The 143715-nt window shown below is 46.0% G+C and overlaps 2 protein-coding genes, 1 long non-coding RNA gene and 1 other non-coding gene across 8 annotated transcripts in view; all 4 read left to right on the forward strand.

Annotated features, from left to right (window-relative positions):
- The window catches only part of LOC125441884 (glutamine synthetase), a 19243-nt gene extending 5846 nt beyond the window's left edge, over positions 1-13397 (forward strand). For both annotated transcript variants that reach the window (XM_048512862.1, XM_048512861.1), the window contains exons 3-7: positions 1511-1672; positions 3534-3680; positions 7883-8010; positions 9595-9794; positions 12651-13397. In XM_048512862.1, the coding sequence (XP_048368819.1) occupies positions 1511-1672; positions 3534-3680; positions 7883-8010; positions 9595-9794; positions 12651-13002 (989 nt within the window). In that variant the 3' untranslated portion in view covers positions 13003-13397. The remainder of the gene's footprint in view (positions 1-1510; positions 1673-3533; positions 3681-7882; positions 8011-9594; positions 9795-12650) is intronic.
- LOC125442313 lies at positions 10577-10736 on the forward strand. The gene has a single exon (XR_007245970.1). It is a non-coding gene; the product is annotated as a U1 spliceosomal RNA (small nuclear RNA).
- Positions 13398-41012: 27615 nt separating the features above from the next.
- Positions 41013-112947, forward strand: ARRDC1 (arrestin domain containing 1). Of its 4 annotated transcripts, none has more exons than XR_007245952.1 (8): positions 41013-41332; positions 78575-78685; positions 103441-103491; positions 104671-104825; positions 107012-107194; positions 109121-109297; positions 110016-110786; positions 111018-112947. XR_007245952.1 is itself a non-coding variant. In XM_048513336.1 (8 exons), the coding sequence occupies exons 1-8, from the start codon at positions 41215-41217 to the stop codon at positions 110733-110735; spliced, it is 1422 nt and encodes a 473-aa protein (XP_048369293.1). In that variant the 5' UTR covers positions 41013-41214; the 3' UTR covers positions 110736-112947. The 4 variants fall into 4 exon arrangements, 3 of the variants coding, with proteins under 3 accessions (XP_048369293.1, XP_048369294.1, XP_048369292.1); XM_048513336.1 differs by having other exon boundaries at positions 110016-110427; positions 110521-112947; XM_048513337.1 differs by having other exon boundaries at positions 110016-110427.
- Positions 112948-133188: 20241 nt separating this feature from the next.
- Positions 133189-134351, forward strand: LOC125441613. The gene is made up of 2 exons (XR_007245872.1): positions 133189-133236; positions 134130-134351. It is a non-coding gene; the product is annotated as an uncharacterized LOC125441613 (long non-coding RNA).
- The last annotated feature ends 9364 nt before the right edge of the window (positions 134352-143715 follow it).

Genomic DNA, 143715 nt, shown 5'->3' on the forward strand with positions numbered 1-143715 from the left:
GCACGCGCCTCGCGGTGAAGCAGGAGGACTTCGGCTGGCCCAGGGGCCTGAATGCCTGTGCTTTCGAGGTAGCTGCACTGACGCTGGGGGAGGGGAGGGTGCAGAGGAGGCAGAGATGCTAGAGAGGCACAGAGCCGTGCGCGTGGGACTTGCTGGAGGCTAGTGCAGGCTAGCCCCTGCTCGAGCGGGTGGGACGGAAAAAGGAGGAGCCAAACTTTTTTTCTAAACTAAAACCTCAGCATTCAGGTTAAATTGCTGGGTTGGCACTTTGTGATAAATAAGTGAGGTTTGGGTTGCAATTTGGGCACTCGGTCTCAAAAAGGTTCACCATCACTGGGCTAGATAGAATTCCACCGAGTCGATTCTGAATTGGAAAGGATGGTTCAAACAGTATGGCCCTCGATAATTTGGTGTCAGGTGAACAAGTCTGGGGAAATCCTTGGATTCTTGTATTCTCTCCTTGCAAAGCACGCAGCTTGATAATGAAGTCTTCTGCCAAGTTGTAGCTGGTAGATATGTCTGAACCCCAAGCTATGTTGTCGTCTCCTTGCAACCCTGGATTCTGGTTGAAAACTGATTTGCAGGGCAGGGAACAAATGATAACCAATGTGTTATGTTAATGGACTAATTTTATTCGTCATTTGGATTTTAATTGTTTATTAATGGTTTTATTATAAATTGTAAATGTTGGAAGCTGGCCTCAACCTGCAAGATGAGGGCTGGCATATAGGTAAATAAATAAAAGCGCTTTGTTACTGGGTCCAGCGCAAGGAATGCAGAGATTAGATTAATTTCCTGGGCTCATTCCTATCACTATCAACTGTGGCTTGGTGATTTGCCTGTAGTGTACCATAAGGGCTGCATTCAGACCTGTGAGCAACTTTGGTTTGTGCGATAGCTCCTCGCTCTACCAGGCTTTATGTGTCCACCCTAGTTATATTCTTGTATTCTATCTCTTTGCCTCGCCACATGGAGGTTGTAGTCTCTAAACTGTTGGCTCTGAGGTCCAAACAGGATGGTGCTACTGAACAAATGGTGGTTTGTGGGTTCCAATGTTGCAACAGGCCGCAGTTTGTATGTAAATTTGATAAAATAATCATAGAAATTCGACGAAATAAAATAGAACGTGTTATTTTATTATTGTAATTGTCTTAATATTGTACTGATATTTATATTTTAATATTTTTAATGAGTGTATAATTGATTTTATGTTATGACCCGCCCTAAGCCCTGCAGGGACAGGGCGGGAAACACATTCGATAAAAATAAAATAAATATATAGTGATTAACAAGCAAGGTGCAGATCCTAATTTGAAATCCTGCATTGGTATCAACCAGCAGGTTCTAGTTCATTAGGCGTTGCAACACACTATGCGTGATCGAACAGTGGTTTACAAACCACACCTTTGCCAATATCTGAATGTGGACGGAGTCTTTTGTGGGCCAGTCCTTTAAACTGCTGTAATTCTTTTAAGGATTCTTAAAATCTTCTCTTTCAACCATCTTGTAGATGTGCCTGAATGGAATTTTGATGGATCCAGCACAGACCAAGCGGAAGGCTCCAACAGCGATATGTTCCTGATACCCATCAGAATGTTCCGAGACCCCTTTTGCCTTGACCCCAACAAGCTTGTCTTGTGCGAAGTCCTGAAATACAACCGGAAACATGCAGGTTGGGCTTCTTGATAGTTCCCCACCTCCACCACCGTTCTGTCCCCCACTCTGTGGCTCAGGCTTCTCTTAGCACAGGATGCAGATTGAAGGCAGATGGCTGGCATGCCTCATTAAAATGGAGAAAACTTCTTGCCTCGTGTTATATTTTTGTATGTTTTCCAGTATCCTACAAGGCATTCCTTTCTTTTAGTCATTAAAATAGTTTTGATTAAGACCAACCAAGAAGTCTTGAAGCAAGCAATGTCTTTCTTTAGAACTATCTTTAGTTCTTTAGAACTATCTTGAGAACTATCTTTGTCTTAAAATCTGGCTTCTTGCTGGCTCTGTTCAAACAAAAGCTGAAAGGAACAAATTAACCTTCCGCGAGGAGGTAAAAAGCAGAAATTCTGAGGATTCGTAATTGACTAACAGTTCTTGCATGCCCTGTTTCCCCGAATATAAGACATCCCCTGAAAATAAGACGTAGTAGAGGTTTTGCTGAAGTGTGAAATATAAGGCATCCCCCGAAAGTAAGACGTAGCAAAGTTTTTGTTTGGAAGCATGCCCAACGAACAGAACACAAAAAAATAAGACATCCCCTGAAAATAAGACATAGTTCATCTTTGGGAGCAAAAATTAATATAAGACGCTGTCTTATTTTCGGGGAAACACGGTAGTAGCACATAGTGCGGCAGGTCCCAAAAATAAAACACCTTCCTTCCCCACTTCTGTCATGTGGCAGCACAGCCACAAAATGGAAGAAGAGGTGCCGCTATTTGCGTAAAGGGGCATGGCTGTAGAGGCAGGAGCAGGCTTGTGCAAAATGGCTACACTCAGGAGTCACTAGAATTGAAAGCCAACTGAAACCACCCAAGTAGTGTCTTTGAGCCCTTCCCTCTAGCATCTATTAATTTCTTTATTGCCTTTATTCTATTTGCATGCCGCCCTTCCCTTTGCAGGCTCAGGGCAGCTCCCAACATACAGTAAATGCAATAAAATTCAGCACAACTTATCCAGCAATCTGCAGTTATCTGTAAAATGCATCCAGATGGCGATTAAAAACTCTGATAGCTAAAACAACAATAAGTTCCAATCAGTCTAGATGAAAACAAGGAGAGGAAGAGGGAGTAGGAGAGATGGTCAACCATTGGTGCCTTAAGCATCGGTCAGGATGATCAACTCTGTCTTACAGGCCCTGCGGAATTGCATCAACTCCCCACGCTGTTCAGGGAGTTTGTTGCAGTAAGAGCTGAATTTACCATAGGGAAATAAACCTGTGCCTAAAATACAAGAATATAGTGGCTATTTTGGGGGGGGAGTATTTCATAGTATGGGTGCCACCCCCCTGAAGGCCCAGTCACCTTCCTTTCTCTCAAAAAATCAGGGGCTCTGGCCCTTTTTTAATGAATAAGTAAGGTCATAAGCAGAGTGGTCCCTGCCAAAAATTAAGGTACAAAAACAAGAAAAATCAAAACAATGAATACAAAATACTACTTTCAAAAAATTAATTCAGGGGAATCTTAGTTTCCCGTATTTAATTACCACTGCTACGCTGATAGCCAAATACGTTAACTACAACCACAATACATAGTCACTTTGGGGGGGGGGGGGAGCCCAGTCATTCACTTTTTAATTGTTTGTTTATTTATTGAGATTTATATCACACCCTACATGGAGTGTCCCATGTAGCCAGAACCAGAACCAAACTGCATTTTTACACCATTTCAGCACAATTAATAAAATATAGTTTCCATTTCTCATCAAACTCTTGTTTCAGCCTTCTAGTTACAAGATTAGTTAACTTGGCCATTGTAGCATTTTCTGGTACCATTCACCTTCCTTGAGCTCACCTTCTTTCCTGGAAACTCTCTTCTCTGCAGAGACCAATTTGAGGCACACCTGTCAGCAGGTCATGGACATGGTGAAGGACACACACCCTTGGTTTGGAATGGAGCAAGAGTACACCTTGTTGGGCATAAATGGGCATCCTTATGGCTGGCCTGAAAATGGCTTTCCGGGACCACAAGGTAAAACTTAGCCTTTTGACCCAAAGGAATGCATTTGTTGGGTATGCTTTGTGGAGCTATTGAACACAGCTGGCTATCCTGAGAATCTCTGAATGTAAAGTTTTAATCAAAACTTTCTAGGTCTTTTGGTGATGCCAGGTAAGCTTGCAAAGGTTTGCAGTGATTGGGAAAATCTTGCGAGCCAAAGTGTTTTGCAAAGTTCCTGGATCCAGAGTGCAATTACTGTATAGGCAAAGCCAACTTGGAGAAGTGTGTTAAACTTTCAGGATTTGGATTAGCTTACTACAGTGGCCACAGCAAGATTCCTATGTGTCTTCTTGGAGCATATGTAGATATGAAATTAAGAAGTACTGTTACTATCTTTGCTGAATATCCCTAGTGTTAGGTAGAGAACTTTTGAATGGTTAAGGAAGTTTGATCAGGATAGAATTAGCCAGAATGCTAAAAGAGTTTGTTCTATACCAGGAGTCTGCAACCTGCGGCTCTCCAGATGTTCATGGACTACAATTCCTATCCCAATTGGCCATGGTGGCAGGGGCTGATTGGAATTGTAGTCCATGAACATCTGGAGAGCCACAGGTTGCAGACCACTGTTCTACATTTTATTGGGGCTTTTCAAGCCCTTTATTTCCTGCCCAGCAACAATATTTTAACTTCCTTATAGCCCCGGTTCATGCCTTTGGCAGAAACAATGGGCCATTGTGCTGGAGTCCCTTGAGTCCAGACACCCTGCCCATTGGAAGAGCACACATTGAAACATTAAGTGATTTTTTTCCCTTTAGTTGTAATATATATTCCACTAAAAGGGCTTGTTTTTAACACCTCTTGTTGCTAAGTTCCCTGACTGCTTGTGTGATTTTCACCTTTTATTTCTCTTGGATGGTAGCGATAAGAGAGTTACACTATCTGTAGTTAAGTTTATTGTTTCAGCTCTTAAAATTAGTGGCTTGTATATATTATGTAAACTGGGGAATTGAATTTTAAAAAATACTTAATGTAGGATTTGTTTTTTTAAATTTGCCCATGTGTTTTGGCACGTGGGTGCACGAATTTCTGAACTGAAACAGGGTTGCCTTGTGCGGAAATTCTGAATGCCTCCAATTTGGTTTTCTTAAGAGCCAAACGTTGGTTTGGTATTACTCAAATTAATTTGGGGGTTATTTGCAGTCTCCTGGGAGTAGAGGGTCATGTATCTAGGCTTGGAGATTTGGGTGCACCAAATCCCGGATTCAGGCCAAATCTGGGTGCATTCAGGCCAAAATCGGCCCGAATATATGCTGCTGGAATATGAATGAATCCAAATGCTTTGCATTCAGGCTTTTTTTTTTTGTATTTTTGGTGTGTTTTTACATTTCTGTCTTCAGGAGGTGCATTTTTAAAGCTATTGGCACCAAAATTTCAGGGTCTTATCCGAAGGCTGTCCTAATGATGTCAACCAAGTTCGGTGAAGGGGGTCCAAAGTAATGGACCCCTTAAGTTGGAGCTAACAGGAGATGGGAGCTACCCCTTTGAGGGTCCTGAACCAAACTTTACCAAACTTGGTTGGTATCATCAGGAGAGTCTCTGGATGGTACCTTGAAATTTCTGTTCCACTATCAGGGGTAGGGAACCTGCGGCTCTCCAGATGTTCAGGAACTACAATTCCCATCAGCCTCTTCCTGCATGGCCAATTGGCCATGCAGGAAGGGGGTGATGGGAATTGTAGTTCCTGAACATCTGGAGAGCCGCAGGTTCCCTACCCCTGCACTAGCTGTAAACATGCGTCCCCTGCAGGTTGAAAAATGAAACAACACCAAATAATACCAAAAAATCAGACGGATCCGAATTTTTCAGGTATACCCAAATATTCAGGTATATCCAAATATATCATTTGTCTTATTCAGGCATACAGATAATATTATGCCTGAATAAATCTGAATTTTACCTAATTTCTAGGGAATTGACCGAGCCTACATGTATCTATGGAAGAGCACCTGCTTCAAGTACAGGTTCAGTTCCTGGCATCTCCAGTGAAAGAATCTTGGTTAGCAAACCTGAGATCCATATAAGGCAGCGTCACATGTTTGCCTTGAATTGCTGCAGCAACCTCCTTGAGCTCTGTGCCTGTTTGGAGTGAGCCTAGGAAGCCAACTGCTTCCTTCTCTCCCTATGCAAGCTGGAGCAAGGTTCTAGCGATTGCCATCTCTGCTAAGTCGGTTGCTTGTAAAGGAGCCTATAAATAGAAGGTTCTGGCTGGAAGGACTGGTTAGTTCTTCCGATGATGCTGTCTCACAAAGAGGCATGCTGGAAAACTTCACTGGCACCACATGCTGGAAAACTTCACTGGCACATGAGAGCATCTTTTCCTCTGTGCTTTGCCAGTCTGGTCTTGAGTCATCCCCAGCTGTGCATTTGTGCTCTCTGGCAAATGGTGCTACCCCCATATCTTGATGCCGCTTTTGGAGATCCAGGAATTGGCCAAAAGTTTCCACTGAAAGTTTGGCTTGGTTGTGAAGCCTGTGCTTTGGAAATTACTCAACTGGTTTTAGAACAGCTGACGGTGTTCAGGCTGGGCGCTGAAGCAGATCGGGCTTCCCAGGCACGCTGCCGCAAAAACCAAACCAGGGATGTAGAACGGGGCAAAAACTCTAAATTTAAAGTCTTCCTTCTTTCTTAGTCGGTGCCTAATTCAGATGTTGGCATAAGAAAAGGAGGAATGTTTGTTTTTAAGGAGAAAAAAGTGTAAGCAGCTGTTCTCTCCAATAATAACCTGTGTCGTGAACGGTTCAGTTCCCACTTGGAGCCAAGCTAGATGTTGCAGGGGTGGCCAACCTACTGTGCTCTAGATGTTCATGGACAAAAATTCCCATCAGCCCCTGCCAGCATGGCCAATTGGCCATGCTGGCAGGGGCTGATGGGAATTGTAGTTCATGAACATCTGGAGCACCATGGGTTGGCCGCTCAATGTTACGGCATCCACACATCCGACCTGTGGACACCATAACATCTGGTTTGGATTTCAGCTGAGAAACTTGCTAGGTCAGCTTGGACCCACACTCTCTCTTCCTTACCTGCTTACAGGGTTGTTTTGAAGATAACATGACAGAGGGGAGAACTGTAATAGATGTTGCCCTTGAGCCTGTTGGGGAAAAGACCTTTCACCTTTATCACTCTATAATGTCCCATGTATCCTGGTGCCTAAATAACAAAAGCTCATTTGGAAACTCTGCTTCTTAGTTCATGGGAATGAACCTTCCCTCAATAAAAAAAGGGAGAAGCACTCCATGTATTCTCAGAGAGACTTGTTTATCTTCCCGTGAGTGACACACCTGTCAGGATGGTGGGGTGTGATTGGTTGCCAGGGAGGAATTTGTAAGGATTTAGTCAGTTGATGATGGAGCAGGAGGTAGGGGGGAGAGACAGGTACCCAATGATAATGTGAAGAGCGTGGCCAAAATATTCTTGCACTGTTTAATGTGCAAGGCGATTGTCACAGAACCAGGTGAAAGGTCCCTGCCCCAAGGAACTTGCAGACTACAACTTGTTGCAAAGTGGACTACTGAAGATGGGGAGTGGTGGGGTTGTAGAAAGGGGAAGAATTGCAAAACGCAGAGACTTGGATTCTGTTTCTATAGGGGATGAGGGCTGATCAGTTGTGCCAAAGGTTTGGAGAAGGGTTTTGAAGAAACAGAGACAACATCACACAGTGCAAATCTCTTCCCCAAGCCATCAGTTCCTGATTTTAGTTCCAGATAATCCCTCTGCAGAGTTGGAGCTGGGGGTATCGCTAGGCAGCAGAAAGCATCTCATGAGCTGCCCCCACTTAAGGGCTTACCCCTATGAGACTGTGAACACTCACCACAAGGGGGCAGCAGAGAAAACAGTGGGGGTGTTCACATATATTCATACACCAGTTTCCCCCCTCCCATCCCCATGGGGATCCAAAGCAGCTTACGACACCATTTTCCCCTCCATTTTATCCTCACAACAACCCTGTGAGGTTAGGCTGAGAATGTGCATTTGGCACAAGGGCATCCAGCAGCCTTCATGGCAGTGGAGGGGATTCAAACCTGGGTCATCATGATCCCAGTCTGACTACTGTTGGTGCTGTAGACTTTCTGCCATTTTCATAGCTCCTATTACAGCCAAAATGGTGAATGTTAAGAATTAACCAGCCTACTCAGCTCTCTGTTGGTGCTTTTATCTGTGCAACTTCATTCCAGGGCCCTATTATTGTGGAGTTGGCGCAGACAAAGTCTACGGGCGTGACATTGTGGAATCCCACTACAAAGCCTGTCTCTATGCCGGCGTGAAGATCTGCGGCACCAACGCCGAAGTCATGCCCTCCCAGGTATTTGTTTTGCAATGGTGGGGATGTCTCTTGGGTGGTGAAGGGGGGTTTCCCAAGCAACTGAGGCTGTTTCAGAGGAAATGCAGAAGAAAGTATTGGATCTTTCTCTGCTGCTGGCATTGGTGGGAGGATGGTCGTGTGAAGGATTGGGACCAGATGTGGCTTGGACACCCCTCATTGGCGGTCCCTGCTCTGGTTTTTTGCTTCCCTCCAGGAAGTTTCTGATTCTGTCAATCTTCTTCGAGCCATCTTCCCTCTTGGCTGTCTAGTGGTGGCTTTTCTCAGGCTTGGTAGAGTAGGCCTGAATTGTATAAGGAAATGGGGAAAATATTTTTGAGTGCTCCTGTTGTCTAGCTGTAGGATGAAATCCTGAACACTGGTGCCACAGGTTGAAATGTCAAGCCAGTACATGAGTAAAAAATGAAAGGCTACTATTTGCTAGGCCAATTTTTTTTTAACAAGCCTTTATTGGCATACCAAATTACAATAAAACAATTGTCCATAAAAGACAGATAAACGCAACAAACATTCAGAGTCTTATCAATGGAGTAGTCCAAATGAACTCATCAAAAGTGCCACTCCTATACACCTCTCCACAGACCAGACTGAAGACCCACCAACAGAACCCAGGCATCACAACAACGTACAGTGTCAACACTCCACTATAAAACACAGAGTTTGTTGGGGTGGCGCCGAACACAGAACAAGGGATAGGGGACAAGGAAATGGGTGAACAATTGATCTGACTCCAGTAGGTTGCCACAGCCTTCAACTGTCACACCATCTGGCAATCGATAACAAAACTATGACATCTCTCTATAAATCACCCACAGGTTATTTGACTTTGGATGACCAGTTACAAAGGGCAGTGAACTAGAACAGCGACCCAACTGGGAAGGCCAAGGCCCCTGACCCATGGAAATAAGAGAGATGTTGTAGGAATCTGGGCTCACTGAAGTGAGACTGGTATGCTCTAAGCTTTAACTGTACTGAATCACTTCTGTCCCAAGACAGCAGCTACCCCAGCCTTGAAGGAGGGAGCCGCCACCCGGGATTAAGACACACAGCTCGTTGTCCCCTTCCAGTGCACGGGGCTATGGCTGTCCGCTGTGACTCAAAGATGGCAGAGGTGTACCCAAGCACTCCTGCCCTCACTCCGAAACCCAGCCCACTGGCCAGTCTTACCTCATACTGTCACATGAGCCGCAACAGCCTAGAACTAGCCGGTGGCAGCTGCAGGGTTGGAGAGAAAGACGTAGGCCAGGAGCGAGGAGGTGACAACGGGAACTGAGGGAAGGACGAGGCTGCAGACAGTGAGGCGGCTGCCAGACAATGCAGCAGGGAATCCACTTGAAGGAGGGCTTTCCACTTTTACTGGCGAAGGGCTGTGTTTCTTGAACTGCTTTCCAAAATTCAGCCTCAAGAAGAGTAAGGGCTTAGAAAGGTTGTGACAATCCACCTTCCGACTGCTGAAAATCCATAACCGCAAGAACTCGTCATTTGAGCTTCAAATAAAAAAGGAACGCTCCATCAAAACACTGTAACACCAGCTGAGTTTCTCCCCCTTCCTTTTCCTCCTTCTAGTGGGAATTCCAGGTGGGGCCATGCGAAGGAATCGAGATGGGCGACCACTTGTGGATGGCCAGGTTCATTTTGCACCGGGTCTGCGAAGACTTCGGGGTTGTGGCCACCTTGGATCCGAAGCCAATGACAGGCAACTGGAACGGTGCTGGCTGCCACACGAATTACAGCACAGAAGAAATGAGAGGCGAAGGAGGACTCAAGTGAGTGGTCTTCCTGTCCTCGCTTGGATATTTTAAGGAATCATTTAGGGTCTGTGGACTGAACGGAGTGAGCAAAGGCCTTTCTGATAGCTCACCAGCATTGGCTGTTGCTGATCATCTGCTTCAGGCTCACTAGATCATAGTGCTACATGTGATTATGATTATTAATTTGATTTTTATCTCTCTCTCAAATTCAAACTAGACCTTTAGACTAGACCTAGGAGCTTCAGTGGTGTAGTGGCTAAGAGCTGTGGCTAAGAGCCGGTGCACTCTGATCTGGAGGATCCGGGTTTGATTCCCATCTTCCGCTTGAGTTGTGGAGGCTCATCTGGGGAATTCAGATTAGCCTGTACACTCCCACACACGCCAGCTGGGGGACCTTGGGCTAGTCACAGCTTTTCGGAGCTCTCTCAGCCCCACCTACCTCACAGGGTGTTTGTTGTGAGGGCGGAAGGGCAAGGAGATTGTAAGCCCCTTTGAGTCTCCAAGAGGAGAGAAAGGGGGGATATAAATCCAAACTCCTCTTATTATTATTATTATTATTAGGCATGAAACAAATACACACACACTCCAGATAGGATTAAACAAAATGATGCAGCTAATAAAAGTGTCAGGAGTATACAGGCATCGTTTATACAAGGAAGGAAGCCCAGAAAATTATTTCAAGGTATTAACCAGGAAGTTGGCCACCATTTCCAGTATCTTAGGGTCCTGATTGTTCCGAAGATAATTCAGTTCGGAGAGAACGGGGGTGCCAGAGTTGGGGCCTTAATTATTTATTTATTTTTACCTGGCAGGGGAGGCACCTTGATCACAAAGGAGGTTTTCCCAGGGTGAGGCTCATCCATTGCACAGCAGGTGTGCTGACCCCTGCGATTCCCCCAAATCGGGGAAACTCGACTGCATAATTTGTGGTAGTGGGATTTTTATCTCGCTCTCCCCCACTGCAGTGGGCTTGGAGCGGCTTACAACAATATAAAAACAATAAAGTTATAATACAAGAACAATAATAGGCTAAAACATATAAAGATGGCGCTTGGTCCAACCAAGGATGGGGTTAGAAAAATCCCAACCCTGTATCTTAAAACAAGGAAAGGGAGGCCAGATTAGATGGAAACGTAGCCATTGATCCCTGGTGAACCAGCCCTTTCTTGCATGCCCTGTTGGTGACTGTGGAGATAACTTGCCTGTGTGAATTGTGAATTAATGGTTCTTGAACTAAGTCTTGAACTGATACTTTTCTCCCCTCACTGTTTAATATTCTTCTCCTGCAAGGGTGTGTGATATTTCCCCTCCAAGAACCAAACAGTTCTACCCCTTCTTGATGCCAGCAAGGCCAGGCACTCCTGGATCTCTCAATATTTTCTGACATTGTGGGTGCCAAGTAGGGTTGCCAGAGGTGGTGGCTAGAGATGTCCTGGGATCTGCAGGCAGGAGAGATCTATTCACCTGGGGAAAATGGCTCCTTTAGAAGGTGGACTTTATGGTGTAAAGAACATAAGAACTAGCCTGCTGGATCAGACCAGAGTCCATCTAGTCCAGCACTCTGCTACTCGCAGTGGCCCACCAGGTGCCTTTGGGAGCTCACGTGCAGGATGTGAAAGCAACAGCCTTCTGCTGCTGCTGTTCCCGAACACCTGGTCTGCTAAGGCATTTGCAACCTCAGATCAAGGAGGATCAAGATTGGTAGCCATAGATCGACTTCTCCTCCATAAATCTGTCCAAGCCCCTTTTAAGGCTATCCAGGTTAGCGGCCATCACCACTTCCTGTTCCAGCATATTCCAAACACCAATCACACGTTGCCTGAAGAAGTGTTTCCTTTTATTAGTCCTAATTCCCCCCCCCCCCCAGCATTTTCAATGAATGCCCCCTGGTTCTAGTATTGTGAGAAAGAGAGAAAAAATTCTCTGTCAACATTGTCTACTCTGTTATACTCTGCTGAGGTCTGTCATCTCCCCAAGCCCCACCCTCTTCATACTCTACCTCTCAAATCTCTAGTTATTTCCTTTCCAAGAGCTGGCAACCACAGTGCCATGAGATGTCTCTATGGAAAGACTATTGCAGTTGAGTCTTCTTCTGCAGGGTACTTTTACCGCACCTTCCTCTGCACCCAGACTCAAGACAGCTTTGCTGGCCTTCAGCATTGTGCGAGTTCTGCTCCGAACTCTCATGTGGAGGGGTGCTTTTTCAAATGCAACGCTCTTGCAACCGAGGCAGTTTGAATTGAGGTCCCACAATATTATTTAGTGTAACACATCCTGGCTTGCTTTCATTCTGCAAGCCAGCATGGGGTTCCCAGGAGATTTGACCCGGACCTAATGAAGCTGTGGAAAGATTGCTGTGTTGTGTGCCTTTCAGCCACACCATGGGACCTGTATAAACATCTGCGGCGATTAATCCACAGTTCACAGCAGATATGTGTGAACTCCTGTTTTGGTCCAGGTTCATGTGTTCATTAACAATGCTTAGTCATGCCACAGAGTGAATGGGAGCTGAATGTGTGGCCTCAGCTGCATTGCAAAACGTCACATTCTTTTTCAGAGCATCTGAATGCTCTGTTTGTAGTTAAGTTTGTTCATACGTGAGTTGCATCATCAAGGGTTGGAGTGCCTCAGATTATGAATATGGATATATCAATGTCATTGATTATTAGGCTTTGTAGAGTTGGCAAAATAGACCATAACACGTACATGCGCTTGCTCACTTCCTGGATGGAGTCAGGAATTTTGGTCCATCCTTTCCGCTACAAAGTGGATTGATGGTCCCCTTCTTTCTCCCTAATCCCTCGTCTTCCTCCAAGACTCAGTTTGAAAAGGTGACTCATCAGTCACGTTTTCCTGCCTTGTTTTTGTTAGGTCTATCGAAGCTGCGATTGAGAAACTGAGCAAACGGCACGACTACCACATCTGCGTCTACGATCCCCGAGGAGGTCAGGACAATTCCCGGAGACTGACGGGCCACCACGAGACCTCCAACATCTTTGAGTTCTCGGCTGGCGTGGCAAACCGAGGGGCCAGCATACGGATTCCCCGCCAAGTCGGCCAGGATGGGTTTGGCTACTTTGAAGACCGCCGGCCCGCTGCCAACTGCGACCCGTATGCCGTCACAGAAGCCATTGTGAGGACCACGCTCCTCAACGAAACAGGCATGGAAACGAAAGATTATGAGGAACAATCTAGACTGGGACGTGGTATCTTCAAGAACTGAGGTTTTTACTTCCACCCTGCAGTGTCCTAAATATGTGCCCTACCAGCTAGTAAATTCTCTGCAGTCTGCAGAACCTTCTCGTATTGTGACATCTTGTCTTAGAAACATATTTCTATATTTTTAGGAGAGAGAAATTATTTTCCTAGCAGGTCTCATCGGTTCCTATTCTCCTTTTTTTTAAAGACAATTGTAATGTGGGGTTTCGAGGAACTTTTTAAACCATTGAATTTATACTGTGGTTTGGAGGACAAACGAAATTGAACCTTGTACAAGTGCAGCGTTGCTTCAGGATGCTGAAGAACTTGTTTCCCCGCCCCCCCTCCCCTCCTGTCTCTGTTGCAAGGAAACAATAAAGTAATGGTCTTGGCTGCTTGTCAGCCAACGTTGAAATAAAATAACTTTCCATTTCTATCTACCCATCCTTGAACGAAATCTTTTGGGACACAAAGTCTGTGCTACATTATGGAGATAACAGTTGCCGTTTTAAGCAAGACAGGGAGAGGCGGATTTTTCCTAGCGGAAGCAAGGCAGCTAACTTTTGGAGGGATGTAGAGGGAAGCTCTTCCTTATTGAAAACAGGTCCATTAATAGCCATTAGTCACAATGTATGAATAGAACCTCCAAGGTGGATCGATCCTGAATATGAATACCAGTTTTGGAGAGGGATATCCATGGGTGGGGGGAAGCTTTGGGGGCATCTGGCCAGGCACTGGCCAAACAGAATTCTCTGCACTAGAATTCTCCATTGGTGTGATCACCAAGTGTGTTTCTTCACTCTCCTTTTCAGTGGGGCTTCCACAACTGGCCTCAAACATTTTGGTGTTAAAGACAGAAAAAGTTTTTTTTTTTTTAAAAAAGTGTCTTCTCTCTCATAGGATTTGCTTAGGACAGGGGTCTGCAACCTGCGGCTCTCCAGATGTTCATAGACTACAATTCCCATCACCCCCTGGCAGCATGGCCAATGCTGGCAGGGGCTGATGGGAATTGTAGTCCATGAACATCTGGAGAGCCGCAGGTTGCAGACCCCTGGCTTAGGAGAACTGCCTGAGGGTAGGTGTTCTCTTGTGACCTTGGGCTAGTCACAGTTATTTGGAACTCTCTCAGCCCCACCTACCTCACAAGCAGTGGTGGGATCCAAAAATTTTAGTAACAGGTTCCCATGGTGGTGGGATTCAAACAGTGGCGTAGTGCCATTGGGGCTGGGTGGGGCATTCTGGGGGTGGGGCATTAATAATTTCTCTGTTACTGTAAAAAAACTCTTACTGTAAAAAAAAAGTTCCTAATTTCCAGCTGGTATCTTTCTTCCATAATTTAAACTCATTATAGCAAGTCCTATCATCTACTGCCAACAGAAACAACTACTTCTCTTCTAATTGACTGCCTGTCAAATACTTAATACTTTCAAATACTTAATTTTGTTTCTAGAAATCAAAAGAAGGATACTTTCCTTAAACAAGGAACTTTACCATATTTCTAAAACATGTTTTTAAAACAGCCCAACAGGGAGAATTATCCCATTTTCTACCTTCATTAACCAGCCACATAGGAAACAACAGGACTTTATAATTTTTGGACCTAATTGAATTTCTAACGGAAAAGCAGACCCAATTAGTAACCCCCTCTCGGCACACACAAATAATTAGTAACCCACTCTCGGGAACTGGTGAGAACCTGCTGGATCCCACCTCTGCTCACAAGGTGTCTGTTTTGGGGAGAGAAAGGGAAAGGAGCTTGTAAACCACCTTGAATCTCCTTACAGGAAAGAAAGGTGGGGCATAAATCCAGAACTCTTCCTCTTCTCTTGCTCATTCTGCCATCTTGAATGGCTCCCCAAATCTTACTTCTCGGAACAGTTGCAACTGAGTAGAGTTTCCCTCTCTTCCCCTTCTGACATTGCAACAAAGGAGTACGACCACAGAAGCAGTCTGTGCATCCCTAGCCCCTTGTCCCAGTGGGAATGTTCCATAATGTTGCCTGGAGATTGTTATACTCTCTGAGCTAAAGTTGCTCACAAGATTCCTACCTAGAAATGACTGTTCCCGAATAGCATCTCTCTAGAGTTCTGAAGCAGCTACTCTTTATTTATTTAATAGATTTATATGCTATCTCCCCAGACTCAAGGCAGTTAACAGAAGAGCGCAAATGAATCACTAGTGTTCTTCGCCTTCTTGAAGGTGGAATTCTTGAATTCCGTTGGCCTAGTCCAGGGGGTAGGGAACCTGTGGCTCTCCAGATGTTCAGGAACTACAATTCCCATCAGCCCCTTTCAGACTATCAGGGTGCCTTGAATGTCTCCCCTGGAAATGAGGGCGTAGGGTGAGGCCAGCAAGCTGCCTTGCATAGAATCAGACTGGCCATCGAGGCCAGTACTTCCCACAACAGGCTCAAGCAGAGGTCTTTCCCCTCACCTACTACATAGTCCTTAACTGGTGACTGAACTGTGACCATTCCCTGAATGGGAATAGCTAACCAGCATATTAGCAGACTGATGACTTAGTTGAACTTCAGGGCTTGGCTTTTTGCAGGAGACAATTTGGAGCCGCTGTTATCCCTTTAATTAAAAACCTGCTGTTTTATGCTCACCCTGAATTCAGTCAGCAGCTGTATAAGTGGAAGCCTTTTTTGCCAGCCGCTCTGCCGCAGAGTCAGCTAAGCACCTGTTCCCAAAGCAAGCAGAATGGGAACCTACAGTGGACAAGAATTTACCCAAGTGGTGGGGGGCTGGCAGCCAGGGAAAGAGCCAATGAACAATGTCCATCCTCAGGGAATGGAGAACTCCATCCATCTAACATCCTAACAGTGCAAACAAACTGGATGTGAAGGTGCCTTGCCAGGTCAAAGCAGGTCACCTGCCAACAGGAGGGGGCACAGGCTCTGTGCTGAATACGACTGAAGCTTTCCAGAAGCAGGGCTGGCTCTCACTGCCTGCTGTGGTTCTGCAAGAGAGTAGGTAAAATTCAGAACTTAAGCTCTTCAGTGCCCTGGGGGGTGCCTGGCTCTCCATGCCCCTACCAAAATCAGAATACGTGCTGCAAATAACAATGTGCTACATTGTAATGGGGTACATCAGTGCCCTGGCCTGGATAGTCCTTTATTCTCAGTCTCCTTCGGCCTAAATATCTTGAGCAGCAGATAGAGAGCTTTTATTTCTTGAAGGAAAGAAGAGAGATAGCTCCTGCCAGCATAGTCCTTGGATCCCAATCCACCAGCAAGTAGGGAACTATATCATCTTCCATTAAGGCAAAAGGTAGCTAAATAAAGGGGCAGTCCATAAGTCACGATAAGAGGTAAGCTGAGGGTATTCCAAAATCATGCGGCAAAGAGAGTCAACCTTTTTAAAGTCGCATTGGCCAGAGTCTATCTGGGTAAAGCAGATTATATTATCTCCCTGATAAGACTGCCGAAGGTGCAGCATTCAGATGTGCAAGGATGAATGCTCTACAGCAGTGGTGGTGAACCTATGGCACAGGTGCCAGAAGTGGCACTCAGAGCCCTCTCTGTGGGCACGCGCAAGCAGAGTCGCCTTCATCCCCACATCTAGGCTGGCCAGGGCCACTGGGCTCAATTACTAGCATAAAACCTAAAACCTAGTTTTGGGGAAGTAGGGAACCCTGTTAAGCGCTGTTAAACCCCACTGATTTGCATGCGAAGAATTAAAGCGCGATTCTTTACCTGGGAGTTAAGTATTACCAACAGGTGCCTCGGTTGCTGGCAATGGGGCTTGCTTCTGAGGGTCGTGATTCAGCCGTTGGAAGAGTTGCATGGTTGCTTCAAAGCAAAGCCACCGACTACCACCAAGCTTACTCCCAAGTAATGCACCCCTCGGAGCCAACCGTTTTTTCTAAACGAAAACCTCAGTATTCAGGTTAAATTGCCTGGTTGGCACTTTGCAATAAATTTTGGGTTGCAGTTTGGGCACTCGGTCTCAAAAAGGTTCACCATCACTGCTCTACAGTGCTAAGGACCTGTTAGGTTTCTAATGTAAGCTGGAATTTTTGAAAGTGGGGGAATACCAAAGGAAGGGGTGAAGCATACACTTTGAACTAGCCTGATCTCCCCAAGCAGGGTTGACGCTGGTTAGCATTTGGATGGGCAACCTCCAAGGAATTCCAGGGTCATGACCCAAAGGCAGGCAATGGCCAATCATCTCCAAACATCTCTTGCTATTGAAAACCCTATGGGTTCTAATGCCAAAAAGGGGAAAGGAAGAACTCAACTGAGACAACACAGAGAACCAGAAAGGTTGAACTGAAAACGTATAAAATCCGTAACAAAATAAACGTATTTATTCTATTGTATACCCAAGGACGATGGGTTAAAAAAACACAAGGCCCGGGTTTCAAGCTACACCTTTCAAGCAGCATAAACAAAGATGATGGCTGGTGAGGGAAATGGTAGGGGAAACATCTGGCTGATAACACCTGGCTGGCACTTGGTTAAGCACAGTTAATTCTGGAGTTTTAAGGGTATTTTATAAAACTCTTGGGGCATTCACTATAGCATTCTTGCCCCTGCTGTCCTGGCAAGTTCCTGATTTGGCTACTGACGTAATTGTATCAGCAACAGTATTGGGGATGCGTACAACCATTTCCACCGATTTTTAAAGGTGTCGTCTGAAACTCTGGCCTTGTGTTTGTTTGTTTTTACCTTGGGTATGCAATAGAATAAATATGTCTATGGTACCACCCTATTATTTTTGGTACCAACCTGCAGAGTCACCATAAGTCAGCTGTGACTTGCTGGCGCGCACACACACCCGTCTGTGCAATTATGCGTCAGGAGAAATGCAGTTAGGAAGCAGCACATGTGCTGCCTACTGATGGGTTGTGGGCGGTTGCTGCTGTTGGGCCAGGCAGAGCTGCTTCTTTTGCTCTAGTTTGTTCAGAAGGGGCACATTTGCAGGGGGAGGGAGGGCATCATCTCCTAGCAAGGAATCAGGGACCCCTATGATGGCTTCCTCCTTTCCGGTTGGAGGCAGATGTTGCTGCCTGGCAGAGCTGGTTGAAGCAGATGCTGCTTGGAGTGCAGAGAACACAGGAAAGAACGGCATGTAACTTCTACAGTGCAATCCTAAGGAGAGCTACTCCAGTCTAACTCCATTCATTTCAATGGTCTTTGCTCAAGCCACCTCAGAGACCTGAAATCCCACCTCTTGAAAATCTATGACCACCACATCCCTTGCCCACGTAGAATTTTAGTGACTGCAGCATAAACAAAGGTTGAGAACCGCTGCACTAAGGAGTTAGTCAACCCAATGTTTGGTGGGATGGGCCCTCTGCCAGGAATGGGCCTCTGTAGTCACCCAGCCCTGACTCTTGGCACCAGCCCAAGGTCGTCTTACAGAGGGATGACTCTTTTCAATGCTCTTTTTGGTGGCCATAGAGTAAAATTTTCCCCCACGTACAGGTTGCACAGTTTCCAAGTGATAGTCAGGTGTTATCAGCCAGATCTTTCCCCTACCATTTCCCTCCCCAGCCATCATCTTTGTTTATGCTGCAGCCACTAAAATTCTCCTGGAGGCAAGAGGGAATATGGTGGTCATAGATTTTCAAGAGGTGGGATTTCAGGGTTTGGAGGTTTGACCAACGAGCATTCAGTGTTCCAGCGTCCTGTTGCCAAAGTCGGCAGCCCCCTTCACTCATTTCCCTTTACTCATAAGATAAATTACATGTTTTATTGAATCTGGGAGAGTGGGAGGGGCTTTTCTCAGCTCCACCTATTTTGTACAGGATGTAGGAAAGGTAAATGGGCTGTCTCCCTGTCTGGCCAGGTGAATTCCAAACGGTCCCAGGCTGCATCAGTCTTTGCAGTTCAGTTAAGGTTTGTCCCAGATCAAACTGTGGCTGTTGAGTTTGGAAGACTTTTCTGTCAATCCCACTGGCTCTTTATAGGGCTCTGGGAAGAGTGAGAGGAAATGGCCCCAACTGCAAAAGCACCTAGGTCACTTCTGTCCTAGCTGGCTCTACTGCCGCTCATGCCGCTGAACTGAAACCTTGCCTAAACAGCCACTCTGTGTTAGGACTGTTTCTGCATCTTTTTCCCATGTGCTCCAAGAACTTCTTCCTGCTGTAGAAGAAGATGATTTTGGGTTTACACCCTGCCTTTCCCTCCTGTAAAGAGTCTCCAGGTAGCTAACAAACTCCTTCCTCTTCCCACAACAGATATCTGCCGAGGTAGGTGGAGCTGAAAGAGTCCCAAAGAACTGTGACTAACCCAAGGTCACCCAGCAGGAATGTAGGAGTGGGGAACCAAATCTGACTTCACTGCTCAGGTGGAGAAGTGGGGAATCAAACCCGGTTTTCCAGATTGGAGTCCACCTGCTTTTAACCACTACACCATGCGGACGCTCAGCATGGCTGTAGGTCTGAGCTGAAGCCCAAGCAACAAATATGTATGAAATGTGATACCACTAGCCTCTTGTTTGGCAGAGGGCTTCCATGATGACAGCAACGTGGGCATTCCTAGGGAGCATTCTACAGCCATTGTTCAAGAGGGTATCATTTGAGAGCAACTCCTTTAGTATAACAGGAGCCTGATAGACATGGGAATGCCAGCCTCCGGGTGCAACCTGAGGATCCCCTGGAATTACACCTCACCTCCAGACTACAGAGACTAATTCCACTGCAGAAAATGGATGCTTTGGATTCTGTGATCCTTGTCCTTCCCAGGTTCTATCCCAAAACCTACAGGAGTTTCCAAAGCTGGATCTGGCAACCATATTCCCATCCCTCACTAGTGATCAGGGAAGACTAGATGGCCCTTAGCAAAGGCAGTTTCTGCAGGCTGCTAAACAATGAGCAAATTGACTGTATCTTCGCGCATAGTTGAGGAGATCTTGCCTTTTGGACCCCTTGGCACAGAAACCTGGTGGGCCACTGCAAGTAGCAGAGAGCTGGACTAGATGGACTCTGGTCTGATCCAGCTGGCTTGTTCTTATGTTCTTATGTTCTTCTTACGTTCTTAAACATTCCATCATCAGATTGGTCTAGTGATCAGGAAGCCTTTATAACACACTAAATGCATCCAGCCTTTAAGCTGTGATCCTTGACAGCTATAAACAGTCAGGCAATGAAGGTTATCTGATTCCTGAGCCTTTTTTTTTTTTTTTACAAAGAATCAATGAGCAAACGGAATCCTTATTTGATCTGGATCTTTCAGTAATACATGCCCTGGAGCTGGCAAATTCCCTGCATCATACATTTCAGATTCCTTTCATTTCTTGCCCACTGCAAGTATTAACCAACTTAGCAAAATCAGGGGGACTGTATTATGGAATACCACTATTGTGAATAGTGGTTGTTGGGTTTATCCCAGCAACGCCACAGTCAGTATTTCTTGCAATTCATAGCCCCCTGGGCCTGGCTGTTTACATTTCTTTCTCTCCCACGCATCTCATCCAGTGGGTTCCAGTCCACAAAATCTTAGGCCAGAATAAATGTTAATCCTGTAGGAGCTACAGGACTCCTGTGTGTTTTAACAACCACCCCTCTGGCCTTTGAAGAATTAACTCCTAATCGCTGAAGGTTCCTTCCTTGTTTGCAAGGGCTGGCCAAGTCATGCCCGGCCTGCAAGCAGAATATCACCTGCTGAATCACAAGGGCCACTTCCTGCTCTCCTCCCTGAAGTCCAATGCCATGAGTTGTTGATAGAAATGACCAGCAGGGGGTGCTGCTTATCACATGGAATCACACGGGCCTCTTTCTACCCACTTGTGAAATGGGGAGAGCGACTCTTGTCTGTCTCATAATCAGTGATTAGATGATTCATTGCCCCACAGTCAGGATCCAATTGTGCTCACCCCGTCATTTTGAAGACTGTGATCATTTTTGAAGAACCAGGTTTAAGTGTCTTAGCTGGCAAGCCTGAAAGTGCTTTCGGAGTAGAACACTTTGCAGTAATTGCTTGGCAGTTTTGTTTATTTACAAATAAATATTTCTGCCCCATTCAATTATTCCACTCATAAATCCTAAAACCTAATTCGCTCGGCTTTAGAACTCATGACGATGACTCACTCCCAGCCGATTGCCACACAATTCCACGGAACCAGGGCCCAGTCGGGCAGCAGTGGCATGCCGCCCTCCAGCCTCGTCAGGCATCGGCCCACTGAGTTCCCCACCCAACTCCCAAGTCCCCCCCCCCCCATTCCAAAGAAGAAGCTGGGTCTGGTGAGCAGCAGCAGCAAAGTGCCCTCCCTCCTGGCCCAGCACAAGCCGACCCAGTCCCCTGCCCGCCCTCACCCCCCCCCCTTTCCAGAGCCTATTGTATTTCTTACCACAGTAGACTTCACTGCTAGCCAGCCTATGATTAAAAAATAGCAAACCTAGAAAAATAAATGCAGTCATATAACTATGCAAATCTATGCAAATTACAATTTCCCATAGAAATACGAGTCATAGTTTAAGCAAATTTATAACAGAAAAACTAAAAAACTAAAAAAAAAAACATGACCCGACAACCAGTGGTGGGATCCAAAAATTTTAGTAACAGGTTCCCATGGTGGTGGGATTCAAACTGTGGTGTAGCACCAATGGGGCTGGGCGGGGCACAATGGGGCGTGGCCAGGCATTCCTGTGCGAGGCATTCCTGGGCGGGGCTGTGGCAAGGAAGCAGCTGCTGCGCCGGTCCTTGGGCAGGAAACGAATGCACGCAGGCGCAGGCTGCCATGCATGCTGGTGCACCTCCTGGTAGACTGCTTCATGTTCTGCGCGCTACTGCTGAGAGGAGGGGCTCTCTAAGGAAAAAACCACGTGGCAAAATCTTCAATTAGTAACCCGCTGTCGGCACACACAAATAATTAGAAACCTATTCTCGGGAACCTGTGAGAACCTGCTGGATCCCACCTCTGCTGACAACTAAGGGGGAAAACCCTCCATCAATATTCCACAGATGCCTTAAAAATAATCTCCCCATGGACAACATTTGCTCTGCTTTGGTCTAGCAGCCCTGGGAAAGAATTGTATTTGTTCAGTTCCACTGATCAAGCTCTCATTGAATACCCTTCAGCTTCCAGTAAGTGAGAACCTTGTGGGTTCCCCTTCGTTTATTGTAATTATTAGCATTTTTATTTTCCTTCTAAGTATTCAAAACAATCATTTTATTATTTTGCTGTGGTTTTGCTCATATCGAGGATGATGGCAGGTCTTGAACAGGCATGACTTTTATGGATTCTCTTGACCAGAGGTGTAGCTCCAAGGGGACAGGGGGTGCATGACACACTGGGAGCGTGACCCTGTGGGGGTGTGGCGAGGGTGTTCCGGGGGCAGGGGCGTTCCAGGGGTGGAAGACGCACCAATGCACCAGGTGCTTCCCCCCCCTTGCTACACCTCTGCTCTAGACTAAAATAACATTAAAATAATTTTTGCACCATTACCCTGCATTCCATGCCACTAGAAGATGCACACTACAAATTTCCAAAACTCAAAGAGCGCATAATTTATTTTGCTTCTGCTCAGCTTGGGGGAAGGGATAAAGGACTGGAAACCTGACCCCCATAACTATGGGAAATTTCCTTGAGACCCATCTTTGTTGATTTTGGTGTACTTTGTTGATTTCGGTGTACTTTGTTGATTTTGGTGTACTTTGTTGATTTCAGTGTACTCCAAACTCTTCTTCTTCTTCTTCTTCTACTTTGGTTGCAGTGCACTTTCAAGCCCATTGCCCCACGAGGACTAGAAACTATGAATATATGCTGAATTCTCAACTCCGTGCCAAATGAAGACCTTACCCCTGAATTCAAATGGAATACCACCCATATGGCTCTGAGTATAGCTGACAGATGTATTCTCCCACTCATTCTCTATATGGTTTGATTGAGGCGTGATGAACGAAAAAATGCTGGTGCCCAGGAGGACTTTCCATTCCTTTTGATGTACTCCAGTCATGACATTTGACATTTTTCGTGACACTTGACATATTTCACTAAACACCTCAGAAAGCCCGGACAACTTCTGAGCAGACAATCTAGAAGTGCTATGCGGTCAGAGTGGTGGCATGAGGAAACTGCTTAATTAAGAATTAGATCTTGCCCTGCCCACTGGCCACAGCAAGAATGGCACATTCCTAGAATCTTCTTCTGCCTGAATGGACAGGAAAGGGAAGCCCAGAAGTGGCTGTAATTTTGTTCTGCCTCTCCTGTTCTTGGAAGACTAGCTCAGGAGACATTTCGCTGTCTCCATACAAGTAGCTGTTTTGCTTGAGAACTGCACTCCAGCATCCTCAGTAAAAGCTGCAAAGGACATTTCTCCCCAGTACCAAAAATTCAGGGACCTTTGATGAAGGTGGACCTCCATAACCCATGGGAAACAACGCAGGCAAATGGGGAATTCATTTGCACTCCTGACACTCTCAGAAACCCTTTGCAAAACAACAAGCTATGCTATCTGGGGCAGTGAGCCATTTGTCCTCAAAGCCAATGTCTGACCTTTGGAGCCGGTTATATTCTTACGGAATGCTTAGGAACATAAGACTTACCCTGCTGGATCAGCCCAGATAACTAGCCCAGTATCTTGCTCTCCAGAGTGGCCACCCAGATGTTTCCAAAAAGTCCTCAAGCGAGCCATCAAAGCAGCTGTCTCCCTCGGCTGTTTGCTTCTGCTAATTTGATATTCTGAGATATTTATTAGAAGGAGGAGGAGGAGGAGGAGGAGGAGAAGGAGGAAGAGTTTGGATTCATATCCCCCCTTTCTCTCCTGCCGGAGACTCAAAGGGGCTTACAATCTCCTTGCCCTTCCCCCCTCACAACAAACACCCTGTGAGGCAGGTGGGGCTGAGAGAGCTCCGAGAAGCTGTGACTAGCCCAAGGTCACCCAGCTGGCATGTGTGGGAGTGCACAGGCTAATCTGAATTCCCCAGATAAGCCTCCACAGCTCAGGCGGCAGAGCTGGGAACCAAACCCGGTTCCTCCAGATTAGATACACGAGCTCTTACCCTCCTACGCCACTGCTGCTCCTGATGTAAATCTGATGTAAATCTGAATTTGGAGGCTGTATTTGGAGCCAGGGTGGTGAAGAGTGGTGGACTCTAATTTGAAGAACTGAGTCTGTTTTCCTGCTCTTCCACATGAAGTTGTGGGTGACTTTGGGCCAGTCACAGTTCTCTCAGAACTCTCTCAGTCCATGTGGAGGAAGGCAATGGCAAAACCACTTCTGAATGTCTCTTGCCTTGAAAACCCTTTGGGGTCACCATAAACCAGCTGTGACTTGATGGCACTTTCTGCCACCACATTTGGCCGCTGAGAGCTTCTGCCCTCCCCAAATTTGGCAAAAAACCAGCGAGAAACATATATTCAATTTTTTCACAATCTCGGCTTTAACAGGACAAAAAGGCAAGGCTCTAATCTTCATATTAAGAGAGCCAGCGAGGTGTAGTGGCTAAGAGCAGGTGAACTCTAATCTGGAGAACCAGATTTGAGTCCCCACTCCTCCACCTGAGTGGCAGACTGTTATCTGGTGAACCACACTTGTTTCCCTGCTTCTACATTCCTACTGGGTGACCTTGGCCCGGTTCTTTGGAATTATCTCAGCCCCACTTACCTCACAAGGTGTCTGTTGTGTGGAGAGGAAGGAAAAGGAGTTTGTAAGTTGCCTTGAGTCTCCTTTCAGGAGAGAAAAGTAGGGTATAAATCCAAACACTTCTTCTTTTCTTTAGGGGACTGTGTGGTGGCTGGGGCCATGATTCAGTGGGTGAGAATCTGCTAGGCATGCAGAAAGTCCCAGCTTTAGTCCCTGGAATCTCCAGTTAAAAGACCTGGAACTCTCAGTTGACTTTTGGCAACCCGGTATCATGGCCCAGTCAGGCTTAGCTATGCAAAGGGATCCTGAGGACTCCTCAGATGAGGAATTCACCACTGGCATCACACCCTTTCTTCAGCCCCCAGCAAAGACTGCAGAGGAGGATGAGACAGTCCCTGCAGGGCCAGAATCAGAGCTGCAACCAGGCATCTGCACAGAAGCCCCTTAGCCATCCAGGACCGTACCAGATGCAGGAGACCCAACATTGGCATGTCCTCCCCCAATTTGGCCTAAGCCCCGTGAGCAGCGCTAGAGAAAGCTGCACAGTGATTTGCAGGAGAGACGATGCAGTGCTCGCTTAGCTGCTCAGTGCCAGCTGGACCTCAGCTATGATGGGGAGCGTTTGCAGGAACAGGTCTGATATGCAAGCCAGGTGCACAGCATCTCCAGCTGGCAGGTGAGCATCTGGCTTAAAAGAGGCCAGGGGAAGAGCTGCCATGTGGCAGCCATGTCTGTCTTATGCGCTTGTACCGCTGAACACTTAGTCTCCTGCCCCAGCCTTGGATTGTACTACAACTCCCACTGGCTTGTCTCTGGACCTGACTTCAGCTTGTGGGCTTGACATCCCGTCAGGTTTTTAAGGCAAGAGACTAACAGAGGTGGCTTGCAATCACCTGTCTCTGCCTAGCTTGCTTGGTGGTCTCCCATCCTAGTACTAACCAAGGCCGCTCCTGCTCAGCCTCTGAAATCTAATGAGATCAGACTAGCCTGCTCCATCTCTTAGACAAGGATCTGGCAGTAGATGACATGAAAGTCCTCTGCCAGAGACCTTGGAGAGCAGCTTCCAGTCTAAGGAGCAGCAGTGGCGTTGTGGTTAAGAGCAGGTGTACTCTAATCTGGAGGGACCGAGTTTGATTCCCCACTCTGCCGCCTGAGCTGTGGAGGCTTATCTGGGGAATTCAGATTAGCCTGTGCACTCCCACACACGCCAGCTGGGTGACCTTGGGCTAGTCACAGTTCTTCGGAGCTCTCTCAGCCCCACCTACCTCACAGGGTGTTTGTTGTTGAGGGGGGAAGGGAAAGGAGTTTGTAAGCTCCTTTGAGTCTCCTTACAGGAGAGAAAAGGAGGATATAAATCCAACTCTTCTTCTTGTTCTTCTTCTTTGACAATACTGCCCTTGATGGAGAAAGGTCTGATTCAGTAAAAAACAGTTTCACGTGTGCTCTCAGACGCTGCAGTGCCTTTCCCCTTTCCAATTAGTAGCAAAAGCAAAGTACATTCTTCAAAGCACACAAAAGTGAGCACGTCCTGGAATTTTAACTTTGGTTGGTTTTGAATCTTCAGTTCCTGGGGGCAGAATTTTTTCCACACCCCCTCCCTTTCAAAGTGCTTTCACTAACCGCCACCCTGCCTGAGACAAATTGTAATTATTCAGTGGCCATTGTCATAATGAGGACAATTTGTAATAATTATTCTTGGTACTAATACCAGCAGCGCATTCAAGAGAGAAGAGGTCGTTTCTTCCCCACCACTCCTTCCAACCCAGCTCCTGGCAACCAGTCCCATGAGACTAATAGAGAACCACAGACAGGCACGTCCCGGCCCCCTTCCCAGCGCATCTCATGCCTTGGTCCGGCTACAGCTGGGAATTCGCTCCCCGAGGAACATTTTCTATTAACCTTATATTCTAGTTCCTTCTTTGGCAGTCACTTTTGGGTTAAAAAGGCAAATAAAAATTGAATGAATTAATGAAGAGTAGGTTTTTATATCTCTATTTTCTCTACTTGAAGGAGTTTCCAAGCATTCCCTTCCTCTCCCCACAACAGACACCTTGTGAGCCAGGTGGGGCTGAGAGAGTTCTGAGAGAACTGTGACCAGCCCAAGGTCACTTGCAGGCCTTCTGCGGAGAAGCAGGAAAACAAACCCAATTCTACAAATTAGAGTCCACCACTCTTAACCACCTTGTCTCCAAATACAGCCTCCAAATTCAGACTTGCATCTTTCCAAAAAATATTTCAGAATATCAGAGTAGCAAAAGCAAGCAGAAGAGAGAGACTTTTGTGGCTCACTTGAGGACTTTTTGGAAAAAATCTGGGAGGCCACTTTGGGGAGCAGGATACTGGACTAGTTATCTGGGCTGATCCTCATGTAGAAAAATGAACCTGGTTCACCAGATCAAATGAACCCGGTCCACCACTCTTAAGCACTAAACCACACTGACAATAAATGCAGGAAAATGAACTCTTGGGAATGCCACTGAGGCAGGAATTTGCTTGTTGAGGAAATTCCTTCTTGTCCCTGAGAAACCCAAACTTAAGAACCATGACCACTGCTGTCTGCATAGCTGGGTTCAGTGGTGGGATTCAGCCAGTTCGCACCGGTTCGGTAAAACCGGTAGCTAATTTTTTGTGTAGTTCGGCAAACAGGCTGAATGAACCCCACCACCCCAGGAGAGGGGGAAAGAGGGGGCTTTCAAAGTCCTGGAGCAGCTGGGCCTCTTGCTGTCAGACTGCTCTGAGGTGCTAAAAGCCCCATCACCCTCTCTCCCAAGGGGGGGGGGGCAAGGGGCTTTTAGCACCCCGGAGCAGCAGAGCATGAGCAGGCTTTCCGTGAAGGCCGCGCCGCTGACCCAGAGTGAACAGGCCTTCCCCGAAGGCCACGCATTGGCCCAGGTGCGTGGCCTGATTGGCGGCTGGAGGGTGGCAACACTAGCTGCTCTCAACATTCCAGACCTGGAGTGTTTTCATTTCTCACCAGGCTAATTTATAAGCCCCAATTATTTTAGTTAACTTTCTGTGTTGTGGTTCTCTAAAAAGATGAGGTATCCTGGGTAGACTGAGATAACAGAGATGTTGTATGAGAACGGTCTTAATTAGCTACATCTACATGGGTACCAGCCAGTTTACTGTTAAATCGAGTGATATCATTACACAGGTGCCCAGTCTGAACCTTGGCACAGACTGTATCCCAAAACAGTACCCCATCACAGAAGCACCACCAGCACCACCACTGTTCCATATTGTGCGTCACTGTTGTGTGGTTTGCAAAGTGTCCCAGGAGCACTTTGTAATTGTACCCTTTTCTTCCAGCTGCATGGGTTCCTCCTGCAGTTTCTCTCTTGGGTCCTGTGATTATTGTGGTTAAACAATGACTCTGTATGGCTTCTCATTAGTGCCTCATTCTATGATTTGTAGAATTCATTTAGGCTATAGTACAATGCTGCAGCATTCTCATTGTCCCCTCACAGATCAAAAGGCCCTAACAAGAGGATACTGGTTGGCTGGATTTATCAAAGAGCCATCCTCTTTGACTTTATCCTCAGAGGAATTATTGAGTGTTTCTGTTGCAACTTGCTTTGCCAGGTGGGCTCTTCACTCCAGCAGAAACAAAAAAGGTGGGGGCGACACAGTAGCACACAATGCCATGTTGCCCCTTTCTGTTGTATCTGGAAGTTATGTCAGTACGCTCTAGGAATCCCCTGATTTCTATGGTAAGATATGAGAAATTCCTAAAGTGCTGTTGCTTTGCTTACAATTTTTGCTCTCATTTTCTGTGGCTTCCTGACCACCATGTGTTTTTATGATACAGTCAGGTGTACACTCCTGTGCAGTGTTGCAAGAAAAACATAACAGCTGACCACAGTGAGCAAGAAGAGCACCTGCTGTGTGAAGGCCTGAGGAAGCAGGTTGGGAGTAGGATAAGGTTGTTCCTCCTCACCATAGAATCGGTGAATGAATTTTTAAAAAATATATTTTTATCGAAAATTTCACATACATGTAACTAAAATAATATCAAAGAATGCTCTTAGGTAGCAAACCATATATCTCATACCAGTTGTCAAGTAGTCATATAGTACAAAACAAATACTTTGTTAAATTCTCTGGTTATGTTAGTTAATGTCTACTACATCTTTAACTAAACCAGGGGTAGGGAACCTGCGGCTCTCCAGATGTTCAGGAACTACAATTCCCATCAGCCTCTGTCAGCATGGCCAATTGGCCATGCTGGTAGGGGCTGATGGGAATTGTAGTTCCTGAACATCTGGAGAGCCGCAGGTACCCTACCCCTGAACTAAACCCTCTTACCCACTAAACAAAACATAGAGATAATAGATTGCTATAGATTAAAAACATCAAACTCCTTGCACTACCCCCCTCCCTCTTTGGACTTCCCCTACAGACAACATATTGTTTATTCTCTTTAACAGCTAACTAAACCGTTTAAAATGATGTTAACATAAATGTAAGACATAAGAATCTAAATATATTTATTCTCCATTGTTCGTCTTCCATTCATTTCTCTGTCATTAATGTTAGGTTTCATATCTAAAAGAAAGACAGAACTGATTTCGAAAAGTTAATTATAGACTAAAGTAATATATCCAAGATTATTATAGACTTTAACATGTAATATTACGTTATTAATGAAGGTATTAGTTCAATTAATATTCTATTGGATTAGCAACTATTTCATTTGTTTTAGATGTATATTGGAACCAAGGTTTCCATTTGGTTACATAATTTTCCGGTGAAGGATAACATCACACGCCAGTAGTCAGAAATTCTGTGGTGAGAGGGTTTGAGTACATTGAGGAATAGTGTTGCCAAGCAAGGCCTGCCAGCCAGCGGGGGGACTTATTGGTGGTGGTAATGATGTCTCCAGCAATGCTCTGATGTCTCTCCTTGTGTGGGCAGAAGCACTGGCGCAGCGTCAAGGGGACAGGGGGCATGCGATGCACCAGAGGCATTCATGGCAGGGGTGCAGGGCAGTGCGTGCCGCTGGCGCAATTCCCCCTTGCTCCGGCCCTGGGGGGAAGTGACCTCAGTGTTTCACTGGGTGATGACAGGAACTTGCTGACGTCACTTCCAGGCGCACCGGGGTGACATCAGCACACTGGGATGCTGCTGACTTCCCCTCCTGTTTCCTACCATTTTTCTTCTGCCACTCAATTGTGGCAGGGGAGCACCTGCGAACTATGAGTTATCCTCTGCTGGGGGTAAGCATGCGAAGGATGAGGGGAATGGTGGTCTGGTTCCCTTCGTCCCAAACACTGGGGATTTCTGAGCGGTACCTGCTGATATCCTGAGCACCTCCAGTGATGTCACTGGATGAGGCCTGGTGATGTCACATTGAATACATGTATTAATAGCAGTATTTCCACATGCCCTCAAGTACGCGCCGCTTGGTATCTAGCTGTAGTCACAGTCATTTGACTCCAAGGAGATGGGCTATCCTACCAGACTGACAAATAAAAACAACATGGAAATTAACTGCCTAGCCCTAGAAGCTACAATGACTAAACTGGAGCTATCTGACTTGGGTTGCATAATGAGAAGATAACCATCACTGGAAAAGACAGGAATGCTAGGAAAGAGCAGGAAAAAGAGGAAGACCTAACATGATATGGACTGATTCTATACAGGAAGCCATGGGCCTCAGTTTGCCAGGCTTGAGCAAGGTTTTTAATGATAGGGCATTTCAGAGGACTTTTCATTCATAGGATTGCCATAAGTTGGAAGCGACTAGGTGGCACTTAACATGCACAAGGTGTACAAAGTAGTTAAGCAGTTGGTGTAGTTATTGTCTCCGGTCTCCAAGTGTCGTAGGTTATGGCAAGCAGGCATGCATAGAAGAAGCCTGATTTCTGGGATAGGGTACAGCGTCAGCTCTCCAGGGGAAAGTGATTTGCTCATGATCACACAATGAGTCCTTCGTTGCTGTAATTTGAGTGCACACATTCTTCTCTCAAGAGGTGTTGCAGGGCATAGGGCTGTGCTGGGAAAGCTGGGGGGAGGGGGAGATGCCAATGAATCATGGCTTTAATTATTAAAATGAAAGACTCCTGAGTTCCACCTGGCTGGTGTCACTCCACACGCCGCACAGAAATTATCCCCTAATCGCAGGTAGGTACCTGTGAGTGTGTTTACAGAACAGTGAAGGAAAAGCAATATCAGCATCATCATCATCATCATTATTATTGATTCAAATGTATTTACATCCCCCCAATGACCTTACTTTTCTATAGCTATAATAGAGTTGATAACTCCACCTTGGGAAGTCCACCTTGCCAACCTCCAGGTGGTGACTGGAGACTTCCTGGGATTACGGTTGATTTCCAGGCAACAGAGATCAGTTCACTGAGAGACAATGGCCACTTTGGAAAGTGACATCTATTGCACTATACCTCATGGAAGTCCCTCCCATCCCTAAATACCACCTTTTTCAGGCTTCACCCTCCAAATCTGTAGGTATTTCTCAAGCTAAAATTGGCAACCCTAAGGAAGGGGGGATAGTAATGGGCTCCAGGATTGCTTGTTTAATTATCCTGCTTTTCTCTCCAAATAAAGACCCCACCTGGTTTATAGTAGGAACAAAAAAGAACAACAAAAATCAAACAGGAGAAGTAGGGAAGGCTTCGGAGTCCAGAGCAGGCCTCTCTCTGCCCACATCTTGTATAATACTATGATCCTCAAGCTACGCAATTAACAGCTACAGCCTTAAGTATCTGTGAGCAAAGGAGAAAACCTCAGCCAGAATTTATTCAGCTGCTGCTAGCAAGCTTTCCCCTCCCAGAAGGGCCGCTGGGCATACCCAGGCCTTAAGTACCTGGGAGCAAAGGAAAACAAACTGAGACAGAGCTCAGCCAGCTAGCAGGCTCTTCCCTGCCGGAATGAAGGATTGGCGGGCAGGAGGTACCCAAGCACTGCAGAACCGCTGACAAGTGGACCAAGGGATCTTGTGTGCCTTTCTTCCTCAGGTAGAATGCCAGAGAAGATCAGCCAGGGATATTGAGATATTGGAAGCTAGTAAACAGGAGGCACGCAAAGAGTTGGAGAAAGTGTGGAGCTGAGAAATGGAGAATGAAGGAAGAGAGGAGGCTGAAAGCCTCACAAAGGGATGAAAAAGCGTACCATTCCTATTAGCAGCCACAGAGTGAATGGGCACATTTCATTTTGCTCTGTATCCATTAGGACACTGGAAGGGTGGCATGTACATTTCCTTAATAAATTATAAATAGATAGATGGTAACCAAATGGAACTTCCGTGTTCAAAGGCAGTGTACCTCAATGTGTCAGCTGTCAGGGAGAGGCATGTCTTACTTGTAGTATTTCCTAGGAAGGGGCAATTAATTAGCCACTGCAGGAAATAGGATGATAGACTAAGTGAATCTCAGTTCTGGCCAGAGAGAGATGTCCCTAAGTTTGTCTATCCTATGAATGCCACGACCAAATGGCTGCCATGGAACGGTCTGTGATTAAAGATGAGAGATGCCAAAGATTATACCTTAAGAAGAAAAGGAGTTTGGATTTATACTCCACCTTTCTCTACTTTTAAGGAGTCTCAGAGCAGCTTACGATTACTTTCCCTTCCGCTCCCCCCAACAGGCATTTTGTGAGAGAGTTTGGAGGGAACTGTGACTAGCCCACCCAGCAGGCTTCATGTGGAGGAATGGGGAATCAAACCCAGTTCTCCAGATTAGAGTCCAGCCCTCTCAACCACTTCATCACACTGTTTCCAAACGGAGGCTCTCTGTAGGCACAAGGATGATGATGTATCCTCAGGCTGCTCTTATTTCAAGGAAGTGGGAGAAAGCCAGGTTTGGCTCTTTGCTCTGAAATAAAGATGTTCTGCATAAGAAACCAATGGGCAAAAAAACCCCACATCAGTGGGTCTTTGGCACCCGTTGGCACCACACTAGGGATCAATGCATGAGGTAATTTTTGTGTTTTTGTTTGCTTCATGTCCAACCTGAAGGAGAAATCCATCTAACTCAAAAGCAAACTTGCTTGCTACCTAGTGCCATTTTAGCTGGCTCTGACAAAGGTCTGCCATTTCACATCTGATCTCAACCAGCCAGCCAAAACATTTGTTTCAAGCGTCAGTCAGATGACGTGACGTGACCCTTCCAGCTGATCTGTTGCTCGCACGAGTTCACAAGCTTCATGCCTGCAGTCAGATGATACCTATACTTTCTGATCTTGAGGTGCTGCTGCTGGAGATTAATGTAGGGAGAGGTATGTAAACAAGCAGTTGACTGATAGCCCGGGAAGCAGAAAATGAGGGACAAATACATGAGCGGGGATTGGCGTGGGGAAGGAGGGGGGAGTTTCATTGAACCTGGTTTTGCATTTGTTATGCAAATAGCTAAATTTGCCCTGTCATGCTTCACGGTTATTGCTCAGAAGGGATTCCTGGAATCATAAAACCAAAGCGGCTTTAAGCACCTTCCCAGCCTAAGAAAAGCCCTTTTGGCATTTCGTAAATGACGAGGGTGGGGGGGGAGGTTGTAAAACTTTCAAGGGAAAGGGGGGATCAGTTTTTTTTTAAAAGGCAGTCCAGGGGTTTTAAACATGACATTGACAGAGGCAACAGCATTTCTCCATGGGGCTTCATATTTTTTTCAAATTAACTCCTTATTTAATCAGTGAGTAAAATACAATCTTTCAAAAAGCAAAAGATTCCTACTATATAATTTTTTCCCCAAGTTTGACAAGGTTTTACAAAGAACTTCTGACTTTTCTAACAAAGAACTCAAAGGCGATAATCAAACTCCCGCTTTTTGTCCTGGTTTCATACTTCTCATTTTCAGCTGGGCTGTTGACCGTGGGGCATCCGAACCTGCTTCGCGCAGTTAGTGGCCCAATTTCAATGAGATTTGAAAATTTGTTTCAGAAGGTTTTTTTTACTGTTAATCCCAGATATTCAAATGCCATGAGGGTCATAAATCACTCTGGTGTCATGTCCATATGTAAAAGGGGTCTGTTTCAACCTCAGGAGCAGCAGTGGTGTAGGAGGTTAAGAGCTCGTGTATCTAATCTGGAGGAACCGGGTTTGATTCCCAGCTCTGCCGCCTGAGCTGTGGAGGCTTATCTGGGGAATTCAGATTAGCCTGTATACTCACACACACGCCAGCTGGGTGACCCTGGGCTAGTCACAGCTTCTCGGAGCTCTCTCAGCCCCACCTTCCTCACAGGGTGTTTGTTGTGAGGGGGGAAGGGCAAGGAGATTGTAAGCCCCTTTGAGTCTCCTGCAGGAGAGAAAGGGGGATATAAATCTAAACTCTTCTTCTTCTTCTTCTTCTTCTTCTTCTTCTTCTTCTTCTTCTTCTTCTTCTTCTTCTTCTTCTTCTTCTTCTTTTACTAGACCAACCATTTTTTTCCCCTTTTCCTAGTGCGAGTCCCTGGACTGCAGAAACCCGAGAGAGAAATTTTGTCCAGCATAAGATGCAGGGATCTCCTACCAAGACACAGTTGTTATCCACATTTAGTTCTGTATGTAGTGCAGCCATTATTATTATTATTATTATTATTATTATTATTATTATTATTATTATTATTATTATTATTATTATTATTATTATTATTATTATTATTATTATTTATTTATTTATTTATTTATTTATTTATTTATTTATTTAATTTGTATACCGCCCGATCCCCGAAGGGCTCCGGGCGGTGAACAACATTCACTACAACATCAACAGGAGCGGTCGTACAAATATAAAGACATAGGCTCCATCCCATAAAATAGCTTAAAACTCATAAAACAGCAAAAAACCATAATACATAATAAAAGGCGTCCGACCCCAATTTAAAACCTACCCCCATGGGGGGGGATGGCAGGACCCCTCAATATGAGGGGACCCTGATGTAACTGCCCTAGGGGCAGGGCATTCAGCATGGCATAGTGATTAAGAGCGGTGGACTCTAATCTGGTGAACCAGGTTTGTTTCCCCACTCCCACACACATGAAGCCTGCTGGGTAACTTTGAGCTAGTCACAGTTCTCTCTGAATCTCTCAGCCCCAGCTGCCCCACAAAGTGCCTGTTGTGGGGAGGGGAAGGGAAGGCGATCGTAGGCCTTTTGGAGACTCCTGGAAGGTTGAGAAAAGCAGGGTATAAAAACCAACTTTTCTTCTTCTCTTCCAGGTTTTGACAGTTCTCCAGAAGAAGAAGAAGAGTTTGGATTTATATCCCCCTTTTCTCTCCTGTAGGAGACTCAAAGGGGCTTCCTTTCCCTTCCCCCCTCAACACAAACACCCTGTGAGGTGGGTGGGGCTGAGAGAGCTCCGAAAAGCTGTGACTAGCCCAAGGTCACCCAGCTGGCTTGTGTGGGAGTGCACAGGCTAATCTGAATTCCCCAGATAAGCCTCCACAACTCAAGTGGCAGAGCGGGGAATCAAACCCAGTTCCTCCAGATCAGAATGCACCTGCTCTTAACCACTATGCCACTGCTGCACTACGCCACTGCTGCTGTAGAAGGGCTACAAAGGTTAACATTTGCAGCAGCTGCCACATTGTGGTCAATGGGAGCAAATGGAAAATGCTGAATGCACACAGGCGTTCCCATCATCCATAAAAGGACTGGATGATTAGGGGAGAGGATGAGAAGACATGGCCGCCTTGTAGTTTATTTGCCCTTGAAGAAGTTTAAGAAATCAGGGTTCTTTTGACTGATGAGGCTTGAGAACGTAAGAACTCCTTTGCTGGATCAGCCCAAAATCTATCTAGTCTAGTATTTCTCCATTCTCCTCAGTTTCTGGGGAGTTGCAGGACACACAGGAAGAAGAAAACGAGTTTTGGATGTACACCCCACCTTCTGTTAAGGAGACTCAAAATGTCTTGCAAACTCCTTCCCCTTGCTCTCCCCACATCAGACACCTTGTGAGGTAAATGGAGATGACAGAATTCTGAGAAAACGGTGACTGTCCAAGGTCACGCAGCAGGCTTCATGTATAAGAACAGGGAAACAAATCCAATTCACCAGATAAGAGTCTGCTGTTCAAGAGAAGGAGTGGGGAATCAAACCCAGTTCTCCAAATTAGAGTCCATTGCTCTTAACCACTGCACCATGCTGAGGCCAAAGTCTTCCCCTGTTGTTGCACTCCAGTATTCTGAAGCACACTGCTTTTGAACATGGAGGTTCCATTTACCTATCGATAGGGCTGCCCTCCGTCCAAGCTAGAAGTTACTGCCTGATTTTCTACAAGCTATTTTTAAATGGCAAAGCCCAACATGTACTGCTTTGGAAAGCCAGCCCGACAAATCAGTGTGTCAGACTAGAACTAGGGAAACCTTTGTTTAGGTCTTCTCTTGGCTCACCCCATGATCCTGAGTGAGTTTTGAGGATGTTATAATGATGAAATAGGAGGGAACAGAACCACACGCGAGCCTCATTTCTTGGAGGAAGAGTGCGATAAAATAGAATAAATAATAATGGGGCAGCTGTGACTCTTTCAAGGTCTTCAGTGTTGTCTGGTTCCTGCAGTTAAATTATGAGAGCGCAGCTTTCAGGGCTTACTGCTAGCAGAGTGCCCAGACTGGTTCATACAGATAAACAGCTTTGTTACCGGTAACCCTCTGGCTGTTCCTGGAAAATGAATCAGTGGTCTGAGCTCAGACACCCACCATGTCCGGCGGGGAAGCAGCAGACCCTGCTGCGGTCTAAAGCACCTGCAAGAATCAGATTCCACTTTGATGCTGGACTAATTGGCTGCTTGCTTTCACTCCTCAATAGCAGCGACTTGTGAGCCGTTGCAGGTTAATCAACAATAACAAAAGAAGAACCTCCACAGACCTCTCCGCGACTTCCACTGATTTGTCCGCACTTCTGTTCGCAAGGAAAATGTGGAGAAAGTGGAAGGGGAGAGTTTTTTTCTTAGAGGGTTTAAGAGGATTAGACAGAGTAACAGAAGACAGGCCACACTCACTAAGTGGAGCATGCATGTTCTCAGACCTTTGGATACTTGTAAGGAGGGAACAAGAGAAAAAAAGCTGTTAATTCCATGTTGTGGGACTTGTTGGTGGGCTTTCTCTGGGCATTTGGGCGGCCGCTGTGGAAAAATGACACTGGATCTACAGTTTTATATTTTAAAGCTCTGCAAGCAGGAACCTGCAATGGCTTGTGGGAGGCACCTCATTCCCCCCTTCCCCACTATTTGCTCTTTCCCTCTCCTGAAAGCCCCCCCAGCCTCTCCCCTTTTCCTGACTCCTCCTCTCATTCCCATGCAGGCAACCTACCTTCATTTGCTCCTCTGTCTTAAATCTTAACTCTCCCTGCCCCAAACAGCCTCTACCTAGGAAAACTGTGGCCCGGTTGTGTGGTGCCAGCCAGTGGGCTGGACCCACTTGCATGGTAATGAATCCAAAGTATTTCTGGGGTAGCACCAGAGGCGTAGCTCCAAGGAGACAGGGGGTGCGCGATGCACCAGGTGTACGCCCCTGTGGGGGTGTGGCGAGGGCGTTCCGGGGGCGGAGAACGCACCAGTGCACCAGGTGCTTCCCCCCCTTGCTACATCTCTTGGTAGCACCTCACATTCTTTTGTATCCCCCTCCTCACACTAATTCCTATTTCTCTCCTCATGGCAACCCCCATATCCTCTCCCCTTTTTCTTGCCTTATTCTCTCCTTCTCAGTCATTCACCAGCCTACCTTTTATCTGCCTCCATCATAAGCTCTAATGATTATTTGTTTACTTCATTTATATCCTACCCATCGCTACAGTAGCGAACAAAGCAGCTTACATTATTCTCCACTTCTGGTTTTTATCTGCACAACAACCCTCCAAGGTGGGTTAGGCCGAAAGTATGTAACTGGCCTCAAAACACCCAGTGAGCTTCCACAGCCAGCAGGAGATTCAAACCTAAGTCTCCCATACTGTGCTCTGAGGCTCCAATCTATATACCACCCTGACTTTAATAAGGTGGCTGTTATTGAACAGTAGCAAGCAGCCAGGCCTACTTGAGTCATGCAAGTTGCTCGGAATTAAATGACCCACAGGTTGCTGCCAGGCCTATGGTTGCCAACCTCAAGCTGAGACCTGGAGATCTTCTGGAAGTACAACTGATCTCCTGATGACAGAGATCTGTTACCCTGCAGAAAACAGCTGCTTTGCAAGAGGGGACTCTACGGCATTATATCTGAGACCTCCTCTCACCCCGCAACCCTGCTTCCCCCCCCCCCCAGATTACATGCCAACATTTCTAGGAATTTCCAGACTTGTACCTGACAGTCCAAGCCAGGCCTGGCCCCAGAAAGTCTTTCCCCAAAAGCCGTTGAGTGGGTCCTGCCCCTCCCCTGGCCTTTTACTCACAGAAACTCCAAGCCTGGAATGCTGAGGTTGCCTAGCAACAGTCACTGAAGGAATTAGTTTGTTAAAGCTACAAGCACTCCTTTTTTCATTTTGGGGTCTTAAAAGAAATCCAATGTACTTTTCAAAAAAGATCTGACTTTTTTTGTTTGCAAACCTGAATGTTTTTTGTGTTTATATAAAAATCTGTTTCACCTTTCCTCCACTCCAGTCTCTTGATTTAAGTATCCTTATATTCGACCAACTTTGTCATCAGTACATAGACAAGTGGGGATACACAAAAAAAATTGGGGAGAGGGGCCTTCCCCTTGCCTTTGCTTCCTTCCTTCTGCCCTCTTTCTGCCCCGTCCTTATCTATCAATCTTCCTTCACACCCCTTCTCCCCTCAACACTCCTATGTCATGAAGAATTGTTTTATTAAGGCCAGCAAAAATACTCCTATGTCAGTTTCCCGCCATCTTTCCCGCCCGCCCCCTACTTGACTTCCTGCCCATTTCTCCCCTCATCCTTTGTAGGTCATTCTCCCCTCTCTTACCCCTCACACCTTGTCAAGAGCCCCACAGCAGGTTGTACCTGCCCAACTCTGTGGCTTCACCCTCAGTGGGTGAAAGTTTGGACAGGGCAGCTGAAATGACTGCACTGGAAATGGGCACGTGGGTAAGAAGAAGTCTTCCTTACCCACCAATCAGCTCACAGCAGTGGGGGAACAGCCTCACCAACTCTTCACCCCCAACTGCAGTTCAAATAGTGACTGTGGGGGACAGAAATGATGGATCCCCTGCCTGCCCGTCCATCTTTCTGTCCCCTCCTTCTTCCTGCTGTTTGGAAGTGGGGTGTGTATGTGTGTGCGCGTGCGCGTGCGCGCATGTTGGAGCTCTAAGATCTATTCCCACCAGCACATGGGCTTTCTTAGCTATGGCTTTCCGGGCTCCAGCTCCTCCCATCTGGACAAGTCTTTGGGGGTTTTATAACTCCCCTGCCATGTTTTTAAATGTAGGGGGGCAGCAGGGCCATGGGAGGATGTCGGAAGATAGGTCAGCTGCAAGGGGGCAGTAGTTGCAGTTTCTCCTCTCAACCCACCCAGCTTTAAGTGATGCTGATCTCTATCTACAGTGGCTACCTCATTGGAAGCATTGTCAGCACAAGGCAATCACAGACAATGCTTGTCTGTCTGGGGGGAATTTAACCTCCCTCAATGGTCACCCCCCTGTGCTCTAGATGTTTCTGCAAATGTGGAGAATCACCCAAGTTTGGAGAAAAATCTACTCATTTTCAGCATGGCCCCAGTTTGTAGATTTAAGTATCCATGGGTCTGCCCATACTCGAGAAACAGATATATGGATAACTAAAACTATCCTATTCTGACATCTCCCCTTCATTTTTCCTTACCAATCTCATCTCATCCATTTATATTAGGCGAGCAAGTGGTGTGAGCTACTGCAAAGGAGAAGCTGAACAGGTCTGGGACTGAGCATTGCCTTGATGGGAGATTAGGGGAGACAGCTAAACCATTTGGAGATTTCTAAAAAAGGGAAAGGTAAGCTGGAAAAGTCATAATTAAGACTGGCCCACTGGGGTCTAAATTGTCTTGCAAAACCAGGCTAGGATGCCTATGTGAAGATTCCACAGTGGACGCTCATATTATAGCAGTGCTCCGGTGCTAAACTGGGATTCGGGGTAGGTGGGGGTCATTTTGCATGTGCAGGATTAGGAATTGGTCTCTGGGTGGCACCATTTGCTAACTACACGGGCTGTTGCTGGAATATAAAAGAAATTGTGTAAGAGCATTTGTATACACACACTCCTCCTCAGGTGAGTGGATCGTTAACTCCCTATAAGGAAGGTCAGAATCTGAACTCAGTTAGAAGCCCCACTGGTCCGAACCTCTGATGAGTGTGGAGGGCTGTCTGTAGTTTTGTGAATGAACTCCCCACACGCTCAGAAACTTCTCCATCTTTGGTATGATTTTGCACATGTGAATGTTAAGCCTGAACAGGACAGGTTCTAGGGCTCGATGCAGAATCAAAATAAGCCTTCATCATGGTAGGAACACACTGACCCAGAAGGGGTCAGGTACGCCAAAAGAAATATCTCATGAGTGATCACTTTGATAGACGTGTACTCTCTTTTTTTGCACCAAAAAGATTTCCACACTTTTTTTTAGGAAGAGGTCCTCTGATGTAAAAGCTGTGGGCAGTCAGAAATGCAGCAGGCATTGTTGCTGCCTATACATACCAGGAAAATAGCCTTACCTGTTGAATTTTTGCTTATTCCATAATAATCAACCCTACTGGATCTGCTCATCAGACACGTCGAACATAACATTGCATTTCCAAACAGTGGCCAATTAGAGTACTCAAAGAGTCCCAGAGTGGCGCTGCCAAAGATAAACTGCCGCTGCAAATGGAAATTCAGTTCTTAGCTATCAAGGCCTGTAGTCACTTGAGAGTCAAGTTCCATGAATGTCTAATTCTTTTCAAAAGCCACCCGGAGCTTATTAGCAATCATACTTCATGCGGCAATTAATAATAACACAAGAATATAAAAAGAGCTTTGCTGGATCAAACCAAAGGCCCAAATAGACCAGCATCCTGTCTACAACAGTGGCCAATTGGATGCATCTGGGAAACCCCCAGGCAAGACTGCACTCCTCTCCCTCTGTTGCCTCTGCCACCCAGCAATTGGCTTTTGGAGGTATACTGCCTCTGAACATGGTGGATCTATTTAACTATCTACTGAAAAGTTTATCATTTAGGCTTCCCTCCATCCCTGCTAAAAGACATCTAAGCCAGAGGCGACGCAGGGAGGTGCTTCTGGGAAAGGCACATCCGGTCTGAAAGCAACAGCCTTTTCTCCGCTGATCTTCTGAGGTACACTGCCTCTAAAGCTGGAGGTTCCACGGAGCTAGGATAATTGACACATTCTACCTCTCCCCCGCCCCAGTTTTCTCGAACCCCCCTTTTAATTCCCCCTAAACCGCGATGGCCGTCGGCGCGTCTTGTGACTCTGCCTCTCGCAAATTAACTCTGCGTCGCCCTGCGCAAAGTGACTTGCCCATTCCTCACGCGTGAATGTCCTTCCTGGCCTGGCGGTCGGCGAGCTTCGTGCCCTGGTGGGATGGGGCGGGGTGACGGGATTGGCCCTTTAAGGGGCCGGACCTTGGCAGCCCGGCCCCGTCACCATCACCAGCCGAGCCAGCAGGTAGAGGGAGAGGAGGCGAGCGGCGCCTTCCGCACTTGGCCCGGGAAGGCGGAGAGAGCAGCGCCGTGTAAAAGCGCCGCGTAAAAGCGCACCAGCCGGCCCGCGCGTCCCGATCGGCGCCTCCTCCGCCACAGGCCTCCCTCCTTCCCTCCCTCCCTCCCTCCCGGTCGCCGCAGCCCGGCCTGGGGAGGCGATGGGGAAGGTGCAGCTCTTCGAGATCCGCTTGGGCGACAGCCGCGTCGTCTACAGCCCCGGCGAGCCCCTGACCGGCACCGTCACCGTCCGCTTGGCCGGATCGCTCCAGTACCGCGGTAAGCCGAAGCCGGGAGGGGTCCGAGCGCCGCCTGCCCTGCCCACCTGCCTGCCCCGGGGCTCGGGGAGGTCGGTGCTGGGGGGCACGCCGGCCTGGCAGCCACGCCTTCGGGGCTGTACTCGCCCCTCTCGTTTGGCGAGGCGGGGGTGGGTGGGGGGTGTGCCCTTTGCTCGTGCTCAGAGGTGCCTTCGTTGGGTTTGGTCTGAAGGGGCGTGGAGTCAGAGTCCTTTATTTCGAACGGAGCCCCTTCACTGTGGACGAAGATCGTTTCCTCTCCAGGGCTGCCGGGGAACTAGAGATCGACCGGGGCACCCTTTGCCTATGCTCAGAGGCATCGTCGTTTTAGGCTGGTGCGGGCTTTGGCTCTGACAGGCGGTTCTCTTCTCCCCCGGGGAGATTATCCTCGGTCGTAGCTGCCTAACCGTGATTTTATACTCGCAAGCGGGATTTTTTCCTTCCCAGCCCTCATGCCATGTACTTTTTCTGTTCCCACAACCCCTCCTGTCCTATGTTTTTCCTCCCTAATGTTGCCCCAAGCCCATGTTGGGGAAGGGCTTCAACTGGGTCTGCAGAGGTTGTCATAGTGGATCGAACTCTTCCCCTTCTTCTCTGCCTGACTTCTCCTTCCTTGCTTCTTTTATGGGGTGGGAGATGCCTACAGGTTCATCTCAATGAAGGACTTGTGCTTGGAAGCAACTTTCATTATTGAGGCTTTGGCCCCGGAGCTTATGCAGTAGGAGAAGAGGGTATCTGAGCTTATGCAGACTGCATGCCACCCAAGCTTGTGCACATCTGTGCTGAATTTGGTATGTCTGGGAATAGCATGCGGGGCTGGCCAGTAGGAGTGGCTGGCACCCTGGGATGTCTCTTTCTAGGAATTGTGCGTGAACGTGGTACTGGCGGGCAGTTTCTGGAAGGGAGGATCCTTGTTTGGTGTGAGATGTTTTGATGTTTTAACGGTGTTGAAGGTCCTGGGATCTTGGGTGGGGGAGCCTGCGATTTGAGCAATGAGAAACATTTCTACCTCACCTTTCCACGGGACTCAGAATTCCAAAACAGCCAAAACCTTATTTATTTATTGTTGGACTTTCAGGCTGCCCGTTCCCGAAAGGGCTCAGGGCGGCATACAATCAAAAACATAGCAAAGTTACAATAAAAACAGTCAATATATAAATTATTTAAAACCAATAAAATAACACAATTCAAATAATATTTCAAATTTAAACATATTAAAATATGTTAGATAATTAATCAATGCATAAACACACAAACAGGGATGAAATCTAATAGTAGGAGAGTGCCGGACAACAAAATATTCACCTGCTGGCACAAGACAGCAGTAGACGAAGACAGATGAATCTCCCTGGGGAAGGAGTTCCAGAGTTTGGGTGCCACAGTCAAGAAGGCCCTATTTGGGCCATCACCCTTCTGGATTCGGATGGTGAGGGCACCTAAAACAAGACTTCAAAAAGTGGCTGGAATCGTCAGGTGGGTTCTTCTGGGATAGGTGGTCCTGCAGATATGTTGGCTCCAAGTTGTACAGGATCGTAAAAGTCAGTACTACCTCCTGAATAGACTAGCCAGATGGAACACGATGGAAGTAATGTAGTCCTACAGTCTGCTCCAATTGATATTCTGCTTCAGTATTCTGTACCAACTGTAGTTACTGGACAGTCCTCCAGGGCAGCCCACACACAGTGCACTGCAGTAATCTATCTAGGTGTTAACAAGGCATGCACCACCCAGTGGCAAGATCTTTCAGTTCATGTGTGCCCAAAAGGCAGTTTGCACATTCCAGAATGTGGATGTTATGACAAAAATATAACATGTTTTAAAGAGGAAACATTTACATACACAAATACGTCATATGCTGTCTAGTGAGCCAGGATTCACAGTGGCTGTTGGTTTCAGACCTGGAATTGCCCTCGTGTAATGTGTGAAGGATAATTTATAGAACACTTTCAGTGTCTGAAGTGCTTTGCATCATTGTAGTTCTTGCAACCACCCTGTAAGGTAGACCCTGCTGCAGAGTACTATCTAGCAAGTCAGTGGTAGAGTTAAAATTTAAGCCAATGACTTGTTCGATTGCAACTCATTCTCTGAGCAACTGTGCTGTAATAGCATCCAACATCCATTTGCTTGTGATAGTCAATGTATTTGGCCAGTACCATCCAGAATGGTGCTGTGGGTACAAGCAGGACCAGAGAGACCTGCATTCATATCCCTTCACCCTTCTTCTGAGATATTCACTGGGTGACCTCAGGTCAGCTTTGTTCTTGCAGCCTACCCTACCTTGCAGGGTTACTGTCGAGACAGAATGAAGGATTGGAGAACAGCATACACTGGCCAGTATGTAAGCCATGTTTAGGACCCATTATTGCTGGATAATGTGACCTCAGCTTGGCTGAAGCTTGCAGCCTGAACAGAGAAGTCTGAAGATATGCTCCACTAAGATTTCTGAACAAATAATCAGTCAACTGTGAAACAGTGAAGGAAAACATTATGTTCTGAAACCAGCTCTCTGGCATTTCTGGGGAACCAGTCATTTGTTTTGCTTTCAGCCACAACTTCGTGCTGGGATACCAAACTGTGTTCGGCTGTTTGTGTCAGTTAAAACTGATGCGGGTGTTGAGTTATGGATGTAAGGAAGTAAGGGGTGGCTGCGAGAAGTTGCGGTGAGACATTCCCCCCCCCCCCCCGTTTTTCAACTATGAGAATCAGATCTTGCGAAATTTGGAGCTCCTATTTTTTTTTTAATAAAAGTATCAGCAGAAAAAGGCTGGTGAAATGTCCCTGGGGGTGTGAACATGGCAGACATAAAGGATATCCCTCCAGTTCTACAGAAGGATGAGAGCCTGGCTAGTTAAAAATGTTCCAAAGTATTGTCAGATTACAAAAAACAGCTCTGTAATGCAGGCCTGTGCTAATCTCAATTTGCTTATATGCAGCTGAGGCTGGGATAGAAGAAGGGCTTGGATTTATACCCCACCTTTCTCTCCTGTAAGGAGACTCAAGCTCCTTTTCCTTCCTCTTCCCACAACAGACACCTTGTGAGGTAGGTGGGGCTGAGAGAGTTCCGAAGAACTGTGAGTAGCCCAAGGTCACCCAGCAGGAACGTAGGAGTGCGGAAATGCCTCTCGTTCACCAGATATGCTTCCGCCACTCAGATGGAGGAGTGGGGACTCAAACCCGGTTCTCCAGATTAGAATCCACCTGCTCTTAACCATTATGGCACACTGACTCTCTGGTGGTGGTGGTGGTGGTGGTGGTGGTGGAATTATGCCTACCTAAAGGCTCCTAGAGAACTGCAGGCAGATGTAAGGTTTGAACCGGTGACATCCTTGTTGGGGGCTTACAGCCAAAGAGACGGGACTGCAGTCTTGGAACACCGCTTCACTAATTCTGGACTTACCAGCTGGGAGTAGGTGGATGCCCTCTGCCCGATAAACACAGCCGGCATCGTTTTTTTAAAATAGACCAGTAATGTTTATTAACTGGTGCCTGTGCGTGCCGCCTTCTGCTTGCAAAACAGTTGCCTCCAAGGAAGAGAACTCTTATAAAAACTGGTTTGGTGCTGGTTCAAGGTCCCCTGGAGGCTGTTCCCTTTTATCACTTGAGGGTGTTTCCTTTGGTGGGAAAAGTTCAATTCATTTCCTGGGTTTCATCAACAAAGAGCTGAAACACTTGCGGAGTGGGGGGTGGGGAGAGAGAGAATTGGGTTTAACTTCATATGAGATTGGAATCCTGTGATTACGACTTCCCAGATATGCTTTTTGAATCTGAAAAGCAGCCCCTGGGGAGACTAATCTGGGATGCCAGACAGAATTTAATTCTTTCTTCTCCCCCCCTGGGAGGGAGAAAAAAGCCTTCCTCCCCAATGTTTTAAGCCCCAGGAAGGCAGGGGCACAGGCTCGGAAATCTCACAAGCTCAGCCAGATTGATTCTGCTCAGTATTTGCATAGGAGACCACTGAGGAAGTTTAAGGTTGCAGTGCAGAGGTGGGCAATGGCAGACCTGCTTACTTTTGAAGCCCTGCAGGGTTGCCATAGATCGGCTGAGACTTCACAGCACTTTCTCATCCCACCAAGGAGGAAAAGGCATGGCGTGGTGTCGTGGTTAAGAGCAGGTGGATTCTAATCTGGAGAACCGGGTTTGATTCCCCACTCCTCCACCCAAGTGGCAGAGGCTTATCTGGTGAACCAGATGTGTTTCTGCACTCCTACATTCCTACTGGGTGACCTCAGGCTAGTCACAGTTCTCTGAGGACTCTCACCTTCCTCACAAGGTGTCTGTTGTGGGGAGAGGAAGGGAAAGGCGCTTGTAAGCCACCTTGAGTTTCCTTACAGGAGAGAAAGGTGGGATATAAATCCAAAGCTCTCTCTTCTCCTTTCCTACCACTGGATTTAAAGCTACCCTGAAGTGCGGGGCGGGGGGGGGGGGGGCTTTCACTTGGGGAAATGCGAGGGAAAGAGTGAATACCCTCCCTTTCCCAGCATCACCCAAGTTGATATTGCTTTCTTGGCTGCTGTCGGGATGTTGTTACACATCTGGAGTTACAGTCACTGCATGCTAGTATCATGTGCAAGTTGGGCCCTGAGGTATCTTCCCCAAGGATTGGAACACAGCCCCCATACGAACCGTCCAAGAGATTTTGCTGCCCTCTGCCCTTATCCAGCTGATGTCGAATGTATGCGACATTTGGGATCGTTCTGTGAGGATGAGCTCTGGCAAAAGGATCCTACATTTGGAGTGATTTGTCCCTCCTCCTGCTGCCTTGGTTTGCAGACAGGCCTTAAATAATAGGACAGTGGCAGGTGCTGTTTTCTGCTTTTACATCTGCTGATCTGGCAGTTCGGGGTTTGGGTGGGGGGGCTTTTTTGGGGGGGGTCTGGATGCAGGGGAGTATCGGTTTAGAGATGATTTACAGGCAGAAAGCAACCGAAGCGTGTGTTCTGGTGTGTGCTACTAGGAATCATTTCCTGATTCTGAAGAGCAGCTACTCTTCTGACACGCCCCCTCTCGCTTTGAGCTTCTCTGGTCTGGCTATTATTTAGCATCTAGCTCCGGTGATGCTGGCAAATGTCCCTGGGTTAGGGGGACAGGTTCTCCCCAGTCATGGTTTTGGCCATGATGCTTTTCCACCATCGAGCTGAAGCATAGGCGCGCGCGCACACGCACACAAACGCACACACACACACACACACACACACACACACACACGGTTAAGCAAATAAGAACAGTTGGTTTTTGTATCCCTAGTTTCTGGCTTTAAGGAGTCTGAAGGCAACTTACAATCCCCTTCCCTTCTCCCCGCAGCAGACTCCTTGTGAGCTAGGTGGGGCTGAGAGAGTTCTGTGACTAGCCCAAGGTCACCTTCTTGTCGAGGAGCAGGAGGGAAAAGAAACCCATTTCTCCAGAAGAGAATCCGCTGCTCGTGTGAAAGAGTGGGGAATCAAACCCGGTTCTTCAGATGAAGAGTCCACCCCTCTAAAATGCTACACCACCATGCTGCTGAGAAGACTGCCCCAGAGCCTGAGCTCTTTCCTTTCCTCTTGCGTTCTAATAGCCAGCTTTTTCGTACGGAAGCCTCTTGGACTGCTGTATTGGCAATTCTTCCAAGCGGGAGATCATGTCTCGTTCTCCTTGCTTGGCCGGTGTGGGAGGCTACATGCAGCCAAGAACCACCCTTTGGGCCAACCTTATTCTATAGCACCAGGAATATCCATATCCTCTTGCTGCTTAGATGATTAAAATTAACCTGCCTGTGGGGAAAAGGCCGCTGTCCCTATTTGACAATGGACAAATGGTTCAAGGTGGGACACACATTTTGCAGGGGCAATACTGGGTCGTTTGGACCATGGCAAAAATGTTTAGGTTGAGGACCCTGCAATGCAGGTGACTTAGCCTCCTTGGGTAATCCAAGCCTGCTGTTTGCAAAAGCAGTAAGTACACTCTCCTGGTAGAACATATACACTTCTGTCCTTCTGATCTCATCCATATGCTTCCTCTTTAGATGAGCCAGTAGTAATAAAGAAATAAGTGAATTCAATTTTTGGTTCATCGAGTGTGCTTGTGTCACAAGACCCCGCTGCCACCATGTCACAAGACCAGGGATGTGGGGGTCCACGCCTGTGTGATGAATCCTGGGTTCTTTTTTTCCCAGATACTCAAAACCACTGAGTTTTCCAAAGATTTTGTTGAAAAAAACAGAAAATAAGAAATGTTCTAATACATAGATTTCTCAGCTATAGCATCGTTCCAAGCGGGTTTTGATTCAGACCTGGGATCAGGAGTTGCTTTCTCCTGCCCGGCTTGGATCAGAATTCTCTTGGTTCTTTCCCCTTGGTTCTCAGGTAAACTCTGTTTCCTGGCTCCTCCCCAGAAATCATCTTCTCTGATCTACAACTGTTTGGCCACTCGCTTCCTTTGTGTAATTTCTTCAAAGCATTTATGCTTCCTGTCCGGAGATCAAAGGTCCTTGTCAGGCTAGTGTGAATCTGCCTGATACTGTAACCAGAACAAGCTCTTCACAGCTTGTCTGTGAACCTCTTTGTGATGAAATACCCGCCCACCCCTGCCATTGGAACGCTGGCCATTTGGAAGTAATGTATAATGCTGCTGGGTGGGGACAGTGACTGAAAGAAGATGTTGCAAAAAAGAAGATGTGTATTAGGCATAACAATTAATAGTTGAAGGGGAAGGGGTCTAAAATGGATCTTGGTGAAGCATTATTTTGGGCTGCGTTACTGCCCAGATATATCAGGAGATTTTGCTGATTTTAAACTTGCAAAGACTGATCCCTGCAGTCCATTCAGTGAGGCAGCAATTCACTTTTCTAATTGGGAACTTCCCACGAAACAGGGAGGATTACCAGAAAACCTGTCTCTTTTCTTCCGTTTGGGTATGGACATTATTGGAATCCATGCATTTGTTGAAGTTTCCAGAAGATATTTTTTATGGCAGGTGGAATCTTGCATTTGATATTGTTCTTGCTGGACTGTTTTGCTGCTTTTGTGTTTACACTTGTGGACTTTACATTAAATTTTTGTACTCATTTATTATATGTTATATATTTGATTGTAGTCCATAGTATAGTGTAGATTGGAAACAGAAGCCACGTGGATTCCGGTGTGCAACCAGACAGTGTTCGCTGTCGTGCCTTTCCTCAAAGAACCCAAACGACAGTAATTCTGTGAAGTTGCCGAGTACATACCTTGGTTGAAAAACCCCTGTCTCTTTCCCAAAGCAGCATTCCCAAAGATCCTGATTTAGAAGCACCAGTTTCAAACCGTTTTAAGTACAACTGAGAAGGGGTGATTTGCCTTTCTGGGGGTTTCTCCTGGCTGGGGTTGACTGTGCATTAGTTTGGGAAAACTTCCTGATTCATGCAATCCTGTCCTCTCCAGATTTCTGTCATATGCAAGAGGGATTTGGGGGGGGGGGGGCAGGAAACACCAGCCAGGTATTTCAAGAAAAAGACTGGAGGAAAGCATCCCACTGCCACCCAGATCGTAGCCTGTTCTGATGGTTAAGAATGACTGGCCAGCCCTTAGTCTTGTGAGCTCCACCGGTGTGTGTTCAGAAGGGATGAGGGCTGCCAAGCAGTAGGTGGTAATAGGAACCAAGGGAGCTTAATAAAGCTTGATGCTGGTTTGTGGCTGGGAGCCAAGACCACCCTCTGCTCTCCTCCGCCTCTCCTGAGCAAAGGATGCCCTGCGGCGGCAGCTTGGCACTGGGGAGGGCCCTTATCGAGTCAGCAGCTCGTGGAGCAGCCTGGTCTTTCCTCTGGTGGGAGATGACTCTGCGTGCGGCAGCTGGAACTTGCGGGTGTGTGTTTTCCAAACCTGTGTGCTCGTCATTCTCTCTGTAGGGTTGAAGCTGTGAATATTAAACAGAGCGGTGAGAGAGAACCTCTGCCGGGGCCACGGATCTCTACGGCAGGCATGGGGAATCCTCTGGTAGAGAGATGCAGCAGTGGCATAGGGAGCAGCAGTGGCATAGTGGTTAAGAGCAGGCGCACTCTAATCTGGAGAACCGGGTTTGATTCCCCGCTCTGCCATTTGAGCTTTGGAGGCTTATCTGGGGAACTAGATTGGCCTGTGCACTCCCACACACGCCAGCTGGGTGACCTTGGGCTAGCCACATGTCTTCTAAGCTCTCTCAGGCCCACCCATCTTACAGGGTGTTTGTTGTAGGTGGTGGGAAGGGAAAGGAGATTCTAAGCCCCTTTAAGTTTCCTTACAGGAAACTCTTTTTCTTTTCTTCTTATTAGTGTTGTGCCTTCCAAGGGGCTGAGGCAGGCATTGCTTTGCAAGAACCCTGCAAGGAAGGCCACACTGAGAACAGGGCAATTTGCCAAATGCCAGGGAGCAAATGAGAGCTTGACTCTGAGAGTGTGGTAGTGAGAGTCAGGTCAACTTTGGGAGGTCTGTCCTTGGTTGTGTTGTATGGTTCGGGGTATCTTGGGGTGCGGGGAGCTTAACAAATGTTTGTATGTCAAAACGGGTGCTGGTTTCCAAAACACCTTTGCCTAATGCAGGGATCAGCAACCTTTACTATAAAAAGAGCCATTTTTGGCCCCAGAAAGCACATTTGAGCCTTATAGTGCAGGTAACACAGCTTATTAAGTCTAAATTGGCCTATCAAGTCTAAATTTGTCTATGTTGGCTGCTCTGTTGGATGGCCCTCCTGCCTGGGCCTGTGGCTTTCGTGGGGAATATCACCTGCAGCCTCTGGGCCAGGCTGTTCTACCTGGCCAGCCACCTACTTGGTTAGGGAGCCACTGTAGAATGGCAAAAGAGCCACAGGTTGAAGACCCCCCAAGCCTAATGCTTGCTTTGCAAGGGTTTCCTTGCAGGGTTCTTGCAAAACAGACCCCCCAAGCTAGAACCAGGGGGCATTCATTGAAAATGCTGGGGGGAAGAATTAGGACTAATAAAAGGAAACACTTCTTCACGCAACGTGTGATTGGTGTTTGGAATATGCTGCCACAGGAGGTGGTGATGGCCACTAACCTGGATAGCTTTAAAAGGGGCTTGGACAGATTTATGGAGGAGAAGTCCATTTATGGCTACCAATCTTGATCCTCTTTGATCTGAGATTGCAAATGTCTTAACAGACCAGGTGATCGGGAGCAACAGCCGCAGAAGGCCATTGCTTTCACATCCTACATGTGAGCTCCCAAAGGCACCTGGTGGGCCACTGCGAGTAGCAGAGAGCTGGACTAGATGGACTTTGGTCTGAACCAGCTGGCTTGTTCTTATGTTCTTATGTGTCTGTCTTCGTATAAAAACTGTTGAGAAGCTGTCCGTGGGCAGCTTATTTTACTTGCCGCCTTATTCCCATGATCCCTGTCTCCAAAAAAGAAACAAGTGGTTAGAGCAGATGAGTCACCAGCTGAAAGACTGTGCCTGGGGGCTAGTGTGTGATCCTTAAATAGGAGACGTGGGTCCAGTTCCCACACGGCCATGAAAATCAATGGTTGCCTTCAGCAACTGATTTCTCTTTCCCAGGCCAGCTTGGCTCACAGGGCAGCTGTGAAGGTAAATACGGAAGGTAAATCATGTACTGTGCAGTGAATTTCTTGGAAGAAGGCTGGGCTAACAGTGTAAAGCAGAAATCCACACATTTCAGGGGAGAAAACAGATCGTTAACACATCTTCTCCTTACCAAAATTTGAGGTGTCGCTTTACGATTGCGGACTCCTCTTTACCGCCTGTTACTTCTTCCTTAAATTTAACACTCACAGGCTTAATAGTTTCTTCTCCCAACCCTACTAAATGTAGTAAAGTAAATGACTGTTTCCATTGTGTAGATAGGAAATGGAAAACTCAATAGTGATGTGTACAAAGGTGTTTAAGATCCTATATATCGGTATGTGTGTTTTAAGAATGACTCCCAGGGTACAGTTGTGTCAAGAGAATACTGGGTTGAAAAAGCTGCCTCGTGAAATGTTGGTTGCCTGTGGGCAGAGGATTTTTTAAAATGTAGAATTCAGATGTTCTCCCTCATTTGCATTCTGAATGATATAGTCTCTGTGGGGGGAGGGAGGTTGTATCTAGAATATTCAGACTCAGGAGCCTGCGGCTCTCCAGGATGTTCATGGACTGTTGGCCTTCATCACGCCCCTGCCACCATGGCCAATTGGTCCCCCCCCCACCCCCCCCCCCCCGCCAGCCCCCCCCCCCCCCACCCCCCCTCCCTTTTTTTTCCCGTCTACCCCCCCCCCCCCCCACCCCCCCCCCCCCCCACCCCCCCCCCCCCCCACCCCCCCCCCCCCCCACCCCCCCCCCCCCCCACCCCCCCCCCCCCCCACCCCCCCCCCCCCCCACCCCCCCCCCCCCCCACCCCCCCCCCCCCCCACCCCCCCCCCCCCCCACCCCCCCCCCCCCCCACCCCCCCCCCCCCCCACCCCCCCCCCCCCCCACCCCCCCCCCCCCCCACCCCCCCCCCCCCCCACCCCCCCCCCCCCCCACCCCCCCCCCCCCCCACCCCCCCCCCCCCCCACCCCCCCCCCCCCCCACCCCCCCCCCCCCCCACCCCCCCCCCCCCCCACCCCCAGAAAGGAGATTGTAAGCCCCTTTGAGTCTCCTTACAGGAGAGAAAGGTGTGTGTGTGTGGGCGGGGGTATAAATCTAAAATCATCATAATCTTCTTCTATATATATAGTTAGATATGTAAACTATATATAGTTAGATATAGTTAGATATGTATATAGATATCTTCTCTATATATAAACTGTATATCTAAGCGTGCTGCTTTCATGTTTTTGATTTGTTTTACAGAGTTTATAAATGTTATTTAAGATAACAAAGTATGGTCACTGTTATGAACCATCTTATTGGGGCAATCATTCAGTTCCATTTTCCTACATTCTCTCTGTGCTATGAGTACACTGAGATAGTTGTTTAAACGTGGGATTAGCTATTTTCCCCCCTAATCCTCTTTAAGCCTTATTTCTTGAGTCTCCTTTTCCTCATCTCCCTCCACTTCCAGGGGAGTAAACCGGTTTGCAACAGGTAGTGAAAACAGCTGTGACTGCTTTTCCTTATCTGTAATTAAATTGTCACTAAAATAGTCTACTATCTTAAGCTGCTTGCAGATGGGCGGAGGGCTCTCCTCGTTTTCTCCTTGGTGTTTGTTTCAACGCATTATTAAGCTAATTAGTTAGGATGCTCAGGTTTCTATTATAGATAACTTTTAATTATTCAACAACTCTTTTTATAACTATATTCCAATTAGTCTTTTCATCAAGAGTCAAAATGTCCTTGGAAAAAGACAAACGCCAGCTGCAGCTGCTGCTCTTGCCCTTTTTCTTCAACAACTCATTTCAAAAAGCAGTTTGTACGGCTGATAATAATTATCAGGGTGGTTTTTTTCTTTGCTCGTCATGCCTCCTCCAGTCACCTAACCTGTGATGCACAGTTGTAAATCAGCAGTAATAAACTCCTCCGTAAATTCAGCTCTTTTTGGCAATAAGTATGCTGTCCCCACTTTTGTCTTCACAACATCAGGGATGCAAAGATAAGGAAAGCACAAATAAAAGAAAATAGGGAAATAAAAATTAAAACTTGCAGAGCATCTGTAAGCTGGTGCTCCTCAACCACCTACTTGTTCCCGCAGTGAGTGGTTAAGAGCAGGTGTACTCTAATCTGGAGGAACTGGGTTTGATTCCCTGCTCTGCGCTTGAGCTGTGGAGGTTTATCTTGGGAATTCAGATTAGCCTGTGCACTCCAACACACATCATCTGGGTGACCTTGGGCTAGTCACAGTTCTTCTGAGCTCTTTCAGCCCCACCTACCTCACAGGGTGCTTGTTGGAAGGGGGGAGGGAAGGGAAAGGAGATTGTCAGTCCCTTTGAGTTTCCTTATGGGAGAGAAAGGGGGGATATAAATCCAACTCTTCTTGTCTTCTTCTTCTTCATTGGAGTTGGAAATCTCCCCTAGGAAAATAACTCAATACTTCTATAATATTGATAATCCTATACAGCGTAGAGCCTTTATGTTGGCATTTATGTTGGTTTAATGCTTTTCCCTCCAAAATCTTGACTGGGATATATCAAAGACTTCCATTGAATGAGAGACATTGTAATTGTCCTGTAAATGCTCTTGAAACAATTCAACCTATCATATTGGACTGTCATTTTCATACTGCCTCCTGTAATATTCATATACTTCCTTTATTTCACTCCAGAAATTTACCTCGGAACACCAATACTTTATGTTACCTTTTAAATGATCAGTTGCCTGAGATTACTGTCTCAGTGGCTGAATTCATGGCCGAAGGTTTAAGAATCAGAAGGCAAATTCTGAAATAAACTTATTGTATATATTTCTGTTGCCTTACTACACAATACATTGCCTATTACTGTAAGTTTTAGAAGGATAGGTACACAACATGTTTATAACCAGATTGTAAATGTTATGTTCTTTGTATTTTATGTATCATATTTTATAACCAAATGTTAAATGTTATGTGTTTTACCTCTATCTTGATGTATCTTAAATGTTATGTACATTTTAGAAATGTTTTTATAATGTTACTGTGAGAGAATTTTTATACATACTGTGGTTCTCTTTTGAGAGAAGATATTTAATGCCTTATAAAGGTTTTTTTATTGGATTTATTTTAACGATCATTTGCAGATTAAATTAGGTAACAGAGTACAATCTGCTATGGGTACTTATCAAAGAACGGCACACTCCTTCTATCTGGGATGGTCGTCCTCTTCCACCGAGTGCGCATCTTCAGGAGGGATGCACATGGAGTGGTGAGGGAGGGAGGGGACGCCCACTTAGCCAGCCAGATCAGCCGAATCAACCCTGACGATCAATGGGGTGACAGATGTTGCAGCCAGATCGCCCTCACATCCAATGGGTACTTATCCTTTCAAGGAACTCGGAAAACCATTCTGGACTCCTCTGCTTGCAATAGGGGCCCTGGCTCAGCATCTGCTAGATATGCAAAAGATTCCAGGTTCAATTCCCGGCATCTCCAGTTAAGGAATCTGGCAGTAGGTGATGTGAGACCCGGAGAGCTGATGCCAGTCTGAGTAGACTGTAGTGATTGTGAAAGAAGAAGAAGAAGAGTTTGGATTTATATCCCCCCTTTCTCTCCCTCAGGAGACTCAAAGGGGCTTACAATCTCCTTGCCCTTCCCCCCTCACCACAAACACCCTGTGAGGTAGGTGGGGCTGAGAGAGCTCTGAGAGCCATGACTATATTCCAAGGTCGTTCTAGCTATGCAGGTGGGAGGCAGGGCCACAGGCTAATCTGAATTCCCCAGATAAGCCTCCACAGCTCAATGGTCCAATCCAGGACAGGGCTGTGTGCTGTGTGTCCACGTGTGAGTCAGCATGGACTTGGAGAACATGACTTAGCCTGAGACCTCCTAGCGAGCAGTTGGCTGAAGAGTTAACCCTTGTTCTCCCAGGCCTCAGCCAAATGCCATAACTCATCCCCCAACCAACCCTCAACCCCAATCAAGTTTCAACTTAGACTGGAAGTCCACATGGATTCCTAGCAGCCTGGCTAAGTTGCTTCATGGCTGCTCTTGCACACAACTGTTGTGGACGGTGCCTGCAGTTTGGTGAAGAAGCCATTCACCGACCATTTGGCCATGCTTGGTGAAGAAGTCATTCTCCGACCATTTCATGGATCATTCTTTTATGGAATAAAACAGTCGATGGTGGATCCAGTTTTTTTGAGCATGAGCTCACCCAGCTTTGAATGCCGAAACCTGCTAATTGGCCCAGGCTGTTGTTGTAGCGGCTGCATCAGTAACTACTAACCACCTGCTCCAGAACAGATGATCGGCCTTGTGTCTGGCATCGCTATCTGTGACTCATCTCTTCTGGTGTTTCGTAAGCGTCGTTTCACTTGAGGCCAAGTGCTGGTAACGTGCCAGCGAACCCACCCGTGAACCTTGGTCAGCATTTGAGACTTCTACAGGGCTGCTCAGACTGTCCAACGATAAAGAACGATCCTGCCAGCACTGAATGGATGGGTTGGCCTGAATTTGTGTGAAGGCGAGAGATATTTCCTAGCAGCGTGGAAATGGCAGCAAAGCTGTCTTCAGAATGGCTGACGTGGGTGGTATGTGTCGTACAGCTGAGGCAAAGGAGTGTAACTGAAGGAACAGCCCTCTGCATGGTGAGCTTCCTTCAGAACAAAGCTCTGTAGACTGAAAACTCCTTCGGCTTCATCTGTTTACAAATGTACAGGTTAAACAGCAGTCAAAGCACCCTCAGGACAGGCCTAACCTGGCCTCCAGCTCTCAAAACAGGTGATCTTGGCCGTCTGACTACCAGGGAAAGTTCCCAGGGGCTTGGCTAGTGCCTCGTGAACAACTTGGTTTTGACCCTTCAAAGGCTGTTTGCTCATTATTGCCTCCAGCACTGCTGCCAATTTGCGTGAAGAGGCAGCGGGTGAGCCAAGGTCTGTCTTTGGCATCACTCTTCAGGCCTGAACTGAGCGGCACCTGGAGTGAGGGCTCGGAGTGACCTAGCAGTGGCTCAGTGGGGCTTGTTCCTGGGCCATTCTAATTTCCACGTCTGTCTGACTGTATTAGTTGCGCAGCGTGTTGTGTAGGTGGGTTGGTGAGGGGCAGATGTCCTTTCCCCCAACTTTATGCCATGTGTGGAAGGCCTAATGTGGAAGCAGTAAACACCATCTGGGCTGAGTCACTTCAGCATGCAGGTGAGAGCTCTTGTGACTGACTGCTGGTCTGTCACCTTTAACGTGTCAAGTTGCCATACAAAATCAGACCATCGGTCTGGGAAGGTCAATCTTGTCTACACCAGCTGGTGGCCATTCTCCAGGGACTTGGGACAAAGTCTCCCACTTCATCTATCAAATGGTCCTTCTAACTGGAGATTCCAGGAATTGAACCTGGCAGGTGTTCTCCTGCTGCACCCATGGCTACCTCTTCCATCCCCACTCCCCAAGTATCCCTGCATATGGAAAACTAGCATAAGGAGGAGACCTAAGCAAGGACTTGTCTTTCTGAAGTTCTAGCTCTCTACACATGAAATTTGGGAGTGCCTGGAGGATTAATGTAGGTATGTGCCCCTCCCTATCTGTGGCCTGAAATGTACAGACCAGGGACAGATTGACCACTGAGGCACAGGTTGACCAATGAGAAGCAAGCCCTGATGGTGTCTTTCTATGACTATAGGTAACAAAGGGCTGGCTCCCAGATTCGTTCATTGGCACCATTCTTCAGGTTCTGGTTCCTGTGTCTTTGATGACTTGCAACAGAGTGCAGGTGCAATCTCCAGTGATATAGCAAATCTTTATCCTTCTTTTAAGCAAAAAACTGGTTCTCGGAGCAGCTAAAATATACAAACAGGATTAAAATTCAGTATAAAGATACCTTTGGAATGGAGACTCTCCACTGGAGCGGAACCCTGGCATGAGGAGAAGAAGAAGAGTTTGGATTTACATCCCCCCTTTCTCTCCTGCAGGAGACTCAAAGGGGCTTACAATCTCCTTGCCCTTCCCCCCCCTCACAACAAACACCCTGTGAGGTAGGTGCGGCTGAGAGAGCTCCAAGAAGCTGTGACTAGCCCAAGGTCACCCAGCTGGCGTGTGTGGGAGTGCACAGGCTAATCTGAATTCCCCAGATAAGCCTCCACAGCTCAGGTGGCAGAGCTGGGAATCAAACCCGGTTCCTCCAGATTAGATACATGAGCTCTTAACCTCCTACGCCACTGCTGCTCCTGCCTTTGTTCTGAAGTTCTGTCTCTGGCATATGACGTCACTGGCCAGTGCGCAAGTTGCTCCTTCATGCTATGGCTTCCAGAGAATGAATGACTGCTTACGTGTGAACCATCCATAGGAGCCTTTGCAGGTTTTGTAATTCTGATGTTTGGGGGAAGTAGCACACAGCACGGATTTATGCAGGATCTGGCCAGTACTTCTAGCACGCATTTCCTTTGCAGGGAAGTCACCCAGTTTCTTCTAAAATTGAGGTCCCATTTGGTTCTATGATAGGCAAACTTAAATTTTGTTGCAGAACCATCTTCCTCTTTGCAGACTGTGTAAGTACCTCCTGATTTCCCCTGCTGTGGCTTCCACTGTCTCGGTGGAAGATTTTGTTGCGCCTTCGAGGTCACCAGTAAGCGCTTGTTGTGGTCTGAGTCTGTGTGCAGAGATGCACAATCCTATGTGCAGAGATGCACAATCTAAATGCCCAGACTGGTGAAGGAAATTCTGTTCCCAGGGAAGCATGCTGGATTTCAGGTGGCTGTTTAAGATTGTTTTAAAAAATAAACGTTATCATTTTTCATAATAGAGAAGGAAAAATACATGGAACGTATTTATTAGAAAAGAAAGTCTGTGCAGAGGCTGCTCTTATAGTAAGCAATAGCCTGTACAGTTAGCTATATAGCAGGGGTGTTAAACATGTGGTGCAGGGGCAGATTTGGCCCCATAAGAGGCCTGTGAGCCAACTGAGGCAACACTCACCCCCTCGCTTCTCATTTGTGTGGGCCTACGTGGGCTCGCCAAGCCAGATGGAGAGGGAGGGAGAGGTTGCCACAGCCGGCTCGCAGGCCTAATAAGCCCTCTCAAACCGATGTTGCCACCCGTCCAGTGCCAGTTTGGGCTGGGAAGCCTGCTGAGGAACCCCTCCCCCACACCCCACACACACCTGGCCCGGCCAAGTCATATGTATATTATGTCTGGCCCTCAGAACTAATGAGTTCGACAGCTCACTTTTACGCTCACTGAGCCCAATGTTTTCCAAGGTCTGTAGCCTCCAGAGGTGTAGCAAGGGGGGAAAACGCCTAGTGCACTGGTGCATCCTATGCCCCCGTTCCAGAACACCCTGTCCCGCCCCGGAATGCTTCCAGCATGCCCCCAAAGGGGTGCATGCTTGGTGCATTGCTCCCCTGTCCCCTTGGAGCTACACCTCTGGTAGCCTCCTTATAATGTGGTCTCCATGATCCCACCTGTCTAATTAGGTCCTGTTGTCATGGAGGAGGTGGAGGAGAGCCAGAAATCCCCCTTCCTACCTATGTTAAGCATCCCCCAGAGAGCGTACCAAAGAGTCTTTCCAAGCTTGTCTGTTCAGAGCACCATGTTCCCCAGAAGTCAAGACTTTTTAAAAAATCCAGAAAGATTGGCTGGAGCTGGTTGGTCATAACACGCTACTTCGTAATGTATTGGTTTTGTTTCTTAGTGGGGGGAAAAGTTAGTTTTAAAGCTGCCTCTGTAATTTTGTGACTCTTATGATAGATATCTTCATCAGTGTGCAGTAGGTTAAGGGGTATTCCAAGGCTATGGATTTTTTTTTCAAAAATGGTTTGAAACTGACCCATAGTGAGCCCTGGTCACTGCCAGTGTGAAATGACTTGGAGGGTTTTGTTGCTGGTCATGGCTCCTTTCCTCCTACAGCAGTTTTTAAGATTTGTGGATTGCAAGCAGAGATACATGAATGAGGTCTACAACTTTGTTTAAGGGTGGTAAAAGGAAATCAATTTTTTTAAAAAAAGTTTCATAAGGAAATGGCTTAGTCTATCCTCCCTTCAATTTGGGAAAGTGCAGGACTGGTCAGTGGTTTTCAGGACCTGTAAGATGGAGCCATTCCACCAGGCCAGTGGTTGAGGGCAGCTATGGTGTTTCCAACAGAACTGGTCTCCCTGTGCCTACCCTTATTCCTTCCCTGTCCTTTTCCCTCCCTCCCTCCCTCCCTCCCTCTTTCTTTCTTTCTTTCTTTCTTTCTTTCTTTCTTTCTTTCTTTCTTTCTTTCTTTCTTTCTTTCTTTCTTTCTTTCTTTCTTTCTTTCTTTCTTTCTTTCTTTCTTTCTTTCTTTCCTTCTTTCCTTCTTTCCTTCTTTCCTTCTTCTTCTTCTTCTTCTTCTTCTTCTTCTTCTTCTTCTTCTTCTTCTTCTTCTTCTTCTTCTTCTTCTTCTTCTTCTTCTTCTTCTTCTTCTTCCATCCTTCCATCCACCCACCCACCCACCCACTGGGATAACTCTGATATTGACTGTTTTTTTTCTGGGTGAGACTCAAATGACCAACAGAAACCTTCCTCGGCAGTTAGCTGCAGCACATACTTCTGCTGTTATTCTCTGTGCCTGGGCAGGTGTTGGCTGGCCTTGAGCCTTGTGAATTGTGTCTGGCTTTCCAAGAGACCTGCGGGCCAGACCTTCAGTCAGCATTCTCCCCCAGCTTATCTCTAACATTTTCTTCCCCTTTTGCTTAGGGAGGGGACAGCGAGGCTGTGCTGACCTTCTGCCAGAGTCTCAGAGGGAGATTTCTCTTGGCTCATTTTACATCAAAGTTTTGCAATAAGGGATCCTGTCTGGCCTGGTCTTGCATTGCTTTGTGAAGGGATGGTACATCCTGGATTGATTACATATGTTAATTGCATTACTCAGATGGACAAAGTACTTTGGGGTAACACAGATTTCTCTCCCTTCTCTTGCACACACCCAGCTCCTTTTGCTTTTAACAAGTTCACTCAAACCTCATGGTGGATAGTTTTATTGCTGGCTGTTTTTCTGCCTCAACCTCTTGTGGGAAAGGGGGAGTGAGCCTTCCCCGTCCTAGAAAGAGCAACGTTGCAAGGGTGTCCAGATGGATAAGGGCACTCCTAGATGCACTAGGAATCTGAAAGTTCACCCTCAATAATGCATTTTCTAGACGAACTTGATAATGGAGGTATCAAATGTTCTCTGCAGTGGCCAGTGTAGATGTTGCTAAGCAACTACAATATTGCCATCCTTCAAGCCTTCGTTTTTGTCAGTTAAGATGGGGGGAGTTTTCCAGACCAGTTTTGGTCTTTGAGGAAGGACTCATCTGGGCCAGGCTTGGCAGCAACCACTGAAAAGCCCAGCTGCTCAGTACTTTTCAACAACAGCCACCGCACAAAACATAGTGTATTGCAGTTGGTAGCATTTCAAACTGGGATCTGGGAGCCCAGGTTTGAATTCTTACTCCGCCATGGAAGCTCACTTGGTGACCTGGGGCATATTCCACATTCCCAGCATAACTGCCTCACAGGGTTGTTAGGATAAAATGGTAGAGCTGTAGGCTGCTTTGGGTTCCCATTGAGGAGAAAACCTGGGTATAAATGAAATAAAAAATAAGTATAGCTGGAGATGGAGGGTAGATAAAAAGTTGGTGGATGGGAAGGAGAAGCAAGTAAGGAAAGGTAAGGAAAGGAAATGGGGGCTGCCAGGAGGAGGGGAAGAGGAAACAGTCTGAGCAGGGATGTGCAAGGGAAGATGAAGTCCCCCACCACAGTGGCGTAGCACCAAGGGGATGGGGGCACAATGTGTGCTTATGCAGGGGCGTGGCCGGGGTGTGTGGCAGGGGTGCAGGGCAGTTCCCTCTCACTCCGCCCCTGCCCCACCATGAAACTTTGCTTTACCAGCCCCATTCAGAAGGTTCAATTGAGTTAAAGAAATGAGGCAGAGTATATGTTTGAGATTCAGGAATGCCGCTGCCTGTCAGTGCAGACAATATTTAATATTTTTGGACAAAGGGTCTGATTTAGCATAAAGGCAGCTTGACGTGTTCAATCACTTCACACAATATTTTTTTAATATTGAGTCATATTTCAACATACTGACATTCCCAGCCACCTAAAATGACACAGTCCAGGAAGAGCTTTACCACTTGATCCTGCCGAACATATAAACCAGTTCTTACTGAACTTTGTGCTGGAGCAACCATAATTGCTTATCCCCTTGGCCATTTTACCCATTCATTATTTTCTAACCCTAATCTTTTCTATTTGAATGCTTCCTGCCACCCTGGAATGACATGAAATGCAGCCTCTCCCCCAATGGCTTACAGAATAAGCTCTCCAAAAAACAAGATGTCCTGTTGTCCTACATTCAGAGGTGGGGAGGGGGAGTTAGCTGCGACCAAACTTTGTAATTGCAGCTGTGTACCAACAACCCACTCGGGCAAAACCATACAGAAATCCTGGCACACAGTGGAGCTGCTTTAATGCTCCCTTGCAAAGCTTCCCTGCTTGTTTAATCGTAGGGACTTCAGAAAGCTCAAGGTTAGGGTATTAGCATATTCAGTGTGTGCAGAAAAGCCAGTGGGATCAGGTGGCCTTGCTCTGCATTGACCTCCACAATGGAGCAGACCCATTATGACACTGTGCCCTCTAGTTAATGGGGAGGTTCCATAATCGATGGGGAGAAGTAATGCTTCTTAAATGTGTACGTGCTGCTTCTTTTATTTGCTTTTAAGCACCACCCCATGCTTGTTTGTTTTTTTGGTTTCACTTTTTTTTGCGCAAACCGGAGGCTTTTCTCGGGTTGTGGAAACGTATGTTTTGTTTGTCTGTGGCCCCCATCTCTAGATTTAAGTATCCACAGATGAGGCCACGTTGAGAATTAGATGTATTGACATTTATGTCCATATTATGTACACAAATATGTTGGGTATATGTGTATGCATATAGTGCAAAAAACCTGTGCAATATATTCATATAATGTATTGTCAAAGGCTTTCAAGGCCAGAATCACTGGGGTGTTGTGTGGTTTCCTGGTTGTAGGGGCATGTTCTAGTAGCATTTTCTCCTGACATTTCGCCTGCATCTGTGGCAGGTGAAACGTCATGAGGAAATATTCATATAATGTTTTGTGTGGTTTTGCGTGCATGGTATGTAAATAAAGCCAGTTGCTGGTAGCCTTTTTGGCACCAATGACTCATTCTTTAAAAGAAGTGTCTACTGTGCTGAATTTCTACCTTCTTCCTGCTCCGCAATTGCCAGTGCTCTTTTATTTGCCTTTGCTTCTGTGGCAGTGGGGGCTTGTACCCAACAGCTGCCTGTCATGCTAACCAAGCACAATATCAGTTTCCATTTCTTCAGAGATGGGTCCATGCTAGGAACTGAAAAGGGGCATCGTCCCTTCTCTCTAATAGGGCCTGAGATGAATTGATTTGGCACTAGGTTTGGAACAAATGAAAGAGGAAACTTCTTCACACAATGGAGACAGGGTGAGATTTGGAGCCACTGCCATAGACGGTTCTGAAAGAGGTGCGGCACAAATAAGCCGAGCAGTCACTCTTCGACTTGTATCCAGGATAGGAAAATGGGGCCTCCATGTTTGAAGGCCGTGTAGCGCTAATCCTTGCCTGTTGGGATCAGATAAAGAGGAGGGAGGCCGTGGCTCCTGGGCCTCTGCTGACAAGCTTTCCAGAGGTGGCTGGCTGTTGTTTCAAAACACAGGGCTGGGTTGGAGTGTCGTGTTGGCACATTTGTAGCCTTGAAAGCTGTAGGCTGCTGTGGAGCAGACAAAACTCCAAGCTAGCGGGACATCAACAACTTGAAGCCTTTCTGTGCCTGTTGCTAAGAAACTGTGCCTGTGGCAGTTCTGTCTTTGAAAAGATGAAACCGGTCTCGCATGTAGGGAGTGTATTTTCCCCATATTTTGTACTCCTCCCAAGCAAAAGCAGGGCTTTCACTGGCTGCTTCAACTTCTCTTGTACACTCTGATAGCGGATAGACTTTGCAAACATTCCTGAGTTGGGTGGGATGGTGTTTCCACTTTCCCAGATGACGTTGCCTTTCTTTTTTTCCCCATCCACCTTCCCGCCTCGACAGAATGTTGATTAGAGCTCAAGCAGGCTAAAAATAAAGGTGGGTTCGCACATCCACAATACAGCCAAGTACGAATGATTGCTTTTCAATTGTGGGTATGGTTTCGTGTAGGCAGTGACGTCTCTGCAACAGATGTTCTTTTTAACGTTCTGTGGCAGTCTGGAGGGTCAAGCCGGTTTTGGTCATGTTTCTAACTGCGAACAAATGGACAATCCAGAAATGGTTGGAATATATCTGGGAACAAGTGACACTGGACATTTTCGAAATAATAACAAAAAATAAACTGTGGCATGATAAACAGAGCGAAATTTTGAAGATATGGACAATATATGCGGACTGGATGAAAGAAGCTGGAGTCAATGAGGAGATATGGGAGAAGGGATTACAAAGAATGAACTTACTGCTGTTTGTTTGATAAAACTATGAAGAAAATACAGGGGGGAGGGGAAAAAGGGGAAAATGTATTGTTTGAAAACGAATGAAGAAGAGTATTAATATAAAATGGAATACTCAAATGACACAATAAAAAATTAAAAAAATATGTTTCTAACTGCACCTGGGAGAAGTGGAATTTGCCCATGGTTTTATACCCCATTGAAGTCCCTCCCCTCCCCATCCCCCTCAACTCCACCCCCAAAATCTCCAGGTATTTCTATTTCCAGCCTTGCTTTGCATGCAGCAGCAACAACAGCAGCATGGAATTCCGGGAAGGTGACAGTTAAAATCTGTTGGTGATGTTCTGTTCCCTCACACACTAGGAGACTCCCTGACTAACTAAAAGAAAGATGCTCTGTACACTGCTGTAAACCAAACGATATATAGAAAGTGCTCTGACTAGACTGAAAGATATTGTAATGCAACCAAACTGTAACAAACCATGAGCTGTGCATGTAACTACCGTGTTTCCCCAAAAATAAGACAGTATCTTATGTTAATTTTTGCTCCCAAAAATGCGCTATGTCTTATTTTCAGGGGATGTCTTATTTTTCCGCTCCACAGCTGCATGCTCTGGTGTTCTGTTCGATAGGCATGCTTCCAATCAAAAACTTTGCTACGTCTTACTTTCAGGGGATGCTTTACATTTAGCACTTCAGCAAAACCTCTGCTACGTCTTATTCTCAGGGGATGTCTTATTTTCAGGGAAACAGGGTATTATTATGTGATACTGTGTATATAATGTATATCTCTCTCTCAGGTTAAGTAAAGTTCTGCTTATGTTTTAATGAACTTCTGAGGGAAAACGGCTGGTCTTTTGAGAGATAAACTATTCTAATTTGATGTGCCGCACAATCCACATTTCCGCCCGTTACTTTGCTTGACAGGATTATATATACCAAATATACCTGTTGCCCTTCATGTTTTTGATGCAGGAGTGCCAAATACTTCTTTCATGTCGCTGTTTCAACTGTTGTTCAGAATAGTGTCTGTGATGGCTGTATTAGATTTCCAGTGGTCACCCAGTTGAAGCAAGGTTAGAGCCTGTTTTTCTGGAAGAAAATTCCACTGTAATCAGTAGGACTTTTTTTGAAGTGAGCATGCAAAAGATTGCATTGAAGAAGCATAAACTGAATTAAATGTACAGCTTTGGCGGTCAAAGCCGTTTGGGTTTTGATGCACAAATGCTTTGTATTCCTTGGCATACATGCGTTTGGAGGGGGAATGCTTCTTCTAAAATGGTTCCTGCAGTTTCAGTAAAAATTTCTTTCTTTTTTAATAAATGACTGCTTTACTAATTAAGGTCGCTTTTCAAAAGTTGGTCAGAAGCTTAATTACTTGATCTGATTAAATGTTGCAGCTATTAATAACATGATGATTATGAATTATATAGCATTTAGTTTATTTAATCTCATTACGACGTTACTGCCTGTGGGCTTAATTTTTTTTTAATACGGAGGGAGAAGAAGGTTGGACTGGGATGATGATCATAAAGGAAAAATCACAGATGCGACACTATGGAACAAATAAAGCACAGCAATGTAAAAGTAGAAAAATGATGATGTAGGCGGAAATCTGTTGTTTGGTCTTCTTCTAAAAGCCATTTTAAGAATAAGGCTAGGTTCAAAGGAGTTGTTTGCCTATTTAGCAGCAAATCAAATGACTGAAATGCTGTTGTGAATTGCAAAACTCCAGATATCTCCAGAGAACCCAGACATGCCTGCAGTGGTGTAATGCCAATGGGACAGAGGGGGTGCGACACCTCAGGTGGAGCTGCAGCGGAGGCGTGGCCTAGCCATGCAGGGGGCACGGCAGGGGCGTGGCAGGGCAGGCGCAAGCGGCCCCATGGCCACAGTTTCCCCTCGCTCTGCCCCTGTATGCGTGTAGTATCCATATTCACTGTAACAGCCATATCTACATCTCTGTCCAAAACTCTGCCTGGGAGCTGAGAAATTTCTCAGGAGCAGCAGTGGCGTAGGAGGTTAAGAGCTCGTGTATCTAATCTGGAGGAACCGGGTTTGATTCCCAGCTGTGCCGCCTGAGCTGTGGAAGCTTATCTGGGGAATTCAGATTAGCCTGTACAGTCCCACACACGCCAGCTGGGTGACCTTGGGCTAGTCACAGCTTCTCGGAGCTCTCTCAGCCCCACCTACCTCACAGGGTGTTTGTTGTGAGGGGGGAAGGGCAAGGAGATTGTAAGCCCCTTTGAGTCTCCTGCAGGAGAGAAAGGGGAGATATAAATCCAAACTCGTCTTCTTCTTCTATAGAAGATCCCCTGACAAATCAAATTGCAAAACATGTAGTGATCCAGAAGAGCTAAATAAACTCTTAATTTTGCACCTTGTTCTCTTTATCTTCTCCTGGCTGCTGGTTAACCGGTTTTAAGCCAAGACTATGGCTTGGTCTTTTGGTTAATGATAACTGTGTTTTCCTCATATGTCAGCAGCTTGAAACATTACTGTGCCCCTCTCTGTTTCAAAATGGCAGGCCATTTCTGCATCAGGCCTTAGTGTTCATACATAGGGTTTGACATGAATGCTAGAAGAGACAGCCACCTTTACCTCAGTGCCACTTGCAATGACTGGAAAGCAGGGCAAAGTACACAATTCAAATGTGCAATAGTTTTTGAAACCTTATCAAAATTAAAAAATTAAAGGCATTTATAAGATCTGGTTTTTATACCCAGGTTTTCTTTACCTGTTTCTCAAAGTGGCTTACAATCACCTTCCTTTCCTCTCGCTGCAGCAGAGGTAGGTGGGACTGAGAGAGTTCGGAGAGAGCTGTGACTGACCCAAAGTCATTCAACAGGCTTCATGTGTAAGAGTGGGGAAACAAACCTGGTTCTTCAGACTATATTCGACTTTTCATGTGGAAGAGTGGAGAATCAAACCTGTTTCCTCCAGATTAGAGTCCATCACTCTTAAGCGCTACACCATGCTGGCAATAGATATAAAATAATAAACCCTTGGGCGTGCTACTGAGGCAGAAAGTTGCTTTTTGAAGAACATGCTTCTTGTCCCTGAAAATCCCAAACCTAAGAACCATGACCACTGACTGTCCGCATAGCTGGGTTCCTTCATTTGCCCAGCCTCACCTGGGATTCAGTTATATGGTCAAGTTAAGGTGGGATGGAAGGTTTGGGAAGTGCGCTAAAACTGGTCTTTGTTGAGCAGGGAACAATTTCAAACAACCCCTTTCAAATTTCCCTCCTCTGGGATTCTCTGAGCTCTCAGAGGTTTGAGCAAACGGATCTCTCCTCTGCCCCTGTTTTCCTTCCATTTTCTCTCTGCTGCTCTTAGGGCTGGTGGCTCCTGGTAAGAAAACTGCTGGATATTTGGGGTGGTGCCTCTGGAGGGACCTCATCAGGGTGTGATAATGGTGGGTACCAGAAAATGCAGGTAGAGGAGACAAATAGAATTACTTATTAGAGAAGCAACCTCCAGTGTACAGTGGACCCAAAATAGGTTCTGTGTTTGAGTATTATTCGTTTTGTACAGCTATGTTGGTTTGGTTCTCTTCCACTGGACCCCTATCTTTTGGGGTGCTCAGAATGATCCGAAGGCACATACAGGAAGTCTCTTGAAAGCTGTAAGACCTACATGGTAGACTTCTCAGAAGTGCCAAGTAAATGGAGAGCCTCCTGATAAGAATCAGGCTATCTGGGACGTTATCTGGCAGCCAGTGTCAAATAACAGGTGTTATCAGATTTGGGACAGGGAGGATCTGGGTTCAAATTCTGACTCAGCCCTAAAGCTTAATTGATGAACAAGACCCAGCCTGTCTCACAACCTTGGTCTGCTCAGAATCACATGAGGGTGACAGTCAGCTCTGGAGTAGAAACAGGGCTGGAATGTGACAATACATTAATCACTGCTGTGGAATGGCTTGCCAGCTATGAATCTAACTGAAACGTGTTTCCCCATAATACCACCTTGCAGGTTAGCTGTGTTTCTTTCTGCTTTACTTCCTCATTAGAGTAGCTTCATCTGTTCTTCACAGTTGACATCTTTGGTAAAATGCAGCAATTATCGACTTGGGGATCGATCGACACGAAGCTGTGTGAGTGTGTTAAACTTTGGGCCCAAACTGTCAGTTTAATTTAAAAAAATGGTAGCTTAGCATTTGTGAGCTCAAGAAGTGTTCTTTCCGGCCCCACAGAATAAGTCGGGCTTTTTGTGTGCTGTCACTCAGGGGAATACAGGAAAATAGCAGAAGTATTCTGAGTTCTAGTTCTTGCTCTTGTTTTTAAAGGAGAGAGAAGCTGAAAGCCCCTACAAACGCAGTGGGGATGGCGATTTAGTAAACCAAAATCACAAAAAGAAACGGAAAAAAGCCATGTGCTTTTAAAAAATTCTTAATTTACAGATTAAAAAAGCAGGTGCATTTGGAAAAGTCAAATACACCTGGTGCTGACAAAGCTGAATAACCTATGGCTTTTTCGGCTTTTTAAATCCCTTTTTAGGAGCCGCGTGGCATAGTGGTTAAGTGCTTGCACTGCCACTCACACGGTCAGGAGTTCGAGCCCCCTGTGGGTCAGATATCCTGGCAGCTGGCTCATGGTCAACTCAGCCATCCATTTCTTGGTCGGTAAATGAGTACCTAGCTCATTGCTAGAGGGTAGAGAATAGCTGGGGAAAGCAATGGCAAACTACCCCACAAAAATGGCTTGCCTATGAAATCACTGCTCGCAGTGGTACCCCAGGGTCAGACACAACTGAAGGGGAAACTTAACCTTTTTAAAATCCCTTTTCTGGTCACCATTTCCCAGGTTCGTGTGGATTTGGGAGCCAGTGGGGGCAGGGAGATAATTCCATGCTGCATTGGGCAGGCTCAGCACAGGCTGAAGTTCTCTCCTCTGCCAATATTTTCCAAGCCCTCCGGGATGTGAGAAACTGGCAGGTGGAGGAGGGAGAACTTGGCATGGAGCTCACTTCCCCTCTGGGAAATGCCAGCAGGGGCAGTTGTACCTTCCCGCAGTTTCTTAAGCCCTTGAGGACATTTTCAGTAAATCTGAATAAAGCAGATACTCATTGGCTTTATTCGGCTGTTACTGACAATTTTCAGGTTAAAAAAACCCAGAACCTGAAATTTATTGAGCACGAGACGTACTTGCTCTTAGCTTAAAGGTACCTAAAAATGGGTATGGTAGAGACTTATAAAATCGCGCATAATGGGGAGGAAGTGTCTAGATCAGGGGTAGGGAACCTTTAACACTCAAAGAGCCATTTGGACCCGTTTTCCACGGGAAAAGAAAACACTTGGAGCCGCAAATAATTTTTGACATTTAAAATAAAGATAACACTGTATATATTGGGTTTTTTTTTAACCTTTTACTCCGCTCATTCTGAGAAGAGCATGGATGCATCCGCCCTGCTGCCTGCAGGGCGGGCAAGGATGGGGGCCAGTGGCTCGGCCTTGCCGGCCGCCGGGAAAGCGCCCGCCCCGCTTGAACGGAGCTGGCGAGAGGGGAAGCCTGCGGCATGTTGGTGCGCCCGCCCTGCTGCCTGCAGGGTGGGCAAGGATGAAGCTGGTGGCACCGGCACAGAGTAGACGCAGTGCAGGAGCAGAAGAGCAGCATGCATCTCGAACCCTATGAGTTCCCTACCCCTGGTCTAGAAGGAATCTTGTTTCCTGGGGGCGCTCAAGGAAGTTTAGCCAGCTGTCAAGGATCAACAAAAGAAAAATGAAAAATGTGTCATCAGCTTGTGGAATTCATTGTTGAAAGATTTGGCAATGTGTTTAAAAGAGGACTGTTTGTGTAACATATTGTCAACCTACACAGCTGATCTGCTGACTTACAGCCAGTAGGATTTTCAAGGCAAGAAACACTCAGAGGTAGTTTGCCATTGCTTTCCTCTGCATAACAACCCTGGTATTCTTTGGTGGCCTCCCTTCTAAGGGCCACTCCCCACTCACCATAAGCCGTGGGGGCACCTCTTTAAAAGACACGAGGAGGATGGACGTTCCCCACGTCACCAGCGCCCACTGCACAGCTGCCCTTAATTTGCCGCTCTCCCACCTCCTTGTCGCGCGGCAAATTAGCTCCTCTGAAAAGAGCAACATTTTCAAAAACCCTTGGAGGTGCCGCGGGGGGGGTGAAAGGAACCTTGGCTGTTTACACATGGCTGATTCGGCTCTGACGCGCGGCTTCCGGTAATCAGGAAGCAGGAACCCGCCATTTTCTTTAGGGAGGGTACTCCTGCCAGAAAGTGCTTCGGAAGGTGAGGCGTGTGCACAACAAGGCGTTACCAACATTGCTCTTTTTTTGCTTTCGAGCTGCACTGGTTTGGAGGTTGGCAAAGTGCTGGTGAGGAGAGGGTTGTCGGCGGTGTAAAGCGAAAGCGATGTTACTTTCATTTTTCTGCCCAAGCAATTTGCAACAGGTAAGTGGCAGCGTCAGCATGTTGCAGGCGATGGCAAATATGCGTTCAGCTTATCCAAGCCGAACTTTTTAGGGTCAGCCAATCAAAATGGAGCCCCGCTTTCGGCTGGCTGCAACTCCCACGTGTAAATTATGCACACGCGTGCCAGCCAATCAGAACGCTCGATTGCCTCTTTGACTCTTGATGTGGAACCCCGCACTATTTCCTGAATGGAAAATGAGTGGGGAACAAATGTCTCCGTTGTCAAAAGCCACGGAGGCTTTTCTACGAGGGGTCGCTGCGGGGTTGCACTCAGACGAGGTAAGTGGGGAGTGGCCCTAAGTATTAACCAGAGTCAATCCTCCTTAGTTTCTGAGATCTTGTGAGATCAGACCAGCCTGGGCCATCCAGGTAAGAGAAAGGGATAGAGGTGCTAACAGAGGAAAACCCAGCAGTAGCTACTACCGGTAGCTGTGGTGTCTGAATTAAGCCTTCATATTTAGAGGCAGCATATCTCTGAATATCAGTTGGTATTTGAAGGGCACTCTCCATATGTCTCTGAGAGCCAACTGCTGTCTTCGGGCGATCATTGGTTGGCTCTCCCACCAATGATGTAACTAGCCTGTCTGGCATCCATTATATGGACATTTTGTGTCATCTAGCAGGTTTCTCATGATAGATGACATGGCACTTAGAGAAAAGAAAAACTAGTATGAGGGTGTTGAACAAGACTGGCAGCCAGGGGCATACCACCCAGGGGGACATATGGGGTCAAAAGTCCCGGATTGTGGCCATTTACTGATGCGGGGGCGGAAAATTGTCCCCACACCCCTCCTCCTTCCCCTCAAATCCATACCCTGACTTCAGGATCTGGTACAAAAAAAGTTGTTTGGTATCAGCCCTTGGAATGTAGCTTTACTTGGGAAGGAATTTGGATGCAGAATTTCCTTCTGGTTTTGCATAAGATCTCGGAACAGGGTCCTACAAACAAAGATAAGAGTCTTTGGAAGATGGCACAATCTGCATTTTCTAAAAAAGAGGGGAAAGAACTTAACCCTTCAGAACTAGCTTTGAGTACCTAAAAGGTCAAGAAACTGTTTAAGGGGCCACTAAATATAAAACTACTAAATATCAAAAACACCAATTTATTTATTACCAAAAGAATCGTCTACATTTGTAAAAGACCCATAATCATCTATCTTATACTTATAGTATCACAATTATAATACACAGGAGGGTCCAATAGGATACTTTTTTGACGCTTAAAAACACACATTCTGACCAACTGGTTTTCCTCAGCAAATTTGCTCCAGACCAGAAGAATTTCCTATGACTGTGGCATTATAAGATTTTGCCCTAGCTAGCAGAATTGGGCATGATGGGCACATTGTATTATACTCTTGGGACATGACTGTGTGGTGCCAATTTAAACAACTCTTCAACATTACAATTGCAATTTGTAGTCGGGTAGTTTGACACAGTTTTGCTGTACTACTTTTGATCACTGAGGAAGGCCAGTTGGCTGAAACATGACTGTTTTTGAAATCATCTACCAGTGTGGATTATTTTAATTTGTAATAGATACATGTGTGTTTTTGATATTGAGTCGTTTTATATTTAGTGACCCCTTAAACAATTTCTTGGCCTTTTAGGTACTTAATTCTGGCCAGAAACTGGCAAGGAGGCAGCTTTCCTAGCTACTTGTGAAGTTTGTAGATTTCTGCCTTGTGCTGCATTGCCAGAGAGTGGTTACCAGTGCTAGTGCATTGTGGATCCAAGAAAGGCTTATACTTGCCTGTTTGGCAAGATTTGTTGAAGAGGAGGAGGAGTAGCAGCAATAGCAGCAGCAGTAGTTTGGATTTATACCCCACCTTTCTCTCCTGTAAGGAGACTCAAGGTGGCTTACAAGCTCCTTTCCTTTCCTCTCCCCACAACAGACACCTTGTGAGGTAGGTGGGGCTGAGAGGGTTCCGAAGAACTATGACTAGCCCAAGGTTGCCCAGCAGGAATGTAGGAGAACACATCTGGTTCATCAGATAAGCCTCTGCCACTCAGGTGGAGGAGTGGAGAATCAAACCCAGTTCTCCAGATTAGATTAGAAGAGCTCCAAGGGACTTGACAGGTGCTGGCCAAGGTTCATCTTGTTCCCCAGCGACATGATTGCTTATTTTTCTTGATTCTGGGAGGCAGAAAGATTAAATAGCGAGAACTGTTCTATGGAAATCTGTTGATGGAAGAATTTTATCTTCTTTTTAATGTAAAAGAATTCACATCACTTCTCCTTTTCAGAGGAGGAAGTTGTAAAGGTTGTGTTTGGCGGGGTGTGTGTGTTGTAAACCCAGAAATGTGTATAAAGTCTAGGGCATGTGTTGTTCAAAGCAATGGAAAACTGTTTACTCACAGCCATCCATCCAGAATGAGTTTGCCTGAAGCCAGAAGTGCAATTCTGCTTTTCCGTCTGTGCATCCTCTTCTCCCATTAGGTCATCAGGCAAACTGTTCAAGGATGGTGTAGCGGCCGCAACTGTCTGAATCAAGCAATCTGCATTTAAAAAAAAATACATTGGCAACAAAGTGCTCTGTGCTTCTGCAAGAAATCTGCCTAGGCTTTGATGGCTAGCATTAGTGACCTGGAGATGCTTCATTTCATTCTTTTGGGTGCAGAGGAGAGCTGTAACCTTTCCCCCGATCTGTGAAGGTGCAATTCTGCTGTGAAGCTTTTGTTTGGGAGACTGAGTATGCATTTAGAATTCTTTTGTCCTCAAAGGAAGGACACATGAATGGTTAATGCTGCTGTTTTCTGGTCTCTATTGAAAGCTTATTTCTTTTTGTGGTGCAAGAGGGAGGGAACGTCAGATGGACAGGTTTATTTCCCTGGAGCGCTCACGCTTGTGCATCAGGTATCGAGCATCAAGGAAGTCCAAGCTTGCTATCTAGGGGCGCACGATGGGAAAGTGCCTCAGGACCTCTCTTGCCTTTGAAAACCTTTTGGAAGGGGTGCCGATGGGTGCTGTGTTGCTCACCGATAACTTTTCTGGCCCCTGCCAAACATGTTTCAGAAGTGGGCAAAACCAGGTATGAGTTTTGCCCAACAAGGTAGCTGACTGGCTGTTGGAAATTTGATTGACTGTGCAGCTATGACGAAGGGAGGGGAGAACTGCGCCCGGGGCACAAACTGCACGTGCACACCTTTCCCGCCCCCGAAATGTCTGTCCCCTGAAACGCCCCAGCCCTGCCTCTCTACGTGACTGCAATGGCGATGCCTGGGACAAACTGTCTTGGATGTCCCCATTGCAGCTACGCCCCTGCTGTGCAGATTCTTTTCAATGTTGCTGCCCTAAAGGCACAAGGATCTGTACTGTGTTACTAAAGTTAAGTTGTAACCATCAGTTTTTGACTGGCTCCGCCTCCCGCAGCAGCCATTTCATGGCAGCCATTTTGTTGCTGCACCTATCATGTTGTGTCAGAATTCCGGAGTTGGGTTGACTTGGCTGTGACAGTTTACACACACGTACACACATGAGTAAAAGGCTAGATCTCTTCATTTCAACGGATGGGATAAGACAAGCTTGTCTCTCTCCTCCACCCCTCATGTGAACAGTCAGTTTAACACCCTCGATTTCAGCATCAACGTAACTGATTCATAGCTCACTCCATTTTGATTTGTGTGCCTGTGTAGCCACTGAAGGGTTATCTTTTCCGGGAAAGTTCTGATTTTGGAAGGTCGTCAAAGCTGTTTGCTATTTGTACACTGGGATTTTGTTTTTTAGCCCTGAGTGATAAGTTCAGAACTGGTCCTAGAACTTGATACAGTGAATCTCTGGTTTTTGCCTAACCCTGAAATTAAAATTTCTAGTCCTCAAAATTTTGTGCCAAGAAAAAAATTTTGTGCCAAGAAAAACTGAGGCCTCCTCCTTAAAATCCTGCAGTTGGGCTGAAATGGCACTTATTCTTAGCAATGATGTACCTTTCTTGCCATGGGAAAGAGAGAGAGCTACCGTGTTTCTCCGAAAATAAGACAGTGTCCTATATTAATTTTTTCTCCCAAAGATGTGCTATGTCTTATTTTCAGGGGATGTCTTATTTTTCCGCTCCACAGCTGCATGCTCTGGTGTTCTATTCGACGGGCATGCTTCCAAACAAAAACTTTGCTACGTCTTACTTTTGGGGGATGTTTTATATTTAGCACTTCAGCAAAACCTCTACTATGTCTTATTCTCAGGGGATGTCTTATTTTCGGAGAAACAGGGTAAGTGTTTTGCATGGGAGGGGTCTGCATTAGTGGGTACTGTGGCCAGGAAACACCAGCAATGACACAAAGTCTTTCTGTTGTTTAACCCTTTACATTCTTTACACCCAGCTGTCATCCATGTTGACTCATCCGTTGGGCTTCCTTAATGAGCAGGCCAGCCGCTGGAGTCCTTGGAGAGGAGGGCCCCTAGATTGTTCAATAATAGGCACTGTATTCAGTTGATATCTTTATTAGGAAACAACATCAGGAATAAGCATTTGAACTTCTATTGCCAGAATTAAGCACAAGCAGGAATGCAGCCTCCAATATACCCCGTTACCACCCACATGTCACCCCACCCCTGACTACCAGTTCCCAAGGGGGGGCACCCCTCCAGTCCCACGAGCCAGAGATGAAGTAGCCTCCCCCCAGGATCAAAAAACCTACATTCCACACTACTGACAGAGCTACAACATTGGGTATCTAATGAGCAGATAAGACATTGCCTGAGAAGCAAAGTGAAAAAACATAAGCACAGCAGGGAGAGGAAAATGAGAAAAGAAAGGTTCCCACATCTGAACAGGAGACATGGCAGACTCAGACAGGGTCTGATCATGATATTCTGTGCCCTTGTGGTTGCCTTCAATGGAGATCAGCCTCATTTGAGAAAATGGGTGTGAAATCTGAGCATGAAAGCAAGGATGACATGCCCGGACAGCCCCTTTTCCGTTGACAGTCAATATTTTTAATGCCAAAGAGAGAGCTCAGCATATGTTTACATTGGTCCACATTTCTGTTCCTTGGATCTGCCCTGTAGGGCTATATTGCCATGATTGCAGACAGCTGTTGGGACAGAGATGGCTGGCACCCTTCTGCTGCCAAGATCTTCCTTGGCACAGAACCGTTGCTTTCCATTTTGTTTCATGTGGCAGATTCTGTGGCTTAGCATTCACTGACGGAAGAGCTACCTGGGAGACCATCTTTGATTATTTTTGGTGAAAACATTTGCTCCAGCCTTCCTACCAGGAAACTGAGATCCATTATGTGCAATAATAAAGCCAATAAAACATGAAATATATTTAAAGCTTAAAAAAAATATCCAGTAAGAACCATTTTATGCTTGCGGGCTTGCGGATAGTGTAGGATCACTGACTATATTTTGATTAATAGCTTGCTGGAAAATGTTCTCCTGATAGCTAACATTCTCTGCTCAGGTTTTGTGATTCAGCTGCTGTCAACATATCTTAGTCCAAAAAAAAGGAGGAAACCCAAACAGAATATTTAACCCTGAAGCTGACTCCACAAATCTGAGTCCAGTACTACCGCCACTGGTCCTTTAGTATGTCCTTGAAGCTAAAGAGCAGACTTCCAGCCTTCCTGAAAATACAAAATCAGCCCTGCAAGGTAGATCGCTTGCAGAATAAGTTTTCACAAAATAATTAGCTGAGCCCTTCGGGGGAGGGCGGTTTATAAATAATAATAATAATAATAATAATAATAATAATAATAATAATAATAATAATAATAATAATAATAATAATAATAATAGTACATAGTCAAAGGGTCTATTGAACCTACCTAATTCAGATTGAACTTACCTAAAATCAGAATCAGAAAACATCTCCAGATATGATTAAGGGAACTGTATTAAAATTGTTCTAGAATACAAATTGCTAGGTTGGGTAGTCGTCTTTTTGGCGAAAGATTTGAGATGGTCAGGGGCCCATTGACGAATCAAATTGTTGCCTGATGACCAAAGGCAGTTCGTACCCAGTTGCTGACCAGGTGACCTTTAGGGTCAGAACGCGATAACAAGGCAGGATTTACACAGCAGCCACAAACCCTCCTTTCTCACAATGGCACTGCAATAATTTAATCAGCTTAATTGCCTGGAATGGTGCCAGTTTTTACAACCGTGAGGTCCCAGGGAGTGAAGCGTGGGACCATATTTTAGTTTCCAGCATTTCCGTTTTTTGTCGGTTGTTAAAGGTCAGAGCTATGGTATTTTTGCTAATACCCAGCACAGTTGAATTTGAGCAGGCTGTAGCAGTGGCGTAGCGCTAAGCGGGACAGGGTGTGTGTGTGATGCACTGGGTGCTGCCTGCAATGAGAGTGGCAGGGGCGCAGAGCACTTTTGTACTTGAGGCGCGAGGATTCTCCCTGCAGCTCCAGCCATGGGCCTGAACCAAACTTTGGAGGAACAAGAAATGGTTGTGGAACTCAGTTCCTTGACAGTTGTCTTTGGGTGTCCCCCATTAAATGCTTGGCCACGCCTCATCCTTCTCCACTCTGCTTGCTTCTGCGCATATAAGCATCTGGAGGGTCTTTGCATGCATTATGGTCTGGTTGTGTGCTTCTCCGAGCTCAAGAATCACTTTGAGCTCTCTCTGCCTAGTAAATGAAAGACCACTTCAAAAACCTCTATGCTATTGCCAGGGCCTCTGGGGCAGTCTTCTTTTTTTACGGGAGTAGTCAACCAAAGCATGTCCAGCCCACACGGTGAGCCCTCCTTAAGTCTCTCTGTTGTGTACTGCCTGTTTAAGAGGCTCACCCAGATGGTTTCTGTGCAAGCAGGTGAGTGGGAGGGAAACGGTTGTTTTGCTTGCTTGTCAGTAACCTGCTGAAGTATTGGACCTACTTGTTCTGTTTACCAGGCCAGGACCATCTGGGATTAGCGGACCAAAAATGGCAAGATCTTAGTTAAAGACGACTCTGTTGCCTTTTCCAAGCTGTGTTGTCTACCTTGAGGTTTAAGTGTTAACAAACCATTACATTTAACCATTAAGTTGGGGTTTTAGCGTTAAACCATTAAGCTTCGTGCTTCATTGTGCTCCACTGTGTTGTATTCTCAGGCAAGGTTAGCAGCGGTGCCAGCAGCTGAAGGAGATTTGCCTTCTATGAGTGTTGCCTGTGGGATCTGCTTTTACTGACAGATGCACAAAGACTCTGTGGGCCTAAGTTATGCTTTCCCCGGGTTCATCCCTGGGTCTGTTTGCAGATGTGTACTGAAAGCACCCTGTTTCTCAAGCTCATGCAGCCCTGATGTGGATCCCAACCTCAGCATGCAGGGAAAGGGGACTCAAACCTTCCTGCTGTGCTGTTTTCCTGACTGAACACACATTGCACATGTACATGGGTACATCTGTTTGTAAAAACCAAGCCAACATGCATTCACTTTATAATAGAAAGTAGGTGCTGGGATCTGGATAAATGTGTAGTTTTAATCATATGTCCATCTGCACACTTGTTGAATGTAACATGAGAATCAATCAACACACGGAAATACGATGTATTCAGGTTGTATGTGAAGTCATTGTGATTTGTAAGTTGGGTTTTGGCTCCTGAGGCTGTTAGAGGGCCAAAATCGATGTACAGTGTATCACTTAACTCTCACAATACTAGAACCAGGGGGCATTCATTGAATATGCTGGAAGGAAGAATTAGGAGTAATAAAAGGAAACACTTCTTCATACAACGTGTGATTGGTGTTTGGAATATGCTGTCACAGGAGGTGGTGATGGCCACTAACCTGGATAGCTTTAAAAGGGGCTTGGATAGATTTATGGAGGAGAAGTTGATTTATGGCTACCAATCTTGATCCTCTTTGATCTGAGATTGCAAATGCCTTAATAGTCCAGGTGCTCAGGAGCAACAGCCACAGAAGGCCATTGCTTTCACATCCTGCACGTGAGCTCCCAAAGGCACCTGGTGGACCACTGCGAATAGCAGAGAGCTGGACTAGATGGACTCTGGTCTGATCCAGCTGGTTTGTTCTTATGTTTGTTCTTATGTTCTTATGTATAGAGAAAAATCATGTTACGTTCAAGCGTGTGCAGATAAATGTGTGACTGAAACCCCACATTTAACCCTGGTTTCATTTGTAACGTGAATATATGTCGACTCTTTCTTACCAACAGATGTACACACATACATGTAGGTTGCATGTGTGTCCACTGTAGTGTGAAAAGGGCTTGCGTATAAGGTGATCACTCATTCCAGAGTTCAGCTGGTAAAGGACAGGGAAAGAAATGCAGACTGTGGAGAGTTGCAGTGGCCCCAATCCAGATCATAGGTATCATTTTTATCCTGTTAATCCTCAGGAGTCGTTTCTCCCTTTCTCTTACCACAGAGTTGTTAGGGAGAAGCAAGTAAATTTATTTATTTATTATTGGATTATAATCTATGCCAGAGATGTCCAGCGCTGGTCTTCCAGATGTTCATGGACTACAATTCCCATCAACCCATACCATCATGGCCAATTGGCATGCATACATACATAAAGCTGGCATACATGAATGGCCAATTCGTACATACAAGCTGTATGTATGAAGAAGACAGGGCTTACCTCTGAGGTGAATAATTTCCATCTTAAATGTTGTTCCAGATGATTTCTTTGGTCTTGATGGGATTTTACTCATGGCTAACTTGAGCTGGATCATGACTACTGTTTTCTTTTTAGTAAAAAAGTAAAAGACATTTGCCATTTGGGGTTTGCCTGGTCTACCTTGTAGGGCAGTTGTGAGCACTGCTGAGATGAATGAAGACCGACATCTTGAATGCTCAGTAGTACTGTAAAAAGACCCTAAATGGACATTCTGATGAACTGAGAATCGTGACTGGCAACTTTCCTTTTTCTTTTTCTAGCCATCAAGGTGATCTGCGTGGGCTCCTGTGGGGTGTCGAGCAAAATCAATGACACGGCGTGGACAGTGGAAGAGCAGTACTTCAACAGCACCCTGTCCCTGGCAGATAAAGGTATGGTAGAAGGAGGGGATCTGTGGATATCAAGGTTTCCTTTTGACATAATTTGTGACCTGGTGTCAAAGAGGGTTGCAATTAGATGACCCAAGCATCGCCCTTGCTAACGAAGCAGCGAAAGGATGCCTGAGTCGATTCAGAGCCACAGCTCTACCTCAAATCCACCACCACCACCCCCCCCCCATAATTATTGTTATTGTGTTGGGGAAAACATTGGACTTGCTTTTTAGTAAAAAGCTTGTCTGCCTTTCAGTGTGACATTTGCCACTTAAGGTTTTTCTGGTTTACTGGGCGGAGCGAGGGGAAACTGCACCCAGGGCACAAGTGCGCCCTGCGGCAGCGGCACCGGCCCCGCTATTGCCCCACCACGGCTCCACCCAGGCAATCACTCGTCCCCATTGGCCGTACGCCACTGCTGGTCTACCTTATAGGGCAGTCCCTCCCTGGGTAGGCACTAGGACCTAGGTGGAGCATTCTGCAACAAAGAAGGTCCAGCATATTGAGTTGAGGAATACATTGTGTACTAACATCATTTTATGAGACAGAGTATAAGGGCAGAAGAACAGGCAGGGCAGGTGTGCTGGCAACCTCGTTGTGCCTGTTTCACACAAGTGCCGAGCATAGTGCCATGCACTGACTGGAAATATGAAGCAGTTTTGGTTTTTTTAATGCAGGCTTCTAGCTTTTACGGCTACAAAGATATGTATGCAACCAATACTCAAGTCTCAAAAATCCGAGAGGAGACCAAAAAGATTTGAAGCAGTTTGGAGGCAGAGCTTCCATGGATGGCCTGCATACTCCTCTGCCAAGGGACAGTCCTGTTGTACCGCAAAATGGTTACCCAGTGACTCCCAGAATGCACTGTGCCAAGGCAAGCCGACCTTGCAATTGCATTGAAGTAGTGCAGGAGCTGTAAGCTCTTCAGGGCAGGGATTTGTTTGCTTGTGTTGGGTTCTTTGCAGCTTGCTCCCTAGGAAGGGACCCATTTGCCTATCAAGGCCTTGGCATTTTTATAGCAAGCGTTGGGCTTCCTTTGTTTGCTGTTTGTGCTGTGAATGTATATGACCTTTCAGTTCTTTTGAATGGAAGGCAAGCTATGAACAGGGTAAATATGAAAAGCACTGTGTACATGGTATGCATAAATTTGTATCCACAATTGAGGACCGCGAGGCCCCAAGGAAGAGACGAGACGTGGAGATTTCATCTGGTGGAGAGAGCCAGTAGCAGGAAGCGCGGGATCCCGTGATCCTGGCAACTCTGCCGTGTGCTCGCCCCTCGCACCTTTTATTAGGGTTTCACTGGGGGCGTGTAAAGGGGTCGGGCAGGCGGGAGAGCGGGAGAACGGGAGACCATCATGTGATGCATGATCTCATCGGGCTGCTACGTGCGGGAGGAAGCATCCGCGTCTGGGTCTAATCCTCACCTGAGGGCAAGAGCCCTTTTGTCCCTTTGTATGGGACACCTGGTGACCGCGAGTCAGGCAGTTCATGACCCGTGACTCACGGGGGAGCAGGGGTTGGGGGAGCGTGTGCGCCCAGAAGGCCGTAGCCGGCACCCGCATTCCAAGCGCTCTCTCTACAGTTCTGCTGGGTTCGCGGGCTCACCCCTACAGACCACGAGGAATTGGAGAAGGGGAGGACGATTCAGAGGCTGGCTTCTCTTTCCCTGCCTCTTCTTTTGGTGATGCTCAGCTACCGGTATTTTCAGTGTGCCACCCCTCTATCTAAAACATGGTCAGTCCTGATCATGTTGTCCCCATCAATTTAAGTTAACTTCAACTCATATTTTCCCAAATACCCCAAATAGGTAGAGAACTCTGCCATAGTGGTTCTAACCTCCAGGTCAGTGGTGGCGAACCTGCGGCACTCCAGATGTGCATGAACTACAATTCCCATCAGCCCCTGCCAATTGGCCATGCTGGCAGGGGCTGATGGGAAGTGTAGTCCATGAACATCTGGAGTGCCGTAGGTTCGCCACCACGGCTCTAGGTAGTGGGTGGAGATCCCTTGGAGTAAAGGGCTGAGTCTGCCTATCATTGGGTAGCACAGTATCATTCCAGAGTAGCAATTGTTTGCAACTGGATCGCTGTAGTCCCCAGTTGGTCTTTATTAATATGGTCATAAAGGTAAAGTTTCCCCTTTAGTCGTGTCCGACCCTGGGGTACCACTGCAAGCAGTGATTTCATAGGCAAGCCTCTTTTGTGGAGTAGTTTGCCATTGCTTTCCCCGGCTATTCTTTACCCCCTAGCTATGAGCTAGGACTGGTACTCATTTACTGACCAAGGAATGGATGGATGGCTGAGTTGACCATGAGCCAGCTGCCAGGATATCTAACCCACAGGGGGCTCGAACTCCTGACCGTCATAAGAACATAAGAACATAAGAACTAGCCTGCAGGATCAGACCAGAATCCATCTAGTCCAGCACTCTGCTACTTGCAGTGGCCCACCAGGTGCCTTTGGGAGCTCACGTGCAGGATGTGAAAGCAATGGCCTTCTGCTCCTGATGCTCCTGAGCACCTGGTCTGCTAAGACATTTGCAATCTGAGATCAAGGAAGATCAAGATTGGTAGCCATAGACCATATGGTCATAACCAGCACAAATCACAGCAAAATTCAAAACAGGAAAAAGAAATAGTTAACTTATTTAAGTGAAATAATTGAAGGGAAATACAAATTAAGTAGAAAAATAATAAGGTTGTTAAAATTCTATAATATATAGCTAACAGTTTGCACTGTCGGTGATTGGCGAATGTTACAGACTGCTATACGGAACTTCACAGTATATGCCAAAACTAGTGGTATTACATTGATAAGTAACATATATGTGCAAACTGAGACTGATCGACTAGGATACCTACTAAGCAAGAGAAAAATAGAATGAACCTCATGATAGAAAGGGCAAAGTCCACACAAGAAAAGCAAGTTGCAAATAGGATTCGTAACAGTTCCTTGGCAAATATTGGGAGACATGGGGTGGAGTTTGGGGATGATGGGATGTCACTTTAGGGTGAGAGTCTGGGAAGGCCTCCCCCAAATTTCTGATGCCTTTACCATAGAGACTAGGAGATATTCATAGACAGTGATTGGGGGGAGTTTTTCTCCTGTTCCTCAGGACTTGGAAATTGGAGTGGGGGGCTGGTAATTCCCTGGGGAGGTAAATGGAAAAGGAGCTGGAATTTTCCAGGGCAGGAAAATGGGGGCCTAGTTGTAAAAGATTGCTATAGTGCACCAATAGTACATTATTCCAGTTTGTGTGGCTCCATGAAGATACTTTGGTAGTAAAGGTAACATTTCTCTTGTGCATTCTCCCCTTGCAAGGATCAATGTGTATTTGTATAAGGGACTCAGGGAAATTTCTCCTCCATAGCCCTTCCTTGCATCCCTTATCTGTTCTGCTGGGTTTTTTTACAAGGTTTTCTAGTAAATAGGTAAAAGTAGTGGAATGGTTGCATGGAATTTCTTCTCGAGCGGACCTGCCTTGTTTGGCACAGACTTGACCCACAAATGGAGATGCCTGTTTAGATAGTACTTGGCACTCATGTGTGCTAGAGGGCAGACGGATCTGGCTTCTCTCCAAACACTCTGGCTGTGAATGAATGTTGTCTTCCTTTAGCTTGGCGAAGGGTGCTGGACGGTGGGGGGGGGGGGCAGCACAAATAATTCATGAGGCATCGATTTGAAACCAGCCGGCAAAAACAGTGGGGCTTTGTAGTAAATGTGTGCGGAAGGAGATGGGGGGATGGGGCAGGGAATTTCAGGTGACTCACCCAAAAAAGTAGGAAATGGGAGGAGAGAGGGAGCAGCCAAACCAGTCTGACAGCTTCTTCTTTACAGGCCCTGTGGGGGGCAGCGGCGGGGGCGGGGGGGCAGGACACAATGGTTTTAATGCATTGCATGTTGAAAGACTGTTGTAGCTCATGTCTCCAGACCAGGGGTCCCCAAACTACGGCCCAGGGGCCAAATGTGGCCCCCTGAAGGCATTTATCCGGCCCACCAGGCATGGCGGCGATGGCTCCATTCATGTGCAGTGGGGGCTCGAGGGAGAGGAGGAACCGGCCCCAACAGCCGTTGATTGCAGTTACATGATGGCACCCCCAAATCTCCATGAATTTTCTGACCCATAGTTGGAAACCTTACATGTGGCAACGCCTGCTCCACCTTTCCCTCTCGGCTACTTCATGTGTTGCTCTCAGGCTTTCTGTTCCGCCTCACTCCCATTGGCATCAGCCAGGCTGGCAACTCGCTCGCTGGCTGCTAGGGAGAAAAGAACCCAGGAAGATACCTGATCCTGGGTTAGATGGAATGCTTCATTGGGGAAGTTCTGCTTTTTTTTTTTTTTTACAGGGGAAGGTATTCCACAGCCTCCCCAACAATATTTGGAGCCCACCCTGTACTTGACATACTTTGGTCACTGTTCTAAAAATAGACCATGACAGAAAGGCTGAAAGGTGAAATCAAACATTTTACAATCATTTGTGCATAGGAATTTGTTCATAGTTTTTTTTAGTCCGGCCCTCCAACAGTCTGAGGGACAGTGAACTGGCCCCCTGTTTAAAAAGTTTGGGGACCCCTGCTCCAGACAGTACAGGCATGGGCTTAGATGCTGCTGCTGGATGGTCCCAAGATCTTGTGTGTGTTGACGGGACGCTCCCCTCTTTTCTAGGAGCTTTGGCAGGAAACGTTCTGTTTCCCCATCACTGCCTTGTGCAAACACAGCCCTGCAATTTTTTTTCTCTTCCTTCAAGGGTTTTGGAAAGCACTGCAGTAAACACACCCCAAACTGAATCTGGATTGCTGCCTTTTGGCAGTGGAGGAAGCTACTAAGAGACCAGAGGCTGAGGAAGAACATTTTGGGGAGGGTCTGTGGCTGTGGGGTTGGCGGGGGGGCGGGGGGGGGGAGACAGCTGCATTGCCTTCAGAAGCCTTCTTCCCTGGCACATAAATAAACCACACAACGGATTATAGAAAACAAATCATATACAAAAGGGGGGGATTATAACCCAGCCTCATAAAAAGTAATGCAATTTATAAAGGTACGGTGATCTACAGTTGTACTGTAACACACCTTGTCTGTTTATATTGCATCACATTTTGTGTAGCTGGGTTATAGGTCCCCCCCCCCCATTTCTTGGCAGCTCCAGACAAAGTATTTCAAGACCGTGTTACAAATTTGTTGTAAGCCCAGGTGCCTGCCCTACTCCCTATTGACCTGATGTGCTCTGAGTTAGTGCAGGAAACCTAATTCACAGGTGGGTGTGGCTGAACCCAATTCCGATCTGAGCCGCAGGGAGAGGGGAGCATAAGCTTTTCCCCTCCTTCCCTGCTTGTCCATCCTTAAAAAAGTCTTCAGTGTTTGCTACTGGACTTCGCTGCCATTAATCCCATTCCATTGACAGGGCAAGTAGTGGCTCACTGGGGTTTTTATCAGATTGATAAAAACATTGTTGGGAATGCAGAAGCTTCCTTTCCTCTGAATCCAAATGGAAGCTAGGGGAGGCTACACACCCGAGAATTAGGTTCCTAGTGGGGAATTCTCAGAGCATATCTGCTTATTGGGTCTGGAGCAGATCTTTGGCTTCATAGACAAGGCTGATGTGGACACAACACTGCATTCTCTTAATACGTGCTCTCCGTTGTGAGATTTTATGCTCCCTTCCTCCATGGCAGGGTTGATAGGTTTGGGTTGGGATCTTGGTGGTGGAGGCTGATCAGGATGGGATTTGGGGAGGGAGGGGCTTCAGTGAGTTATAGTTCAGCCAATAAGGCTGAGATCGGGGATGCCACTTAATGCTGGTCATACCGCTACATATGTTTACCAGCTCCAAAATCCAAACCAACACAGAGCTTCCTCTTTGGCCAGATTCAGTGTTATGCCATCTGAAATATTCTGCGGAAGATATCAAAATGTAGCATATTCAGATAGGCACTGTCCCCTGTCTTTGCTTTGCCTGAACCTCTGGGAATTTTTAAGAATGTCAGTTTTTAGTCAAATTGTAATATTATATGGTTGTGTTTTAACAAGAGTAGTGTCCTGCGCCCGGGGCGGGGTCCCCAGCGGGACCCCAGTTGCCAACCCGCCTTCCCCTGCCCGGCTGCTGGTACTACCAGCCTCACTCCCGTTCTCCGGGGAGTGGGCTAAGTGGGACAGTCGCTTTAGCCACAGGATGGCCCGGCTGCCCACAGCTGTCCTAGGGCCCACAGAACATTAGGAAGGGTGAGTAGGGAAGCCTCCCTGCTAGCCCCTGGGCTGGTGGCTTCTCCCTTCCCCACAGTACCTGTTCCCTCTGATGGAGCCCCGCCCTTCCTCCTCTCCAGGGCTGTCACCCCTTTTGTCCTCTTCTCTCCTTGCCTCAAACACTCCCTCTGTTGGTCCCCTCCCTGTCTCTCTTGGTCCTGTTCCCTTTTCTGCTTCACCCACGCGCTCTCCCTCCTTCTTTCCTCCTTGTCCTCCTCCTCGCCCTTCCTGGGCTTTCCCCCCTTTATCCTCTCCCGTGCTGGCTGAGGGGTTGAAAACCCCGCCCCTGTTCCTCCGCGCCCACTTCCGGCTCCCGTCTTCAGCCCAACAAGGCTCAGTTGTCCTGACTCTCCTGGTTCGTCCCTCCTCCAGCTGCCGTGGCGATGGGGCTCCCTGGCGCTTCGTTCCTCCGTCGAAGGAAGCGACGGGCCTCCTCTCCGGCGTTCCACGTTGCCGGGGCCCCGACCCACGGTCAGCAAGTCCAGGGAGGGGGTGGGGGTTACCCCCGCTCCCGGACAAGTAGAAATGATCTGATTTGATTGACTGTGTTATACTGTTGTTGTTGCGGTGTTCGCCGCCCTGAGCCTGGCTTGGCGGGATAAAAATCTAAAATAAAGTTAAAAGTTAAATTGCCTCTTTCTGCTGCCCCCTGTGCCTTTCTGACTGCTGAGTAGCACCAAGTTGCCAATACCGATCTCAAGCAATACATGGTGATACCACGTCTCCCTGTGTGGGTGTGGTGGAATCTTGAGCAGGTCTTCTCTGGGCAGCCAGCCACCTGTCTGACACTTCCGGTGTTACTTGTGGATTTCTTAAACCTTCAAAAAGAGATTATGACAACTCTTAGAAAAAACAAAGCCCTATGTGGGTCACATCAGAAACTTCTGCCCCTACCCTTTTAATTGCTTATCTTCCTTAGCTGTGTTTCTTGGGTAGGGGGTAGCCTTTTGAGTATATGACAGCAGAAATCATGAGGATATGCGGCACTTTAAAGATGAATGAGATTCGTCCTGGAAAGCTTAGTGTAGAATAAACACCGGCTCTGCCTTTCAGATGTCACAAGGCTCCTGTTTAGTCTGTTGCAGCAAGAACATCTGTGTGTTTACACATACATAAACCAGTGTGGTCCTTCTCTGTTTTCACAAGTAGAGAAGCTGTGAGCAGCTGCATCTATGCAAATTTCTTGCAGCTTGGGGGAAATTCGGAGCACAAAATACTTCGTCGCTTCACAGGGGCATCTGACTTCCACTGTGGTTCAGATCTTCCCCTGTATGTGGTCGTCTTGAATGTGCTTGGGGCCTCTGTTTGTTTTTGTTTGCATTAAAATAAGGGGGAAGGTGGGCCAAAGAGAAAAACCTGGGCAAAGCGTGGGTAGGCTTGTCAAGGTTTGCTGGAACAGGAGCTGATTCTTAAGTTCTGTGGGAGGAAGTTAATGGGCTTTAGTTGACAAGTTTGTTTAGGGAAGGCCAAATCCTACTTCTGGTTTTAAAAATTGGGGTCTCAGTCTACAGGAGGGCAGGGTTTGTCCCCTATCCTAACTTTGCTCTAAGTACACCTTTGTTCCATTATCCCATGTTGATCAATGAAAGCCATTCACTGGTGATAGCGAAGGGGTGGAGAAAACTCTTTTTGGGGGATTTTTGCCACCTGTCCCCTGACTTTCAGTGATTCATCTTCCATGGGGACGGATCCATTGTGCATACGTGTCACACGGCTGAAGACCTTCAGCTATCTACACACAGCACGGTCCCGTTCCCCCCATCTACTCACCATCCCTCATGATGTGACTGTTTTGCTAATTATCCTCCAAAAATTTCAAGAGTAATCCTTTCAAGTATGATAAATGGTTTGATTGCACAAAGGTTCCTTCATCCTTCAGGGCACTTCCTAGCCAGCCGGTGGGGCTAAATTAATCGCTTGATATGATTCAGCAAGTCTGTTAGGTACTTGGCAGAGAAGGTACAGTTACTGAGAAGGTGTGGGGCCTGAGTCATTTCACCTGACCTGTAATCGGGGATGATGTCAGTGGAAGAATGGGAGTTGGGGCTCCGAGGAGATGAGCTACGTCAGGCCGGTGTACATATTTCCCGTGTTTGGTTTGATGCTTTTCACAGAGGTTGGAGGAAATGGAATTTGCTCGTGCTGTTGGGAGAGTGTTTGGCTCTGTCAGTGTTGATGCTGCTTTCCCAGAAGTCCTGAGAGTTTGTTGCACCTTCTCAGAGCTCCAGTTTCCAGCGTTCTTTGGAATGCAACCCTGGCAGTTGATCTCCTCTGAATCTGCATACTCTCGGCTCTCGCATGAAACGGTGGGCATCGTAATACTGTCCGTTCTTTGCTTCCTGTTGAGAGAAGAATGATAGCCAGTTTCACCAGATGGGTGCTTGGTTCCCCAAACCACCTAAGACAGTGGTGGCGAACCTTTGGCACTCCAGATGTTATGGACTACAATTCCCATCAGCCCCTTCCGCCATGGCCAATTGGCCATGCTGGCAGGGGCTGATGGGAATTGTAGTCCATAACATCTGGAGTGCCAAAGGTTTGCCACCACGGACCTTAGATGATGCTTGGCCACAAGGAGGCAAGGGTCTAAGCTCAATCCCTGGCCTTGCCAACAAAATGTGTATATGTTTGCTTGGATGTGTTTACGTACGCAGACATTGCTAGAACCTGAGGCAGGTAAGGACAACAAATGCTATCCAAAAGTAATCTTCGCTTAAGACAATTAAAACATATCATTTTACAAATAAGATAGAGCCTACACCTGGAGCCTTGAGGCTACCCCAGAAGTTTTCTTACATACCTATATTTTACACACACTTTGGATGACTCTAAAGGGTAGGTACCAGCTCTACCTCTTCCAAAAGGCTGTTCCATAATAGTGGGCCATTGATGCTGAAGTCCAGGGGCTGTTGCAAACTGTATCTTCCAGAGAATGAGTAGGCTTTATGGAATCCCTGGGAGCAGTAGTTAAATGGGCATGGACCAGTGGAGAAGGTCCTTCAAGGATGCATGTCCCAAGTCTTGGAAGACATCAAAAAGAAGTTCCAGCGCCCAAGGACATAGGTAAGGGAGGGTTCCCGGGTTCAACCCCCCATTACATGTCCAAAGCTTCTCCCCGCCTGTGGGTGAGGTAGGGTTCCGCCCCTGCCAGCCCCTGCCTGGAGATGGGGCTCCACCTCCCCTGCTGCCCCCCCTGCTGGCTGGACCCCACCCCCTGGCCGTAGACAGCAGTCTCTTCTGCCTTTCACCCCCCTCTGGCTGGGAGTCCAGCCGGAGGAGGGGCAGGGGCAGAAAAGATTGCCATCCCCTGCCAGGGGTGGGGCTTGGGGAGGCATGGCCAGACCACCAGGGGCAGGTGGGGGCATGGCTTCATCCCATCCCCTGAGCCCACCCCACAAACCCACCCCATGAAAATATATATACCTACATCACTGCCAACGCCTGAAACTGAAAAAGCCAAAGAAGAGTTTGGATTTCTACCCTGCTTTTCTCAACTATAAGGTGTCTCAAAGAGGCTTACAAACTCCTTCCCCTCCCCATGACAGACTCCGTGTGAGGTAGGTGGGGCTGAGAATTTTGAGAGGACTGCGACTAGCTAGCCCAAGGTCCCCAGAAGGATTCATGTGTAGGAGCAGGGAAACAACCTGAGGGTCCCCCAAGGCCCTTGTGACATCATGCTAGGGTAGGATCTCCATGGACCAAGTAGGCCTCTGATTCCCTTGTTTGCCTTGTAGTTCCACTGGCTCTGATGGAGCTTATAAGTGTGATAGAATTCCACAGTTGCACGGGGCAGCTGGGAGAAGATAACTCTTAAGGGGGAGAGGACATAAATGCTGTATATTGAAGCACTTGTGAAAATCTACAGCCACTCCTATGCACAGCCTGACTGTCAGGACAGATGGGCCGTTTAACTTTTTGAGGGGGACATGGTCAGTAGTCTACTGCCATCTTGGAGGACTGCCTATCCCCAAATCCCCCCAGCTGGGCCAGTTAAGAGTGGGGCAGCACCCAGCTTCATCCAGCAGGCCCAGGCGTGGTGTGGCTCACAGGAAGGATTTCAGTGACCCTCCCTCTCCTTCCTGGAAACACTTTGATCCCCCATCTGAACCATCTGAGCTGGGACACTTTCTCAGGGTGCAGAGCAACATTGGGCATTTTCCCACTTACCAGTAGCTGCGCACTACTGTAGGCAAGTAGCGCGGGGTCCCCCGGCACTCCCCACTACAGGGGCGGTGACAACACCACAACCCGCTTGGCGCTGCAGCTATTCGTGCCCCCTCAAGCGATGTGGATTCTAGTGCTCTTCCAAATGGCACCTTTTGATGATTCCATTTTGAAGTGCATCGTAGGGAAGCCAGTGCCAGAAATGGCGATGCTGAGAGCAGCGAGCGGCATGGGGGGGGGGGGGTTCGTGTCAAGTGGGGAAACGCCCATTGTTCTAGGCTTTGGCATCTCCATGATGAGCATAATGTTTGCTTTGTCTGGGGAATTTTAGTGGGGGAAGGAGAACGGGTTAAGAGTGCCGATAAAGACTGCAAGTGTGTGATGTTCCCTGTCCGCTTACTGTATCCATAATACCAATTTTCCAGTCATACACGACACCAGATTTGAAGACTTTCAGATACCTGAACCATAAGGAGGTGTGTATGATTGCAGGCCACGAACGCTTATTATCTCTTAAACGGTAGGAGTAAAATATTAATGAAAGTGTGCCATGGAGACTACTCCCTTGGGAAGAGGTGATCAGCATATAAATGGGTTAACTGGGCTGGCTGAAGAGGCAAAAGGTCTCCAGAGGACTTGAGGGGAGGTTTGGAGTAGATTTTCTTGGCTTCTGGCTTTGAGCTGTATGTAAAATTCCACTTTCCTTGGCACCTCAAGTAAAGCTGATTTATTGGCTGCGGTGGGGGCCGGGAGAGACTGACTATAGTGCTCTAAGTTGGCTTCTGCACCCTCCAAGGTTTCTCAGAGAAAAATGGAAGCACTCTTGAGACTCCTGCTGTTAGCCAATCAAGGATTGCTTCGAGAGGCTCCCCTCCTAATAGTAGAAATTGCCAAAGTCTCTTTGCTCTCAAATGGTGCTGTGCTCCACTGATCAGTGAATGATTTGACCTCCTAGTTCAGCCCCTGGTTTTCCATTCTCCAGAAGGCCTGCAAGCTGAATGTGGGGACCCAGACCCTCCCTCTGATACTGTCTCCTGCCAGCTTCTGGTATTCCTGGGTAGACTGCCTCTGAACATGCAGGCTTCACTTAGCCATCGTAGCTGTGACAGCCATTTTTAGGCCTCTCATCCTCCATCAAATCCTCTTTCAAAGCTACCCAGGCCACTCATGGCCACACCGGATGACTGTGAGATCCACAAATGGGTTATGTGTTCAACAAGCATATAAATGTGGGTATTTTTGTCTGCATTACTTTAAAAAGGAGGCTATGTGTAATCAATTAGCTGTATTTAATCAATTAGTTTAATCAGTGGATTATTAGAACGGAGGCAGGCTGGCTTGCTGGTCAGGCTGTGTTTCTGCAACGACAGCCAAAAGAGCATTTCCTTTTGAGTAGGTTCTTTCATGGGAATTGGTTTTTGCCTGACATCACTTTCACTATTTCAAACGGAGGGTGATAGTCAGGTTTATATAAGTGTCCTTTTTCAGGTGGGTGTTTGAATTGGCCATCTCAGTGTCTCGATCTAATAGCCCACCTTGGTGTGAGGACACCCTGGCCTCAGGTGGGGGAGTAGGAGCCTTTTGGTCTGGTGGCTTCCCTCTGATTGTGGGGTTGGACTTGATCGCCCTTGGGGTCCCTTCCAACTCCATGATTCTATGATTCTTTTGCTTCAGGAAACCTTTTCTCTCCTCCCAGAGCTCTTTACAACAGTCTGCTTTGTTTCCCAAGCGCTGTGACCTTCACTCTGTGGAATGCTGCCCTTGTCCAGCCAGCATGGAGCCAATCACGGTTGAGTCCTGCCGCCCTTGTGTAGCTTGCATGGAAGGCTCCCTGGCTTTGGTTCTGCACTGCCCTCTTGACCGGGGCGCACAGCTTCAGCCTGTATTTCTGTGTTGTTGTACAAAGCAGGAGGCTCTCTCTTCCTTTTCTGCCTCTGAAACCTGACCGGATCAAAGAATCCACCCTTCGCCCCTGCTTTGTTCTCAGACAATCCAGTGAAGGGAATCATGGGACAGGCTGTCCGCTCAGGTTGCAGCCACCTGAATGGGGCGAGGAAGGGGATGACATGTCTGCATTGAAGTCTGTGGAAACCTGGCCTTTGTGCCACAGCTGGCAAGGAACTTGGCCCTCGGAGGAGAAGAAGGAAGCTTGAAGTACTGGGAGTCTCCTTAGTAGAGCCAGAAAGCATTTAAATTTGAATTTGAGTGATGAGGCCAAAGAAGAGGTTCTGTCTCGGGTTCTCTCTCGGGCTGGAAGCAAGCTTTTGGATTGCACAGAACGCTTCTTCTAAATTCTTTCTGTTCCCAGACATAGAGACTAACTGGCTCCTGGGATGGTGAAGTGAAGTAGATGAAGAAATAAAAGGGCTGAACCAAGTGAAGGGCAAGGGAAGAAAATCTGTATTGCTAACCAGAATTATTTTGTTTATGTTGATTGAATTTCTAGACTGTCCTCCCCTGTTCTCTAGGCTCAGAGTGGTTCACAGCAATTGAAACAATAAAATCTGTGATGATGCCCAGAATTATTATTAAGAGGAAGTTTGGATTTATACCCCACCTTTCTCTCCTGTAAGAAGGCTCTAAAGGGTTTACAAAGTCCTTTCCCTTCTCCCCGCAACAAACACCTTGTGAGGTAGGTGGGGCTGAGAGAGTTTCAAAGAACTGTGACTAGCCAAAGGTGACGTGATGACATCCTTTGCCCTAATGCTGCCCTCTGTCCCCGACCCTGAAGAAAGGAAATCAGCCACTGTAAGGCTGTCTAGCTGTCCCCTGTAAACCATGGTCAGCATGGTGGCAGTCAAAAGATCATGGTCTAATATGTCAAATGCCTTGTAGATTTGCACTTGAAATAAGATCCCGGGGAAGTCCCTGTGTTTTAAAAGCACATTGAATTGATTCACTGTGTGTGGGAAGGGGTCCTTGGCTGCAGTGTGAGAGAAGGGAACGTTCTGCAGATGTATCCTCTGGTATCACTGACATTCTTCTAGTGAATAAAGTTTGCAGCATTGCCAGGCAGTTCATCCCTTTTTCCCTCTTGAAGCAGGAGCCATAAATTCAGTGGTCAAGCACTTGTTTTTCACAGAGCTGGGACAGTCCCTAGTGGTAACAGCAGCTGTTTGGGGGGAAAGGGCTGCCCGGGGTGCAGGGAACTGACATGGAGTAGTGAACTATGAGAATGAGCTGTGATCTGGCCCCCAGTTCAAATCTCACTTCTGCTCTAGGGATACGCTATTCAGTGCATTTTTGATCTGCCCCGATTCATCATTCTTGCTGCTTCCATTTCATCGTCACAACAGCCCTGTGAGGTGGGTTAGGCTGAGAGTTTTGTGATCAGCCCAAGGCCACCCAAGAAAGCATCATGGTACTGTGGGAATTTTAACCTAGGTCTTCCAGATCCAAGTCCAACCCCTAAACCACACTGTCTTTATGCTCTGTGAAGAAACTCTTCTCTCTCAACCTCTGTCCTTTCTGCAATATGTAGATGTTGCTGACCTATCTTACCCTGACCTGAATGGCCCAGGCTCACCTGATCTTGGAAGCGAAGGAGGGACAGCCCTGGTTTAGTACATGGATGGGAGACCACCAAGGAAGTCCAGGGTTGCTCCTCAGAGACACTTATGGGCAAACCACCTCTGTTCATCTCTCGCCTTAGAAACCCTACAGTAGAAACTCAATTGGCCATGCTGGCAGGGGCTGATGGGAATTGTAGTCCATGAACATCTGGAACACCATGGGTTGGCCACCCCTGCCCTACAGGTTTGTTATAAGTCAACTGCAACTTGATGGTGAAAAACTGGCTTGCCTTAAAGGGCTGTTGTAAGGATCAGGATGCTGGGAAAGTGCTTTTCAGAATTCTACGTGTTAACGTTGATCTCCTTGATTCTCTTGAAGAGCTTCTGCCAGTTTTAGCAGATAATAACAGGCTACATGGATCAAAGGTCCGACTAAGGCAGCTTCGTATAAACCTCTCCCATATAGCCTTGAGTTCTAACCTATGTTGAAAATTTGGGAAGGTTCAGGATGCTGCAGGAAAGAATGAAGTAGGCTGCGGATGTGGAAGCCTCTTGAAGGACCAGAGAATATTAACATTGGGGCACTGGGGCTGTGTTTTGGATTTTCTGGTCTTACCTGGAAATTGAGACTACCTCCCACCAAAGGTCACGGCTGCAATTTCAAAGCCTGCAGGAGTGGCAGGATCCCTTCCCTAGACTCTTCTCTTGTGACCCTTTTTCCAGGACGGTGTAGCGTACTGACCGGCTACACTCCCACGGAGATTGCAGACGGGTGCTTGGCTGTTTCCAATTTGTGCCTTGCAACTGGAGTTTAGCTAGGAATGTTAATAGCCACTTTTCAAAGCTGAAATTTGTCACTTTGAAGCCTTGTCGGACTGAATCTCCAAAAAGGGGTCGTTGAAATTTCATGATGGGAGAAATGCCACTTGTTGCTGATTGAAAAATTCTTTGCTGCAGACTGTAGTAGTAAAGCTCTTCTTGCAGTGGAGGTGGGGAGAAAAGTGTTTGCATATCTATGCCAGTAGCTCCTCTTTGCCAAAGGTGATCCTTATTTTTTTTGTATGTGCCCTGATAAATTGTTATCCCTGTCCTAGCTTTAGGGCAGGGGTCTGCAACCTGCGGCTCTCCAGATGTTCATGGACTACAATTCCCATCCAAGCCCTGCTGTAATTGTAGATCCATCAGGCTATCTGGAAAACTACTAGTGAATCTAAAGGAAGCTGGTGATTTAAAAGAGAGTGCTGAATATTGCTGGGCTTCACTGATCAGGTTTTAAATGCACTTTCCTTTTTCCGAAGCCTAATTTCTGAACTGTGCTAAGTGAATCACACCTTGTCGCTAATGCACATGTATTTACATACACATATACAAACTCAACTGGAAGACAATTACTGGGTGTTGTGAATGTCTTGGCTCTGTTAAAGAGTCGCTGGGTTTGCTAATGGCAATCAGGGCTGTGTCATAGAGGATTCAATCCTTCCTGGGCTTTTAGATTTCCCCAGTAGGGCAAACAGCAGCTTGGGGAGTGAGCATCTAAGTGACATGTTATATTAGCAATCTCTGTGCTCCTGCCTAGTGCGGCAAATAGCGTGCAGACTCTGGCAAGTGGAGAAGCCTTAAAGTCCTGCTCTCCCACATAGTGGCCTTGAAATATATTGCATTTGTATGTGGTAAAAGTGGGGGCCACTATTGATTCATTAAAAAATGCCCGAGGGATTCAGTTGTGGACTCATTTGGTCAGACCCTGTGATACCATGCAAAACTGGATGTGCCCCCCTCACACACTGGCAGTTAGGAGATTCATTTTGAAGTGTTGATGATGCATGTAAATAATATCAATCATTTTAAAATATTATTATGTATTTTTCTTGGTATATGGATATAGTTCCCACTTGTCTTGATGGGCTGTAAATAAATAATAAATAAAACGTACAAAAAGAAAAGAGTCCTCAGTTATACCATTGGCAGCTGGATAGGGTGTTTACAAAGGGCAGTGATTCTTGGAATTTATTTATTTATTTATTTATTTATTTATTTATTTATTTATTTAGTTAGTTAGTTAGTTAGTTAGTTAGTTAGTTAGTTAGTTAGTTTATAGACCGCCCTCCCCCTAAGGGCTCAGGGCGGTGAACAACATAGATAGATAGAGCACAATATACAGCTGTACCTTTAACAGCTGTAGTTTCATACTGACTTTGAAGGATCAGCAATCTGATTCGGTGTAAGGCAGCAGCTAATATATTTAGAAGGAGAGTTTGGATTTATACCCCACCTTTCTCTCTTGTAAGGAGACTCAAGAGGGCTTACAAGCTCCTTTAAGCTTCCCTCTCTCTCCCTCACAACAGACACCTTGTGAGGTAGGTGGGACTGAGAGAGTTTCGAGGAACTGTGACTAGCTCAAGGTCACCCAGCAGGAATGTAGGAGTGCAGAAACATCTGGTTCACCAGTTAAACCTCTGCCACTCAGTGGGAGGAGTGGGAAATCGAACCCAGTTCTCCAGATTAGAATCCTACACCACACTGGAACATTTTGCTAGGTATGCTCCTGTACCTCCCCCTGCCAACCCCCCCCTCCCCCCAAAAACACTGCTAGTAGAAAAGTAGCACTTCTACTGACAAACCATTTTGAATGTGCAGTGAATTATTCCCTTCTTCCTTTAGGAGAGGAGCATTTTAACATGCAGTGCTTACAGGAGCATTCTCAGCATGATATATTCCAGAACAAGCTTCACCAAGTTGCTGCTGATAATATAGCCTAACCCAGATGTTCCCAAACTTTTCCAGTGGTGGAGCACTTTTCATCAGAGATATTTGTCACGGAGCACTATCATCGCATTTATGCCAAAGGCTTGGATGTGCATTCTTGGCAGTTCTTATCTAACTGTATTTTTCAAGTTGTTCTTTTATTGCACAAATTGCACAAATTTTATTGCACAAATTTTATTGCACATATTGCACAAATTATTTTTCCAATTCTAAATAGCTTAAATTTTGATCTAAACTTAATTTTTTAATGCCATCAAAAGGCATTAAAAATTGGAACTTTAAATATCGTTTTCTCAAAACATCACAAATTCAAAATGTTTGAGAGTTTGTCACATTTATTCCAATCTCTTTGCGGAGCACTTGGAGATGTTTCACGCAGTTCTGTTTGGGAACCGCCGGCTTCACCATTAGTCAAAGGCTTTGAAATAGATTAGACTGCCTCCACAGGTAACATTTTAATATTAACAGTTCTGCCTCTGTCCATACTTTTAAAACCTCTTGTCCTCCTCCCCTACTCCACTGTGTTCCCTTAACTATGGAAGTCTGCGCTTGATCATTAATTCTGTTGTCAGTCAGTTGAAATTATTGAGTGCTGTATGTTAAATACTTCCCACTGCTTTTATGGTCTTCTGACTTGAGACCTCTTGCTCAATCCCAGTATGCCATGCATCCTCCTAGCACGTCATAAGTTCCCTCTTTCTTCTGTATGTGTTTCGAACCTTCTGGCTTCTTGCTCGAGGGCTTCTTGCGCCAATGCATATGATGCAGAGGACATGGCAGGAGACCAGTTACAGGTGGAATCCAATCCAGCCGCCTCTCCAGGCATCGTGATCTTCCCCCACTCTCCCCAATCTCTGAGGTATTTTTAGCCGCAAGCAAATTTTCGGGAAAAGCTTTTGTGTATGGATACACAGGCTTCTTTGTTCCGGCTTCTGGGAAAGAGGCAAGCCCTCGGAGAGGCTGAGTGAGCTCCCAGAGCCTACCTGCCATTCAGAACCCTTTTGATGAATATTACCAATGCAGCCGACATGGGGTTTTCGGTTTCCACATTCTCCCTTCTTTTGAACGATCAAGCCCAAAAGGGAAATAAAAGATTTGGGAGGGTAGGAGCAGGCAGTGTGTGTTGTATAACACTGGTGAATCTTGAGCATGGCAGGAGGAGAGAACGGCTCTTGTGTGCCACTTATTTTTAGGAAGCTGTTTAGGAAGTCCCATCCGTGGCCTGTAGACATCCTTTATGCCTGCTTTGAGCGGCAGTGGCTGTCCAGGATCTTGGGCACAGAAAGGTCTATTTTGGCACTTGCTGCTTGAACTAGAAACCTTCAATGTTCAAAGCAGGTTCTTGAAGACTGAGCCACAGTTTTTTCCTGCTACAGTGGTACATTTCCTCCCTTGCAGCATTATTGGTGTCCAGAGTGCAGGAATTCTTCCGACAAACCTTTTCTGTTAAGCCCATATTATCCGCATCTTACAAGTGAGAGAGTTTTCTGCCTGGGGCAGCTCGCTTGGCTGAGTGAGACCCGAACCAGGAGCTTCCAGGAAACAAGCTCTTAAGCAGCGACGCCACGCCAGTTTCATGCCCAGCCAACCTGAACATGAAGCCCCCGGGTCCCCTTGTGGGATAAGGCGCCCCTCCAGCCAAAGCAAACCGATAAGAGAAACGGTTGGCAAAAATCATGGGCAGCTTTAAACAAAGCGTCTCATAATGCAGAAGGACAGTTGAGAGTTTTCGGGGTTTTGCGCGGACTGGTTTCGGTGTTCCTGAATTGCTTGTTTCATGCTGCAAAATCAGCTCTGTAATTTAGATGGGCAAGAAATCATGCCTGCCAAGAACGGCTGGCTGGCTTGTTTATTAAATATCTGTCCCGCTTTTCCAAACAGATTTGCTCGAAGCAGCTACCGATTAACCTTAAAAATGAAAACGAGAGCCAACAGCGAAGAGAAGGAGCTGCAAGCTCCGTTCTCAGCTCTCGCCTCAGTACTACTGGGTCGCCATCTCGCTTTGACAGGCTTAGACAAACCTGACTCTCATCTGCATTTCCCCCTTTTCTGTAATGTGGGGAGAACAGTACTGGCTTGCCTTAGGAGGCTGTGGTAAGGATTACTGTGGTAATATATGCAAATTGCTTTTGTTTCATGCTTACCTCCATTAAAATCCATAATTGACCGACTGAAAGCCAGAAGAAGAAAATCCTGTATGTAAAAACAGCAGCACTGAACAAAAACAGATTGACCAAATGTTGTTCAACACAAAAGAAGGATTTGCTTTCCGCCTACACACCTTTAGGGAAGACGCTGGGCAACCTTTGTAGGAGTGAGCGTCCCGGCAGTGCAAGTCGCACAATCCAGGTGACTGAAGACTCTGCGCTTACCTTAAAATCTCCCAATTCTTGGATCCCACCTCCTTCTCCCTGTTCTACTATGTTCCATTCCTCTGATCAGTTCAGTGTCCCTGGTTCTTTTCTGGATCTTAGTGGGATCTAGAGCAAACATGGGCATAACTGGTCAGCTTTTCACACTAAACTAATATGTGAACCACAATATCTCATTGATCTAACAGTGGCAAATAATTGAGTAAAACACACTGTATTACCTATGGTGGTCCGCTTTGGGTGGGGAAATACTTGGACATTTTGGTGTGTAATAGATCTGCATAAGGAGCTAAGTGTGAGGAGGGAGGGGCAAGCAGTAAAAAAAATGAAAGTGAAACCTTTTGAGCAGAAAACTGCACAAGTCTTTGGAATCTTTGTGTGTTTAGCCAGAGGTTTGTCATATTATTTTCTCCCTGGAGCAGAAAATCTACATTGATAGCAGGCCATAAAAGAGACCCAGCTGGAGAATATGTTAATGAAGTTCCTCTGCCTAGGAGTAAGGCAGGTATGCATGCACAATGCAAGCATTGCCCCAAAGGAATGCAAGGCTTAGTGGCCTGAATGGAACTGGAGATAGTGCACCTTGTAATAATTCCATACTTACCTACATATTTCTAATGGTATAACCCAGGGGTAGGGAACCTGCGGCTCTCCAGATGTTCAGGAACTACAATTCCCATCAGCCTCTGTCAGCATGGCCAATTGGCCATGCTGGTAGGGGCTGATGGGAATTGTAGTTCCTGAACATCTGGAGAGCCGCAGGTTCCCTACCCCTGGTATAACCAAATCAGTAATTTTTGGTATAACTGTAAAACTAATCCAAAAAGTTAGTATTCTAAAAATTAAACCCTCATCTGGTTGTAAATATCAAGATTATATCAGCGAGAATGAGTCTTTATGTAGAAAACCATGATTTACATCAAGTCCTACTGACTAGTGATTTAAATCAATTTGATTTAAAGCAAATCCATCTGGTGATATTTACCGTATAAACTCGAGTATAAGCCGACCCGAATTTAAGCTGAGGCACCTAATTTTACCACAAAAAACTGGGAAAACTTATTGACTCGTGTATAAGTCGAAGGTGGGAAATGCAGCAGCTGCTGGTAAATTTCAAAAATAAAAATAGATACCAATAAAATTACATTAATTGAGGCTGATATCAGTAGGTTAAATGTTTTTGAATATTTATTTCAAAGAAAAACATTAAACTAGCTCTGTAAGCAGAAAAGAGGGTCAACAAAAACAATATGGTATCAACAATAACTTTAAATGTACAAAAACCTTAGCTCAATCAGCAACCAAGCTAAAACACAAGAGTTAAAATCCTTCAAAACTGGATTCCTCATCATCTGTATGTCCAAACAGAGCTTCAGCTATAGCTGGTGTGAGGTTATCAGCACAGACTAGGGCACATACAGTTGTATATAAATACCGTATATAGAGTATAAGCCAACCTGAATATAAGCCGAGGGGGGCTTTTTCAGCATAAAAAATGTGCTGAAAAAGTCAGCTTATACACGAGTATATACGGTATGTTTGATTTCGAGCCCTCTGGGGATAGATGAGATAAAAGGTCTGCCTAAACTTATATGGCAGCTTGGAAGGGCATTTGCTGCAGTTCACGCCCTTGGCTCACCTGCTCCCACAAGAAATGGAGGACCGCTCCAGAGGACCCTGCAATCTTTTATATTCCTTTTAACCTTCCTCTGGAAGGCTTAGAGGAGCATGAAAGGCATGTTCTACTCATTTCTCTGGAAATGGATGCTGATGCATGAGAAGGAATATTTATGGAACAGGACTGGTTGCACTCTTGCCTAGTGCACCTCCCCCAAATTGAGCCAGCCCTGGACAGCAGGGGTACCCCAAAAAGCCTCAGAAGAGGTCATGATATACAGAGTGGTAGGATCGTGTGGATGGTGGCAGCAGGCATGGAGCATGGTGTAGCAGTTAAGAACAGGTGAATTTTAATCAGGAGAACTGGGTTTGATTCCACATTCCTCCCTATGAGTGATGAACTAGGCTTGTTTCCTCCATATGAAGCCTGCTGGGTGACCTTGGGCTAGTCACAATTCTCTCTGAACTCTCTCAGCCCCACCTGCCTCAAAAGGTGTCTGTTGTGGGGAGAGGAAGGAAAAGAAGTTTGTAAGCTTGCTTTGAAGCTCCTTACGATTGAGAAAAGAAGAAAAACAGTAGTTGGATTTATATCTCCTCTTTCTCTTCTGTAAGGAAAGGGCTTACAAACTCCTTGCCCTTCCCCCCTCACAACAAACACCCTGTGAGGTAGGTGGGGCTGAGAGAGCTCAGAAGAACTGTGACTAGCCCAAGGTCACCCAGCTGGCATGTGTGGGAGTGCACAGGCTATTCTGAATTCCCCAGATAAGTGGCAGAACAGGGAATCAAACCCGGTTCCTCCAGATTAGAGTACACCTGCTCTTAACCACTATGCCACTGCTGCTCCTCAGGTTTCAAAGCAAGAGACAAACATGGGTGGCTTATCACTACCTTCCTCTGGGTTGTGATGCTGATATTCCAAATTACTCCTCCTCCTCTTCTCCTGTTGTCATCTTCTTTTTCTTCGTACCCTCAGACTGTTAGGGTCTGATAGAGAAAGACCGGCATAAGCAAGAAGCCTGTTTAGAAGTGTGCCTGCTGTGTCTAACTTTTAACACTGAGGCAGCAGGAAGTCTTCGGGTCTTTTTAATGAGCCAAATGTCCCAGCTCCTCCTATCTGGAAATGTACCTTGATCCCTACAGGACCCAGGAAACGTTCATGGTTTCTTCACAACAATAGCTTGTGCTGAAAGGATCCCTCTTTAGCAAACTGCGTTCTTGGCTAAAGTAAACATTGGCTTACGTGTCAAGACTGCGGCAAGCAACCAGCTGGAATGCACCCCTCTCTACATATGGTATGCTGTGACGTCATCTTCATACCGTCCGGACATGCTTATTTCTTTCTCTGTGATGAGGTTCCTGTGACAGAGAAAATACATTCCTAGTTCAAGATCCTGGCTTACATTCTTCCTAAGCCAAGTTATGGTGCAAGCAATGGCGTATCTGCCCGCGGAAAAGCTTCCACAGCAAAGTGAAGATTTGAATTTGGTTCTTTTAGATCCCAGTCTAGTGCACTGACCACCAGGGCCGGATGAGGGGGAACTGCACCCAGGGCACGTGTGCGCCCCGCACCCCGGCCATACCTCCGCCACACCCCACAACGCCCACACACTGGCACAAAACTCTTAGAAGTTTTAAAACCATACTTCCCTGGTTAATACTTAAAAGGACCCCATTAGTTGATGTGCAGTATTTATTAGCCCACTCTTATTTCTTTACAAACAAATATATATGTAAGCGCAAATAATGTTTTTATTTATTCATTTCCTTTTCCTCTCTTGATATTCCACTGCCACCAGGAATTTAATTCCCAGCAACCCTTTTAAACGTTCTTCTACAGTAGCATGTCCGAGTTTTACAGCAGCTTCGAAGGGCTACATCGTCACGAGGAAATTACTAGTGTGGGATTCCAGGTTACCATTAACAAAATAAAAACAAATTATTTATATATGTTCTTTGGCTTAAACGTTTCAAGAAATAACTTGTAATAAATGAAACAGAGGCAACAACTGAGGTGACTTTTGTTTTACCGGTAGATCAATTCCTTCTCTTCCTCTCTTCCTTCATATCATATATATATGATAGTATTGGGATCTGACTAATTTTCTGCTGAACAAGATTAATACTTAGAAGGACCCCTTGATTTATGGCATTTATCGGCCACAATCTCCTAAAGGTGCTTGAAGTGTTTGACAATAAAAGATCAGAAGATAAAACAAGAACAGCCATATAGCATCCACAAAATTGCACTGCAAAACAGTGTAGCGCAACAGCAAATTAAGAGATGCGATTAAAAAGGCACTTCGGCAAGCTGCCACTGACGCGTCAAGCACAACCTCCTTGACCAAGTTCTAAATTACGCTTATGTGTAGAGCATCATGCAGCCCAATCATGTGTCTGCTCACCCACAAGCATGCAATTCCATGTACACTTCTATGGGAGCAAACAATTTCTAAGAGGGCTCTTGGAAGCTGTGCCTCTTGCTTCCTTGAACAGCCATGGGAAAGGCACATGCAGTTGAAAAGCTGCTGTTGATTTCCACCTAGTGGCCAAATGGGGTGTTAGGCAGACTAGCTTAATACAATCTCTGTTGTAGGATTGGGAATCCATCAAGGCTCTGTTTTTCCTGCTGTCTTTAAATATGGTGCTTCCGAATTAGATCTATAGGCAATGGACTGGAATAAAGGGAACTGACCATCTACTGGGACAAGATAACAAATGGGACGTACTGCTGATGATTTTGCCTTTCAGCTTAATGTCTACAGGGGATACTCCCTTTTTAGATTAGGGTTTGGCTGTGTAAAGGAGGGTTATATGAATGAGTGCCAGTGTTTGCTTAAGCATGGATCCTCAAGAGTTTGGGCTCTGCGTGATGCTCTTTCTTTTATACGAGTGTCCATTTTGCATTTTGTGCAAACTTGATTTCTGGATCTCCAACGTGCAGGCCTCACTGTTTTATGGCAAGGGTGCTGATTTATGCACTGCAATTCCTCCATATTTTCAAAAGTTGCTGAATGAACTTGAGGTTGCCTTCCCGTTAGCCCACCCAGTCTACTTTGGTCTGCTCTGACGGGCAGGGACTCTTTGAGATCTCAGGAAGAGAAAGACCTTTCTTGATACCTGCTACCTGCTGCCTGCTTCTTGTGATCATGTGGACCAGAGGTCTTCAAACTATGGCCCTCCAGATGTTCATGGACTACAATTCCCATCAGCCCCTGCCAGCATGGCCAAGTGGTAGGGCTCATGGGAATTGTAGTCTCTGAACATCTGGAGGGCCATAGTTTGAAGACCCCTGAACAGGCGGCTGCCTTCTGCGAAACTTGTGCTGTGCCTCTGAACCACAGGTGCTTCCTATTCATTCTGGGGAAACCAGTTGCCTGTTCCTTACACCCTGATGGGAAACTTTGTCCCTGGATCACAGTGGGGCTTCTAGCTATCCATCTTGAAGAAATCCTTCTTAAGTCAATGACGTGGGGTGCCAGGGTGTCCTGGCACAGTCCAGAAGACTCTGGGTCTGCTAATTTCACAAAGTCCTTGCTTGTCACCCTGTATGATGTACTCTAGAATGCACCAAATGTTGCTGTGGCTGCAGGCAAGCACGAGGCAGCGGGCTCAAAGCATTTGGCCTGACCACTTGATCTGTTTCACAGTTTGGCCTTGGAGGGGGCCTGCTGAAATACTGAGGCTGGAATTGGCATTGTTGATATGTTATAGTAGAGTCTCTGTGTGTATTTCTGCCCTTCTTTCATATGAATCCAACCCCGTTAGTCTGCATACCCTGAACTGCAAATGAATGAGCTTTTCTTCCAATGTACAGAACATCCTACCTTGGCATTTCAAGGCGTCGGCTATAACACTTTGGCCCTGCTTATGGTATGCTTGTGGTGTGTTTGTATATGGACACGTGTTCGTTTCCTATCCCAGGGAGAACGGGTTCCCGATACTTACAGTTGCTATGAAGAATATCGCTGTGGATGGGTAGACACCACCGTGATCTTGTCTGAAAATGGGCAAAGAGCTAGTTCTAATTTGGCAATCTGCCTACATAGGCTACTGGTTCATCTCCATCCCTGTCTCTGTTTTCACAGGGTTCCTGACAGCCGGCGAGCATACCTTTCCCTTCCAGTTCCTGCTGCCAGGTATGGAGGAGTTTCTTCTGCTTGGCAAATGAGGCCGAGATCAGGGCTGGTAATTGTACCTCGATGTCAGACTCCCTGTTGATTTAATGCCTCTCCCTCCCCTTTTGGGTATCCAGAGATGATAAACGCAGGTTCTTTCCACGCAAACACATTTTTTAAAAGTATTTCAATCACGGGTTATGCAGACATCAGGTTCAAAGGCCTCTCAAACAGGTGGAACTTTGCTTTTAAAACCTGTGAAAAGTTGCAACGAAATATTAAGAAATACACAGATCAATTAAAACCAGCCCTAACTGTATATTCCAGGGGTCTACAACCTGCGGCTTTTCAGATGTTCATGGACTACATTTCCAATTGGCCATGCTGGCAGGGGCTGATGGGATTTGTAGTCCATGAACATCTGAAGAGCTGCAGGTTGCAGACCCCTGGTACTATATTCTCTAAGCCTGGCCTTCCTCACAGTGGGATGATGCTCTGGAGTTCTAACTGGGGTTCCTTGGAGCAAGGGGATATGAAGACTGAGGGCCAGAATGGTGTTCTAGTTAAAGGGCTGCACTGAAGCTGGGGAGACCTGGGTTCAAATCCGCATTCAGTCCATGAGGCTCAACGGTTGACCTCAGGCTGTTACTTCTTAAGCACCAGTGGGGTAGTGGTTAAGAGCAGGTGCATTCTGATCTGGAGGAACCGGGTTTGATTCCCCACTCTGCCGTTTCAGCTGTGGAGGCTTATCTGGGGAATTCAGATTAGCCTGTGCACTCCAACACACGCCAGCTGGGTGACCTTGGGCTAGTCACAGTTCTTCTGAGCTCTCTCAGCCCCACCTACCTCACAGGGCGTTTGTTGTGGGGAGGGGAAGGAGATTGTCAGTCCCTTTGAGTCTCCTTACAGGAGAGAAAAGGGGAATATAAATCCAACTCTTCTTCTTCTTTCTTTTTAACCTACCTCACAGGGCTGGTGCAAGAGAGAGAACCATGCGTGCCCCCCACTCCCCGAGTTATTTGAAGAAAAGAGAGGATAAAAGTCAAATATATAAATAGCGCAGAACCCATGACTGAATTTTCTGTCGATACAGAGAAGTGAAACTTTGATTCAGAACATGTCCTCTTCTAGCACACAGGGCTGCATTTTTTTGGTGTCTTGGCTTTCTGCCCATCTCCCCTTTTCTTTCTTTGGAACCAGCTTCAGCCCCGACGTCCTTCGAAGGGCCCTTTGGGAAAGTCACGCACCAGATCAAAGCTGTGATAGAAACCCCGAGATTCTCCAAAAGTCACAAGTGCAGCAAGGTTTTCTATGTCCTTTGCCCGCTGAACCTGAATGAGATCCCTGAAATTGAGGTACAGCGGGGGGGGGGGGGGGGGCAGAGCGGGAAGTGGGGAATGCATGTGCTTGTCTTCAACTTGCTTTGGTGATGCTTGGTCTCCCTTTAACGGGAACAGTACAGGGGCAAAGGAGTCCACTCCTTCCCCAACCTAAGGACATAAGAACTAGCCTGCTGGATCAGACCAGAGTCCATCTAGTCCAGCACTCTGCTACTCGCAGTGGCCCACCAGGTGCCTTTGGGAGCTCACCTGCAGGATGGGAAAGCAGTGGCCTGCTGCTGCTGCTGCTGCTCCCGAGCACCTGGTCTGCTAAGGCATTTGCGATACTGATCCATTTTCTCCAGCTTTGCGACTCCCTGCGCCTGCTGTTTCAAGCTAAAAGACACATTTGGGAGATCCAGTCATGGATGCTCAGTGCAGTGTGTATTTTGGTCCTAATATAAATGTATAGCCGGCATAACCTACAAGCAGGACAAACTCAAAAAGTTATAAACCCAAGGTTACCACAATACAAAATGCAAAAGTGCAGGCACAGTGTGACAGTGAACAATATCTAGCTGACTTCAGCTTTGCAGAGAGAATGTACTCCAGGCAGTTGCCAGAGAGACGCTGTGTAAAAGAAATAAAAAGTAAAAGGAATCTTTTGTTCAGCTAGAGGTGTTGGAAGTCTTTCCGATGAAATTAGCGCAAAAAGCCGGTATGCTGGATCTCTGTGGACCCTCTGACTGCTTATCTGGCCTTGGAAGCAATCATTCTGCATTTGCTATGAAGGACTTTGAAATTGTGCATAAGGGCACTAGGAATCCTTTGGCAAGTGAAGGCAAATAAACACCGTTCCGGATGGGGATTTTCCCCAGATGTGCAGTGGGACTTGGAAGCGTCCTCGGGACTTGGAAGCATCAAGGAAGACAGCATCATGCCCAATTTGCCTCCTGCATTCTCCCCCTCCCTTTGAGCCAGATTAAAAACAAATCCATTTTAATCTGGCTCGGAGGGGAGACTGCAGGGAAGGTGCAGGCAAAGGATCCACTCACAGTCATTGTGGGGCAGAGCTAAACTCTACGTTTCTTCTCCCCTTTTAACAGTACCTTTTCCTTTCCCTGCTGAGCTATGTCGTAAGTTCTCAGCAGGGTTTTATGGGAAAAGGAAAAGGAGAAGAGGGTTTCCAGAGTGCAGGGTGTGCATGCTGAAAATTCCTGTTATGGATGTTGTGGTTTTTCTGTGTTATATGACCATGTTCCAATAGTATTTTCTGGGTTATATGGCCGTATTCCAGTAGTATTTTCTGGGTTATATAGCTGTGTTCCAGTAGTATTTTCTGGGTTATATGGCCATATTCCAGTAGTATTTTCTGGGTTATATGACCATGTTCCAGTAGTATTTTCTGAGTTATATGGCCGTGTTCCAGTAGTATTTTCTGGATTATATGGCCGTGTTCCAGTAGTATTTTCTGGGTTATATAGCTGTGTTCCAGTAGTATTTTCTGAGTTATATGGCCATGTTCCAGTAGTATTTTCTGGATTATATGGCCGTGTTCCAGTAGTATTTTCTGGGTTATATAGCTGTGTTCCAGCAGTATTTTCTGGGTTATATGGCCATGTTCCAGTAGTATTTTCTGGGTTATATAGCTATGTTCCAGTAGTATTTTCTGGGTTATATGGCCGTATTCCAGTAGTATTTTCTGGGCTATATGACTGTGTTCCAGTAGTATTTTCTGGGTTATATAGCTGTGTTCCAGCAGTATTTTCTGGGTTACATGGCCATAATCCAGTAGTATTTTCTGGGTTATATGGCTGCGTTCCAGTAGTATTTTCTGGGTTATATGGCCGTATTCCAGTAGTATTTTCTCCTGATGCATGCAGGCAAAAAATTATAATTCTGGAACATGGCCATACAACCCAGAAAACCCACAACATCCTAGTGATTCCAGCCATGAAAGCCTTCGACAATTCCTGTTATGTCTGTGCTTTTTGTACAGGTGTGGTGGAGAAAAAAGGGAGGAGATGGGGGAGGAACAGCAGAGAATGCAACAGGGATGGATATGTGTTGATGCTATTCCTGACCTGAGGCTTTGGCACACCTTCATACCTACATGGCAGAAGGCGCTAAAGGCCCAGAATCCTAGAATCTCAAGACTAATGTAGACCACAGGCGTCTCTTTGATTCCTGACTGCTCTCATCCTTGCATGCCTTCCCTGCAGCAACTGAACACGGCGTCAGTCACAAAGAAGTTCAACTACAAGCTCGTGAAAAGTGGCAACGTGATTGTGACGGCAACTACGGACCTCAAGGGCTACGTGGTGGGGCAGGTCATCCATCTGCGAACAGACATTGAGAATAAATCTGGCCGTGACACAGGTACCATTGTGGCCAGTCTCATCCAGGTAAGGCAGGCTGAGCCTGGGGCCTTTTGCATAGGCGCTAGGTGTGCTACCATTACCCAAAGCATTACAGTTTTGCAAAGAGGAATGTGAATCCAAGATGTCTTTACTCATAGCTTACAAGTTTAGCTCCATTTTTGTACCAGTTCCAGATAGCCAATAGCTTTCTAGCTTTCTTTGCTTTCTAGCACAGCTTGGGACTATTCCTGGGCATCACCTGTGTGGCTTCCCTAATTTGCCCACTTCAATATTCCATGGGTAGGTCTCAGCCCGGCAGTCCAGTGTTAACCCTTAAGCTACTGAATGAGACCTTGTGTATGAGACACACCTTTTCTGAGATAGCTGCTCCCTCCAGTTCAGTGATCTATTCCCAACAGCAGCCAGCTGTGTCTGGAAAACTCTTAAGTTGGTCATGAAGATCAGTAGAATCCTTTTTGGTCTCCCAGCATAAGATACTCTGAGCGATACTGTGCCTGAATATGGAGGTTCCAATTGGTTACCTAATAGCTTCTAGTGTGCTAGTCCTGGAATATTTTTGTCCTACAGGGGAAAATGGAAGGGCTCCTAGAGTTCCCATTCAGAAATAAAGGATTGTGGATGTAGAAGAGGTTGTTCTGTTGTGTAACTCACATTTTTGTGGCCTGTTTGGAACCAGCAGATAGGTCAGGGATACATATGAAACAGCAGGGAGGAAGTAATTTTGGTGAGGGTTTCATCCCTATCGTTTTTTTGTCTTTGGTCCTGCCAGCCAATTTTTTAAAAATAATTTTTATTTTATCAACAAAGAGTTACAGAAAAGAAAAAGGAAGTTAAACATAAAAAATGAATAAACATGGGCAAATTTAATAATGATGATAATAAATTTGAGGGGTGATTATGTTAAACGGATCTACATATATAATCTTATATAGTTCATGGTCACATTAATAAAAATAGCTTAACATTAGGTAACACTGGATAGGAACAATGTTAATCATTAATCACTAAGCAATCTAGCTATTTCTTGCTTTATTCTCATTGATTTTTTTTAAAAAAATTATTAGATACATATAATTTTGTATATATAAAAAGAAAACAATGTTATGATAGTTCATGAAGTTCTTGCTGTAGTCAAGGTATTGAAATTAAATTTATTCTTAAAATTGTGAGTGTGTGTGCGCACATAAAAGATAAGATATGCATTATTCTTAAGTACAGGTTGAATGACCATATAAATAAGTCTTCACGTTATATAATACTTAAAACAGAACTCCCATTTCTCTTTAAATTCGTGTTCTGGTCATCTGTTTACAAAGTAAGTCAGTTTAGCCATATGGAAGTACTCTCTCATTTTCCCAATTTTCTTGATTCAGACACCTCTCCATTTTCCAGTGGGATGCAACTGTAACTTGCTACTGTTAATAAACACAGGAATAGTTCTTGTTGTTTTGTTGGTAAGGATTTTTTTGGAAAAATGCCCAACAGCATAATTTTGGGGTCCATTTGAAATTTAATCTTCAATATTTTCTGCATTTCTGAATTATTACCCAGATTTTTGATGTTATCCAAGTCATTTGTAGATTGTGTGTTTCGCAGCCGGACACTTCAAAAGGTCTTTCATACAATACAGCGTATATAGTAATTCTTCTTTACAGCCTTCCTTTCCATCTCATAAGATTTCATAACCATTTTATCAGAAGCTCTTGCAGCTTCATTGCGAGTACGCCACGAAACTCACTTCAGTTATCTAAGCTCTTATTTCTTCAATCTGAACCCCTGAATAAACCAAGGCAAAAAAGGATGTCTTGGGACGATTTCATCAATGGCTTCAGACAGATGGTCAGCCGGACACTTCAGTGGTGGCTTTCTTGAGCACTTGGGACCAATAACGGGTGGATTCTGTAAGCAGAATGAAGTTATTCTTTTTTGCCTCTCTTTGTTCCTTTGCAGAAAGTTGCTTATAAATCCAAGCGGTGGATTTATGACCTAAGGACCATCGCAGAGGTGGAAGGCTCAGCTGTGAAGGCATGGAAACACGCCGAGTGGAAGGAGCAGATCCTTGTGCCAGCTCTACCACAGTCCATTCTGCAGGGCTGCAGTCTTATCCACATTGATTACTACATCCAGGTTAGGCCGCTGTCCTGCCTAGAGTTGTTACGGCTTGCTGCCAGGTCTCAGCCTGCGGCCACCCTGTCTGAGATGCCAAAGCAATTCATGGCTGCCATAGCCAGCAAGTCTGCTTCTCTAAGACTTTCTGACAGCAGCCCCAGCAAGTGAGCTCTTGGGGACCACACAGGTAGCTTCCTGTGTGGAGTCAGCAAGCCCCATTTATCCCAACCCAAACATGTTACTTGAAGAGACCGAGCCCGTCGCCACATGCAAAACTCTGTACACAAATCCACAATAAGCAGTGACACAGAGGAGCCGGTATGGGATAGTGGTTAAGAGCAGCAGACTCTGCTCTGGGGAGCCAGGTTTGTTTCCCTGCTCCTACATATGAAGCCTACAGAGTGACCTTGGGCTAGTCACCGTTCTCTCAGAACTCTCTCAGTCCCACCTACCTCACAAGGGGTCAGTTGTGGGAAGAGGAAGGAGTTTCTCTCCTTTCAGGAGAGAACAGTGGGAAATAAATCCAAATTCTTCTTCTCCTCTTCTGTATGCATAAAAGATAAGCCATCATGGTTTAACTGGTTTTGGAGCATTTTCCAGGCTGTGTGGCCATGGTCTGGTGGACCACATAGCCCGGAAAACCCACCAGAACCAGTTGAATCCGGCCGTGAAAGCCTTCGACAATACATCATGATTTACTTTGTCTTTCTCCACCCCCACTTCTCCATTTCTTTAGGTTTCCCTGAAGTCCCCAGACGTTTCTGTCACTCTCCCCATTTATATCGGCAACATTGCTGTGAACAGAATTCCTCTAAGCCCATCCCGGTCGGCTCCCCACATTGTCTCGTCGGTGGTTCCCACTGCCCCCCCGGAAGACGAAGAGGCTGCCAGCGGCTGCCACCGAATGGACAACGTCTCAATTCCCACCAAAAGCCACTCTCAGCAGCAGCCCTTCAGTTACGCGCCAGGCTTGAACTTCCAAGAGGCCAGGCTGGACTCTGAGCAGACGGGCTCCCCCAACCATCCCACGCTTTGCCTGTCGACAGGAGCGACTGTCCCTTATTACTCTGAGGGCACAGTTGTCCCGGTCCCCACGGCCAATTCCCTCATCTTGCCTCCGGAGTACAGCACTTGGGGATATCCGTACGGTAAGTGCCCCCCCTTCCCCCCGCCCAGTCTCAGTGGGAAACTGTCCAGGGCTTGTAACTTGGCGATGGAGCTCACCCCCTCCGTTTCTTTAGGTTGCTCTGAAGGCTCCCGAAACGTGTGTTGCTGTCCCCATACATGTCGGCAACATTGCTGTCACCAGAATACCTGTAATTCCACCCCCACCGGTTCCCCTCAATCCCTTGCCAGTGTTTGTGAGTGTGCTATCAGAAGACAAGGATGCAGGATTTCTCCTTTGTATGAAGAAGGCCCCAGATCTAACCTTTGGCATCTCCACATAAAGGCTTAGCAGGTTTGGGCCCAACTCAAGACCCCCGGAGAGCCCCCGCTAGTGAGAATGGTGAGATGGCTGCGCTAGTGGTCTCAGTGTTTTAAGACAACTTTGGTCCCCTGGTGTCAGGTGAAAAAATGGTTGCAGGCTGCTGTAAGACAGCTGGTTCAAAGCAGAAGTTTCTTAGAACATAGTGAGTAAAACTTCTGTTCCCTGGGTTAGCGGGAAAGGAGGGAGAAACTAGCTTGCTCTGCGCTCCTTTTCTCTCCCTAATTTCTCTTTTTTTGCTCTCTTTTTCAGAAGCGCCACCTTCCTACGAACAAAGTTGCAGTAGTGCTAACTCTAGCCAGAGCAATGGCAATTAGGCTCTGGATTCGAATCCCTCTGGCTTAACGCTGGTTGGAGAACAGCATACAAGCATTGCCCAGGCAGAGTAGTTTCCACCAAGGCTCTGGTCTGCCACTCGCCTGCTCCATGGAGAATGCTTTGCACAGCCATCTCGGTCCTCACACTGTACAGTTCACCATTTTACCTGCTGCTTTACTTTCAGAGCACCTGTGATGCCTTACCTGACGTGTTACTAAGTCATCTTGTATGAATGGAGTGTGGATCATGTGTGTATATGTTGTGTGTGTATATATGTGTGTGTGTGTGTGTGTGTGTGCGCGCACGCGCGCGCATATGTATATTTTTGAGGGCCGCTCTTTATCTGCTGTGTGCAAGTTGGAAGGCATTTAGTGAGTTCTGATTTTTTTAAAAAATCTTTTAAGGGACTAATCCATTTTTGTTCATCTCTGTTTCCTCTGCATGCCCATTGAAACAGCCAAGTTGGCTCTAAAATGGTAGGTCATTTTATAGAGAGCAGCAGCAATGGAGAGCGGCAGGGTACCAGTAGCTGACATTCCCATAGCGAGGAGCAACGGTGGGATTTCTCCTGCAGGGAGGTGAAAAATGAAAAATATTGACTTGACAGGAGCGTTGCCTGAATATTGTTAAAGTTGCACAGCAATCTGCCACAGAGCTTGCAAAACAGCAAGAAGTCTCTGAAAGATCTAAGATAGGGAATATGTATTTTTTCCTCCAGGGGCAGGTAGATGGTTCAGCAATTTAGGAAGATGGATGTTAACTTTTTTTATAGTGTTGAGACAGCGTGGCCTCTCTCCCTGCCCACGGCTGCTTGTGGTGGGCGGCCCTGGTCAGATTCAAAATGCCTCTCTGGGCTTCCTCTCTAAGTGCCTGGAGAAATTGCTGTTTACTGCTTCTCCCACAAAAATCACCACGGCTTCAAGCAGGCTGGAAATTGCCGACAATCAAGGTTCTGTGCTAATTCTACCTCTGACTTCTCTCCCAAGGAGTAAACCTGGACACGGAGCGGAAGGGGACTTTATTTAGAATAACGAGAAAAAAGCCTCCTTTTGTAAAATGGAGATCTGATAATTCTTTCCTCTTACTCCAGGAAGACCCCCCCAAATGCACTCTGTCTTGCGCGTAATGCCCTCTCTGTGCCAAACACGCCTGCTGTTTACGTCCCTGGTGATTCCTGGTTGAACGTGAATGGCTGGCCACTTCTCTGGCTGCTTCCTGGAACAGCACCTTCCAAATTGAGCTGGTGTGTTCCAGAGGCACCAGTGCCCCAAAGCTGATTTCAAGACTCTGATCTTAGCTGGCTGGCTTAAGCACGGCCTGCTCCCATTCAGAGCTTGTTCCGGTGACGCTGTTGACCTAATTTTGACATTGGAACTCCAGGCCTGGCATTCGGCCTTCAGTGAACTGCTTGTGTGCATATATGTGGGGTAAAACTGGATTGGTGCCACACTGCTATGCAATTGGATTATCTGTTCTCTCCCCTCCACACACGCACACACACACACATACACATTCAGTTTTCCTGATGTCCTGATAAGTGGACAGGTACCTACAACAGCTTTTTCGGGGCAAATGTGACATCAGGATTCTGATCACGGGGCTCCAGCACGGTGTGATTTGGCCCAGAGAATCAGCGCCTTGTTTGACTGGCTGACCTCTTGCGGTCAGCTTCTCCTCTTCGTCCTTGTGAACAGAGACCCACATTTTGACACTTTTCTGCACCAACTGTTTATAAAGATGACCGATTCGCTCTCTTATCTTTTTTTTTTTGGTCTGTGTGTCTTTTTTGATCAACTTGTTTTAATGTTGAAATTTCAAACACGAATTTTAATGTATTTAATAAATTATTCTGACAAAATTAGAACGATGTTTGAGATTTTGGGGTGGGTGGGGGGTTGGTTTATTTTTTTGCTGATTTGATCAAATCCTACCTCCCAAAGCTCTGGAGACATTGGCTCATTCCGCACATGCAGAATAATGCACTTTCAAACTTCTTTCAGTGCTCTTTGAAGCTGTGCGGAATAGCAACATCCACTTTCAAACAGTTGTGAAAGTGGTTTGAAAACGCATTATTTTGCATGTGCGGAAGGGGCCAGAGTTCTTTCTAGGGTGTCTGCTAACATTTATTTTATATCACTAAAAATGGTTTTCTGTCTCTACTGTCACACTATGGAGACTCTGTGGTGTGGTGAGTAGAGTATCCAGCTAAATTAGTCTGGTCTGAGTTCAATTTCACACTCAGTTGCAAAAGTTTCCTTTTGATCACTCGCTTAGACTAAACTTTCTGTCTAAGTTGTTGTAAAGTTAGAAAACACTGTTCCCTGCCATGATAAATCTCACTCTAAAAGAATAGAACAGTTCATTAATTTACAGATTAAAAAAGAGAGAGGATAAAATTGATCCACCTAGTTTTATAGCAGCAGGAAAAAAACTAACACAGTGCCTGGGGAAATCTGAGCAAGCCAAGGTAAGAGACAGTAACCACTAAAAAAACCCCCAAAGACAACTACACTGAAAATAACTGCATGGTTACATCTGAGCCATGTAGGAGAAGCTGTTCTACAGTTTTACTGCTACCCCCAAAAAGCACCTCTCCCCTATCACCAAGCAGTACATTTTGGTTGGTTTAGGAGCAAGGGTAGGTGGATGCCCCACAATACTGTTGTATTCATCATAGTTGCAGTCCCTAGAACAACTTTGCTAAGTAGTTCAGTATTATTCCTGCGTTGCAAAAACCTGGGGGTGGGTTGCTGAGGCTTGTGGTTGGCTGGCGTAAGGCTACATGGTAAATAGCCTTATGCCAGAGGCCTATCTCTTGGTTTCTAACCCAGAGGCCTATCTCTTGGTTTCTAAACACCCTTTCCAAGCAGTTATTCTGAGGAATGTCTCAGAAAGTCATGTCTGAGATTGCAGGGTTAACTTCAACCGGGAGATCTCCTGTGGCTCAGCTCATTCCTGTTGAGGCATTAAAACTCTTCCAGTTTTCAACATATTCCTGGGGTACTTTGGAGCGCACCACCACAGAAGCACTGACTACCTTGATTTTTTCAGGGAAGAATCTTTCTATTGAAAGACACCCATACTGCAGCAGTCCCTTGTCAATTCCCTTCTGCAAAAGCAACTTCCCTTGCCAATTTCACTTGCTCTCAACTGGAGGCACAACGTATCTTCACCTTGAGGTGACATCATTTATTGGAATAAAATGGACAAAACTGATACAATCTGCCTGGTGGTGTGCCTGTATGCCCTTCCCTTACATCCAGTGGTGGGATCCAAAAAATTTAGTAACAGGTTCCCATGGTGGTGGGATTCAAACTGTGGCATAGCGCCAATGGGGCTGGTGGGGCACGACGGGGGCGTGGCCGGACATTCCTGGGTGGGGCTGTGGCAAGGACGCAGCCGCTGTGCCGGTCCTTGGGCAGGAAACGAATGCACGCAGGCGCAGGCTCCACGCACACCGGTGACCTCCTGCTAGACTGCTTCAAGTTCTGCGCGCTACTGCTGAGAGGAGGGGCGTAACTAAGGCAAAAATCACCAATTAGTAACCCCCTCTTGGCACACACAAATAATTAGAAACCTACTCTCGGGAACCTGTGAGAACTTGCTGGATCCCACCTCTGCTTACATCACTAACGTGATATGACAAAGAGAAAAAATAATAATTCGTTTTGAAAACAGGATGAAGGGGGAAGAGAAAATGGCTGAAGAGAAAGATTGTTCCGTGTTAAGTGTTGGAAGAGAAGGACTTTAAGCTGTTTCCTGCCTCAACAACAGAGGCGGTTTTACTAGTAAGCCGCTTGCTAAATAGGGAACTAGGGATAAGACTACATTTTGAGCAGTAGTGTGTGGAATAAAGCTGGAGAAACAATTGGACAGGAATAGAGGTGTGCACAAAGATGTATCAGAAAATATTTCCCAGGCACAAGGTTTGACCACTGGGAAAATCTGTGGTCAGCTGTACATGTGGAAAAGGCCGCTGTCTATAAATAGTCAAGGCAGATTATATTTCAGTTACAAACTGCACAAATCTGAAACAGAAGTAATCCAGTCCACTCGAATATATTTGCATTTGAGGCTTCATACCATATTTTTAAAATTGTGCGTGTTCCCTTGGGGGATAACCAGCTCTAGATTTGACAGTCTGATCTCTGCCTCATGAAAGCTTATGCTACAGTCAACCACTGACCTTTTAAGACTGTTATAACGCTGATAAGGAAAGGTTTGGATCTGAGAATTTCATCAAAAATCTTGGCTGCTGGAAAACTGTAGGTGTATGGCCCTTCTCCCCTTCCCTCACCCATCACAGAGCTTTTTGCCAACCTTTTCCAAACAGGCTGTTGACTAGAGATTTGTGAGTGTTAAAATGACAATGACAACTCCATAGGGGATTTGGAGAATGCTTCCTGGCTGGCTTGCAGCTCTTCACTTTCCTGTCTGCGGCCAGCCAGTTAGACAGTCAGATCTATGTTAATCACTGTTTACGTAAGACTGAACTCATAGACTGCCGGACATCTGAGAAACTGAGCTGTGACTCTCCAAAACTCATACCCTGAAAATCTTGTTGATCTGTCTGGTGTTACTGAAAAAAATCTAAGGCAGCCTATCAGGTGCTGCTGGACAAATCTAGCTTCTCTACTTCTCTACTAGACCAACATGGCTCTGAAACAGAGGACATCTGTCGAAGAAGCACACTTGAATCTAGACTTTTATATCCCACACCTGTAATTTTTCATGGAGGTCTGCTCATAGTCCTTAATTTCTCACCCCTCTGATTCTTAACCAAACACACACGGCAAAACCTTTATTAGGCATAAGTTAAAATCTCTACAAACAATAATTCTGTGCATAAGTACAAAAATGGTCTAATATCCAAGTTGTAATAAAATATTATATATACAAAACATCGAATATATGATATATTGTTTAACGTCAGACAATTAAAATCCATTTACATTAGGGAACGGCTCACGTTTGTCATTTTATTAAATCACATGTAAGCCCATGTATTTGTAACTTATATAACTACCTAAGCTCAGGTTTTTGGTAACATTTGTTGTTTATTACTTCTGCTAAGAAAGTTGCGACCTTAAGGGTTATTTCAGGGGATCGATCATTTAGTAAATAAGATACTATGTATGTTACAGGTAGGCTAGGTTTTGTTTTAAGAAGCGGAGTAATATAAATACTACGTAGAGAAGAATAGAACTGACAGTTTAGAAGAATATGCTGGATTGAATCCACTTCATTTAATGGGCATGGACACCTTCTCTATGAGATTGGTATGCCTTGATATCGTCCTTCCATCACTTTAGAGGGGAAGGAGTTAAGCCTAGCCAGCATAAATGCTCTGTGTTGAGATGGGTTGTCAAGACTGAAAAAATATTGAGCCATCTTGCCATGAAAACCGATTCTTAACACTACTGGAAGATGGCTCTGTCTCCTAAACCAGATCCAATTCCACTGGTAGCATCTGTGAACCCCTCATTCTGGAGGGTGTGTGTGGGGTGTGTGTTTAAGTATTCCCAGAGACTGCAGTGGGCTCTCTCTGAATTTTTTTCTCCATGTGTTTCAGACAGCATCATGACTGTGGGACAAGCCTGATTTCTTCGCATATCGAAAGGAAAACACGCTGTTCCTCAGTGGGGCCATTTCCTACCTCTGGGTTTACATTGCGTGTAATGTGGCAACCACAGCACAGCTGCCTTCTATGTGCCCGAGTGGATCCCCCCCTCCCTAGAACCATGTGCTCTGACTGCTTCTCTTCGCAGAACCAAAGGCCCCTTCCGCACACGCAAAATAATGTGTTTTCAAACCACTTTCACAACTGTTTGCAAGTGGATTTTGCCGTTCCGCACAGCTTCAAAGAGCACTGAAAGCAGTTTGAAAGTGCATTATTCTGCATGTGCGGAATGAGCCAAAGAGTGTCATAGTGGCCAGCCAGTCATCAAAGGAGCAAAGTTAGGCCACCCCAGGCAAGGCAGACATCTACGGACATGGATGACCCACCTGTTTACAGAAAACTCTTGACTCGGCAATACTGGTTGGTAAACTGAAAAGAAGGCTTGAGGACTTGGTGTGCTCTTTGCCCTTGAAGGGCTGCAGTTGTGTAATAATGGCTCATAGGGGAGGAAGCAGAGTCATTCAAGCCAAGAGTAAAGTCATTACTCTTCCTATCTCTCCTAGTAAACACCCTGGTACAAGTGGCAGTCGGTGTGGGTTTCCAGCTAAACACAGCAATCAAGGCACCAAGCAAGCTTTTGTGTTCCCCTTAACTCTTCTTCATAAAAAAACACATCAAAAGGGGTGAGGGGAGGAAAACTGGTTTGACGCATGATGGGAAAGCCCCTCCCCCACTATTTGCAACCCATAATAGTTACTATGGTTCGGATCCTGTGGCTGCAAAGCAGATTTCATGCCCCCCCCCCCAAAAAAAATGCTGGGACAGAAGCCAGCAGCAATACAGCCAAGACCCTAAAGAGCAAATAAACAAATAAATGATGCAGAACTACTCTCTCAAAGGGTCTGATTTATATAAGGCAACTTTGTAACAGGAGCAGCTATAGCTCAGCAGTAACACATATGCATGGGGACATAGAGAATCGCAAAAGATCTCCCTGGCAGATGCTGGGGAGCATCTCAGCCTAGGGCCCTGCCAGCCAGAGTGGACGCTACTGAACGACGTGATGTGATTTGGTGCATGAAAGCTTCATGCGCAACTTGACACATGCTAGCTCTGTTAACTGCTGCCCTATAATCAGTGGGGCTTTATGACTTGCTGAGGTGTGTGTGTGTAGTTATGGCCATGAGGTGTCCACAGGGTCGCTGTCAAACTTTGGACCTGCAGGGAAATCTTGCTGCATTGACTCATTGTATGATCCTAGGGTGAAGTATAGGGCGTACCGTTAGTCAACGGGCAGTACTGTCTATGTCTTTTAAGCCTACAATGAGCCCTCAGCTCTCTTGTACCTTCAGATTTTCAAGGAACTATGGGGTTCCCCAGAATACCATCTGGAAACCTCTGCATTAAGTGAAAGACTTCAGTACTTGGAATCCTGATTGCTGTCCCTTTTGGAAAACAGAAAATTCCGCTGTCCAAAAGGGGAACCATATCCTTCAACTTGGCTTTGGTTGACTGTGTCCCAAACAGGTTGTGTAAAACACACCTCCGGTCTTGTCCATGCCACGTTTTGCTTTTCCTTTCAGTCTTCCAAGGAAGTGATGTCTTCTAGTTAGTGATGAAGGCAGACCAAGTTCACTCTGGCTTTGTATTCCGTTATGGAGGATGCCGCCCAGTGGTGGGACTCAAATAATTTAACAACTGGTTATTTACAAGCACCATTTTAACAACCAGTTCTGCCGAAGTGGTGCGAACCAGCTGAATCCCACCACCGATGCCGCCCCTTTTCTATCTCACTTAGCCTTTGGTCCATCTTGAAACGTATTTTGTTCCCAGTTGTAATATCTTGTTTTAAGGAAGCTACAACAATCACCGTGTGGCTTTTCCATCCTGCCCTGGAAAATCTCTCTTTCTCCAAATCTCTTTGGCCGTTTCCGCACGAAGGCGGAAACGGCTGGGTCGGCGTTTATGACGCCAACCCGACGACGCTGGGACCGTCCGCATGGACTGTCCTGGGAACAGCCGGGCAGCCAGCGCCACGGAGCGCCGGCGCCCGGCCGACCCGGCATGTCCCCGGGCCTCTGGCGCGTCGCCGAGGCCTGGGGACACGCCCCCCTGGCCCTGCGCGCCTGCTCCAGCGGCGCAGGGCAGGGGGCATTTCCCCAGGCCTCGGTGACACGCCGGAGGCCCGGGGACAAGGTGAGTGCCAGGTGGGGGAGGCGGCGTGAAGCCGCTGCCGTTTGCTCGGCAGCAGCTTCACTGCGGCGTTTCCCCAAAAAGAGCGCTAGGAAGCGCTCTGGGGAAACGCCGGCTTCAGGCCGGGAGGGCGGCGCGAGAGAGGCGCGGCTGCATTGCAGCTGCCCCCCCCCCGTGCGAATGGCAGCCTGGAGACAGCATTTTTACCGTCTCCAGGTCGCCATTCATTGCCCATGCAGAAACGGCCTTTGTTTTTTTTATTGAGTATTTCACTTGAGAAAGAGCTCTTGGTAATTTGAGAGCTAGCGTGGTGCAGAAATGTGGCGTAGTGGTTAAGTGCTTGCACTGCCACTCACACGCACTGGCGTACCTGCCTAGGGACAGGGGGTACCCATGTCCCTGGGCGCCCCCCATGTGGTCACGTGGGGGGCGCCACCATTTCAGGGTCGTTTGTGTGTTTTTAACATTTTTAGGGCTTTTTACGTTTTGGCCTGCAGGGGGCGCTTTGTTAAGGCTAGCGGCACCAAAATGTCAGGGGACCATCCAGAGACTGTTCTGATGATACCACCCAAGTTTGGTGATGTTTGGTTCAGGGGGAGCAAAGTTATGGACGCCCAAATGGGGTGCCCCCATCCCCATTGATTTCAATGGGAGCTAACAGGAGATGGGGCTACCCATTTGAGGGACCATAACTTTGGTCTCCCTGAACCTAACTTCACCAAACTTGGGTGGAATCATAAGAATAGTTACCAGATGATACCCTGAAATTTTGGTGTCACTAGCTTTAAAAATACACCCCTTCCAGGCACCCCAAAAAGTTGCCCAAGATTCTTTGTTTTGCAGTGACTTTGCTCCATTGTAGCCAATGGAGAATTTCCGAGTGTGTAGGCAGTCTGCACATTTTTAAAGATAGAGGCACCAGACTTTCAAGGTGGCTCCAGGAAGCCCTCCTGGTAATAGTATCCAGGTTTGGAGACCTTTGCTTCTGGGGGTTCAATTTTATGGGCCCCCAAAAGGCTTATTTTGTTTCCCTGCTTCTGCACATGAAAGCCTGCGGGCTGATTTCTCTCAGAACTCTCTCAACTCGCCCCCCCCCCCCACTCCAGAATCAAAGCTCACCAAGCTTGGATGCTATTACCCAAGACCTCTTGGAGCCACCTTGAAAGTCTGGTGCCTCTATCTTCTAAAATGTGCAGCCTGCCTCAGAAATTCCCCATTGGCTACAATGGAGCAAAGTCACTGCAAAACAAAGAATCTTGGGCAAATTTCTTGGGGTGCCTGGAAGGGGTGTATTTTTAAAGCTAGTGACACCAAAATTTCAGGGTATCATCTGGTAACTATTTTATGATGCCACCCAAGTTTGGTGGAGTTAGGTTCAGGAGGACCAGAGTTATGGTCCCTCAAATGGGCAGCCCTCATCTCCTGTTAGCTCCCATTGAAAACAATGGGGATGGGGCATTCCATTTGGGCATCCATAACTTTGCTTCCCCTGAACCAAACATCACCAAACTTGGGTGGTATCATCAGGGCAGTCTCTTGATGATGCCTGGAAATCATGGTGCTGCTAGCTTTAAAAATGCCCTCCCTGCAGGCCAAAAAACACCAAAAATAACCCCCCAAAAGCCCAAATACCTTGCATTCGCATTTGTTCATATTTGGGCAGGACATAATCGGACACTTTTTGTCCAAATTTGCCCAGATTCTGGGTGAATCTGGTATTTGTTTCATCTGAGTCTCCAACCCTCAAAAGTGATGCTGTTTCAGGGCGGGGGAGAATCCACCCCCAAACAGCATCACTTTCAATTTTGTTTTAACCGGGGACCCCAGATTCTCCCTTTAAGGTGGATTTAAAAGAAGAATCTGAGCTCCCTAGTTTAAGCACCATTGAAAGTGATGCTGTTTGGGGGTGGATTCCACTGGAGGTGTTTTGTGAGAGATGATGCTGACATTTGTTTGGTAAATGTTTTGCTGGGGGTGATTTGTGAGAGATTTACATGCTTAATACCCACTTGCACTGGCTTGGAATTGTTTCTCAGGCTAACAACCTACCTCATAAGGTGGTTGTGATTAGGAAATTAAGAAAAGAGTTGGTGGGGAGAGAGCCATGTATGTTTTGCTGGGAGTGGGAGGTGTTTTGTGAGCTGGTGCAAAAAATCATTGTTTGTTCATGGTGGGGGAGGGTGGCCGCCCATTCGCGGGGGGTGGGGGGCGCCAAACTCAGGTTTTGTCCCCGGGTTCCAGTTTGCCTAGGAACGCCCCTGCTCACATGGTCAGGAGTTCGAGCCCCCTGTGGGTCAGATATCCTGGCAGCTAGCTCATGGTCAACTCAGCCATCCATCCATTCCTTGGTTGGTAAATGAGTACCTAGCACAGGGGTAGGGAACCTGCGGCTCTCCAGATGTTCAGGAACTACAATTCCCATCAGCCTCTGTCAGCATGGCCAATTGGCCATGCTGGTAGAAACTGATAGGTGCTCCCTGAGCACATCCTGGAGCTACCCTGACCTAACATAGCTAGGGGGTAAAAAAAAGAATAGCCAGGGAAAGCAATGGCAAACTACCCCACAAAAACGGCTTGCCTATGAAATCACTGCTTGCAGTGGTACCCCGGGGTCGAACACGACTGAAGGGGAAACTTTACCTTTACGGTGCAGAGGTTAGGGTGTTGCATTAGGATCAGAAGACGCAGGCTTGAATCCCTAATCTGCCATGGACGCTTGCTAAGCGGTCTTGAGCGCAGTCGCTTTCTCTCTCTGCAGAAAATGGCACCTAGGGCAAATACTGAATTTGCACCCCCCACAAATTGCACCCCAGGTGGGGTAGAGGGAAAGACATCATACATGTTTTGGTTCGGATATCCTTCCCCATTCTCCTGTTTTGGTGCACCTGTTAACTCTTGGGTCTGTCTTATAAAACTGGCATCTCTGGGATGGCCTGGGACTCCTGCTGAAAGAAACCAGCAGCAGCTCCTGCTGCCCTTTCCCACAATTCCACCTTCTTCCCAGAACGGCCCAGTAGTTTCTATGTTTGAGCCAAGCGTGTTTCGTTCTAGTCAAGTGGGGTGGAAAGACTCCCAGGTGTTCCCAAACTATTCAGAACATGATGTCTGCAAGCCAAAAACATTATAAATGCATTAACACAGCTTCCAGCCATGAGAACCAGGCCACAATAGGTTTCCCTGACTTGTGGGTGAAGTAAAGAGGATGCCATAGCTCTCTCCTTTCCCTGAATCTCCCTGATAATAGATTCCATTTTTTTTAAAGTGTAGGGAAAGGAAGGCATGATAGCAATTTATGAAACTGGGAGTGGGGAAGGAAGTATTTTCTTTTTCCTTCTTTGTGCCTTGAAATTCCCTCTTGGTCACTCTTGTGTCTCAAAGGCTCATTCCGCACACGCAGAATAATGCACTTTCAAGCTGCTTTCAGGGCTCTTTGAAGCTGTGCGGAATGGCAAAAACAGTTGTGAAAGCAGCTTGAAAGTGCATTATTTTGCGTGTGCGGAATGAGCCAAAGTCAAATACCTTTAATGGCATATAAATAAACAAAAACATAACATCACAGCATTCCAATTAACACACATTAGAATGATTTAAGATTACACCATTTGAAAATTTGGCCACAGCTTCCAGTACCCCATAGCAGTGACTGTTTAGGAGAGATATAACCTTCAGTTTATCACTTCCCTTTCATGCAAGAAAGGGGTTATATACTTTTCCCTAACATAGAAGGGACAGTATAACATGTGAGATACAAATTCCACACAGTCCAGGTCACCTGGGCACTTCCTATCTTTACATGGAATCCCAAGATGGCGTCCTTGTTGGAGGGAGCAAGGTAGAACATTACACCTAGCAAGAGTGAGTGCCCTACGCCACCGAGCCTCGATCAATAGGTGAAGATATCTGGCAGCTGTTAATCTATCGAAGGGGATTCCCAAAAACACAGGGGAAAAGGTTTTATTAGCTGCCTCCATCATCTGTTGGAATTCTCTGTTGAAAAGTCTTTTCTTAATGCCCTCGTGTCTCAAATGTGCCCGCTCCCAGAGATTAGCAGATTGGAATAGACAAAAGCAAGTATTTTGTTGAACAACCTGTGATCAGTGTATTTAAATCACAGTCACTGGCTGTGGGGAGGACCCTTAATCTGGATGAGGTTTTGTTTTAAAAAAGTATTCTGATAGATAATGGTGTTGATGGCCACTAGAATAAGAAGAGTTGGATTTATATCTCCCCTTTCTCTCCTGCAAGGAGACTCAAAGAGGCTTACAAACACCTTTCCCTTCCCCCCTCACAACAAACACCCTGTGAGTTGGGTGGGGGTGAGAGAGCTCAAAAGAACTGTGACTAGCCCAAGGTCACCCAGCTGGTGTGTGCTGGAGTGTACAGGCTAATCTGAATTCCCCAGAGAGGCCTCCACAGCTCAGGCGGCAGAGCGGGGAATCAAACCCGGTTCCTCCAGATCAGAGTACACCTGCTCTTAACTGCCACACCACTGCCATGAATAGAGGCACCATATCAGATATCTTGTGTGTAACAGTCAAGCATGCAGCATCTCTTGCTAGTTATTCCTAGCAACTTCAACAGAGGTGTGGGATCAGACCAAAGGTCCATTCTAGTCCAGCGTTTGTTTTCACTAGAGGGCCCTAGAAAGCCTATAAGCAGGGTATAGAGGTCAAAGGCTACCTGGCACCATTTCTCTCTGAAACAATAGAAACTTAGAATTTGAACAGACCCCATTGGTCACCTGGTTCAACCCCCTGCACAGTGTAGGAAATTCAGTGACCACCCTCCCTTCTGCGCTCAGAGGAGGGCAAAACCCATTCAGGTTCACTTTTTCAATCTAGCATAGAGGAAAATTTCTTCCAGACTTCAAAGTCGCGATCGGCATTGCCATGGTGGGCATGCTAGAGCCATTTGGTGGTACACTGTTAGTAAACACAGGAGGTTTCCTTTAGCTAGTGAGGGTCAATAAACATTGGATTTGTCTTATTCTTGTTCCTCTTTGAAAGCCATCTGTGCTAGTGGCCAGCGCCCTATCTCAGGTCTGTGAATCCCATCAAGTGTGTGTTGCATTGCATACAGCAACGTTTATTTTCTGGTGGTTTGTTGCCAGTCTCATTTTTTTAATTCCATTTTTTTTTTACAAAAAATCCCACCAAATTCGAACCAATCGTCATAATCGTTGTAAAGCTTGCTTCCATTCATCATCGTCCCATTTTGCAACCTCTTAAAAATGCAAAAAAAAAAAAAAACCCTTTCAAATTCTGGCTCAGCAGCTTTTCCTTAGGCACATGGTTCCCACTTATCCAAATCACTAGTTACATAATTATCCAAGTCGTTGAACTGAGCAGTCCAAAAAAACGTCCCATCTTTGTGCATGCTCTGGGGAGGGTCTACTCCTGTGCACCAAAGATGTCAGCTTCTGCCAGCCCATTTCAGTGGGTGAGCCCGAGTACCAACGGGGGGGGGGGGGGGGCAAGCAACCCCCTTTCTCCATGCTTTTTGCAATTTTGCAAACCCCAATCTGTCCCAGTCAGAAGGCTGGGCTGGGTGGCTCCACAAGCCAGCATGTTGGAATGGCCCTCCGTCCTCGCCCTGGCCCCGCTGTCTTCTCGTGCCCTGCCTCGCTGGCAACGTGGAGGCACCTCTTCCTGATGGCTGCCATGGGATTGAGACCGAAGGGGAAGACTTTTATTTTGGTGGCTGCTCCCTGCCGGTGTGTTTTGCGCAATGGCCATCGGGTGGCGCCCGTCTCCTACTGGTGGCGCCGCTCGCTTTTGCGCAAAGGGCTGGGCCCGCCTGGGTGGCCTCCTTCCCAGGAAAGCCAAGGCGTTGCAGGCAGCCTTTTGTGTAACGCTCTCCCCCTCCTTTCTGGTAGCCAAGGGATCTGGGGCTGCTGCTCTCCTCCGGGTCTCTAAGGACAAACTCTTAGGCCTTCCAGGCTGGAGGAAATCGGGCTCAAGAAATGCAGGATTCATTGTGTGCATAAGGCCAGCCACAGTAGTAATGGTGGCAGTGTTCTATGGCTATGGGCTTTTAGACATGGTCATCAGCCTAAGGAGCAAGATCCGCCCCCCCCGCCCCGCAGCCACCCACCCAATTGCTATTAACCTTGTTACAGCCTCGTTGCATCCTCTTAACTTTGTTTCCAGAGCTTTTGAGGATGTTTTATGTTTATTAGACCAAGGATAACATTTTGTAAAATATTTAAACAGTGGAAGAAGATCTCCCCACCACCACCATTAGACTGGCTTTGGAAAGTATGGGGATTGTTAAATATGAACCACATGTCCTAACTAGCCAATTCTGAATAGTTGTGGGACAGTAGCTTAACATAGTGTGGATACATTCAGAGACTCTGACCCAGTTTTTTGAGTATGAAAGAGATAGGAGCATTTAAATATTTGTTGTGTGATCTGGCGTCATGTGTGTATATAGTAAAATGAAATAATAGAATAGGAGGAGATCAAACAATGCAAGGAGCATTGGGGCTGGTGGGTTCAGATCTCCATGCTGAAAAACTCACTTAGGCAGGTCATCTCTCTCCACCCACCTACCTCACAGGGTTGCTGTGCAGATAAAATGGAGGGAATCATAGGCCCTGAAATATTTGGAGAAGAACAAAAAAACCAGAATTATGTAATTATTACCCCTATACACACTGGCACAGAGTCAAGCCATCCTTTTTCTGTTCGTGCCCCAATCAATACCCTATTTCTGCTGAGGGGTTGGCCATTATTGATACTTTAGGATAGGGTTGTCCAACCTATGGTGCTCCAGATGTTCCTGGACTACAATTCTGATCTGCCCCTGTCAGTGTGGCCAAATGGCCATGCTGGCAAGGCCTGATGGGAATTGTAGTCCATGAACATCTGGAGCACCATAGATTGGCCACCCCTGCTTTAGGAGATGATGCTGAGCAATTGAAGGCTCTTTACAGCTGTCTGCAAGACTGCTGAAGCATCTGACTTGTGGGGCCATAATGGAACTGACTGGCAGTAAGTTCCAAAGGGGGGAAAGCAATTTTTTTTTTCACATGGCGCAAAATTAACACGAGACTCAGAAAAACACCAGCTGTGTTGAAGGACACAAGGTTTAGATGGCTCTTCCAAAAGGGACTGGATAGGCACTGACCAATCTGTTAGTCAAGATAGCTAGAAGGAACCTCCATGTAAACTAGCAGTATACCAGGTGCTGATGAAGAAACGCAGGGGAAAGTTGTGACTTGTCTGCCAAGCTCCTTGAACTTCCTCAAAATGTTCTGGCGGGCTTCTGTTGGAATATAGGATTCTAGAGTAAAAAGAACGTGGGCCTCTTCAGGTTAAAGGCTCTTAAGTAGCAGGAATGGTTTGAGATCCTAGAGAACTATTGCCAATTGGAATAGGTAATATTGACTCAGGCTCCTTCCGCACATGCAGAATAACGCACTTTCAGTTCACTTTCAATGTACTTTGCAGCTGGATTTTACTGTGCAGAATAGCAAAATCCACTTGCAAACAACTGTGAAAGTGGATTGAAAATGCATTACTCTGCATGTGCGGAAGGAGCCTTAGATGGCAGCATCGTACAGCCTTTATAAAAGTACCTGTCAATCAGTGGGGGAGGTTATATTTTGCATGCAGGAGGGCTTAGATGCAGTTGATTCTTTCCCTGCACCCTGCACCCATCTCTGGAGAGCTGCACTCAGAATGCACTGATGGAACAATGCTGTGATTCAGTGTGAAGGGAGGTGGTACGGTCCTACAGCCCTTGATCTGATCCAGCCGTGCTTCCCTTAGTTGAGTTCAGTTAAATACAGACCAGCCCTCAACCAAGGAATTAAGTAGTTCCCTCTCCCTTGACCCATCCTAACCCACCTGACTGGCCATGATAGTGGGAGGTAAGGGGAAGTACTCCCAACCCCATCCATTCAGTCAGGAAGTATACCTGCCACACTTGTTTATTTTGACACAAGCAAGCCCAACCGGTCCATGTGATGCTACCTATCTCCAAAGTGCTGCTCGGAGTGTGTAATTGGGGCGGGGAACTCCAAAAGAGATGAGGTCCCCCACTGAATTCTGATTGTAACAGGGCTGATTGTAATCACTCTTCAACCAGGGGCGCCTACTCCTGCCCCCTGTCACCTACGTGCATCGTCTCTTGATTGTCACAGGCGGGTGATGAGCAAAGCCAACGCAGAAAGCTTTCCAGTGGGCATCCCTCTTGGAGAATCAACACCCTCTCCTTTGTCTTTGCAAAGCTGCCGAGGGAGTTAATTGTTTCCCCAGCTCAAGTGTCACTTTCTGGTGTTTCCCAAAGTGGCTGATGGCTGAATCTCATTCCCTCCCCGTTGAAAAATCCTGCTATTAACATAATTCATATCACTTTGCGGAGGCAAGTGTGTGGGAGACGGGAGGGGATTTGCAGAACTATAAACTTTGTTTCAACATTTGCAAAGGTTTATTTTGGCTCTAAAGTTTTTTTTGCCAGGCATTTAAAGTTAGTCCTGAGCAAATTAACTGTGATTCCAGATGTATGTTAGAAATGAATGTGGGTATATTTTTCCTTTCTTCGATGATCTACTTTGTATCTGAATTGTATTCAAATAATTTGGGTTATATTTTGATTAGAAGCATCCAAGAAAGGTCTGGCCACAGCAGATCAAAGTCCATCTAAATAACTGGTTACCTTCCAAGGTCCACAAGTAGGGCATAGTATTCTCCTGTTGATGCCTCCCCCGTAACTATTATTCAAGGATATGCTGCATCTAATCATGACATTTCCCTACATAGTGATTCTATGTAGCTGCCTACCCTCCATAAATGTTTCTATTTCCCCCTGCCCTCAAAGCTATTGGCCATCATGTGGCAGTGAGTTTCAAAAGATAATTCTACTCTGTGAGAGGAAATTTTTTCCCTTACTCTGTCCTGAATCTGCTGCATATTAATTTCATTGAGGAACCCCATCTGATATGTTCTATCTAGTATTATGGGAGAGGGAGAATACATTATGTGAAACTTTTCCATATATCATGCATCATTTTTCACTTTTTGATCATGTCGCTGGATTTTAGAAGCCCAGAGAGGATGCACTAACTTCTATAAACCATCTTGGTTGGCTTTTGTTCTGCACCTTTCCCCTTTTAATAAATATAACCTCCACTTCAAAGGGTGAAGAGTCGAAATAATTTACAGCAATTTTTGAGCCCCAGATGTTTGAGATATAGACGATGTTGGCGATTCTTCATCTGTGGTCTGCAGTGCATTTTTCAGGTGGTGTGACGCAAATGAGGAAATGCTGGTGAACAGATCTTGCATGCTGTAGGTGTTGCACAGAGCAGCTGTCGTGTGGAGGTGGGGCTGGCCTACATAATTCTGCCACCCTAGGCAGACTATGGCTTTTGGCACCGACATATTCGATGGAGAGAAAAGTGAGAAGCTGAGAATGAATCTTTGACGTACTGGGCAATCAAAATGAGCAGTGTAAAAATAAAAACAGATAAGCTCATCAAAGGCCCTCCATGTTGCACCCATGGCAGCTATAGGAGACCAGAATCAATTCTAGAAGCATTCCTTCAAACCAGTAGAGTGCAAGTGTGTCCAACTCTGGCCCTCCAGATGTTCATGGACTGGGCCGATGGGAATTGTAGTCCATGAACATCTGGAGGGCTAGAGTTGGACACACCTGCAGTTGAGGCTGCTCCCCTTGACTTTTTGGTGCATCTCATAATCTGGTCTCCTAGGCGATCACCTAGGTTTCCATGGTGGTTGGGCTGGTCCTGTACAGCAGCTTCTGAAAGTGGTCTTCCACAGTGGTGATAATGGAAGACTCAGTCCTGAACAGCTGTCAGAAGAGGTAGAGCTCCAGATCTACATGCAGATGCTGCGAGGCTCATCCCCAGCCTCTCCAGTTACAGGACTATGAAGGTACTAGCTGCCAAAATATTTTTAAAAAACTTGCACTGCCCATCCTTTGAACAATCAGATGCCCTACAGGGCCCCACCCAATTTTGAAAAAACACTTGACAGGCATTTGAGAGAGGTGCCCATGGGCACCAAGTTGGATGGCCATCTGTCAAGGGTGCTTTGATTGTGTGTTCCTTCATGACCGAGGGCTGGACTTGATGGTCCTTGTGGTCTCTTCCAACTTTTATGATTCTATGATATTGGGAACCGTATGGGTTAACTCAACTTAATAAAAAGAAGAGTTTGTATTTATACCCTGCTTTTCTCAATGGTAAGGAGTCTCAAAGTGGCTTACAAACTCCTTCCTGTCCCCTGCCCACAATAGACACCTTGTGAAGTGAAGCTGACAGCATTCTGAGAGAACTGTGACTGGCTCAAGGTCACCCAATAGGAATGCAGGTGTGGGGAAACAAAGATAAGAAACAGCAGATAAGAGTCTGCAGCTCGTGTGGAGGAGTGAGAAATCAAACCTGGTTCTCCAGATTAAAATCCACCCCTGTTCACCACTACACCACACTGGGAGGTAGCTTCATATGTTTACTTGTCTGTGATAGAGAATGTGTGCAAACCCAGCAGTTGTCATTTTTCAGCAGGCAATGCTCCCGCTGTTTCTACACTTTTCACCTGTTTGGTTGGATTTCACCGTGCTCTGCATCTGACTCGGTCTGTTTTTTATTCGGAGGTATTTCAATCAGTTACTGGTATTGCCACAAAGTCCCCGGATTGTCTTGCTGCACTGTGCCAGGACAGGCTCAAAGTTTTGTGCGCCAACTTCAGCAAAACCAACTAATAATCTCAAAATCCATTTTTAGAGGTTAACATTTCGCAAGCTGACGGGTTTTATTTTTGCCATCGCATATCCAAAATAATCGTTGGTATGAATCATAAGAAGTTCTGAAAACAAAATGCATCTTTGAATGCATATCAAGACACTGGTGTTTTATAAAACAATTCTATAGGTTTGACCCTTTTGACATCGGTTCCTGCCGCATGAACACTATTATGATCATTTTTAAATGTTTAGATGTCATATCCCCAGAACATCTGTGTGATGCTGACTTTCTTCCTCCAAATCCATCTTCAAAACCCACCTTTTCTGTGATATCTTTTGCCTATTCAAGCTTGACTGAAATTACCTCCAGATTGTAAAGCACAAGGAAGAGAAGAAGGATTTAAGCTTCTTTGGTTCTCTTTTTTTTTGGGGGGGGGGGGGGAAGGCAGGGAATAAATGAAGCAAATAGACCGGAAGTAAACCTGCCTTCCGGCATGGTCATTGGTTGGTTCAGAAATCTGAGCCAAGTACATTTAAATCTGTCTTCATGCCCAGAGGTGCATATAGGGGAAATGTAGGCCGGTTTGCAAAATCTGAGTTTTCCATCCTACCCCCCATATGGACAGCTGCTCTCCCCCACCATACCAAACAACATTTTTTGCACCAGGTCTTGAAGTCAGTGTATGGACCCAGGGGGAAGGAGGAGGGGTGTGGGGGGCAATTTTCCGCCCCCCCTTGACTAAATGGCCACAGCCCAGAGACATTGACTCCATATGTTCCCCTGGGCGGTACGCCCCTGTTCGTGTCACTTGTGCATACCAAGGATGGTGGGTTGAAAAGTGGTACGTGTGAATTTGGTCTAATCATAACTAAATGCAAAAGTCCCCATATTGGGGACCCACGATTGGCTCCTGTGGCATGTCATTCAGCAGTTGGGACTGCAGAACGGGCTGCTTCACTAGAGATTTTTTTAAAACCCCTTTTTCCCACATTGTGCCTCGGAATGAAACCGCCTCTTCTTTAGGCTGTTGTTGGACAAAGCAGGGAAAAATACTGAGAAAGTCTGTCTTTTTTCTGCAGCAGGGCTACAAAAGAATATGTCTTGGGGAGGAGGGGGAGTGTCAAGTGGGAAACTGATGCAAGAGAATGAATTAATAATTTCTTCCCTTGCCCTGTTTTTCCAGGCTAGGCTGCATTTAGGGATGCTATCACGAATAGTCAATTTAACTTGAACTTTGGCCCTAATTGAAATGAATGCATATTTTTGCTGGTTGTTATATTTAATAGTATTAATACGAATCGAATCAATGCTATCGATGTGCAGGGTGAATGAGTCCAAGGAGGCACTGGTGGTAATATATACTCTCTTACTCTCACTGCCTCTGCCTCTCTATATATATATATATATATATATAGATGGTGTATATCATTCGCTTTCATTTGCTTATACTTTTCTCTCATATATATATATATATATATATATATATATATATATATATATATATGTATATATATATATATATATATATATATATATATATATATATATAAGTGTACACAGTCCTCACTAGTGAGTTTTTTAAAAAGTCTTTTATGGCGAGAATATTATTATTGTGTGTGTATATATATATATATACACTGTGGATATATATATATATATATATATATATGCTTACTTATATATATATATATATGCATATATATATATATATATATATATATATATGTATGCTGCTCATATATGCTATATATATATATAACTATATATATATATAACAATATGTATGTATATATATGTATATATATATATGTATATATATATATGCATATATATATATATATATATGCTGCTGCTCTTTCTTTCTCTTATAATATGTCATATATATATATATATATATATGCTATATGCTCATATATTATGTATATATATATATATATATATATGTATATATATATATATATATATATATATATAATGGCCAGGTTCGCTATAATACTTGCTACTGTGAAGGGTTTGATATGAAAAAACCAGGGCAAAACCCCTGTTCAGCTGGGTCACTGAGAGTCCCTAGGGAAGATGATGTCTTTCAGCCAAACTCCCCCGCTCCCCAAGGGCAGATAAAATGATGTAAGAATTGCAAATAGAAGCAGCCAGATGGTATTTTTAAAAAATCCATCCAGGAAGTTAAAACGTGTTTCAATTGTTGAAGTTTCACGAAACTCTTCATCAGGCAAAACAGGCATTCAAAGTAAGCTTGAAAACAACAGAAGAGAATCCAACCATTTAAAGCCTTAAAAAAATGAATGAAGAACAATAGAGGCACACAAGTAGTAAGTCAGAATGTCTTGTGGGTTCATTTAATATTGATGCTGGACAGCAAAATATTGTTCATTCAAAAGGAAATCCAGGCATGAAGTGGCTATGCTGGGAGTCCATTGGCAGGTTTGACTTTATTAGACTGGGGCTCAGCAGAGACTTCACTGGAGAAAAACTCTTTCTTTAAGTGTTTACTAATTCTAAAGTGGTGGCTGTGCCAGTCTGTTGAAGCAAAACAGAACAGAAGGTCAGTTATACCTTAAAGACTAATAAACATTTATTGCTTCAGCTTCTGTTAGTCAGATCTCACTGCACCAAATTCAGGTGTTTATGCAGTCTTTGCCAATTCATCGCCAGCAGTTGGTTGTGGGTTGCACCCAGCCTGATTGGGTTATTTTACTAGGTCTCCTTGTCACGTGACATACCTGTCCCTTGAATTGTTGGACTTTCTAGCCTGACTTTGTAACAACTGCTCCTGTTGGGCCAGCGTTAGTTTATCACAGTCAAGAAGAACCCCGTCTCCCAGAACACTGACTTAATTTTAGTTACTTGCAAGCTGCTTTTGGAGTGAAAAGCAGGATGAAAACAAACACACACAATAGACAAAAATGCATGCATGATGACTGAAGTTGGCGACAGAGCAGAATGCACCTGATCAAGAGGGCAGCAACCCGTGAAAGGCTACACCTCAATATAAATCTGTATTTAAACTATTCAAAGTACTTACATCTGTATTCAAAGTGCAATAGCGCTCACTTTTTTTTTTGGTTTTTGCATGATTTCCCTGCCCACCCCATCGACTCCAGTTGCCCAAATCTTGCAAGAAATATTTTCACATAAGCCAAACCAATGATTACTGAAGGAGGTATAAACTAAGACAGGTCGTCCTCTGCTTCACACATATTACAATTTAATGAATTGGCTGCCTTTTCCCACGAAACTGGTGCAAATGCAGTCCATTTTGTCGTCCCAAGAACTATGGAGCTTGGGCTTGCTTCATTTCCCCTTCCCCTTTGCTTTATCTCCCCTCCCCCTCCCACCAGCTGCAGCCAACTCCCCTCCCCCCACCCGACCATGTGCTTTCCTAGCGCAAAAATACCCCTGTACGGATTGCCCTATGGGCGCCGCCATGACAGCAGTGGAGAGAGCTGCCATTGTGGCGCAAGGACTCTTGGGAAGAGGCGGGAGAATCCCTCGCGAATGAATGAAGTGGGTGGGGGAGGGGCGCGCGCAGACAGCGAGGAAAGCCTCTGAAAGGGGCGGGGCTACGCTCCAGGGCTGCTCCGGCCATGGCCACAGTGGATGCTGAGGTGAGTACGAGTGCCGGCGGCGCCCACCTCCCTGTAGGCGGGGAGCGGGAGGGGAAGGGCGGACTTGGGCCTCGAATGGCATGTCCCGAAGCCGAGCACGTTCTAACCGAAGCTTTGCGTGCGACTCTCTTGTGTTGTCTAGATCTACTCCCCCCTCCCCCCGCGCCATGTTATGGTTCAGCCCGGTTCCTCTAAGTCGAAGCCTGCGCGGGCCGCTGCCATTGTGTGCGTCCGGGGGTTGGGAGGGCGGTGGAAGTAGAAGACAGGGGGAAACCCGGAACCCTGCATAACAAACACTCTCGACGCGGGGAAGAGGCATAGAATATGATATCCATGCAGGTTTCAGGGTGGGATGAGAAGTGATGGTTATGCAGAGTCCCGGGATCGTTGTGGCTGCTGGCCAAGCCCAGTTGGCCCTTAGCCATGCTCGGTCCGGGGTTTAGTGGAAAGGCGGGGCAAATCACAGGGGGAAAGGAAAGGAAATTTAGGCAGCCTCGTTTATGCTTTATTCAGGGCACGGGGCTCAGTGGCAGATATGAGCTGTCCTAGGTGCGGGGCCTCAACATGTAGTCAATTGTGGCTTGAAGGGACATTTTTTTCAGGTTGGGGCAGAAAACTAGTTTGCTCCACGCAAAAGCTTCTTTCATTTTATTCTGATTGGAGTCCTGTTTATTATTATTAGCCTATTGTCACATACAATTTATTAATCATTTTAATGATAGTGTTTGCCTATCTTATTACTACTGATACTCTAATATTAAATGATTTTTAAAATTACTCATTGTTGAGATGGCTGTCACTAATAAATTAGAGAGCTGTATTTTTTCTTTTTCGAAATAAAAGGAAAGTGACTCAGAAATACCAACGAATGAAAAAAGCTCTCTGTTTTGCAGAATATTCTATGCATTTGCAGTCTGATGACTTCTGAAGTTGCTTCCACCTTACAGACAAGATCGAAACTGCCATCTGTCATATAATTCAATGGTTACAAAAGTATTATTTATTTAAAACACCCTCAGATCCCATGTTTCCTGTTAACCCAGAGCGGTTTGCAACCATGAACACAGATCAAGGACCAAAATTAAAAACATCCAGCAGCAACTGTTGGTACATTACTTGGCTGAAACTGAAGTTCAATCAATGGCAGCTTAAAGACTGACTGTATTTATTCCAGGCAAAGCTCACTTCCTCAGATGCAGAGGGAAGAAAAACATATTTTTTTCTGGTTTTTATAATGCCTGCCAGAATACAGTTCTGGACTGACTGAGGGTACTGTTTCATCAAAAGGCCACTCTTGCACCCAATCTTCAGAAGACAGTTCCATAGTGCTGTATTAGGACAGCAATTTGGAATAGAGACAGATTGTACCAGATTAGGGATAGAAACCGAAAGAACTGCAAGGTTTGCATTTAAGAGGTAGCCCTTCCATATGTATGGGTTGCACATTGTAAAAGGCTTTTAAGGTGAACGCCAGCTGTTTGAAGTTCTGGTGGGTGCAAATAGCTAACCAGTGCAATTGCTTTCAAATCCATCCAAGAAGCAGGTAGCATTAAAATACCCTAAGAAGGCGATTGGCCTCAGATTAAAAGGGTATGCAGTCTCTAGAAATTTGTAGGATGGGTTGGAAGACCATTTTATTTTCTGGAGTTTTCAAATGGAGTATAAACTGCAGGGATTTTTTTTGGAGGGAGATCCTTTGGTATTTTATTCTGCACATTTGAAATTGTGGTTTGTAAGCCACTTTGAGCCATGAGAAGAGGTGGGATATAAATATTTTAATTAATAAATAAATATGTTCTGTACTAATTGAAGATTCCGTGGCAGTCTCAAGAGAGCACTTTGCAGTAGGCCTGTCTAGAGCTGATGGGCCTATGGATAGGTCAACAGCGTTTAGAAGGGAGGACAGTTTATATATCAAATGTAGATGAAATAAGGTGGTTCTAACTAGACATCTGCAAGCCTCAAAAAAACCCTGGAAAACAGATTTCCCCCCTGAGGCTTGCATTTTCTGTTGGAAATTTTGGCACTAAAAAGCCTTCTATTTTTTCCCCCTCTTTTGGAATCAATGACAATTTAAAGACAATTTTTGAAACTCATTTAGCATGTGTAGTATCAAGATTTTCTTACATAAAATGAAATAAAAATCTGTAACATTAGGCAATGACAAACGGGATCCACAAATAATTGCCAAGGGGCAACTCTTTTCCTTTGCTCCCACTTTTCCTCTTTCCCTTCCTAGAAAGCCCCCCCCCCCCAGTACTTTTCCCCTGTTCCTGCTTCTTTTTCTCCTTCTATCGTCAGCCAGCCTACATTTATTTGCCCCCCATTTTTCTTCCTTCCCTACTCTTGGTAGCATTTTTCCTGGGAAAAGTCTGGCCAAGGTGTGTGTTAGCTGCTGGACCAGGTCCACTGGCATAATGGGAAACCCACAATTACTTGCGAGGATGAACTTCAATTTCCCCAATATCCCCCTCTCCACAATATTTCCTTTTTCGCTTCTCCTGACAACCCCTATATCCTCATCTGTCTACGCTTCCGTGTCTCCTTCCCACCCATCAATCAACCTACATTTTATCTGCTTCTCAGCTTCAGTGATCTTTATTACCGTATATATTCATTGAAGCCTGCCTTTCTCCAATTGAGACTGGAAGCAGCCTGCATTATTCTCTTCTGTTGCATCTTCACAACAGCACTGAGATATGTTAGGCGGAGAGTGAGTGATGGGCCCAAAGTCACCCAGTGTGCACCCACGGCTGAGTGGGGATTCGAACTTTGATCCTAATCTGAAACTCTAAAAACTGCACAGGATTGGCTCTTGTAGGGTAGCTGTTGTGCAACCACCAGCACGGCCTAGATGAGTCATGGTTAAAACCCAAAACAGCCCAATGGTCCTGCCTGCTCCCATTGACTTTTATGGACAGAAACCAAGTCTTGAATTGGCCATACTGTTGAGGTTGCAAGAAAAGATATTTGTTCCTTAAAGCTACAGGTACTGATCCTATTATTTCGGAACCTTTGCCTCTCCTGTGTATTTCCCCCAGATTTTTCTGCAAGCCTGGGGATTTTCTGTGCTTTGAAGAAAGATCTGTCTTTTCTGTTCATGGCTCCACTCTCTGGTTTAAGTATCCACTGTTTTTATCACATTGAGAAGCTCTGGATTATCACCTGCCCATTATCGCCTGCCCAAGGCACCATTTTCTGTATCTATGCCCCTGTGTAAACCAGCAATGATAATCTTACCATCTGAATTACAGCTCCCTTTGCTTATTCCTTTGGAAACAAAGGCACAACCGGTGCATTTAAAAAGTGAGAGCGCGACAGATTGTCCACTAGAACCATTCGCTGTCTGTCTCCCTGATACGGTTCCCAACATTGTATAGGCAAATGTTGGAGGTCTTGAGGGTGGTGACTGGGTGATCCTCTAGGAATTTCACCTAATCTTTATGGTATAGAGAATAGGGCAGATTTCTATTACTTTAGAGTGGAGGCCATCTTTTCTACTGCTCAGTGTCTCAATGGTGGGAAATTGGGGCAGGGAAATTCCCCATCAAGCCTGGACAATTGGGAAACCTCCCTGGAGGTATTCCAGGAGAAGTTACCACAAGTGTGTAAGACATTGTTTGCCCTGAAAACTAATATAACTTTGACTGTCTAAAGAAGTAACTACTTTGTAGGATGGATTATTTATTTATTTGTTGCTCGTAGAACATTTTACAAATAGGTGCTTAAAAGTTGTTCATCCTCCAAACTAACATGGGGTGAGTCACGACTCTTAGATTAAGGTCTGTCACTTTTATTCTCTGGCTTGTGTGGGCTTATTGTATGGAGCCTCATTAGAACATAAGAACATAAGAACAAGCCAGCTGGATCAGACCAAAGTCCATCTAGTCCAGCTCTCTGCTACTCGCAGTGGCCCACCAGGTGCCTTTGGGAGCTCACATGTAGGATGTGAACGCAATGGCCTTCCGCGGCTGTTGCTCCCGATCACCTGGTCTGTTAAGGCATTTGCAACCTCAGATCAAGGAGGATCAAGATTGGTAGCCATAAATCGACTTCTCCTCCATAAATCTGTCCAAGCCTCTTTTAAAGCTATCCAGGTTAGTGGCCATCACCACCTCCTGTGGCATCATATTCCAAACACCAATCACATGTTGCGTGAAGAAGTGTTTCCTTTTATTAGTTCTAATTCTTCCCCCCAGCATTTTCAATGTATGCCCCCTGGTTCTAGTATTGTGAGAAAGAGAGAAAAATTTCTCTCTGTCAACATTTTCTACCCCATGCATAATTTTGTAGACTTCAATCATATTCCCCCTCAGCCGCCTCCTCTCCAAACTAAAGAGTCCCAAACGCTGCAGCCTCTCCTCATAGGGAAGGTGCTCCAGTCCCTCAATCATCCTTGTTGCCCTTCTCTGCACTTTTTCTATCTCCTCAATATCCTTTTTGAGATGCGGCGACCAGAACTGGACACAGTACTTCAAGTTCATTCCCGCAAGCAGGAGAATTGAATGTGGATGAGGTTCAGCACTGAGGTGGTTGAGCGAAAATGCAGCAACAGATTTCAGTTCTGAATGTTTCTATGCATAAACTGCCTGCAGGCAGAAAACTAATACTGCACAGGGAGACTAATAGTTTCTTGTGCTGTTTTTCTGTTTTAGGGGTGCTTTTTTAACATTGGGGAACCACTCTGCAGATGTTGAATGAAATGGCATAGTCCATTTTAATCACCTGTATCTGAGTGTGTACGAGGCCCTCAATGGGTAACAAGAAGACAAGAATCAGCAAGAAATGACAAATTAGCTGCTTGGTGCAGCTTTTCGATGAGTGGTTTGTTTCTTTGACTTTTTGTCATCTTGGGCTGTTCGGAAAGAATATACAGAGGAGTTCAGTGTCCAGATGAGGTTTTGCCAGATGAGAAAACAAAGTGCTCCTGAGAAGAAGGAAAATATCTAGAGGGTAAATTGGCAGGCTCTGGAAGACAGTGCATCCTTTCCCCTGTGGATTTTGATTGCTGCCATGAGGAAACCTTTTGGTCTCTTTTAAACATTCCCATATATATAGCACTGAGAGGCATTGGAGAAGATATCTAATGTACTTGCCAAATCTTCTAAGAAAATTGTGTCTGCCAGCTTCCTTGAATGCACAGTTGCAATTAGCCATCATATTCACAATTTTAAGTGTCTCCAGAGATTAAAAATCACAGTTCTAAATATACCACCAGGGATAGGGAGGTTTTGTACACAAGATGTATGCCTTTTTGAGTGTTTTCCTCTCAAATAGTGCATCCCAGACTCAGTAGCCACTGTTCTACAGTGGTAAACGTGGCATTATGCCATTTCCCCTAAACATGATTGAGCCAAAGTTATGGGACATGATTGAGCCAAAGTTAAACCTCTGCTACCTTGATTTCAATGGAAGAAAATTTAAGCAGATGCTTAACTCTTCTTGTAAAGTATGTAGAACTTAGAAGTCTTTAACTTTGGTTAGATTTAATCCAGTGCAATCAGTTTTCATTGCAGCTGTTCTGAAAGTAGATTTGCGTGTGTGTGTGTGTGTGTGTGGGTGTGTGTGATGGCCTTTCATTTTGACCATGGATTTCTGCCCCCCCACCCCCAGTGTAAACATCTTCTGCATGGTACTATTTGCAGTTAAGTGGTGATCAACACTACCTTTGCAAAGGGCTAACAGCACGAAGTGTTTTATGTTCATGGAACCACAAAGAAGAGAATAATGCTAGAGTCAGAGAAGGGTTAACAATTATTATACTTCCTTCATCCAGCCTAGCAGGACTAGGAAAAATATTTCAAATTTCTAGCCCAGGTGCTGAATCAGATTGTTGAATCCGGTGCCAGTTTTTCAAATAATTTTTACCACTCCCATTGGCATGTTCTTCAGTGCTATGCAGTGGCTTTATACTGAGTCACATCATTGGTCCATCTAGACCAGGGGTCTCCAAAGTGGTCAATATCGACCCCTAGAGATCGGTGGGACTATCCAAAGGTTCAGTAAATGCCTACGGATCTAAAGGGGGGGGGGTCAATAAACACCGGGGTTGATTGTGAACATTTGGGGTCAAAGGCTGACATTGGTATAAGAAATAAAAAAATATAAAATGATACAATACATTTAAATGACAACTTATTGATGCATGGCTGGTATGTAGCCCCAACCGGATGTTACACATTGCTGTTATACTGTTATGAATAAATTTATCATTGAGACTATTTAGCTATTTATTTGTTTTACGTGCCCGGGGAATGATGAGGGATCAAGCATTCCAAAAAGGTCTAATAAATTTGGGGGGCCCTGATCTAGATTTATATTGTCTTCTGGTTGGCAGAGATTTTCCAGAGTGTCAGATCAAAGTATTTTCTGGCCCTGCTACCACAGTTTCTTTTTCAAATAAAGACTATACCTAGGATCTTCTCTTTACAAAGCATGGTGATCTTTGTCATTGTACAGTGACCCACCTTGTAAGGAACGAGGCCTCGCCCTATTTGCTCAGGCATGGGCTTATTCAGGATTCAAACTTGGGTCTAGATCTGAAATAGGAACCACGTTCCTGGATCAAGAAGTCTTCCACAACACATAGATCAAATCCCCCTGCCCCAGAGTGTTTCATTGATTCATTTCACAACATTTCAATGCTGCAGTTCCACCTGATCTTCCCCATGGCCTTCTGTGGGATTGATTTACATTATTAGCTCAGTAAGCCTTTCAACAGCCAGTACTGTCATATTGTGTGTTTCACTGATTGTGAAATATCAGTGGCTTGACTGAGGGTCTGTGAATTTATGGCTAGGGTGAGATTAATAAGTACCGGTAGTTTCCTGGATCGTAGTTCATGGTCTTAGCAGTTTTCCTATTTTGGCTATTGTACATTTCATAAAGGAAAAATATTAAAGCTAAGTTTATGTGCCCAGCATTAACTTTTTAGGTGCCCAGGTTGTTTCCGTAAGTATTTCATGATTGTATCCGTGATCTGGATAGCTCCAGCCTAGCCTAACCTCATCAGAATTCAGAAGTTAAGCAGAGTTGGCCCTGGGTGGAATTTGGATGGGACTACCAAGGAAGTCTAGGGTTGCTATGCAAAGACAGGCACTTCTATTCCCTTGAAAATCCTATGGGATTGCCATGAACAAGCTGTGACTTCATGGCAAAAAACCAAAATTCGTATCTGGTTCCTGTGGGTTTTCCGGGCTGTGTGGCCGTGGTCTGGTAGATCTTGTTCCTAACGTTTCGCCTGCATCTGTGGCTGGCATCTTCAGAGGTGTAGCACAGAGAGAAGTCTGCTATGCACTGTGTCCAGACTTCTCTCTGTGATACACCTCTGAACCACAATCTGGCCTAAAATCAATTTCCCAACCTAATAATTGAATCCGGCCATGAAAGCCTTCGAAAATGCATATCATTTCTCTGGCAATAACCAACCTATTTTATGTCAATATAACCAGAATCTGGTCCTTCGGATCAAGTTATATTATGCAGGTGGTCTTCTTCCATTCATGGGATAGGCTGATTCTGTCCTTATTTTATTTATTTATTTATTTATTTATTTATTTATTTATTTATTTATTTATTTATTGGACTTATAGGCCGCCTCACCCCCGAAGGGCTTGAGGCGGCTCACAACACAGCTGTTCTCTAGACAGCAACCAATACAAATAAAACTTAAACCCATTAAAACGTATTAAAACTTAAGCAGCAGTTTCATAAGATAAATGAGTACAATTGAAACATTAGCAGACTAATGATTCAAAAACGGTAAACAGCCCGAATGCTAAGGCCAAAAAAAAAAAGGGAGTAGGAGGGAGTTACGGTAGAGGTTGCCCAAGATGAAATCAGGGCCCAACCAGGATGGAAAACAGACAGTTTGAGTGCAGTTCAGCATTTTGCAACTGGTACAACCAGTTTAGAAAAATATAGTCGGTAGTCTCCCATCAGCTGAGCAAAATGGTCGAAGAGAGACCTGTGGAAATTATGTGGAGACCAAGCAAATGTGAACATGAGATGTTCGATTAATCTTTTAAATGTTAAAAGTTGTGATTGTGATATTTCTTAGGCCAGCCACGATTTGTGATGTGATGGAGGATAAGATATCAAAACAGCGTTAAAGCATGAAATGTAAGGTCTAGTTGTGTGAGCGTATAACTGTACAGTCAGCATGCAGTAAAGGAATAACATTTTCTAGGTGGCACATTGATGGGGCTGAAGCAAATACAGAGGAAAGAGGATACCAGACTCGGAGTGGCTTGGCTAGTCTAGGATTATAGTCAGGTAAGTAGCATATTCTACTTCTTGTAGACTTAAGACAACACTTTTAAGCAGGACTCTTGGTCATCAAGTGTGGGGTAGAAACGGGACTTGGAGATTCAAGTATGTTAAGCAATTGGCAAGCAAACCAGGGCCAGAGCTGATAAGCAGAACGAAATAAGGGGATCTCTGCACCCTTTGGATGATGCAGTAAGGATGGTTGTTGCATGTTTCTGACACATTTTGGATTTGGATTCTTGGAAGATAATCATATTGGCTACTGATAAAGATGGTATTTCAATTGGCATTTGGCAGTCCATGCAAACTGTAGACTTCTTTTGTTGTCACTCCCAGTTTTAAAAATGCCAAAGCTGTACTCTAACCAGACAGCCAGGCTTTGAACAGACTGTTCATAGCCTCCACCCCTAACCAGTCTCTACCTGTAGCTAGCATCATACCTTAGCTTCTCACTGGACAGATTCTTCCTGAGGACAGATGTTTTCCCAGCCATCAGCTAAATTTATCTCTTCTCTTGTGCTTTTCCCGAATCTTCCATTTATTGTATATGTTTTATCATGCTCTTCATCCACAGTGCTGAAGATAGCTTACTTTGGGGTAGGCAGCCATTTTGAGTTGAATGCAAAACAACAACAAAAAAGCAGCACATATCCTATATATGTTGGTATGCCAGCAAACAAAAGCAGAGGAAAAGTGTTGTACTCAGCCAGTCATCTGGAGCCAGCCAAGCTTGATCAATGCTTTCAAGCTTGATTGGTGCTGTCATCACCTTGGAAACTGACTTCAGACTAAGCAGATAGCTCCATGGGTCTAGGTCAGTGGTTCTCAACCTTCCTAATGCAGTTTAACACAGTTCCGCATGTTGTGGTGACCCCCAACCTGAACATTTATCCATTTTACAGATGGAGAAAACTGATGCAGAGTCTTAGGCGACCCCTGTGAAAGGGTCGTTCGACCCCAAAGGGGTCGCGACCCACAGGTTGAGAACCGCTCGTCTAGGTGGTGATGACAGGACATCAGCTATGCCTTCTTCCATACCTCCACCCTCAATGGGGGACTGGGTCGCCTAAGTAACGAACCGGAGTGGAAGTGTTGCATCTTCCTGATTTACGCATTCATTCTGTCCACACACAACCAATTATCCGTACAACAACCCTGTGCGGGTATGTTGAACTTAGAGAAAGGGACTGGGGCAGAAGGCTTCATTTCTGTGCAGGGATTTGACCCTGGATCTCCCCAGTCTCAAGCACTCTACCCACTGTACTACACTGCTCTTCGGAATCAGTGGAAACTTGCAGTTTGTGGTTTCTGCAGGTTAGTATTGTTGATTTCACCAATACTGGTCTCCAGAACTCTCTGCTTTTAGTTTGTCTTCTGTTTCAGACCAAATTTAAGCAACTGGTTGCAAAGGCAAGATTATCTCCAGGCACAAGGTGGAGGCTGCGTGTATAGAGCCGGCATGGTGTAGTGGTTAAGAACAGCCGTTAGATTTCCCACTCCTCTGCTTCAGTGGCAGACTCTCATCTGGTGAACTGGGATTGCTTTCTCCCTCCTATACGTGAAGCCTGCTGGGTGACTTTCAGCCCCACCTACCTCAGAGGTTGTCTGTTGTGGAGAGGGGAAGGCAATCGTAAGCTGCTTTGAGATTCCTTCAAGATTGAGAAAAAGCAAGATATAAAAACCAGCTCTTCTTCTCTTGATACCAACTCATAATTTGGAATTGGCTCGTCTTTGCTGGAGATGTTGGGAATCAAATCTCTTCCCCATGACATCAGAGGTGAATGCTTGTCTGGAAGAGATTTCAGGATTGCACTGAACGGGGCTTTGTGGGGCTTTGTAATAAAAATAGAAAACTGATACTATTGATGGTGGGTTGGATTCTACAGACTTGTCTGGTGGAGCAAGGATGAGGAGGGATGACCTAGCCCAGTGGTGGCAAACTTTTGGTCATGCTGGCAGGGGCTGATGGGAATTGTAGTCCATGACATCTGGAGTGCCAAAGGTTCGCCACCATGGACCTAGCCTAATGGCCCTCCTTGTAGCCCTGTCCTTCATGGCTAAAAACTGGGTGGTTCTCCTGATCCCTGGCATAGCTTTTTGGGAACTCTAGAGGAGGCTGATCTCCCCCTTGCAGTAATAGAAAAGCTAGTAGGATCTTACCTTATCAACTAGCAAGCAAACCCTTGCCTTATAAACATTTCAGACTGAATG

The sequence above is a fragment of the Sphaerodactylus townsendi genome, linkage group LG12 (genome assembly GCF_021028975.2).
Source record: "Sphaerodactylus townsendi isolate TG3544 linkage group LG12, MPM_Stown_v2.3, whole genome shotgun sequence".
NCBI lineage: Eukaryota > Metazoa > Chordata > Lepidosauria > Squamata > Sphaerodactylidae > Sphaerodactylus > Sphaerodactylus townsendi.

Coding starts and splice junctions, on each gene's coding strand:
- ARRDC1 (XM_048513335.1), top strand. CDS start 41,215: ATGGGGAAGGTGCAGCTCTTCGAGATCCGCTTGGGCGACAGCCGCGTC. Junction 104,826..107,011: donor ATGAGATCCCTGAAATTGAG/GTACAGCGGGGG, acceptor CCTTCCCTGCAG/CAACTGAACACGGCGTCAGT. Junction 107,195..109,120: donor TTGTGGCCAGTCTCATCCAG/GTAAGGCAGGCT, acceptor GTTCCTTTGCAG/AAAGTTGCTTATAAATCCAA.